The sequence below is a fragment of the Haemaphysalis longicornis genome, unplaced genomic scaffold (assembly GCF_048455015.1).
Source record: "Haemaphysalis longicornis isolate Haplotype H1 unplaced genomic scaffold, Haemaphysalis longicornis Haplotype H1 scaffold_1, whole genome shotgun sequence".
Classification (NCBI taxonomy): Eukaryota; Metazoa; Arthropoda; class Arachnida; order Ixodida; family Ixodidae; genus Haemaphysalis; species Haemaphysalis longicornis.
Genome location: NW_027526203.1, coordinates 140,978,978 through 141,123,156, shown reverse-complemented (window position 1 = coordinate 141,123,156; position 144,179 = coordinate 140,978,978). Strand labels below are relative to the sequence as shown.

At 50.4% G+C, this 144,179-nt stretch overlaps 1 protein-coding gene across 1 annotated transcript; it reads right to left on the bottom strand.

The window, feature by feature from the left end:
• Positions 1-45,362: 45,362 nt before the first annotated feature.
• On the bottom strand, positions 45,363-129,499 carry LOC144154915 (arylsulfatase B-like). Its single transcript, XM_077686033.1, has 10 exons — positions 129,395-129,499; positions 126,493-126,652; positions 109,216-109,328; positions 108,564-108,674; positions 100,742-100,867; positions 72,203-72,329; positions 71,584-71,865; positions 70,064-70,202; positions 61,093-61,396; positions 45,363-45,647 (listed from the first exon to the last, which is right to left on the bottom strand). The coding sequence occupies exons 1-10, from the start codon at positions 129,497-129,499 to the stop codon at positions 45,363-45,365; spliced, it is 1,752 nt and encodes a 583-aa protein (XP_077542159.1).
• Positions 129,500-144,179: the final 14,680 nt, after the last annotated feature.

The window sequence follows — 144,179 nt, the reverse complement described above, 5'->3', positions numbered from 1 at the left end:
CAAGCGTCCTTTCACCGCTGCCGCCGCCGCCCGAGTGTCCAGTTGCAATTTCTGCACCGGAAACGCGACGCTTTCACTAGGTCCGTGACGTCAGTCGTGAGGCAGTTTCGTAGGCATGGCAGCAGCTCTTGGGCTCGTCTGAAGGATGAAGGAAATGTGAAGTTGGAAGAACGCATCCAAAAACGTCGCTTTGAAAATCAGCAGCAGGCTAGGGCGATCCGACCAGGCACGAACAGTGAGGCACCGTTTGCACACATGTCGGGAACCAACCAACCTGGGTGGGCAGGAAAAAAAGAGCAGATAAGACAAGCGTCCTTTCACCGCTGCCGCCGCCGCCCGAGTGTCCAGTTGCAATTTCTGCACCGGAAACGCGACGCTTTCACTAGGTCCGTGACGTCAGTCGTGAGGCAGTTTCGTAGGCATGGCAGCAGCTCTTGGGCTCGTCTGAAGGATGAAGGAAATGTGAAGTTGGAAGAACGCATCCCAAAACGTCGCTTTGAAAATCAGCAGCAGGCTAGGGCGATCCGACCAGGCACGAACAGTGAGGCACCGTTTGCACAGAAGTCGGGAAACAACCAACCTGGGTGGGCAGGAAAAAAAGAGCAGATAAGACAAGCGTCCTTTCACCGCTGCCGCCGCCGCCCGAGTGTCCAGTTGCAATTTCTGCACCGGAAACGCGACGCTTTCACTAGGTCCGTGACGTCAGTCGTGAGGCAGTTTCGCAGGCATGGCAGCAGCTCTTGGGCTCGTCTGAGGGGTGAAGGAAATGTGAAGTTGGAAGACGCATCCCAAAACGTCGCTTTGAAAATCAGCAGCAGGCTAGGGCGATCCGACCAGGCACGAACAGTGAGGCACCGTTTGCACACATGTCGGGAACCAACCAACCTGGGTGGGCAGGAAAAAAAGAGCAGATAAGACAAGCGTCCTTTCACCGCTGCCGCCGCCGCCCGAGTGTCCAGTTGCAATTTCTGCACCGGAAACGCGACGCTTTCACTAGGTCCGTGACGTCAGTCGTGAGGCAGTTTCGCAGGCATGGCAGCAGCTCTTGGGCTCGTCTGAAGGATGAAGGAAATGTGAAGTTGGAAGAACGCATCCCAAAACGTCGCTTTGAAAATCAGCAGCAGGCTAGGGCGATCCGACCAGGCACGAACAGTGAGGCACCGTTTGCACACATGTCGGGAACCAACCAACCTGGGTGGGCAGGAAAAAAAGAGCAGATAAGACAAGCGTCCTTTCACCGCTGCCGCCGCCGCCCGAGTGTCCAGTTGCAATTTCTGCACCGGAAACGCGACGCTTTCACTAGGTCCGTGACGTCAGTCGTGAGGCAGTTTCGCAGGCATGGCAGCAGCTCTTGGGCTCGTCTGAGGGGTGAAGGAAATGTGAAGTTGGAAGACGCATCCCAAAACGTCGCTCTGAAAATCAGCACCAGGCTAGGGCGATCCGACCAGGCACGAACAGTGAGGCACCGTTTGCACAGAAGTCGGGAAACAACCAACCTGGGTGGGCAGGAAAAAAAGAGCAGATAAGACAAGCGTCCTTTCACCGCTGCCGCCGCCGCCCGAGTGTCCAGTTGCAATTTCTGCACCGGAAACGCGACGCTTTCACTAGGTCCGTGACGTCAGTCGTGAGGCAGTTTCGCAGGCATGGCAGCAGCTCTTGGGCTCGTCTGAGGTGTGAAGGAAATGTGAAGTTGGAAGACGCATCCCAAAACGTCGCTTTGAAAATCAGCAGCAGGCTAGGGCGATCCGACCAGGCACGAACAGTGAGGCACCGTTTGCACAGAAGTCGGGAAACAACCAACCTGGGTGGGCAGGAAAAAAAGAGCAGATAAGACAAGCGTCCTTTCACCGCTGCCGCCGCCGCCCGAGTGTCCAGTTGCAATTTCTGCACCGGAAACGCGACGCTTTCACTAGGTCCGTGACGTCAGTCGTGAGGCAGTTTCGCAGGCATGGCAGCAGCTCTTGGGCTCGTCTGAGGGGTGAAGGAAATGTGAAGTTGGAAGACGCATCCCAAAACGTCGCTTTGAAAATCAGCAGCAGGCTAGGGCGATCCGTCCAGGCACGAACAGTGAGGCACCGTTTGAACAGAAGTCGGGAACCAACCAACTAGGGAAGGCAGGAAAAAAAGAGCAGATAAGACAAGCGTCCTTTCACCGCCGCCGCCGTCGCCCGAGTGTCCAGTTGCAATGTCTGCACCGGAAACGCGACGCTTTCACTAGGTCCGTGCCGTCAGTCGTGAGGCAGTTTCGCAGGCATGGCAGCAGCTCTTGGGCTCGTCTGAGGGGTGAAGGAAATGTGAAGTTGGAAGACGCATCCCAAAACGTCGCTTTGAAAATCAGCAGCAGGCTAGGGCGATCCGACCAGGCACGAACAGTGAGGCACCGTTTGCACAGAAGTCGGGAACCAACCAACCTGGGTGGGCAGGAAAAAAAGAGCAGCTAAGACAAGCGTCCTTTCACCGCTGCCGCCGCCGCCCCAGTGTCCAGTTGCAATTTCTGCACCGGAAACGCGACGCTTTCACTAGGTCCGTGACGTCAGTCGTGAGGCAGTTTCGCAGGCATGGCAGCAGCTCTTGGGCTCGTCTGAGGGGTGAAGGAAATGTGAAGTTGGAAGAACGCATCCCAAAACGTCGCTTTGAAAATCAGCAGCAGGCTAGGGCGATTCGACCAGGCACGAACAGTGAGGCACCGTTTGCACAGATGTCGGGAACCAACCAACCTGGGTAGGCAGGAAAAAAAGAGCAGATAAGGCAAGCGTCCTTTCACCGCCGCCGCCGCCGCCCCAGTGTCCAGTTGCAATTTCTGCACGGGCAACGCGACGCTTTCACTAGGTCCGTGACGTCAGTCGTGAGGCAGTTTCGCAGGCATGGCAGCAGCTCTTGGGCTCGTCTGAGGGATGAAGGAAATGTGAAGTTGGAAGAACGCATCCCAAAACGTCGCTTTGTAAATCAGCAGCAGGCTAGGGCGATCCGACCAGGTACGAACAGTGAGGCACCGTTTGCACAGAAGTCGGGAACCAACCAACCTGGGTAGGCAGGAAAAAAAGAGCAGATAAGGCAAGCGTCCTTTCACCGCCGCCGCCGCCGCCACAGTGTCCAGTTGCAGTTTCTGCACCGGCAACGCGACGCTTTCACTAGGTCCGTGACGTCAGTCGTGAGGCAGTTTCGCAGGCATGGCAGCAGCTCTTGGGCTCGTCTGAGGGGTGACGGAAATGTGAAGTTGGAAGAACGCATCCCAAAACTTCGCTTTGAAAATCAGCAGCAGGCTAGGGCGATCCGACCAGGCACGAACAGCGAGGCAGCGTTTGCACAGAAGTCGGGAACCAGCCAACCTGGGTAGGCAGGAAAAAAAGAGCAGATAAGGCAAGCGTCCTTTCACCGCCGCCGCCCCAGTGTCCAGTTGCAATTTCTGCACCGGCAACGCGACGCTTTCACTAGGTCCGTGACGTCAGTCGTGAGGCAGTTTCGCAGGCATGGCAGCAGCTCTTGGGCTCGTCTGAGGGGTGACGGAAATGTGAAGTTGGAAGAACGCATCCCAAAACGTCGCTTTGAAAATCAGCAGCAGGCTAGGGCGATCCGACCAGGCACGAACAGTGAGGCACCGTTTGCACAGAAGTCGGGAACCAACCAACCTGGGTAGGCAGGAAAAAAAGACCAGATAAGGCAAGCGTCCTTTCACCGCCGCCGCCGCCGCCCCAGTGTCCAGTTGAAATTTCTGCACCGCCAACGCGACGCTTTCACTAGGTCCGTGACGTCAGTCGTGAGGCAGTTTCGCAGGCATGGCAGCAGCTCTTGGGCTCGTCTGAGGGATGAAGGAAATGTGAAGTTGGAAGAACGCATCCCAAAACGTCGCTTTAAAAATCAGCAGCAGGCTAGGGCGATCCAGCCAGGTACGAACAGTGAGGCACCGTTTGCACAGAAGTCGGGAACCAACCAACCTGGGTAGGCAGGAAAAAAAGAGCAGATAAGGCAAGCGTCCTTTCACCGCCGCCGCCGCCGCCCGACTGTCCAGTTGCAATTTCTGCACCGGAAACGCGACGCTTTCACTAGGTCCGTGACGTCAGTCGTGAGGCAGTTTCGCAGGCATGGCAGCAGCTCTTGGGCTCGTCTGAGGGGTGACGGAAATGTGAAGTTGGAAGAACGCATCCCAAAACGTCGCTTTGAAAATCAGCAGCAGGCTAGGGCGATCCGACCAGGCACGAACAGTGAGGCACCGTTTGCACAGAAGTCGGGAACCAACCAACCTGGGTAGGCAGGAAAAAAAGAGCAGATAAGGCAAGCGTCCTTTCACCGCCGCCGCCGCCGCCACAGTGTCCAGTTGCAGTTTCTGCACCGGCAACGCGACGCTTTCACTAGGTCCGTGACGTCAGTCGTGAGGCAGTTTCGCAGGCATGGCAGCAGCACTTGGGCTTGTCTGAGGGGTGAAGGAAATGTGAAGTTGGAAGAACGCATCCCAAAACGTCGCTTTGAAAATCAGCAGCAGGCTAGGGCGATCCGACCAGGCACGAACAGTGAGGCACCGTTTGCACAGAAGTCGGGAAGCAACCAACCTGGTAGGCTCGAAAAAAAGAGCAGATAAGGCAACCGTCCTTTCACCGCCGCCGCCGCCGCCCGAGTGTCCAGTTGCGATTTCTGCACCGGCAACGCGACGCTTTCACTAGGTCCGTGACGTCAGTCGTGAGTCAGTTTCGCAGGCATGGCAGCAGCTCTTGGGCTCGTCTGAGGGGTGACGGAAATGTGAAGTTGGAAGAACGCATCCCAAAACTTCGCTTTGAAAATCAGCAGCAGGCTAGGGCGATCCGACCAGGCACGAACAGCGAGGCAGCGTTTGCACAGAAGTCGGGAACCAGCCAACCTGGGTAGGCAGGAAAAAAAGAGCAGATAAGGCAAGCGTCCTTTCACCGCCGCCGCCCCAGTGTCCAGTTGCAATTTCTGCACCGGCAACGCGACGCTTTCACTAGGTCCGTGACGTCAGTCGTGAGGCAGTTTCGCAGGCATGGCAGCAGCTCTTGGGCTCGTCTGAGGGGTGACGGAAATGTGAAGTTAGAAGAACGCATCCCAAAACGTCGCTTTGAAAATCAGCAGCAGGCTAGGGCGATCCGACCAGGCACGAACAGTGAGGCACCGTTTGCACAGAAGTCGGGAACCAGCCAACCTGGGTAGGCAGGAAAAAAAGAGCAGATAAGACAAGCGTCCTTTCACCGCCGCCGCCGTCGCCCGAGTGTCCAGTTGCAATGTCTGCACCGGAAACGCGACGCTTTCACTAGGTCCGTGACGTCAGTCGTGAGGCAGTTTCGCAGGCATGGCAGCAGCTCTTGGGCTCGTCTGAGGGGTGAAGGAAATGTGAAGTTGGAAGACGCATCCCAAAACGTCGCTTTGAAAATCAGCAGCAGGCTAGGGCGATCCGACCAGGCACGAACAGTGAGGCACCGTTTGCACAGAAGTCGGGAACCAACCAACCTGGGTGGGCAGGAAAAAAAGAGCAGCTAAGACAAGCGTCCTTTCACCGCTGCCGCCGCCGCCCCAGTGTCCAGTTGCAATTTCTGCACCGGCAACGCGACGCTTTCACTAGGTACGTGACGTCAGTCGTGAGGCAGTTTCGCAGGCATGGCAGCAGCTCTTGGGCTCGTCTGAGGGGTGACGGAAATGTGAAGTTAGAAGAACGCATCCCAAAACGTCGCTTTGAAAATCAGCAGCAGGCTAGGGCGATCCGACCAGGCACGAACAGTGAGGCACCGTTTGCACAGAAGTCGGGAACCAACCAACCTGGTAGGCTGGAAAAAAAGAGCAGATAAGGCAACCGTCCTTTCACCGCCGCCGCCGCCGCCCGAATGTCCAGTTGCGATTTCTGCACCGGAAACGCGACGCTTTCACTAGGTCCGTGACGTCAGTCGTGAGGCAGTTTCGCAGGCATGGCAGCAGCTCTTGGGCTCGTCTGAGGGGTGAAGGAAATGTGAAGTTGGAAGAACGCATCCCAAAACGTCGCTTTGAAAATCAGCAGCAGGCTAGGGCGATTCGACCAGGCACGAACAGTGAGGCACCGTTTGCACAGATGTCGGGAACCAACCAACCTGGGTAGGCAGGAAAAAAAGAGCAGATAAGGCAAGCGTCCTTTTACCGCCGCCGCCGCCGCCCCAGTGTCCAGTTGCAATTTCTGCACCGGCAACGCGACGCTTTCACTAGGTCCGTGACGTCAGTCGTGAGGCAGTTTCGCAGGCATGGCAGCAGCTCTTGGGCTCGTCTGAGGGATGAAGGAAATGTGAAGTTGGAAGAACGCATCCCAAAACGTCGCTTTGTAAATCAGCAGCAGGCTAGGGCGATCCGACCAGGTACGAACAGTGAGGCACCGTTTGCACAGAAGTCGGGAACCAACCAACCTGGGTAGGCAGGAAAAAAAGAGCAGATAAGGCAAGCGTCCTTTCACCGCCACCGCCGCCGCCCGACTGTCCAGTTGCAATTTCTGCACCGGAAACGCGACGCTTTCACTAGGTCCGTGACGTCATGTCGTGAGGCAGTTTCGCAGGCATGGCAGCAGCTCTTGGGCTCGTCTGAGGGGTGACGGAAATGTGAAGTTGGAAGAACGCATCCCAAAACGTCGCTTTGAAAATCAGCAGAAGGCTAGGGCGATCCGACCAGGCACGAACAGTGAGGCACCGTTTGCACAGAAGTCGGGAACCAACCAACCTGGGTAGGCAGGAAAAAAAGAGCAGATAAGGCAAGCGTCCTTTCACCGCCGCCGCCGCCGCCCCAGTGTCCAGTTGAAATTTCTGCACCGGCAACGCGACGCTTTCACTAGGTCCGTGACGTCAGTCGTGAGGCAGTTTCGCAGGCATGGCAGCAGCTCTTGGGCTCGTCTGAGGGATGAAGGAAATGTGAAGTTGGAAGAACGCATCCCAAAACGTCGCTTTGAAAATCAGCAGCAGGCTAGGGCGATCCAGCCAGGTACGAACAGTGAGGCACCGTTTGCACAGAAGTCGGGAACCAACCAACCTGGGTAGGCAGGAAAAAAAGAGCAGATAAGGCAAGCGTCCTTTCACCGCCGCCGCCGCCGCCCGACTGTCCAGTTGCAATTTCTGCACCGGAAACGCGACGCTTTCACTAGGTCCGTGACGTCAGTCGTGAGGCAGTTTCGCAGGCATGGCAGCAGCTCTTGGACTCGTCTGAGGGGTGACGGAAATGTGAAGTTGGAAGAACGCATCCCAAAACGTCGCTTTGAAAATCAGCAGCAGGCTAGGGCGATCCGACCAGGCACGAACAGTGAGGCACCGTTTGCACAGAAGTCGGGAACCAACCAACCTGGGTAGGCAGGAAAAAAAGAGCAGATAAGGCAAGCGTCCTTTCACCGCCGCCGCCGCCGCCCCAGTGTCCAGTTGCAGTTTCTGCACCGGCAACGCGACGCTTTCACTAGGTCCGTGACGTCAGTCGTGAGGCAGTTTCGCAGGCATGGCAGCAGCACTTGGGCTTGTCTGAGGGGTGAAGGAAATGTGAAGTTGGAAGAACGCATCCCAAAACGTCGCTTTGAAAATCAGCAGCAGGCTAGGGCGATCCGACCAGGCACGAACAGTGAGGCACCGTTTGCACAGAAGTCGGGAAGCAACCAACCTGGTAGGCTCGAAAAAAAGAGCAGATAAGGCAACCGTCCTTTCACCGCCGCCGCCGCCGCCCGAGTGTCCAGTTGCGATTTCTGCACCGGCAACGCGACGCTTTCACTAGGTCCGTGACGTCAGTCGTGAGTCAGTTTCGCAGGCATGGCAGCAGCTCTTGGGCTCGTCTGAGGGGTGACGGAAATGTGAAGTTGGAAGAACGCATCCCAAAACTTCGCTTTGAAAATCAGCAGCAGGCTAGGGCGATCCGACCAGGCACGAACAGCGAGGCAGCGTTTGCACAGAAGTCGGGAACCAGCCAACCTGGGTAGGCAGGAAAAAAAGAGCAGATAAGGCAAGCGTCCTTTCACCGCCGCCGCCCCAGTGTCCAGTTGCAATTTCTGCACCGGCAACGCGACGCTTTCACTAGGTCCGTGACGTCAGTCGTGAGGCAGTTTCGCAGGCATGGCAGCAGCTCTTGGGCTCGTCTGAGGGGTGACGGAAATGTGAAGTTAGAAGAACGCATCCCAAAATGTCGCTTTGAAAATCAGCAGCAGGCTAGGGCGATCCGACCAGGCACGAACAGTGAGGCACCGTTTGCACAGAAGTCGGGAACCAACCAACCTGGTAGGCTGGAAAAAAAGAGCAGATAAGGCAACCGTCCTTTCACCGCCGCCGCCGCCGCCCGAGTGTCCAGTTGCGATTTCTGCACCGGAAACGCGACGCTTTCACTAGGTCCGTGACGTCAGTCGTGAGGCAGTTTCGCAGGCATGGCAGCAGCTCTTGGGCTCGTCTGAGGGGTGACGGAAATGTGAAGTTGGAAGAACGCATCCCAAAACGTCGCTTTGAAAATCAGCAGCAGGCTAGGGCGATCCGACCAGGCACGAACAGCGAGGCAGCGTTTGCACAGAAGTCGGGAACCAGCCAACCTGGGTAGGCAGGAAAAAAAGAGCAGATAAGGCAAGCGTCCTTTCACCGCCGCCGCCGCCGCCCCAGTGTCCAGTTGCAATTTCTGCACCGGCAACGCGCGCTTTCACTAGGTCCGTGACGTCAGTCGTGAGGCAGTTTCGCAGGCATGGCAGCAGCTCTTGGGCTCGTCTGAGGGATGAAGGAAATGTGAAGTTGGAAGAACGCATCCCAAAACGTCGCTTTGTAAATCAGCAGCAGGCTAGGGCGATCCGACCAGGTACGAACAGTGAGGCACCGTTTGCACAGAAGTCGGGAACCAACCAACCTGGGTAGGCAGGAAAAAAAGAGCAGATAAGGCAAGCGTCCTTTCACCGCCGCCGCCGCCGCCCGACTGTCCAGTTGCAATTTCTGCACCGGAAACGCGACGCTTTCACTAGGTCCGTGACGTCAGTCGTGAGGCAGTTTCGCAGGCATGGCAGCAGCTCTTGGGCTCGTCTGAGGGGTGACGGAAATGTGAAGTTGGAAGAACGCATCCCAAAACGTCGCTTTGAAAATCAGCAGCAGGCTAGGGCGATCCGACCAGGCACGAACAGTGAGGCACCGTTTGCACAGATGTCGGGAACCAACCAACCTGGGTAGGCAGGAAAAAAAGAGCAGATAAGGCAAGCGTCCTTTCACCGCCGCCGCCGCCGCCCCAGTGTCCAGTTGCAATTTCTGCACCGGCAACGCGACACTTTCACTAGGTCCGTGACGTCAGTCGTGAGGCAGTTTCGCAGGCATGGCAGCAGCTCTTGGGCTCGTCTGAGGGGTGACGGAAATGTGAAGTTGGAAGAACGCATCCCAAAACATCGCTTTGAAAATCAGCAGCAGGCTAGGGCGATCCGGCCAGGCACGAACAGTGAGGCACCGTTTGCACAGATGTCGGGAACCAACCAACCTGGGTAGGCAGGAAAAAAAGAGCAGATAAGGCAAGCGTCCTTTCACCGCCGCCGCCGCCGCCCCAGTGTGCAGTTGCAATTTCTGCACCGGCAACGCGACGCTTTCACTAGGTCCGTGACGTCAGTCGTGAGGCAGTTTCGCAGGCATGGCAGCAGCTCTTGGGCTCGTCTGAGGGGTGACGGAAATGTGAAGTTGGAAGAACGCATCCCAAAACGTCGCTTTGAAAATCAGCAGCAGGCTAGGGCGATCCGACCAGGCACGAACAGTGAGGCACCGTTTTCACAGATTGCGGGAACCAACCAACCTGGGTAGGCAGGAAAAAAAGAGCAGATAAGGCAAGCGTCCTTTCACCGCCGCCGCCGCCGCCCCAGTGTCCAGTTGCAATTTCTGCACCGGCAACGCGACGCTTTCACTAGGTCCGTGACGTCAGTCGTGAGGCAGTTTCGCAGGCATGGCAGCAGCTCTTGGGCTCGTCTGAGGGATGAAGGAAATGTGAAGTTGGAAGAACGCATCCCAAAACGTCGCTTTGAAAATCAGCAGCAGGCTAGGGCGATCCGACCAGGCACGAACAGTGAGGCACCGTTTGCACAGATGTTGGGAACCAACCAAACTGGGTAGGCAGGAAAAAAAGAGCAGATAAGGCAAGCGTCCTTTCACCGCCGCCGCCGCCGCCCCAGTGTGCAGTTGCAATTTCTGCACCGGCAACGCGACGCTTTCACTAAGTCCGTGACGTCAGTCGTGAGGCAGTTTCGCAGGCATGGCAGCAGCTCTTGGGCTCGTCTGTGGGATGAAGGAAATGTGAAGTTGGAAGAACGCATCCCAAAACGTCGCTTTGAAAATCAGCAGCAGGCTAGGGCGATCCGAGTAGGTACGAACAGTGAGGCACCGTTTGCACAGAATTCGGGAACCAACCAACCTGGGTAGGCAGGAAAAAAAGAGCAGATAAGGCAAGTGTCCTTTCACCGCCGCCGCCGCCGCCCGAGTGTCCAGTTGTAATTTCTGCACCGGAAACGCGACGCTTTCACTAGGTCCGTGACGTCAGTCGTGAGGCAGTTTCGCAGGCATGGCAGCAGCTCTTGGGCTCGTCTGCTTGATGAAGGAAATGTGAAGTTGGAATTACGCATCCCAAAACGTCGCTTTGAAAATCAGCAGCAGGCTAGGGCGATCCGACCAGGTACGAATAGTGAGGCACAGTTTGCACAGAAGTCGGGAACCAACCAACCTGGGTAGGCAGGAAAAAAAGAGCAGATAAGGCAAGCGTCCTTTCACCGCCGCCGCCGCCGCCCGACTGTCCAGTTGCAATTTCTGCACCGGAAACGCGACGCTTTCACTAGGTCCGTGACGTCAGTCGTGAGGCAGTTTCGCAGGCATGGCAGCAGCTCTTGGACTCGTCTGAGGGGTGACGGAAATGTGAAGTTGGAAGAACGCATCCCAAAACGTCGCTTTGAAAATCAGCAGCAGGCTAGGGCGATCCGACCAGGCACGAACAGTGAGGCACCGTTTGCACAGAAGTCGGGAACCAACCAACCTGGGTAGGCAGGAAAAAAAGAGCAGATAAGGCAAGCGTCCTTTCACCGCCGCCGCCGCCGCCCCAGTGTCCAGTTGCAGTTTCTGCACCGGCAACGCGACGCTTTCACTAGGTCCGTGACGTCAGTCGTGAGGCAGTTTCGCAGGCATGGTAGCAGCACTTGGGCTTGTCTGAGGGGTGAAGGAAATGTGAAGTTGGAAGAACGCATCCCAAAACGTCGCTTTGAAAATCAGCAGCAGGCTAGGGCGATCCGACCAGGCACGAACAGTGAGGCACCGTTTGCACAGAAGTCGGGAAGCAACCAACCTGGTAGGCTCGAAAAAAAGAGCAGATAAGGCAACCGTCCTTTCACCGCCGCCGCCGCCGCCCGAGTGTCCAGTTGCGATTTCTGCACCGGCAACGCGACGCTTTCACTAGGTCCGTGACGTCAGTCGTGAGTCAGTTTCGCAGGCATGGCAGCAGCTCTTGGGCTCGTCTGAGGGGTGACGGAAATGTGAAGTTGGAAGAACGCATCCCAAAACTTCGCTTTGAAAATCAGCAGCAGGCTAGGGCGATCCGACCAGGCACGAACAGCGAGGCAGCGTTTGCACAGAAGTCGGGAACCAGCCAACCTGGGTAGGCAGGAAAAAAAGAGCAGATAAGGCAAGCGTCCTTTCACCGCCGCCGCCCCAGTGTCCAGTTGCAATTTCTGCACCGGCAACGCGACGCTTTCACTAGGTCCGTGACGTCAGTCGTGAGGCAGTTTCGCAGGCATGGCAGCAGCTCTTGGGCTCGTCTGAGGGGTGACGGAAATGTGAAGTTAGAAGAACGCATCCCAAAATGTCGCTTTGAAAATCAGCAGCAGGCTAGGGCGATCCGACCAGGCACGAACAGTGAGGCACCGTTTGCACAGAAGTCGGGAACCAACCAACCTGGTAGGCTGGAAAAAAAGAGCAGATAAGGCAACCGTCCTTTCACCGCCGCCGCCGCCGCCCGAGTGTCCAGTTGCGATTTCTGCACCGGAAACGCGACGCTTTCACTAGGTCCGTGACGTCAGTCGTGAGGCAGTTTCGCAGGCATGGCAGCAGCTCTTGGGCTCGTCTGAGGGGTGACGGAAATGTGAAGTTGGAAGAACGCATCCCAAAACGTCGCTTTGAAAATCAGCAGCAGGCTAGGGCGATCCGACCAGGCACGAACAGCGAGGCAGCGTTTGCACAGAAGTCGGGAACCAGCCAACCTGGGTAGGCAGGAAAAAAAGAGCAGATAAGGCAAGCGTCCTTTCACCGCCGCCGCCGCCGCCCCAGTGTCCAGTTGCAATTTCTGCACCGGCAACGCGCGCTTTCACTAGGTCCGTGACGTCAGTCGTGAGGCAGTTTCGCAGGCATGGCAGCAGCTCTTGGGCTCGTCTGAGGGATGAAGGAAATGTGAAGTTGGAAGAACGCATCCCAAAACGTCGCTTTGTAAATCAGCAGCAGGCTAGGGCGATCCGACCAGGTACGAACAGTGAGGCACCGTTTGCACAGAAGTCGGGAACCAACCAACCTGGGTAGGCAGGAAAAAAAGAGCAGATAAGGCAAGCGTCCTTTCACCGCCGCCGCCGCCGCCCGACTGTCCAGTTGCAATTTCTGCACCGGAAACGCGACGCTTTCACTAGGTCCGTGACGTCAGTCGTGAGGCAGTTTCGCAGGCATGGCAGCAGCTCTTGGGCTCGTCTGAGGGGTGACGGAAATGTGAAGTTGGAAGAACGCATCCCAAAACGTCGCTTTGAAAATCAGCAGCAGGCTAGGGCGATCCGACCAGGCACGAACAGTGAGGCACCGTTTGCACAGATGTCGGGAACCAACCAACCTGGGTAGGCAGGAAAAAAAGAGCAGATAAGGCAAGCGTCCTTTCACCGCCGCCGCCGCCGCCCCAGTGTCCAGTTGCAATTTCTGCACCGGCAACGCGACACTTTCACTAGGTCCGTGACGTCAGTCGTGAGGCAGTTTCGCAGGCATGGCAGCAGCTCTTGGGCTCGTCTGAGGGGTGACGGAAATGTGAAGTTGGAAGAACGCATCCCAAAACATCGCTTTGAAAATCAGCAGCAGGCTAGGGCGATCCGGCCAGGCACGAACAGTGAGGCACCGTTTGCACAGATGTCGGGAACCAACCAACCTGGGTAGGCAGGAAAAAAAGAGCTGATAAGGCAAGCGTCCTTTCACCGCCGCCGCCGCCGCCCCAGTGTGCAGTTGCAATTTCTGCACCGGCAACGCGACGCTTTCACTAGGTCCGTGACGTCAGTCGTGAGGCAGTTTCGCAGGCATGGCAGCAGCTCTTGGGCTCGTCTGAGGGGTGACGGAAATGTGAAGTTGGAAGAACGCATCCCAAAACGTCGCTTTGAAAATCAGCAGCAGGCTAGGGCGATCCGACCAGGCACGAACAGTGAGGCACCGTTTTCACAGATTGCGGGAACCAACCAACCTGGGTAGGCAGGAAAAAAAGAGCAGATAAGGCAAGCGTCCTTTCACCGCCGCCGCCGCCGCCCCAGTGTCCAGTTGCAATTTCTGCACCGGCAACGCGACGCTTTCACTAGGTCCGTGACGTCAGTCGTGAGGCAGTTTCGCAGGCATGGCAGCAGCTCTTGGGCTCGTCTGAGGGATGAAGGAAATGTGAAGTTGGAAGAACGCATCCCAAAACGTCGCTTTGAAAATCAGCAGCAGGCTAGGGCGATCCGACCAGGCACGAACAGTGAGGCACCGTTTGCACAGATGTTGGGAACCAACCAAACTGGGTAGGCAGGAAAAAAAGAGCAGATAAGGCAAGCGTCCTTTCACCGCCGCCGCCGCCGCCCCAGTGTGCAGTTGCAATTTCTGCACCGGCAACGCGACGCTTTCACTAAGTCCGTGACGTCAGTCGTGAGGCAGTTTCGCAGGCATGGCAGCAGCTCTTGGGCTCGTCTGTGGGATGAAGGAAATGTGAAGTTGGAAGAACGCATCCCAAAACGTCGCTTTGAAAATCAGCAGCAGGCTAGGGCGATCCGAGTAGGTACGAACAGTGAGGCACCGTTTGCACAGAATTCGGGAACCAACCAACCTGGGTAGGCAGGAAAAAAAGAGCAGATAAGGCAAGTGTCCTTTCACCGCCGCCGCCGCCGCCCGAGTGTCCAGTTGTAATTTCTGCACCGGAAACGCGACGCTTTCACTAGGTCCGTGACGTCAGTCGTGAGGCAGTTTCGCAGGCATGGCAGCAGCTCTTGGGCTCGTCTGCTTGATGAAGGAAATGTGAAGTTGGAATTACGCATCCCAAAACGTCGCTTTGAAAATCAGCAGCAGGCTAGGGCGATCCGACCAGGTACGAACAGTGAGGCACAGTTTGCACAGAAGTCGGGAACCAACCAACCTGGGTAGGCAGGAAAAAAAGAGCAGATAAGGCAAGCGTCCTTTCACCGCCGCCGCCACCGCCCCAGTGTCCAGTGGCAATTTCTGCACCGGCAACTCGACGCTTTCACTAGGTCCGTGACGTCAGTCGTGAGGCAGTTTCGCAGGCATGGCAGCAGCTCTTGGGCTCGTCTGAGGGATGAAGGAAATGTGAAGTTGGAAGAACGCATCCCAAAACGTCGCTTTGAAAATCAGCAGCAGGCTAGGGCGATCCGACCAGGTACGAACAGTGAGGAACCGTTTGCACAGAAGTCGGGAACCAACCAACCTGGGTAGGCAGGAAAAAAAGAGCAGATAAGGCAAGCGTCCTTTCACCGCCGCCGCCGCCGCACCAGTGTCCAGTTGCAATTTCTGCACCGGCAACGCGACGCTTTCACTAGGTCCGTGACGTCAGTCGTGAGGCAGTTTCGCAGGCATGGCAGCAGCTCTTGGGCTCGTCTGAGGGGTGACGGAAATGTGAAGTTGGAAGAACGCATCCCAAAACTTCGCTTTGAAAATCAGCAGCAGGCTAGGGCGATCCGACCAGGCACGAACAGCGAGGCACCGTTTGCACAGAAGTCGGGAACCAGCCAACCTGGGTAGGCAGGAAAAAAAGAGCAGATAAGACAAGCGTCCTTTCACCGCCGCCGCCGTCGCCCGAGTGTCCAGTTGCAATGTCTACACCGGAAACGCGACGCTTTCACTAGGTCCGTGACGTCAGTCGTGAGGCAGTTTCGCAGGCATGGCAGCAGCTCTTGGGCTCGTCTGAGGGGTGAAGGAAATGTGAAGTTGGAAGACGCATCCCAAAACGTCGCTTTGAAAATCAGCAGCAGGCTAGGGCGATCCGACCAGGCACGAACAGTGAGGCACCGTTTGCACAGAAGTCGGGAACCAACCAACCTGGGTGGGCAGGAAAAAAAGAGCAGCTAAGACAAGCGTCCTTTCACCGCTGCCGCCGCCGCCCCAGTGTCCAGTTGCAATTTCTGCACCGGCAACGCGACGCTTTCACTAGGTACGTGACGTCAGTCGTGAGGCAGTTTCGCAGGCATGGCAGCAGCTCTTGGGCTCGTCTGAGGGGTGACGGAAATGTGAAGTTAGAAGAACGCATCCCAAAACGTCGCTTTGAAAATCAGCAGCAGGCTAGGGCGATCCGACCAGGCACGAACAGTGAGGCACCGTTTGCACAGAAGTCGGGAACCAACCAACCTGGTAGGCTGGAAAAAAAGAGCAGATAAGGCAACCGTCCTTTCACCGCCGCCGCCGCCGCCCGAATGTCCAGTTGCGATTTCTGCACCGGAAACGCGACGCTTTCACTAGGTCCGTGACGTCAGTCGTGAGGCAGTTTCGCAGGCATGGCAGCAGCTCTTGGGCTCGTCTGAGGGGTGAAGGAAATGTGAAGTTGGAAGAACGCATCCCAAAACGTCGCTTTGAAAATCAGCAGCAGGCTAGGGCGATTCGACCAGGCACGAACAGTGAGGCACCGTTTGCACAGATGTCGGGAACCAACCAACCTGGGTAGGCAGGAAAAAAAGAGCAGATAAGGCAAGCGTCCTTTTACCGCCGCCGCCGCCGCCCCAGTGTCCAGTTGCAATTTCTGCACCGGCAACGCGACGCTTTCACTAGGTCCGTGACGTCAGTCGTGAGGCAGTTTCGCAGGCATGGCAGCAGCTCTTGGGCTCGTCTGAGGGATGAAGGAAATGTGAAGTTGGAAGAACGCATCCCAAAACGTCGCTTTGTAAATCAGCAGCAGGCTAGGGCGATCCGACCAGGTACGAACAGTGAGGCACCGTTTGCACAGAAGTCGGGAACCAACCAACCTGGGTAGGCAGGAAAAAAAGAGCAGATAAGGCAAGCGTCCTTTCACCGCCACCGCCGCCGCCCGACTGTCCAGTTGCAATTTCTGCACCGGAAACGCGACGCTTTCACTAGGTCCGTGACGTCAGTCGTGAGGCAGTTTCGCAGGCATGGCAGCAGCTCTTGGGCTCGTCTGAGGGGTGACGGAAATGTGAAGTTGGAAGAACGCATCCCAAAACGTCGCTTTGAAAATCAGCAGCAGGCTAGGGCGATCCGACCAGGCACGAACAGTGAGGCACCGTTTGCACAGAAGTCGGGAACCAACCAACCTGGGTAGGCAGGAAAAAAAGAGCAGATAAGGCAAGCGTCCTTTCACCGCCGCCGCCGCCGCCCCAGTGTCCAGTTGAAATTTCTGCACCGGCAACGCGACGCTTTCACTAGGTCCGTGACGTCAGTCGTGAGGCAGTTTCGCAGGCATGGCAGCAGCTCTTGGGCTCGTCTGAGGGATGAAGGAAATGTGAAGTTGGAAGAACGCATCCCAAAACGTCGCTTTGAAAATCAGCAGCAGGCTAGGGCGATCCAGCCAGGTACGAACAGTGAGGCACCGTTTGCACAGAAGTCGGGAACCAACCAACCTGGGTAGGCAGGAAAAAAAGAGCAGATAAGGCAAGCGTCCTTTCACCGCCGCCGCCGCCGCCCCAGTGTCCAGTTGCAGTTTCTGCACCGGCAACGCGACGCTTTCACTAGGTCCGTGACGTCAGTCGTGAGGCAGTTTCGCAGGCATGGCAGCAGCACTTGGGCTTGTCTGAGGGGTGAAGGAAATGTGAAGTTGGAAGAACGCATCCCAAAACGTCGCTTTGAAAATCAGCAGCAGGCTAGGGCGATCCGACCAGGCACGAACAGTGAGGCACCGTTTGCACAGAAGTCGGGAAGCAACCAACCTGGTAGGCTCGAAAAAAAGAGCAGATAAGGCAACCGTCCTTTCACCGCCGCCGCCGCCGCCCGAGTGTCCAGTTGCGATTTCTGCACCGGCAACGCGACGCTTTCACTAGGTCCGTGACGTCAGTCGTGAGTCAGTTTCGCAGGCATGGCAGCAGCTCTTGGGCTCGTCTGAGGGGTGACGGAAATGTGAAGTTGGAAGAACGCATCCCAAAACTTCGCTTTGAAAATCAGCAGCAGGCTAGGGCGATCCGACCAGGCACGAACAGCGAGGCAGCGTTTGCACAGAAGTCGGGAACCAGCCAACCTGGGTAGGCAGGAAAAAAAGAGCAGATAAGGCAAGCGTCCTTTCACCGCCGCCGCCCCAGTGTCCAGTTGCAATTTCTGCACCGGCAACGCGACGCTTTCACTAGGTCCGTGACGTCAGTCGTGAGGCAGTTTCGCAGGCATGGCAGCAGCTCTTGGGCTCGTCTGAGGGGTGACGGAAATGTGAAGTTGGAAGAACGCATCCCAAAACGTCGCTTTGAAAATCAGCAGCAGGCTAGGGCGATCCGACCAGGCACGAACAGCGAGGCAGCGTTTGCACAGAAGTCGGGAACCAGCCAACCTGGGTAGGCAGGAAAAAAAGAGCAGATAAGGCAAGCGTCCTTTCACCGCCGCCGCCGCCGCCCCAGTGTCCAGTTGCAATTTCTGCACCGGCAACGCGCGCTTTCACTAGGTCCGTGACGTCAGTCGTGAGGCAGTTTCGCAGGCATGGCAGCAGCTCTTGGGCTCGTCTGAGGGATGAAGGAAATGTGAAGTTGGAAGAACGCATCCCAAAACGTCGCTTTGTAAATCAGCAGCAGGCTAGGGCCATCCGACCAGGTACGAACAGTGAGGCACCGTTTGCACAGAAGTCGGGAACCAACCAACCTGGGTAGGCAGGAAAAAAAGAGCAGATAAGGCAAGCGTCCTTTCACCGCCGCCGCCGCCGCCCGACTGTCCAGTTGCAATTTCTGCACCGGAAACGCGACGCTTTCACTAGGTCCGTGACGTCAGTCGTGAGGCAGTTTCGCAGGCATGGCAGCAGCTCTTGGGCTCGTCTGAGGGGTGACGGAAATGTGAAGTTGGAAGAACGCATCCCAAAACGTCGCTTTGAAAATCAGCAGCAGGCTAGGGCGATCCGACCAGGCACGAACAGTGAGGCACCGTTTGCACAGATGTCGGGAACCAACCAACCTGGGTAGGCAGGAAAAAAAGAGCAGATAAGGCAAGCGTCCTTTCACCGCCGCCGCCGCCGCCCCAGTGTCCAGTTGCAATTTCTGCACCGGCAACGCGACACTTTCACTAGGTCTGTGACGTCAGTCGTGAGGCAGTTTCGCAGGCATGGCAGCAGCTCTTGGGCTCGTCTGAGGGGTGACGGAAATGTGAAGTTGGAAGAACGCATCCCAAAACATCGCTTTGAAAATCAGCAGCAGGCTAGGGCGATCCGGCCAGGCACGAACAGTGAGGCACCGTTTGCACAGATGTCGGGAACCAACCAACCTGGGTAGGCAGGAAAAAAAGAGCAGATAAGGCAAGCGTCCTTTCACCGCCGCCGCCGCCGCCCCAGTGTGCAGTTGCAATTTCTGCACCGGCAACGCGACGCTTTCACTAGGTCCGTGACATCAGTCGTGAGGCAGTTTCGCAGGCATGGCAGCAGCTCTTGGGCTCGTCTGAGGGGTGACGGAAATGTGAAGTTGGAAGAACGCATCCCAAAACGTCGCTTTGAAAATCAGCAGCAGGCTAGGGCGATCCGACCAGGCACGAACAGCGAGGCAGCGTTTGCACAGAAGTCGGGAACCAGCCAACCTGGGTAGGCAGGAAAAAAAGAGCAGATAAGGCAAGCGTCCTTTCACCGCCGCCGCCGCCGCCCCAGTGTCCAGTTGCAATTTCTGCACCGGCAACGCGCGCTTTCACTAGGTCCGTGACGTCAGTCGTGAGGCAGTTTCGCAGGCATGGCAGCAGCTCTTGGGCTCGTCTGTGGGATGAAGGAAATGTGAAGTTGGAAGAACGCATCCCAAAACGTCGCTTTGAAAATCAGCAGCAGGCTAGGGCGATCCGAGTAGGTACGAACAGTGAGGCACCGTTTGCACAGAATTCGGGAACCAACCAACCTGGGTAGGCAGGAAAAAAAGAGCAGATAAGGCAAGCGTCCTTTCACCGCCGCCGCCGCCGCCCGAGTGTCCAGTTGTAATTTCTGCACCGGAAACGCGACGCTTTCACTAGGTCCATGACGTCAGTCGTGAGGCAGTTTCGCAGGCATGGCAGCAGCTCTTGGGCTCGTCTGCTTGATGAAGGAAATGTGAAGTTGGAATTACGCATCCCAAAACGTCGCTTTGAAAATCAGCAGCAGGCTAGGGCGATCCGACCAGGTACGAACAGTGAGGCACAGTTTGCACAGAAGTCGGGAACCAACCAACCTGGGTAGGCAGGAAAAAAAGAGCAGATAAGGCAAGCGTCCTTTCACCGCCGCCGCCACCGCCCCAGTGTCCAGTGGCAATTTCTGCACCGGCAACTCGACGCTTTCACTAGGTCCGTGACGTCAGTCGTGAGGCAGTTTCGCAGGCATGGCAGCAGCTCTTGGGCTCGTCTGAGGGATGAAGGAAATGTGAAGTTGGAAGAACGCATCCCAAAACGTCGCTTTGAAAATCAGCAGCAGGCTAGGGCGATCCGACCAGGTACGAACAGTGAGGAACCGTTTGCACAGAAGTCGGGAACCAACCAACCTGGGTAGGCAGGAAAAAAAGAGCAGATAAGGCAAGCGTCCTTTCACCGCCGCCGCCGCCGCACCAGTGTCCAGTTGCAATTTCTGCACCGGCAACGCGACGCTTTCACTAGGTCCGTGACGTCAGTCGTGAGGCAGTTTCGCAGGCATGGCAGCAGCTCTTGGGCTCGTCTGAGGGGTGACGGAAATGTGAAGTTGGAAGAACGCATCCCAAAACGTCGCTTTGAAAATCAGCAGCAGGCCAAGGCGATCCGACCAGGCACGAACAGCGAGGCAGCGTTTGCACAGAAGTCGGGAACCAACCAACTGCGTAGGCAGGAAAAAAAAAGCAGATAGGGCAAGCGTCCTTTCACCGCCGCTGCCGCCGCCCGAGTGTCCAGTTGCAATTTCTGCACCGGAAACACGACGCTTTCACTAGGTCCGTGACGTCAGTCGTGAGGCAGTTTCGCAGGCATGGCAGCAGCTCTTGGGCTCGTCTGAGGGGTGAAGGAAATGTGAAGTTGGAAGAACGCATCCCAAAATGTCGCTTTGAAAATCAGCAGCAGGCTAGGGCGATCCGACCAGGCACGAACAGCGAGGCAGCGTTTGCACAGAACTCGGGAACCAGCCAACCTGGGTAGGCAGGAAAAAAAGAGCAGATAAGGCAAGCGTCCTTTCACCGCCGCCGCCGCCGCCCGAGTGTCCAGTTGCAATTTCTGCACCGGCAACGCGACGCTTTCACTAGGTCCGTGACGTCAGTCGTGAGGCAGTTTAGCAGGCATGGCAGCAGCACTTGGGCTCGTCTGAGGGATGAAGGAAATGTGAAGTTGGAAGAACGCATCCCAAAACGTCGCTTTGAAAATCAGCAGCAGGCTAGGGCGATCCGACCAGGCACGAACAGTGAGGCACCGTTTGCAAAGATGTCGGGAACCAACCAACCTGGGTAGACAGGAAAAAAAGAGCAGATAAGGCAAGCGTCCTTTCACCGCCGCCGCCGCCGCCCCAGTGTCCAGTTGCAATTTCTGCACCGGCAACGCGACGCTTTCACTAGGTCCGTGACGTAAGTCGTGAAGCACTTTCGCAGGCATGGCAGCAGCTCTTGGGCTTGTATGAGGGGTGACGGAAATGTAAAGTTGGAAGAACGCATCCCAAAACGTCGCTTTGAAAATCAGCAGCAGGCTAGGGCGATCCGACCAGATACGAACAGTGAGGCACCGTTTGCACAGAAGTCAGGAACCAACAAACCTGGGTAGGCAGGAAAAAAAGAGCAGATAAGGCAAGCGTCCTTTCACCGCCGCCGCCGCCGCCCCAGTGTCCAGTTTCAATTTCTGCACCGGCACCGCGACGCTTTCACTAGGTCCGTGACGTCAGTCGTGAGGCAGTTTCGCAGGCATGGCAGCAGCTCTTGGGCTCGTCTGAGGGGTGACGGAAATGTGAAGTTGGAAGAACGCATCCCAAAACGTCGCTTTGAAAATGAGCAGCAGGCTAGGGCGATCCGACCAGGCACGAACAGTGAGGCACCGTTTGCACAGAAGTCGGGAACCAACCAACCTGGTAGGCTGGAAAAAAAGAGCAGATAAGGCAAGCGTCCTTTCACCGCCGCCGCCGCCGCCCGAGTGTCCAGTTGCGATTTCTGCACCGGAAACGCGACGCTTTCACTAGGTCCGTGACGTCAGTCGTGAGGCAGTTACGCAGGCATGGCAGCAGCTCTTGGGCTCGTCTGAGGGGTGAAGGAAATGTGAAGTTGGAAGACGCATCCCAAAACGTAGCTTTGAAAATCAGCAGCAGGCTAGGGCGATCCGACCAGGCACGAACAGTGAGGCACCGTTTGCACAGAAGTCGGGAACCAACAAACCTGGGTAGGCAGGAAAAAAAGGGCAGATAAGGCAAGCGTCCTTTCGCCGCCGCCGCCGCCGCCCGAGTGTCCTGTTGCAATTTCTGCACCGGAAACACGGCGCTTTCACTAGGTCCGTGACGTCAGTCGTGAGGCAGTTTCGCAGGCATGGCAGCAGCTCTTGGGCTTGTGTGAGGGGTGAAGGAAATGTGAAGTTGGAAGAACGCATCCCAAAACGTCGCTTTGAAAATCAGCAGCAGGCTAGGGCGATCCGACCAGGCACGAACAGTGAGGCACCCTTTGCACAGAAGTCGGGAACCAACCAACTGGGTAGGCAGGAAAAAAAAGCAGATAGGGCAAGCGTCCTTTCACCGCCGCTGCCGCCGCCCGAGTGTCCAGTTGCAATTTCTGCACCGGAAACACGACGCTTTCACTAGGTCCGTGACGTCAGTCGTGAGGCAGTTTCGCAGGCATGGCAGCAGCTCTTGGGCTCGTCTGAGGGGTGAAGGAAATGTGAAGTTGGAAGAACGCATCCCAAAACGTCGCTTTGAAAATCAGCAGCAGGCCAAGGCGATCCGACCAGGCACGAACAGCGAGGCAGCGTTTGCACAGAAGTCGGGAACCAACCAACTGGGTAGGCAGGAAAAAAAAAGCAGATAGGGCAAGCGTCCTTTCACCGCCGCTGCCGCCGCCCGAGTGTCCAGTTGCAATTTCTGCACCGGAAACACGACGCTTTCACTAGGTCCGTGACGTCAGTCGTGAGGCAGTTTCGCAGGCATGGCAGCAGCTCTTGGGCTCGTCTGAGGGGTGAAGGAAATGTGAAGTTGGAAGAACGCATCCCATAATGTCGCTTTGAAAATCAGCAGCAGGCTAGGGCGATCCGACCAGGCACGAACAGTGAGGCACCGTTTGCACAGAAGTCGGGAACCAACCAACTGGGTAGGCAGGAAAAAAAAAGCAGATAGGGCAAGCGTCCTTTCACCGCCGCTGCCGCCGCCCGAGTGTCCAGTTGCAATTTCTGCACCGGAAACACGACGCTTTCACTAGGTCCGTGACGTCAGTCGTGAGGCAGTTTCGCAGGCATGGCAGCAGCTCTTGGGCTCGTCTGAGGGGTGAAGGAAATGTGAAGTGGGAAGAACGCATCCCAAAACGTCGCTTTGAAAATCAGCAGCAGGCTAGGGCGATCCGACCAGGCACTAACAGTGAGGCACCGTTTGCACAGAAGTCGGGAACCAACCAACTGGGTAGGCAGGAAAAAAAAGCAGATAGGGCAAGCGTCCTTTCACCGCCGCTGCCGCCACCCGAGTGTCCAGTTGCAATTTCTGCACCGGAAACGCGACGCTTTCACTAGGTCCGTGACGTCAGTCGTGAGGCAGTTTCGCAGGCATGGCAGCAGCTCTTGGGCTTGTGTGAGGGGTGAAGGAAATGTGAAGTTGGAAGAACGCATCCCAAAACGTCGCTTTGAAAATCAGCAGCAGGCTAGGGCGATCCGACCAGGCACGAACAGTGAGGCACCGTTTGCACAGAAGTCGGGAACCAACCAACTGGGTAGGCAGGAAAAAAAAAGCAGATAAGGCAAGCGTCCTTTCACCGCCGCCGCCGCCGCCCGAGTGTCCAGTTGCGATTTCTGCACCGGAAACGCGACGCTTTCACTAGGTCCGTGACGTCAGTCGTGAGGCAGTTACGCAGGCATGGCAGCAGCTCTTGGGCTCGTCTGAGGGGTGAAGGAAATGTGAAGTTGGAAGACGCATCCCAAAACGTAGCTTTGAAAATCAGCAGCAGGCTAGGGCGATCCGACCAGGCACGAACAGTGAGGCACCGTTTGCACAGAAGTCGGGAACCAACAAACCTGGGTAGGCAGGAAAAAAAGGGCAGATAAGGCAAGCGTCCTTTCGCCGCCGCCGCCGCCGCCCGAGTGTCCTGTTGCAATTTCTGCACCGGAAACACGGCGCTTTCACTAGGTCCGTGACGTCAGTCGTGAGGCAGTTTCGCAGGCATGGCAGCAGCTCTTGGGCTTGTGTGAGGGGTGAAGGAAATGTGAAGTTGGAAGAACGCATCCCAAAACGTCGCTTTGAAAATCAGCAGCAGGCTAGGGCGATCCGACCAGGCACGAACAGTGAGGCACCCTTTGCACAGAAGTCGGGAACCAACCAACTGGGTAGGCAGGAAAAAAAAGCAGATAGGGCAAGCGTCCTTTCACCGCCGCTGCCGCCGCCCGAGTGTCCAGTTGCAATTTCTGCACCGGAAACACGACGCTTTCACTAGGTCCGTGACATCAGTCGTGAGGCAGTTTCGCAGGCATGGCAGCAGCTCTTGGGCTCGTCTGAGGGGTGAAGGAAATGTGAAGTTGGAAGAACGCATCCCAAAACGTCGCTTTGAAAATCAGCAGCAGGCCAAGGCGATCCGACCAGGCACGAACAGCGAGGCAGCGTTTGCACAGAAGTCGGGAACCAACCAACTGGGTAGGCAGGAAAAAAAAAGCAGATAGGGCAAGCGTCCTTTCACCGCCGCTGCCGCCGCCCGAGTGTCCAGTTGCAATTTCTGCACCGGAAACACGACGCTTTCACTAGGTCCGTGACGTCAGTCGTGAGGCAGTTTCGCAGGCATGGCAGCAGCTCTTGGGCTCGTCTGAGGGGTGAAGGAAATGTGAAGTTGGAAGAACGCATCCCATAATGTCGCTTTGAAAATCAGCAGCAGGCTATTGCGATCCGACCAGGCACGAACAGTGAGGCACCGTTTGCACAGAAGTCGGGAACCAACCAACTGGGTAGGCAGGAAAAAAAAAGCAGATAGGGCAAGCGTCCTTTCACCGCCGCTGCCGCCGCCCGAGTGTCCAGTTGCAATTTCTGCACCGGAAACACGACGCTTTCACTAGGTCCGTGACGTCAGTCGTGAGGCAGTTTCGCAGGCATGGCAGCAGCTCTTGGGCTCGTCTGAGGGGTGAAGGAAATGTGAAGTTGGAAGAACGCATCCCAAAACGTCGCTTTGAAAATCAGCAGCAGGCTAGGGCGATCCGACCAGGCACTAACAGTGAGGCACCGTTTCCACAGAAGTCGGGAACCAACCAACTGGGTAGGCAGGAAAAAAAAGCAGATAGGGCAAGCGTCCTTTCACCGCCGCTGCCGCCACCCGAGTGTCCAGTTGCAATTTCTGCACCGGAAACGCGACGCTTTCACTAGGTCCGTGACGTCAGTCGTGAGGCAGTTTCGCAGGCATGGCAGCAGCTCTTGGGCTTGTGTGAGGGGTGAAGGAAATGTGAAGTTGGAAGAACGCATCCCAAAACGTCGCTTTGAAAATCAGCAGCAGGCTAGGGCGATCCGACCAGGCACGAACAGTGAGGCACCGTTTGCACAGAAGTCGGGAACCAACCAACTGGGTAGGCAGGAAAAAAAAAGCAGATAGGGCAAGCGTCCTTTCACCGCCGCTGCCGCCGCCCGAGTGTCCAGTTGCAATTTCTGCACCGGAAACGCGACGCTTTCACTAGGTCCGTGACGTCAGTCGTGAGGCAGTTTCGCAGGCATGGCAGCAGCTCTTGGGCTTGTGTGAGGGGTGAAGGAAATGTGAAGTTGGAAGAACGCATCCCAAAACGTCGCTTTGAAAATCAGCAGCAGGCTAGGGCGATCCGACCAGGCACGAACAGTGAGGCACCGTTTGCACAGAAGTCGGGAACCAACCAACTGGGTAGGCAGGAAAAAAAAGCAGATAGGGCAAGCGTCCTTTCACCGCCGCTGCCGCCGCCCGAGTGTCCAGTTGCAATTTCTGCACCGGAAACACGACGCTTTCACTAGGTCCGTGACGTCAGTCGTGAGGCAGTTTCGCAGGCATGGCAGCAGCTCTTGGGCTCGTCTGAGGGGTGAAGGAAATGTGAAGTTGGAAGAACGCATCCCAAAACGTCGCTTTGAAAATCAGCAGCAGGCCAAGGCGATCCGACCAGGCACGAACAGCGAGGCAGCGTTTGCACAGAAGTCGGGAACCAACCAACTGGGTAGGCAGGAAAAAAAAAGCAGATAGGGCAAGCGTCCTTTCACCGCCGCTGCCGCCGCCCGAGTGTCCAGTTGCAATTTCTGCACCGGAAACACGACGCTTTCACTAGGTCCGTGACGTCAGTCGTGAGGCAGTTTCGCAGGCATGGCAGCAGCTCTTGGGCTCGTCTGAGGGGTGAAGGAAATGTGAAGTTGGAAGAACGCATCCCAAAACGTCGCTTTGAAAATCAGCAGCAGGCTAGGGCGATCCGACCAGGCACGAACAGTGAGGCACCGTTTGCACAGAAGTCGGGAACCAACCAACTGGGTAGGCAGGAAAAAAAAAGCAGATAGGGCAAGCGTCCTTTCACCGCCGCTGCCGCCGCCCGAGTGTTCAGTTGCAATTTCTGCACCGTAAACACGACGCTTTCACTAGGTCCGTGACGTCAGTCGTGAGGCAGTTTCGCAGGCATGGCAGCAGCTCTTGGGCTCGTCTGAGGGGTGAAGGAAATGTGAAGTTGGAAGAACGCATCCCAAAACGTCGCTTTGAAAATCAGCAGCAGGCTAGGGCGATCCGACCAGGCACGAACAGTGAGGCACCGTTTGCACAGAAGTCGGGAACCAACCAACTGGGTAGGCAGGGAAAAAAAAGCAGATAGGGCAAGCGTCCTTTCACCGCCGCTGCCGCCGCCCAAGTGTCCAGTTGCAATTTCTGCTCCGGAAACGCGACGCTTTCACTAGGTCCGTGACGTCAGTCGTGAGGCAGTTTCGCAGGCATGGCAGCAGCTCTTGGGCTCGTCTGAGGGGTGAAGGAAATGTGAAGTTGGAAGACGCATCCCAAAACGTCGCTTTGAAAATCAGCAGCAGGCTTGGGCGATCCGACCAGGCACGAACAGTGAGGCACCGTTTGCACAGAAGTCGGGAACCAACCAACTGGGTAGGCAGGAAAAAAAAAAGCAGATAGGGCAAGCGTCCTTTCACCGCCGCTGCCGCCGCCCGAGTGTCCAGTTGCAATTTCTGCACCGGAAACACGACGCTTTCACTAGGTCCGTGACGTCAGTCGTGAGGCAGTTTCGCAGGCATGGCAGCAGCTCTTGGGCTCGTCTGAGGGGTGAAGGAAATGTGAAGTTGGAAGAACGCATCCCAAAATGTCGCTTTGAAAATCAGCAGCAGGCTAGGGCGATCCGACCAGGCACGAACAGTGAGGCACCGTTTGCACAGAAGTCGGGAACCAACCAACTGGGTAGGCAGGAAAAAAAAAGCAGATAGGGCAAGCGTCCTTTCACCGCCGCTGCCGCCGCCCGAGTGTCCAGTTGCAATTTCTGCACCGGAAACACGACGCTTTCACTAGGTCCGTAACGTCAGTCGTGAGGCAGTTTCGCAGGCATGGCAGCAGCTCTTGGGCTCGTCTGAGGGGTGAAGGAAATGTGAAGTTGGAAGAACGCATCCCAAAACGTCGCTTTGAAAATCAGCAGCAGGCTAGGGCGATCCGACCAGGCACTAACAGTGAGGCACCGTTTGCACAGAAGTCGGGAACCAACCAACTGGGTAGGCAGGAAAAAAAAGCAGATAGGGCAAGCGTCCTTTCACCGCCGCTGCCGCCGCCCGAGTGTCCAGTTGCAATTTCTGCACCGGAAACGCGACGCTTTCACTAGGTCCGTGACGTCAGTCGTGAGGCAGTTTCGCAGGCATGGCAGCAGCTCTTGGGCTTGTGTGAGGGGTGAAGGAAATGTGAAGTTGGAAGAACGCATCCCAAAACGTCGCTTTGAAAATCAGCAGCAGGCTAGGGCGATCCGACCAGGCACGAACAGTGAGGCACCGTTTGCACAGAAGTCGGGAACCAACCAACTGGGTAGGCAGGAAAAAAAAAAGCAGATAGGGCAAGCGTCCTTTCACCGCCGCTGCCGCCGCCCGAGTGTCCAGTTGCAATTTCTGCACCGAAAACACGACGCTTTCACTAGGTCCGTGACGTCAGTCGTGAGGCAGTTTCGCAGGCATGGCAGCAGCTCTTGGGCTCGTCTGAGGGGTGAAGGAAATGTGAAGTTGGAAGAAGGCATCCCAAAACGTCGCTTTGAAAATCAGCAGCAGGCTAGGGCGATCCGACCAGGCACGAACAGTGAGGCACCGTTTGCACAGAAGTCGGGAACCAACCAACTGGGTAGGCAGGAAAAAAAAAGCAGATAGGGCAAGCGTCCTTTCACCGCCGCTGCCGCCGCCCGAGTGTCCAGTTGCAATTTCTGCACCGGAAACACGACGCTTTCACTAGGTCCGTAACGTCAGTCGTGAGGCAGTTTCGCAGGCATGGCAGCAGCTCTTGGGCTCGTCTGAGGGGTGAAGGAAATGTGAAGTTGGAAGAACGCATCCCAAAACGTCGCTTTGAAAACAGCAGCAGGCTAGGGCGATCCGACCAGGCACGAACAGTGAGGCACCGTTTGCACAGAAGTCGGGAACCAACGAACTGGGTAGGCAGGAAAAAAAAAGCAGATAGGGCAAGCGTCCTTTCACCGCCGCTGCCGCCGCCCGAGTGTTCAGTTGCAATTTCTGCACCGGAAACGCGACGCTTTCACTAGGTCCGTGACGTCAGTCGTGAGGCAGTTTCGCAGGCATGGCAGCAGCTCTTGGGCTTGTGTGAGGGGTGAAGGAAATGTGAAGTTGGAAGAACGCATCCCAAAACGTCGCTTTGAAAATCAGCAGCAGGCTAGGGCGATCCGACCAGGCACGAACAGTGAGGCACCGTTTGCACAGAAGTCGGGAACCAACCAACCTGGGTAGGCAGGAAAAAAAGAGCAGATAAGGCAAGCGTCCTTTCACCGCCGCTGCCGCCGCCCGAGTGTCCAGTTGCAATTTCTGCACCGGAAACGCGACGCTTTCACTAGGTTCATGACGTCAGTCGTGAGGCAGTTTCGCAGGCATGGCAGCAGCTCTTCGGCTCGTCTGAGGGGTGAAGGAAATGTGAAGTTGGAAGACGCATCCCAAAACGTCGCTTTGAAAATCAGCAGCAGGCTAGGGCGATCCGACCAGGCACGAACAGTGAGGCACCGTTTGCACAGAAGTCGGGAACCAACCAACTGGGTAGGCAGGAAAAAAAAAGCAGATAGGGCAAGCGTCCTTTCACCGCCGCTGCCGCCGCCCGAGTGTTCAGTTGCAATTTCTGCACCGTAAACACGACGCTTTCACTAGGTCCGTGACGTCAGTCGTGAGGCAGTTTCGCAGGCATGGCAGCAGCTCTTGGGCTCGTCTGAGGGGTGAAGGAAATGTGAAGTTGGAAGAACGCATCCCAAAACGTCGCTTTGAAAATCAGCAGCAGGCTAGGGCGATCCGACCAGGCACGAACAGTGAGGCACCGTTTGCACAGAAGTCGGGAACCAACCAACTGGGTAGGCAGGAAAAAAAAAGCAGATAGGGCAAGCGTCCTTTCACCGCCGCTGCCGCCGCCCAAGTGTCCAGTTGCAATTTCTGCTCCGGAAACGCGACGCTTTCACTAGGTCCGTGACGTCAGTCGTGAGGCAGTTTCGCAGGCATGGCAGCAGCTCTTGGGCTTGTGTGAGGGGTGAAGGAAATGTGAAGTTGGAAGAACGCATCCCAAAACGTCGTTTTGAAAATCAGCAGCAGGCCAAGGCGATCCGACCAGGCACGAACAGCGAGGCAGCGTTTGCACAGAACTCGGGAACCAGCCAACCTGGGTAGGCAGGAAAAAAAGAGCAGATAAGGCAAGCGTCCTTTCACCGCCGCCGCCGCCGCCCGAGTGTCCAGTTGCAATTTCTGCACCGGCAACGCGACGCTTTCACTAGGTCCGTGACGTCAGTCGTGAGGCAGTTTCGCAGGCATGGCAGCAGCACTTGGGCTCGTCTGAGGGATGAAGGAAATGTGAAGTTGGAAGAACGCATCCCAAAACGTCGCTTTGAAAATCAGCAGCAGGCTAGGGCGATCCGACCAGGCACGAACAGTGAGGCACCGTTTGCACAGATGTCGGGAACCAACCAACCTGGGTAGACAGGAAAAAAAGAGCAGATAAGGCAAGCGTCCTTTCACCGCCGCCGCCGCCGCCCCAGTGTCCAGTTGCAATTTCTGCACCGGCAACGCGACGCTTTCACTAGGTCCGTGACGTCAGTCGTGAAGCAGTTTCGCAGGCATGGCAGCAGCTCTTGGGCTTGTCTGAGGGGTGACGGAAATGTAAAGTTGGAAGAACGCATCCCAAAACGTCGCTTTGAAAATCAGCAGCAGGCTAGGGCGATCCGACCAGGTACGAACAGTGAGGCACCGTTTGCACAGAAGTCAGGAACCAACAAACCTGGGTAGGCAGGAAAAAAAGAGCAGATCAGGCAAGCGTCCTTTCACCGCCGCCGCCGCCGCCCCAGTGTCCAGTTGCAATTTCTGCACCGGCAACGCGACGCTTTCACTAGGTCCGTGACGTCAGTCGTGAGGCAGTTTCGCAGGCATGGCAGCAGCTCTTGGGCTCGTCTGAGGGGTGACGGAAATGTGAAGTTGGAAGAACGCATCCCAAAACGTCGCTTTGAAAATGAGCAGCAGGCTAGGGCGATCCGACCAGGCACGAACAGTGAGGCACCGTTTGCACAGAAGTCGGGAACCAACCAACCTGGTAGGCTGGAAAAAAAGAGCAGATAAGGCAAGCGTCCTTTCACCGCCGCCGCCGCCGCCCGAGTGTCCAGTTGCGATTTCTGCACCGGAAACGCGACGCTTTCACTAGGTCCGTGACGTCAGTCGTGAGGCAGTTACGCAGGCATGGCAGCAGCTCTTGGGCTCGTCTGAGGGGTGAAGGAAATGTGAAGTTGGAAGACGCATCCCAAAACGTCGCTTTGAAAATCAGCAGCAGGCTTGGGCGATCCGACCAGGCACGAACAGTGAGGCACCGTTTGCACAGAAGTCGGGAACCAACCAACTGGGTAGGCAGGAAAAAAAAAAGCAGATAGGGCAAGCGTCCTTTCACCGCCGCTGCCGCCGATCGGGTGTCAAGTTGCAATTTCTGCACCGGAAACACGACGCTTTCACTAGGTCCGTGACGTCAGTCGTGAGGCAGTTTCGCAGGCATGGCAGCAGCTCTTGGGCTCGTCTGAGGGGTGAAGGAAATGTGAAGTTGGAAGAACGCATCCCAAAACGTCGCTTTGAAAATCAGCAGCAGGCCAAGGCGATCCGACCAGGCACGAACAGCGAGGCAGCGTTTGCACAGAAGTCAGGAACCAACCAACTGGGTAGGCAGGAAAAAAAAAGCAGATAGGGCAAGCGTCCTTTCACCGCCGCTGCCGCCGCCCGAGTGTCCAGTTGCAATTTCTGCACCGGAAACACGACGCTTTCACTAGGTCCGTGACGTCAGTCGTGAGGCAGTTTCGCAGGCATGGCAGCAGCTCTTGGGCTCGTCTGAGGGGTGAAGGAAATGTGAAGTTGGAAGAACGCATCCCAAAACGTCGCTTTGAAAATCAGCAGCAGGCTAGGGCGATCCGACCAGGCACTAACAGTGAGGCACCGTTTGCACAGAAGTCGGGAACCAACCAACTGGGTAGGCAGGAAAAAAAAGCAGATAGGGCAAGCGTCCTTTCACCGCCGCTGCCGCCGCCCGAGTGTCCAGTTGCAATTTCTGCACCGGAAACGCGACGCTTTCACTAGGTCCGTGACGTCAGTCGTGAGGCAGTTTCGCAGGCATGGCAGCAGCTCTTGGGCTTGTGTGAGGGGTGAAGGAAATGTGAAGTTGGAAGAACGCATCCCAAAACGTCGCTTTGAAAATCAGCAGCAGGCTAGGGCGATCCGACCAGGCACGAACAGTGAGGCACCGTTTGCACAGAAGTCGGGAACCAACCAACTGGGTAGGCAGGAAAAAAAAAGCAGATAGGGCAAGCGTCCTTTCACCGCCGCTGCCGCCGCCCGAGTGTCCAGTTGCAATTTCTGCACCGAAAACACGACGCTTTCACTAGGTCCGTGACGTCAGTCGTGAGGCAGTTTCGCAGGCATGGCAGCAGCTCTTGGGCTCGTCTGAGGGGTGAAGGAAATGTGAAGTTGGAAGAAGGCATCCCAAAACGTCGCTTTGAAAATCAGCAGCAGGCTAGGGCGATCCGACCAGGCACGAACAGTGAGGCACCGTTTGCACAGAAGTCGGGAACCAACCAACTGGGTAGGCAGGAAAAAAAAGCAGATAGGGCAAGCGTCCTTTCACCGCCGCTGCCGCCGCCCGAGTGTCCAGTTGCAATTTCTGCACCGGAAACACGACGCTTTCACTAGGTCCGTAACGTCAGTCGTGAGGCAGTTTCGCAGGCATGGCAGCAGCTCTTGGGCTCGTCTGAGGGGTGAAGGAAATGTGAAGTTGGAAGAACGCATCCCAAAACGTCGCTTTGAAAACAGCAGCAGGCTAGGGCGATCCGACCAGCCACGAACAGTGAGGCACCGTTTGCACAGAAGTCGGGAACCAACCAACTGGGTAGGCAGGAAAAAAAAAGCAGATAGGGCAAGCCTCCTTTCACCGCCGCTGCCGCCGCCCGAGTGTTCAGTTGCAATTTCTGCACCGGAAACGCGACGCTTTCACTAGGTCCGTGACGTCAGTCGTGAGGCAGTTTCGCAGGCATGGCAGCAGCTCTTGGGCTTGTGTGAGGGGTGAAGGAAATGTGAAGTTGGAAGAACGCATCCCAAAACGTCGCTTTGAAAATCAGCAGCAGGCTAGGGCGATCCGACCAGGCACGAACAGTGAGGCACCGTTTGCACAGAAGTCGGGAACCAACCAACCTGGGTAGGCAGGAAAAAAAGAGCAGATAAGGCAAGCGTCCTTTCACCGCCGCTGCCGCCGCCCGAGTGTCCAGTTGCAATTTCTGCACCGGAAACGCGACGCTTTCACTAGGTTCATGACGTCAGTCGTGAGGCAGTTTCGCAGGCATGGCAGCAGCTCTTGGGCTCGTCTGAGGGGTGAAGGAAATGTGAAGTTGGAAGACGCATCCCAAAACGTCGCTTTGAAAATCAGCAGCAGGCTAGGGCGATCCGACCAGGCACGAACAGTGAGGCACCGTTTGCACAGAAGTCGGGAACCAACCAACTGGGTAGGCAGGAAAAAAAAAGCAGATAGGGCAAGCGTCCTTTCACCGCCGCTGCCGCCGCCCGAGTGTTCAGTTGCAATTTCTGCACCGTAAACACGACGCTTTCACTAGGTCCGTGACGTCAGTCGTGAGGCAGTTTCGCAGGCATGGCAGCAGCTCTTGGGCTCGTCTGAGGGGTGAAGGAAATGTGAAGTTGGAAGAACGCATCCCAAAACGTCGCTTTGAAAATCAGCAGCAGGCCAAGGCGATCCGACCAGGCACGAACAGCGAGGCAGCGTTTGCACAGAAGTCAGGAACCAACCAACTGGGTAGGCAGGAAAAAAAAAGCAGATAGGGCAAGCGTCCTTTCACCGCCGCTGCCGCCGCCCGAGTGTCCAGTTGCAATTTCTGCACCGGAAACACGACGCTTTCACTAGGTCCGTGACGTCAGTCGTGAGGCAGTTTCGCAGGCATGGCAGCAGCTCTTGGGCTCGTCTGAGGGGTGAAGGAAATGTGAAGTTGGAAGAACGCATCCCAAAACGTCGCTTTGAAAATCAGCAGCAGGCTAGGGCGATCCGACCAGGCACTAACAGTGAGGCACCGTTTGCACAGAAGTCGGGAACCAACCAACTGGGTAGGCAGGAAAAAAAAGCAGATAGGGCAAGCGTCCTTTCACCGCCGCTGCCGCCGCCCGAGTGTCCAGTTGCAATTTCTGCACCGGAAACGCGACGCTTTCACTAGGTCCGTGACGTCAGTCGTGAGGCAGTTTCGCAGGCATGGCAGCAGCTCTTGGGCTTGTGTGAGGGGTGAAGGAAATGTGAAGTTGGAAGAACGCATCCCAAAACGTCGCTTTGAAAATCAGCAGCAGGCTAGGGCGATCCGACCAGGCACGAACAGTGAGGCACCGTTTGCACAGAAGTCGGGAACCAACCAACTGGGTAGGCAGGAAAAAAAAAGCAGATAGGGCAAGCGTCCTTTCACCGCCGCTGCCGCCGCCCGAGTGTCCAGTTGCAATTTCTGCACCGAAAACACGACGCTTTCACTAGGTCCGTGACGTCAGTCGTGAGGCAGTTTCGCAGGCATGGCAGCAGCTCTTGGGCTCGTCTGAGGGGTGAAGGAAATGTGAAGTTGGAAGAAGGCATCCCAAAACGTCGCTTTGAAAATCAGCAGCAGGCTAGGGCGATCCGACCAGGCACGAACAGTGAGGCACCGTTTGCACAGAAGTCGGGAACCAACCAACTGGGTAGGCAGGAAAAAAAAGCAGATAGGGCAAGCGTCCTTTCACCGCCGCTGCCGCCGCCCGAGTGTCCAGTTGCAATTTCTGCACCGGAAACACGACGCTTTCACTAGGTCCGTAACGTCAGTCGTGAGGCAGTTTCGCAGGCATGGCAGCAGCTCTTGGGCTCGTCTGAGGGGTGAAGGAAATGTGAAGTTGGAAGAACGCATCCCAAAACGTCGCTTTGAAAACAGCAGCAGGCTAGGGCGATCCGACCAGCCACGAACAGTGAGGCACCGTTTGCACAGAAGTCGGGAACCAACCAACTGGGTAGGCAGGAAAAAAAAAGCAGATAGGGCAAGCCTCCTTTCACCGCCGCTGCCGCCGCCCGAGTGTTCAGTTGCAATTTCTGCACCGGAAACGCGACGCTTTCACTAGGTCCGTGACGTCAGTCGTGAGGCAGTTTCGCAGGCATGGCAGCAGCTCTTGGGCTTGTGTGAGGGGTGAAGGAAATGTGAAGTTGGAAGAACGCATCCCAAAACGTCGCTTTGAAAATCAGCAGCAGGCTAGGGCGATCCGACCAGGCACGAACAGTGAGGCACCGTTTGCACAGAAGTCGGGAACCAACCAACCTGGGTAGGCAGGAAAAAAAGAGCAGATAAGGCAAGCGTCCTTTCACCGCCGCTGCCGCCGCCCGAGTGTCCAGTTGCAATTTCTGCACCGGAAACGCGACGCTTTCACTAGGTTCATGACGTCAGTCGTGAGGCAGTTTCGCAGGCATGGCAGCAGCTCTTGGGCTCGTCTGAGGGGTGAAGGAAATGTGAAGTTGGAAGACGCATCCCAAAACGTCGCTTTGAAAATCAGCAGCAGGCTAGGGCGATCCGACCAGGCACGAACAGTGAGGCACCGTTTGCACAGAAGTCGGGAACCAACCAACTGGGTAGGCAGGAAAAAAAAAGCAGATAGGGCAAGCGTCCTTTCACCGCCGCTGCCGCCGCCCGAGTGTTCAGTTGCAATTTCTGCACCGTAAACACGACGCTTTCACTAGGTCCGTGACGTCAGTCGTGAGGCAGTTTCGCAGGCATGGCAGCAGCTCTTGGGCTCGTCTGGGTAGGCAGGAAAAAAAGAGCAGATAAGGCGAGCGTCATTTCACCGCCGCCGCCGCCGCCCGAGTCCGGAGTGCTTCCGCAACTCCGGACTCGATGGTGTTTTGTGCCAATGAGCCCAAGGGCGCAATGACGATCCCGGCCGCGGCGGCTGTTTTCAGATGGAGGCAAAAGCAAGAACGCCCGTGTGTCGCTATTTCGGCGCACGATAGTCAAAAGCAGTCGAAACTATGCCGTGCCTCATAGCCCAGGTGAAGCGTCTGTGCGTTAGGCTCCTAACTGTTTTCAATGGTGTTTCGGAACATCGTGCTATTTCCTTGGAATGGGCACCACTGAGCGACAGATGCTCTTGATGTAGTACTTGTAAGGGGATAATTTTATTGCGTTTGGTATTAAGTGTTGTCGGACGCCACTTTAGAAATACAAGCAGAGGGATGTGGTGGTGTATTTTCTCAGGTGGCACGCACGCCAAGCGTCGAGGGTACATTTAAAAGACGATACCGTAGTGCTTACTGTGATTTTTTGCTTTAGAAAACACGTGGTTATCATGAAATATCTGTGCTGTACTCACGTGACTGCAAAAAAAACGCAGCGAATGGAGTTTCTGCCGCGTCAACGTCGTGTAAACGCCTCGCTGCACTCAGAAGCTGCGCTAGCTCGCTGCCCTGCGGTTCTGTCGCATCCGTGTGAACGCTTCCTTCGAGGCTAGATATACGCTAGATATATCTACGCTTCCTTCGAAGCGTAGATATAATATATAATAATGACTTCGTCTCGCCTACTTACTCACACCTTTAGATACACTTTATTTAACGTGTATTTACATGGTTTTTTTAGAGGGCTGTGGAAGATACCCTGCAATTTTTAAAGGAATTCTTTAAAGACCGTAGCGTTAATTTGAGTTTACATTTTATTTCTTGGGTAGCCTAACTGGGTTGGAGTTGTAGCCAACTGGTCGAAGGGATTACGACAAAATGACCAGCGTAGTTCCCTTCATGAAATTTCCTTTAATAAGAACACCCAATTTCAGCCAGCTAATGATTTTAGGCGCAAACATTGTACTTCCATTTTTCTATATCCCTATAGGGGCGCAGCACTAGCAGCGTTAAATTGGCTACGACAGGATAGCAGCGAACCCAGTTTTTCCCGCATCGACGTCAACCGTCCGATTGGTTCAGAAGGTGCAGGAAATTCACTGCGCCAGCAAGGGGAGGGTAGAGGTGTTACTGCGCTTTCGCAGAGCAGCGAAGGGAATGAGGTACGCTGGGATCCACGTTTCTCGGGAAACCGCTTTCAATGGGCACTGACTAATAATCCATGCAATTCTATCATCATGGGCAAGTCGGCAGGGAATTTCTTTTTTAACCATCCATCCATCCCATGCCATTCCCCTTCCCAATGAGCGCAGAGGCAGAGGAACTCGGCATCTCATTGAACTACTTATTCAGAACTGCCCCCGCCGACCTCGTTACTCCTTGGGATACATATCCAGTGTCTTGTGATGCATCTTTTAGACCAATCGACAAAATAAATGCACCAAAAGAACTTAATTTACAGCACTTTCTACGCTTAAAACACATATACCCATACACCAACGTTTAAGCAGACGCTTCAAAGTCCACTTTCGTTGTCTTGTGCGCTGCATATAGCCTCAAATTCCCTAGCACAAAGAAACTGAACGCAAACACTGGTATTTTGACAACAGAAACGCATGACATTTTAATTACAGTGGAGAACATCATGGAAAGGAAACCACCAGTCTGTCATCTTTACAGACTCTTTCGTCGTCGTGGTGGAATTACAGTTGAAAAAACCAAGTAAAAACAATGTCTTAAACCCACTGATTCGAAAGGTAAAGTCGGCTTAGGCTTTAAATATGACGATAACAGTGTTCTGGGCATCAGGAAACAGCGGCATTCCGGGAAACGAAATCGGTGACTTGCGCCCAGGGAAACGGAATCGGCGGTGCTGCAGCGGCTGCGCTACGCACCGGTGTAAAGGAACCTCTTTACTGAATGTGGCCATAAAACCGGTTATATGACGGAGACACCGCGAATTATGGTGACCGGAATAGAACTCAGAATCACATAAAAAAGCCACACATAATAGACCACACAGTTAAATACCTCTGTTACGTGGCGGCAGAACAGATGAGGCAACCCATGTTTAGGAATGATGAACGATCTATTTACAGAATGTACAATGTGGCAGTGTGTCAGAGCAGGCCAGGCAACGTGCCCTACCCAGCTTCGTCGTCATCGCAGATACTGGTGCACGACGCTACGCGCCGCTGCCGTCTTCCTCGTCTTCTGATGGCGTAACACCTCACTCAGAAACAAGATTGATTCACAGAATTATCCGTTTGCAGACGGCAAATAGCCCGCACTGACGCCACACATGGGTATCTTCTGAAGGGCATACTCGAACCCGTTCGCGACAAGCGTAGGGAACGGCTAACTGTGCTCCATGAGTTGATTGAGCACACATGCTCAATTAATGACAGAAAACCACACTTTCCTAAAATTTACATCTGCAACATTAAACTACACCCTTCACTATTCTTAGGCGATGAACCAATATTCACCAACAAATTTCTTTTAACTTATCGTACAGACGTCAAATTCTTCAAACTCATCTCCCACAGGGCATGATCTCAGACCCTCTGAGCATTGAGGGAGGTTCTTCAGATTACTTTGTACGAAGAGGGAGCATGCTCTGATGCTCCAGGTGCCGTCACGTCTAAACCACAGTCCCCTTCATCCGCCTATATGAGTATCTTTATATTTTAGTCAAAGGGGGCTCTAGACATATACCGACAGCATTTGTAAGAGGTAGAAAACTCGTCTCATATTTATGTGTAGTAGAAGCCTGACATATTGAAGGACCACCTAATATAGTACTGGCGCTATTTGGTCATGACACCGTTGGGACAATGAACACGAACATGCTACTACTACTGCGGCTTATGTGGTGAACTATCAATTTTTTAAACAACATACACACTACAGATAGTATGCCGATGGATCTGTGGTTTAAAGTCATTCGATAAGGCACTTAAAGCGGAGCGTTGGGCTAGTTGGTTACGGACAAATGAACTCATACTTCTAGCTAACCGTAACAAAGGACGAAGAAGGAAAAGACGAAACAGACGGTATTTTTACACTTGGTTAGTGCCAAAAGAAAACAAGAAAAGACGCATATATCTACGTGATAAGAAAAATGCAAACAAACACATTATCCGTTGAAATGAAACGCCGCAATCTGTGCTTCAGTGTAAATAGTGATAAGAACGAGTGCAAACAACGCCTGGTCACATTGCAGGCGATGATCTTTGCCGATACGTCTGCACACCAATCACCGATTACGCATGATCAAAAGACGCCCCTTCTTTCACCAAAAAGATTTCATTGGTTGAAAGCGCCAAAGATGGTACACTGACGCAGTTCTCGCCCTTCCTGTTAATCCCAGAAGCCCCGAAAGCTTCCCTATCAGTTTGAGAACTACATCGAAACAAGATGCTCGTCTGCATGAATTTGTGAGTGCACCCGCACCTACGGCAATGCTCAGCAAGGCGGCCGTCCTCCATCTGCGTACTCACACCAGCGTGGTGCTGCCTCAACCTATCATTGAGGCACCTGCTGGTTTCACCGACATAGCACCATTTGCAGACCTGAGGGATCCGGCAAACCACACCCGTCGCGCACTCCAAAAACTTTGTTGCATGTTTTGTGACGCAGCGGGGCTCATTGCATGGCTCACCTTTCAATCAGCCATGGAATTGTAAGCAAAGCAGTGAGCCATGCAATTGTATGCCAAACAGTTGTGCGCAAAGGTTACGTACGGCAATGCGTGGTCCCAATCTCGATGGTCAGTTGACACGTAGATTGAAAGCATGTCAGTGATGATTCAATTGAGCTGTTCAGTACGCCCATTCGTCTGAGGATGGTAAGTCGTGAAAGTTTATGAGTGGTGAAACAAGAACGAAGGATGTCTTTAACAACTTGGGAAAGAAAGTACCGACCTCGGTCGTTGTCGAGGAGCACTGTGTTGTAAAATTAAGTCACGGAGAAGAAAATCGGCGACGTCAGTCGCGCAGCACGTAGGAATGGCCCGAGTGATGGCGAACCGTGTGGCATAATCTATAGCAACAGCAATTTATTTGTTGTCCCATATAGACTGAGGTGATGGACTAGGTGGATGCCGGCACCATCAAAGGCTCAGTAGGAAGAGGGCTGCCTTCTAGCACGGGTGGTGTCTTCCTTCGTTGGCAAGAGTCACATGCCCTGACGTATCGTCACACTGAGCGGTAGTGACTGGGACACTAAAAGCGACGCCATGCACGGTCATATCTAGGGGTCAAGCCGAGATGAACACCTGTTGGTACGTAATGGAATTTGTGTAGTATAGATAAACCCAGGTGCTCTGCAATGACCAGTAGCAAGGCGGGACTGTCAGAGCGGAGTGTGTGGCGCTAGAGTACACCATCCCGTAACAAGAAGGCGTGAAGCGAGGGGAATTGCAGAGTCAATGCTTTTGATTATTGCTCGCAGCGAATTGTCATGGCGTTGCTCATGGCCTCTGCGTACTAGATCTGATATGGCGAGGACGCACGGGTTGTAATCATATGCAGAGGGGTTAGGCAGGTCGACAGGGTTCCGGGAGAGGTAGTCGGCATCCAGGTGTAGACAGCCAGGCTTATGGGTGACAGAGAAAGTGTATTCTTGGAGCCTGAAGACCCAGCTGTCAAGTCGTCAAGTGGGAAGCCAGCACAGGGCATGCTGATCCGTCACAGCGGAGAAATGACGACTATCGACGTAGATTCAAAACTTCGCAACTGTACACAGAAAGGCAAGGCACTCACGCTCCGTTGTGGAATAATTGCGCTCATGTGTGGATAGCAAACCCCTCGCGACCATCTTGTTGTTGAGACAACAACTGCACCCATACAATACGCACCTGCGTTGGGGAACACGGGTCAAAACGCCCTAGTTGCCGATGTCAGCAGGGAAACCAAGGCGTGCACTTCCTCAGGGCTCAAAAAAATTGGCGACTTTCCGAAGCAGGTTGCTGACGGGACGGCAGTGGTTGCAAACATCCGTATGAAACGGTGAAAGTACGAGCCCAGACCGACAACGCTGCGGGCGTCTTTGGTCGACCTCGGATGCGGAAAGTGCTGTACAGAGCGAACCTTTCCGGGTTCAGGACGAATGCCATAATGTTGCTGCACGCCGGGGTTTGATGAATTCGACGTTTTCTTCCTCAATACGGAGGAGCTGACAGGAGAAGTTGTTGAATTTTCTCATATAAACAAGAATTCATCCTTACGCCCGCCTGGGAACAGTTGGGCGTAAAGGGTAATGAAAAATGCCTCAGTAACCTCAGATTTGCTGATGACGTTGCCTTGCTAAGTAACTCGGGGGAAGAATTGCAAAGCATGCTTACCGCACTGGACAAGCCGAGCAGAACCGGGGGCTTCAAAATTAATATGCAGAAAACTAAGTAATGATCAATAACCTTGGCAGAGCGCAGCGGTTTGACATAGGTGGCGAGGCCGTGGAAGTGGTAAGCGAATAAATCTTACCGGTACTCACCAACAGGGCAGAAACTTCGAGGCTCACTAAAACGGTACAACTTAGGTTGAGGATGACTCAGCGAGAAATTGAACGCAAGATGATAGGTGTAACATTAAGGGATAAGAAGAGAGCGGGGTGGATCAGGGAACAAACGCGTGTTTAAGACATATTAGCAGAAATTAAGAAAAATAAATGGGTGTGGGCAGGGCATGTAATGCGAAGGCAAGGTAACTGCTGGTCTTTAAGGGTAACAGAGGGGATCCCTAGAGAAGGCAAGCGTGGCCGGGGGCGGAAGAAAGTTAGATGGGGAGATGACACCAAGAAGTTTGCGGGGATGAACTGGTCGCAGTTAGCACAGGACCGGTATAATTGGAGATTTATGGGAGAGGCCTTTGCGCTGCCGTGGGCGTAGATAGGCCGATGACGAAGCAAGAATCTCGATACGTGTGTAAGCCAGCCTTCTCTGACGCTGTACGAGGAGGAAAAGACGTTTTCAGATTCGTCCTAGCTATGTGAGTGACTATGATGTCTTTATTCGGGTTTTATCTGATGTTTCAAATTTGTTTGTGTTTCCACCCCACCAGACTGTACTTTAGGTTATACATTTTCGTGATCCTTTTTAATAAAATTCTAGTTGCGAGTAAGCGCCCGTCTTGGGCATTCTTCTACATCTTTCGTCCGTTTGCGCGGTAACACTTAATGATTTGGAAGTTGAAATCTCTTGTGTGTTGCTTCTGGCCTTTTTCCTTGTTTATTAGTGTATGAATCTTTTAGACTTTCAGGCATGCTCAGCACGTTTCCAGACACACCGAAATATTTGAAGTCTTGCAGTATACCATCCTGAACCATCCAGTGGATCCTGTCGCACGTCGGTGTAGCGGGAAACGAACATGCTGACAGCTTAGCCAAGGACGCCTTATCATCTACAAGGATGGTGCAAACGAGGTGCGATTTCCAACGCATACAGAAACAGACCGTTCGCGAGCACTTTGGCAGCTGTGGCGAAGAGTACATCAACCAGTCGTGACGAAGGCCTGAAGAGAGCTGAAGCCTGCGTGCTCCACCTAGTAAGAGCAGACTCAGCCCGTGCACCAGCTTGGCTACATAAAATTAACATTGTTTCATCCCCTTTGTTCCCCTCATGCAGTGTGATTGGTGATATTGATCACTTCATTATGAAATGCTCCAAAACCAACCCTGAGCGGACGAACTTTTTCAGTGATTTCCAGAAGTGAGGTGTGCCCCATGCTATAGCGGAGGAGAATATTTTTCCTAGGGACCACTGGATTGGGCGAAGAGAGGTGTCTCATCTCCTACTCGGATTCTTGCAGTCCACAGGCCTAAGTGAGGTGTGGTGACATTGTTATGTCTGTTATTTAGGACTAAGTGAGGTGTGATGACTTTGAGAGTCTCTGATATTGTATTAGGGACGATTAGGCAGAGCAATTGCCGGCAGCTATGTAAGGCTAAGTCCACCTCGTTCAGCAATACTTACTACTTCTACTACTACTCCGGTGCCCAGGCGCATGCCGTTATTCGGCTGTACGCCGCTTACCAAAAGAACAACTTATAACCTGAGAACTTGCGTCGGCTGGTCTCCTCCTGAGCACCAGTTGCCAAATATTGTGCGGCCGTTCGCTTGCCGTAATTCGGCCGAGGACCGCTAACCGAATGAAAAACGTACATTCTGGGGACTTACGTCGGCCGGTCTCTTTCATAACATCGGTTGCCCGATGAAAACGAAGATTCTGCCGCCGGACGCGCGGTTCACCGTTGAAACAGCGAATACGCGGCAGCCGCGCTCCGGCCGGTGTCCTTTCGAAAACCAACTGCCACAAGAATACGAATATTCTGTGGCCGGTCGCTTGCCGTGCTCCGGGTGGACACCGCTTCCCAAAGGAAAAACAGATGTCCTAAGGCCGTACTTCGGCCGTTCTCTTTCTGAACATCGGCAGCCGAAAGTGAACTGAATATCTGGCAGCCGGGTACCTGCTGTTGTGTGCCTGAACACGGGCGGCCAGAGAAACGCCGAAGCACTGGTTGCCGTATGTTGGCTGTTAAACGTGTGATCAGTGGTTGCCAGAGCCTGGATGCTGGCCGGACTTGCCAGATAGCGGCCATAGACGGGCCGGTCTTGGGACACACTTTCTGCGCCGCCAGGGCATGACTGACGCGCTCCCCCAACGTCGCGAAAAAATTGTGCAAGGGCTGATTTCAGCCAGTCTGCCACTATACTTGAAGAAGCGCCTTTTTAAGGTGTGCGAGAAACTGACTTTTCTCGATGTTGCCGCCTTCAGGGAAGGCCTTAGACCGTACCGCGCGAACTTTATAGCCGTTGCATAGTTGCCGAAATCCGAACCACCATTTTTCTATAAGGGAGAGTCTCGGAAGGAGAGCGGCATTGGTGTCGAATAATGCAGGTCTTTGTCTGATGACATTCAATAAACGCTCACTGTTACCTTGCTTAGCAGTTTTTGAGGGGCTGCATGGCTAATATCAGTGCTTTAATGTGTAGGTTTGGGATAATAGACTATTAAGCCACTCAATACAATATTTTTTTACGTCTTGAGAAGGCAGCCAGGCGGAGAAAGCCGCCTGATAGGAACGCGGCGCATCCTTTGTGGCTTCTCGCTGGCGGCTTATAAACTCCCTACATTGGCCCACGAAACAGTGCAGGAAGGTCGTCGTTTTACTATCGCGCAGTGAATAGGAATGACATTGATTCATCTAGACACAGTTGCAGTAGTGAGATTTGTCAGGTGCAGCTTGGTAATGCTTACATGCAACATGAAAACAGCGTGGCTATTAAGTACTGCATGTTTGTATGCTTACAGCTGGAATACCGGGTAATTTGAAAGCGGCACTGCTTGCGTTTATAGCTTTCATTGGTATTCCGAAATATACCGGCCACTCATTCAGCTTCACGCAAGTGGAATATAGTTACTCAAACATCGATTGAGTACATCCCAGCTGTAAAAGCAATATTGTTACCACCTGTCTGTGAAGAAGAAATTATTGTTGCATATCTGAACATAGTGGCAGAAAGGGAACCGCAACAAATACTTTTAGTAATATGGAGTTCATAAAAGTATTTCTGTTGGCATACACCTCACTGCAAACTGTTGTGCAGGTTTTTCTATAGTGACGTGGCCAGAGTAGCATGGCGATTAATAGAAAATACCTAAATTTAGCAAGAAAGGTTCTAAATCCCTTGCGGTGTGTTGCTCGTTTTTAGGTTAATTACATATATATTTACCAGAAATCTACATGGATTTATTTATTCCGCGGACCTTCATTTTCTTCAAGAATTGGGCGTCCGGCCAGTAATTGCGACCCTTACACACCAAAAAACTTTTTTCCGCTGTTTTGGAGGGGACACTATGCAGACGTCTCAACGGACAACATAAACATATTTGTCACCGAAAACAAGTATTAGAAGCCGTTATAGATTTACCGCATATATTTTTCCGGAGCCCCTTTCGGAGCACCTCTCAAATTAGGCCATCTTCCGTACTATGAATTTAAATAATCATTTTCATCTTTTGGTTCCAAAAAGGGTCGCAGCCACTTTAGCAGCCTCACGAGCAACGGCTGACTCTTTTAGGTCACCAGTGAATTACTTCTCCTGCATTGCTGTTAACATTGACGCCAAGGTTTCTGATTTTGTGTACCCTTTTCGAACACTATATATATACAATGCGAAGGTTTAATACCTAAAAGAAACGTGAAGCGCTTCACATGCAACGTGCCGGCTATAAATACAAAGAGTATTCTCTATTTATTGCGAGGCCAACTCAAAGAAATTTTCAACCTTCTGAAACGCTTAGAGGCCGCCGAACACACCCGCGTCATTTTATTATATTTAGCTGGCTCTTCGCTACCATAGTTGGGAATACAGCGATTAATTTCCCATAACCATTTAAAGCCTACGTACAGTATTGAGATGGTATTGCAAAGTTTGGTTCGTGGAGTCTCCTCCCCATTACCATGGCCAGCCCAAATTTTACGCGAAAGTATTACTGAACGGCTTTCGGCAGGACCTTTTATTAAAGGCGCTAAGCGAATACCGTGCCTTGATTGAAATTACTAGAATTCCGTAACTGCCAACAGGCGACAGATTGCAAGCTTAGCCCAACAGGAAGGCTATAAACGAAACCCACGTGTTCTACAGTTTAAAGCGCAGGAAAGGAACTGAGTGATTTATTCAAAATATTGCGAACACTTCTGTGTAATTTCAGCGCGTTCGGTGTTCCATCACAATCATGCACAAAACGGAGGAGGGGGGCGGCAAGGTGGTTAGTGAGGCCATAGGCTTTAGCGCTGCCAGTTCTGTTCTATTATTCGAAGATAACGGAATTTGTTTGGCCTTTTTGCCTGTAACAGTACGCGCATGGGACACGAGCGGAGTGTTGTCCTTCGATATTGTTGAGATCAGCAGCAAGAGGGGATTTTTCCATTCATCTTCAGTTTTGATTTTGTTTGTTTTCATTACTAAAACGGTGGTGTGCAGTGCTAAGTAGTGTACTACGCAGTGATTGTATACACTGGGCTTATTCGCGACGGTGCTTTGAAAGCTGGAGGCTTCTTACTTGAAGCACAGTTGCCGACTTATTGAGCCCTATGTTTCTGGTAATTTGCGAGACATAAACGTGTAATGACGTTCTGAACACAAATATCTCGCCCCTGTTATTTCTATATTCATACGTTCATGTGGAACGTAGTTCCTCAAGTTTAAAATTGTAGCCCCAGTGCTACTTTCTTCTTGATAAGAGCACCTTGATTGCGAAGCAGTTGTTCTTTTTGGTGACTCGTACGTATTAAGAAATGGGATATGAGCTTATAAACCAACTTGTTTTAATACTGTCCCCATTTAAGACTCTTCGCCGCATTTCCTTGCCCACGGTGAACTCGACGCCGCGGCATAGCGCGCTGCTGTGGGGTCCGAACACGTGCTTCCGCCTCTGGATACTGTTGCTTGCTCGCCGGGTCTCCTGCTACAAGAGCAGGACAGAGGTTTGTCGCAGCTGGAGCCTTCCCATGGTCCCCAGGCACAGTTGTTGCACTCGGGAGTCGCCTCGGGCTCTAGGATATCTTCCACCGTGGGCACCGCGATAGAGGCGGCGGCTAACAGCTTCTCTGTTAGAGTGGCCACAAGCTGCATGGGCAAGACAAAGAGCCACTGTGCCAACTGGCTCCAAACTGTAACGTGCACTTCTAGATGTCACTATATAGTTATAGCCTCGCACTAATGTAAAATCTGCATTAAAAGACAAATAAAGTCAGGGGAGTTGTATCTCGCAAGGTATACGGTCAAACTCCGCTACAACGAAATTCACGGGGATCGCGAAAAATTTCGTTGTAGCGAGAATTTCGTTGTCGCGGAAAAATCAGTAAATAAAGAAAACAGGGCAGGCGTCTAACTGGCGTCGTGAAATCTCCCACCTACCTTTTCGCCCCAATGTTGCCAACTTGCTTGGAGCTCGCTCCGCCAAAAATAGCACCCTTTTTATAGCACGGAGTTTATATCGTAATTTGCGGTCACAACGCGTCTCGCGGCGCTTAGACCAGCGTTGTAATATGGGCGTCGTACTCGTGGAGATCCGCGCAAAAGCAGGCATCGTGAAATCACAGCGCGGAGTTTATATTTTAATTTGCGGTCACGGATATGCACAGGATAAGCACGACACTCTGGGAGCATTTTATTTCCAAAACTTGAAAAAAATCGCTGATTTTTGACTGTTTGCGCTTTCGCACGAGCAACGGGAGAATGCGCTGCTCACAGTCTGCGAGGAGCTGCATGGTGACATCATCGTCATGGGCGCCAAGGAAACTACGTAAAACGTCCAAGGAGTCCATGACCCTAGACGCGGTCACTGACGTCGGGACCGTCGGAACACCATGCCCGACTTCTTCGTCGTCGGATGAATCGGCGGCGGCGGCGGAGGCGGCGCGAGCACTCTTGAGGATCTCGGCATCACTCAGCTCCTCGTAGACGATCACGTCCGCGTCGGCATTTACGTAGTCGCTCAATGCTACGTTCTCAGGAACGATGCCGGCTTCCTCGAGAGCTGCCCATGCTTCGGCCGTTTCCTCCTCCTCCTCCGCCGCCGCCGCCGCTGCTTTTGAGCGCCGTCGGCGCCGGTAATCCGGACATCGAGAAGCGGCACCTTCTCGATGTCCGGATGTTCGGAGAAAATGTTGCTACTAATAATTTACATTGTTCGAACTTATCAAAATTAGTTAGAGTGGTTCAGTCCGTTGCAGATCGAGTGACTTGTGTCCCGGGAAAATGTCGTTGAACCGGGAGAACAATAAAAAAAGTGGTTCGTTGTGGAGAGAGTTTTAATACATTGGGGCCTATGGGATGCGGGCGGGGAATCGAAAAACCTTCGTTGAAGCGGGAATTTCGTTGTAGCGGAGTTCGTTGTAGCGGAGTTTGACTGTACTGTCAAGTTGGTCGTTATTACCCCACTGCGCCTCAAAATATTCCACTATTACATAAGAGGTGATTAGGACTTGCTATCTACATTTACTGCGGTGAAAACGTTTGATAATTCTGAAAGCATCATTTCAGTGGATCACAACAATTTCAACAGCCTTTTTCCTCCGTGTGGTTTTCGTTTCAAAATAAAACCCCGCAATTCTTTGTGCCTTCATGTGCCTACCACAGCGCACTGACAGGCGACTAAGATATAGTTACCAAAGGTGTATGCCCTGTGCTGTCGCAGGACATGAAAAGTGTCGCATGACTGGCCGCAAGTGATGAACGAACTTTACACGGTTTTAGAGTTTGCGATCACGACGATCATCCGGTTTTTAATGCTCCTGGAGAAAAACCAACAGGACGGTCAGTGAGACTCCGACCATTGTACAACCCCTAGCGTGTACCGCCCGGTATTTGTACAAAAATGCCTAATTTCTACAATTAACGCGTTCAATTGTGTCATACAGTTTAAGAACATTCGTACAGCTGAAGAAGAACGAGTTGAACAAATATTTGATTGTGGCAAAAAACAGCGCATAGAAACGGAACGGAAGACAAGAAAGAAAGAAACAAAGGTTCGGCCGTTTCTGTGGGCTGTTTTTCGCCATGATTGTAACGAAACTAGCCCGTCCTCCCACATTAGTACAGTTTGAAATATTTGAAAACCGTATAATACCAAAAATTTTAAAAACGTAAAAAAATTCATAAAGGCACCACAGATATAAACAATACGTATCGTATACACCACCTTCAAAAAACGCAGGCAAAAATATAAACCCTTGAAACAACCAACGAAGACACGAATAGTAAAATATTGAAAGCGAACCAACCCCGAAAATATTTACAGAGAAATGCATAAGTGTCCACGGTAACAGAGTTAATCCTTGTATTAGAATAAATAGAAAAAACTGAAAACATCTAAATACGAACTTGCGAGATCGAAAATACGGATCCCATTCAACTCCTTTACTCGACAAAGACAAAATTTCAAAACCCATGAAAAAGCTAACTGAACCCCGAATAAAAATTACGGTGAATGCTTAGAACTTGCTGAGAATGTGAAGACGAAAACCTAGTAGGACCTTCTGTTGTACACTTTATTGAACTTTCATGTAGCTCTCTTTGGGCCGCTGCTGCAGCTTCATCCATAGCCGCACCTCTCGACGGCGGTTATGACGAGCGGCTTTCGAGCTGCTCTAGCTTCTTTCGGCATAACGCGCTACCGCGGTCTTTCCCTTCCACCCGTTCCCCTCCGACGGCTTCACACGGCCTAGTGCGTTTCCGCCCGTAGCGATGTACAAAGAAGATCTGAGCACGCGCAAGGCGCGCACTGAAGGCTCTCTACGGTTCGTCACCCTTGCTCAGAGCCCTGCTCCGGCGCTGCTCATCCACTTCCCCGGTGGGCGCTCGCGGCTCTTTCTCTGAATGGCTGAACCAAAAATTTGCTCTACGCTTTTCTCAGGCGTTCGCGCTGAAACATCGGGAGAAACCAGAGATCGTGCAACGACCTGCATTTGCGCAAAAATGCATAGCTCATGAAGATAAGTCATCATCATCACCAGCCTATCTACGCCCACTGCAGGACAAAGGCCTCTCCCATTCTTCTCCCATTTCAAGATTACAGATTAAATATAAAGATTAAAGATAAAGAATTAAGCGATTAAAGATAAGTCATTTATTCGCCAAAATGGTTCAAATGTACATCATTGGCGAAAATAAATAATCTAAAACTAGAAAACCGTAAAATAACTCGACGTATGTGTCCTCTCACAGCAAATTTTCCTACTCATTTTGAAGTCATCCGTCGCAAGGATACTTACGCATTAGTAGATAATTCTCTGAATTTTGGCATATTTTGTGCGTTTACCAATTTGAACGGGTTTTTAACACTTGGTCTTTGTTATACTGTCTTTCTCTACTGATTGTGTTGTTTCTTTTTTTCCGCAGTATGGCCCTACCTGAATCCTGCTTACTCCAGAGTATGTGCTCATATATTGGGCCCGGTGGACTGCTGTACTCATAAACGGCCAGTCGTATATTTTACACCTATGGGCCTACATACTTATTTTTTCAGGATTATACTTCACAACGAATTTCGGGGTTAACGTCTGACCTTGCTCCCTGAAAGAGGAACAAGAACCTAATTACGTTTCAGCGAGTTACTGATTATTTGCAATCCTGATGGGATATCAAAATGGCTTTTGCTGATGCATGCAACGTCCAGAAATGTATAAAAAGTACATTAAGGCCCTTGAGAAGCCGAGCTAATTTTTATTACCGATTTTGCCAATCCAAGCACCCAAACAACAATTTGAAATGCTTCTTGTAATCAGGATGTAAAGAAATTAGCGCAGCTTGAACAAGTGGTGCAAGGTTGGAGAAACAGCAGAGCTGGGGGTCAACCCAGTTTGTTCCAGGTTTGCTTAGTTTTGCTAGGTTTTGCTAGGCTTCGCCGCAATACTCGGGGTTGGATCGTGGCCGTCTCATATGTTCTCGAGCTGCTACACGACGGCGTTCGGGCTGCGCTTCTACCTCGGGAGTTACATACTTCTTCGGCCGACCCACGTTGTGAGGGAGTGCACACGACGGGCAAGGCGTGGAGTCACGAGCCGCTGTGGGTCTGATCGCTTGTTCTTTTCAAGCGGAACTAGTGTGCGGAGAGGGGTAAGGGCCTCGTGCCTTGCAGTTTCAAGCAAACATGTGGCACCATCTGGTAGCGGCGCCGGAATTCTTTCCAAAGGACAAAACAATTAAACGCATACAGCAGTTCGCTACGGGGCTCAATTTAAACAACTGGAAAATTAGTCTAGAACAATTACCGCGTTTTATTACGGTCGCAGTTGTTATGTCCATAGAAATATTCTGCTGACGACTTGTGCGGGAATACCAGCTGAAATATTTTGGAAAGCGCCCCTTCTCCAATAAAAGCAGACGACAGTACACGGATCAGCTGCCTGCTACGCCGGTGTGCTCAAAGCACATAGTACCCGAGAAGAAATAAAAAGAACAGATCCACAGGTGCATTTGCGTATCTGCAAGCTACTTGGCGCAAGATCACTGCGATAAAGAGACATTCATGAAAGCTTCCTCACGCGCATCTATGTCCAAAGGTATTCGCATATTAAGCACGCGTTTATGAACAAATGAAAGCACTTAAAAGAGCACCGCGATATTTTCCTGAGCCCATCCAGCGAACTCATCGTAGTTTCAGCAGTTTGAGGTAGAGTTTAGCCGAGCAGTTGCATTTTTAAATCCCGGCCTCTACAAACCTTGAATCGTCGGGCTCTCAAAGCCTCATATCCTTGGTGTCGCAATATACACACGATCCTTTCGCTGCGATTTCCCACATACAACGGCGGACATCAAACCACTTCCGACACGTACAAGGCACAGTGGTGTTTACAGGGGAGAAATTCGCTGTTCGCCAAATGATGCCAGTTATGCCTTTACAAGGACCTAAAGGACCGAACAAACCAAATCCTTGCCGGCGCCGCTGGAATATTGCGTCGTAATTTAATGCTCTTGCGACGACGAGGGACCCCACTAAAAAGAAGCACAGAAGTGTCTCCATTGGTGAAGCGATCGTGGCTTCTCTCTCACACACATTATCGCTTCCAGGAGGCGATGCACACACACACGCAAACGCCTGCACTTCTCTTTCTTTTATAGAGTGGGCTCCCGGGTTTTGGCCTTTTTATTTTTGTCTTTCATTTGGCCGACGCCGCTGGTGTTTAGTTCAAGCCGTTGCGAAATTGCAGCGTGTTCTTACGGCGCGGAAACAAACCCGCGCTTGCATACAACCGATTTTGTCTTAAAGCAAAGCTTTTTACCTCTACCCCCCAAGGGTTTTTTAGCGAACGTTGGTGTCAACAGAAAACTCCCGCGAACAAATAAAAGAATTTACTGGAACCACCAGGAATCGAACCTGGAACTAATAGAGTATCAAAGCCAGAGCTCGTTGTCTTACCGATTTAGCTACGAGCCCACGCGGAGACGGGCAAAACAAGTGGAGCACTCCCCAAGCACATCTACGGGTTTAACCCCTGCATTCTCGCTGAATGCCACGCGATAGCGATTAAAGGAAGCTCACACCAACCCATGCCATCTCACTTCTAGTACGCAAATTCTAGTACGCCTGTGGCTTCCAGTGTTCACGTAAAAAATCTCAGCACCTTGTCGTCCCCCGTCACGCCATACGTCACCTCACCGAACACATTCAAATACTCCTTGATGGCCAGGCCGTCACTCGAAGCCCCAGCATGAAGATCATGAGCCTACATCTTCAGGCCATCAAGAAGAGTGACATATCCTTGCCGAGCCTCAAACACAGCATCAACAAAATCATACACATGATCAGGCGAGTTGCCACCAAGCAGCAAGGCCTAAAGGAATCCGATACCTTTGGACTAGTTCAAGCATTTGTCCCTTGGAGAATCACTTACGTCAACCCCCTGTCTTCTCGGCAAGGAGGACATAAAGATGCTTTATATAATGATTAGAAACGTGGTTGAGCAAGCCATTCGTCTTCGCATGAGTGCGTCCACAGAGAGGCTGCTTAGCACGGTGCTCTACAACACGGTGGAAGAGCTGATAGAGGGCCAGGTTTATATCTAGGAGCTCCGATTGAGCAGAACTGCGGCGGGTCGTCACATCCTTCGCCAGATTGGCTGGGCAGCACAGAATGTCACTCCCCTTGATGTACTCCTGGACTTTTGACGACGAAATCTAAAGATGCTCCCTTTATCAGAGTGGTTTCTTGGGCGAGTTGGTCATTCATCGTGTAAGTAAGCGCGAAATGAACAAGGGCAAACGAAGTGAACGGGACACGGCGCTGCATCCCGTTCACTTCGTTCGTCCTTGTTCATGTCGCGCTTAATTAGACGATGCTCCCTTTGCTTAGAAATATGAACCCCTGTTACCCCTCACACGATGAGGGTCACCGACAAGTACGCGCTCAAGCGCTCAACACCACCCTCGGTGGGGATCATGCAGTTATCTACACAGACGCCTCCCAACATCGAGGGCAGCAGTACGCCAACATCGTGGCTACCTCCAGAACACACCTCCTTGCTTGTGCCTCACTCAAGACCGAAGACATGACGGCAGCAGAAGAGGCAGGCATCGCCTTGGCTCTCACTCAACCAGGAGTTCGTAAGATAGTGACCGATTCCCAACAAAAAACTACTCCCCATTCAGCTCATTTTGAACACCCGCTCACGATTCCATGGAGGGCAACCAATACGCCCACTAAGCCTGCACGTTTACCCCCCGTGCTATGGAGCTGCACGAGGACAGTCACCCGCTCGTTTCAGGGACATAACCTGCCCGTTCAGGGACATAACCCAGCATTATCGCCTTCTGATACAGACCCTACATTCGCCTTACCCTGAACTTTCCATAGAACAACAAACTACCCTACGGCTCATACAATCCGGCTCCTTCCTACACACGACGCGTCTTCCCTTAATGCCCAGAATCGCTACGACGCTGAATGTAAATTTTGCTCACAAGTAGGAACACTCCGCCACATAATCGGGGTGTGCAACTTTAGCCCTGAGCACCCTCCTCTCTTTCCGTCACCTATCGAACAAGAGCAATGGGAGATGCTGCTGTCCAGTCCCTCAGTGCCTACCCAGCTTCAGCTGGTGGACAGAGAACAGGCAACGCGCGCTGAATATGGGCTACAGTGAAGAAGGAACCACTCCCCTGGGCCGCACTCCGGGCCGTTGAGAAATCTGAATAGAAGTATTTCCTCCTCCCCATGCTCCTCCCCCGTCTCTGCCGCCGGTCTCGTCGCCGCCGTCCGCGACGGCAGAGACGGAGAAGTGAGATCGGCCAACACCAGGTTTGAGAGTTTCCATTCAAGAGATTCCAGAGTTTCCACTCAAGTGTTACACCAATACAAGTCAACCAACCACCGTTCATGCATCATGCATGAATTCAACCTTACCGAGAACATCTCTTTGAAGTAATAGATGGTGTGGTTAAGTGCAATTCACGTCTCTCTGGTTTCACTATTTGTAGAGCGACGTGAGTGAATTTAAGTGACGTTGCATGGGTAATCGTTGTGGGTGCCGTTTACAGCTTTGCTTTCTAACCACATTTACAGGGTGGATTGGCGCTGATTTTTTTTATGAATCGCTTTCCTGTCGCCCCTGCCAAACCTTTTCTCTTTGTTAAAGTACCGTTTAGCTGTTTATATATCATAGCAAAAGAATAGCGGCCATTCTTTTTTTGGTGTGCTGATATTCCTACACTGCCGAACAAGACGCTACGGGACGTCGCCTGCACGCGGAATTCAGAAGTCATGCCTTCGTTGACCACAAGGTGGCGCGGAACGAAGCAAATAAGTTTCGCCACCATTCTAGCACCCGAGGCCCATAGGGGAAAGTGGAAGGGAGTGTGCCATTCGAAAATGATACATGAAGCCGTTGGCTGCATACAAGATCACTACACGTTGGAGCCTAGAGCACGACTGCGCCGAGCAGCGTCTATGTTCGTGTCGCCGCGTCGGCTCAGTGACGTCGTAGCTAGGCGAGGCTTTACATAAACGCCTACGCAACTGCGCGAAGTTCGTGCCGGGCGCCTCACGCCGGAGGACACTTTTCCTTGGTAATTTTTTTTTGCTAACGCCACCGGACGAAGCTTAAGCTTAAACCTCTCTGCTGTTAAAATAAATTTTAGCCTTTTGCCATTTTCGTCAGTTAGTCTCATACTTCTTAGGATAGCAGTTGACTCTGTTTGTGAAAGTTGCTGATGGAAACAGGTTTGGAATTCTTATACTTTTCGGAGGATAACGCCCTGGGCCAAAAGCCTCCAGCCGGCCTACTCCGCGTTTTGCAAGCAGCGCAGCATGTCTCCGCAGCGCTGAACTCCCCGAAATTTAGTGCCCTAGAGGGGCCGATAATCAATCATGAGATGCGCTCTGCGGTCTCTTCACGATCAATGCAGGAGAGGCGAAGACGGAAGAGGGCAAATGACGCCACTTTCACCAGCAGTCTTTCTCTCTTTTGTTTTAGTAGCCACGTTATTGAGTCTAAAACAAGGACACCCCCCCCCCCCCAACTAATTTCCCCGTACTAAACCCCCGTACGAAAGACCCCGTACTAAAGCCGAAAAACACGATTTAGGCATGCGAAAATTTGCAGTCTCTACAGTTTTTTTACGTAACCGTCAATACGTGTTTGGGCAGGTCAGATATTTAGATTCCAAGATACTGAGATTCGGATTGCCAAGATTCTGAGGTTGTTATCTCAGAACCTTGGCATATCGGCTTGTCTTGGGATTTTCAGGTTTTATTCTACTGCACCTGGGTGATAACAAACATTGGTCCATTTTTACCAACGTACTCTTGATTTGTAGAAGCATTTTTTTTTTACTGTATATTGCCACAATTCGAAGAAATGTACTTGCTTACCCATTTGGACAAATCTGAGCTTGGGGTCTCATTTGACAGATCGAAGCAAACATGATTTTTATTCAGCGTTTAGTGTGTGCACTTCGATAAAATTAGGGAGATTCCTTCTGCTCTGAGCGGCGAATGAAGGTCATCTGTTTATAGGACCCCTCAGTGGTTAAGGCGTTGTGCCGCTGGGCACGAAGACGCGGGTTCGATTCCCGGACGCGACGGCGGCTTTTCTGGTGGAGGCGAAAAGCAAAAACGCCCGTGTGTATGAGATTTCGGCGCGCGTAATGATCCCCAGGTCATCCGGAGCCCTCCACTACGGCGCGCCTCATCGCCCACGTTGCGTCGGCGCGTTAAACGCCCCAATCAATCAATCAAGCAACGTTTAGAGCACCCCTTTTCGCCTTTTCATACATGAGTTGCCATTAAGTCCAGAAAGTTTATTTGTATTCGTGTACGTGCGGACCTGCGGGCACGTCTGCACGCGCGCGCGTGTGTGCGTGTGCGCGTGTGTATGTGTTTGTGCGTGTGTGCGTGCTTGTACGCGTGTGGGCGTGTGCGCATGCGTACGTGTGTGTGTGTGTGTGCGTGTTCGCTGATCGATTGATTGATTATGAGGTTTAAAGCGCTGAAACCACACAGGTTATGAAGCGGGCGGTGGATGGCTTCGGAATAATTTTGAGGTCGCGGGTTCGATTCCCGGCCGCGGCGGCCGCTTTTTTGATGGAGGCGAAAAGCAAAAACGCCCGTGTGTACGAGATTTCGGCGCACGTTAAAGATCCCCAGGTGGTCAAAATTAATCCGGAGCCCTCCACTACGGCGCGCCTCATCGCCTGCGTTGCGTCGGTGCGTTAAACCCCACAATCAATCAAATCATCAATCAAACGGAATAATTTTGGCCACCTGGGGATATTTAATGTGCGCCCAAATCTCGAACACATGCGTGTATTCGTGAGTGCGTGCGTGAGTGCGTGAGTGTGTGTGTGTGTGTGTGTGTGTGTGCGCGCGTGCGTGCGTGTGTATGTGCATGTGTGTGCGTGTGTGTGTGTGCGTGCGTGCATGTGCGCGTGCGTGCGTGCGCGCGTGGGTGCTTGCGTGCGTGCGTGTGTGCGTGTGCGCGTGCGTGAGTGCGTGCGTGCGTGGTGTGCGTGGTGTGCGGTACGTGTGTGTGTGCGTGTGTGTCTGTGTGCGTGTGTGCGTGTGTGTGTGTGTGTGTTTGTGTGTGCGTGTGTGCCTCTGTGTGTCAGTGAGCGAGTGCGCGTGTGCGTGTCACGGAAGAGGCTTTTATTGTGCAGGAAATGGCTGCAAAAAGCCTAAGCTAAAACAGTGGTGACGACTGGACACACACGGAAAAAAATTGGAGATCATGTGGTGGTGATAGCTGTTTACAGTCAAAATAGGGCAATTACCGTAAAGTTCAAATTTCTGAATGGTGGTCACTCGCATTTTTCCTCTCCTTTGTGCCTTTTAGAGAAGGGGTCATCTGGGACAAAATTCGGAGTTACTTCCACTTCAAAAGGTTCCGCTTAGATAGAGCTGGCACTGCTTGACTGAGGAAGAACAGCACGGGAAGGACAAGAGGCAAGCAGAGCTTTTGCGCATGCATCAGATGCCCGCAACCAACCACAAATAATGCTTTGAAATGGGAGTTAACTTGATGCTTTTGGGATGAGCACGACCGAGAACCCCTGCTCTCGTCGTGAAGGTCGGGACGTATGGGATCACAGTACATATGGCTTCAGCCAGAAAACATGGACTATGCCAGGCAAACGGTAGCGATATTAGATGCGAAGCATCTCATGCTAGGGGCTGTGTCCCTCCCTCCCTTGTTGTCGTTGTTGTCTGCCGTCCGCACTCTACTGCGCATGTGCGTCTCTTCAGCCCCGACAGCGTTTGGCCTGACGTCAGCGCAGTCAACTATAAATAAAAGAAATAGTTAGGCGGCGCCCGGTTTCGAACCCACGACTCTCTGGCCGCAACGGGAGGTACATGGCGCTCTTCCCACTGCGCTACAAACCATTTGTTTTTTCTTTATTGCCGGCTTCAGACATAATCTAGAAACATCGGTACATATAATAAAATCGCTGACTTCACTTAAGCCAGCGTTGCATGACTAAAAACGGGGCCTAGACAATACCTTTTCAAATTCATGCAACCATTCAGGAGTACATTGTTTACTCTTCCACATTTCTGCAATACGTTGGGGAATCTCACAGAAATACTGCCTTGCTGGCCTTCCGTCTACGTCACAATGCCGAAACGCCATTCGAGACCTCCATATTCCATGGAGGACCAGCAACATCACAAGGTCATAAGGCACTCCATTATCGTTGTGCACCGCTAAAAACCGAATACCGTAAGGGCTCAACGGAAACTCCTTTTTCAATGTTCGCTGAAGAACGTCCCACAAAAACTTTGCGCTACAAACCAAGACGGAAGCATGTGCTACGAACGCGCCTTATGTCCTTCACTCTTTCAAACTACGTCAAGAAGCTACTGATACAACGAAGGCACGCGAAGTCGAACGTCAACGGAAACGACGAACTGAAAACTTTAGAGGAGGATGTTGAATTTCCCATGGGAAAGCTGTGGCGGGAAGCGCCACGCGCCTTGCAAAAACCACAGAAGAGGACGAAGAGGGCGGGCAGCGGGGTAGGAGCGTGAGCACGCAATAAAGAAAGACGAGAACCAGGAGGTGTTCTATCAGGTAACGGGAGTGTCAGTGTCTTCGCTGTCTCTACATTTCTCTACATTCCTCTGTCTCTACATGGGGGTTCACACTACGTTCCCATTCGTGCTCCGATAAATGAAACAACATAACGGCAACACAATGGAACCTACACGGAACCCCCATGATGCTTCGCATCCTCCTCATGGTTCCCCACGGGAAGATGGTGTAATTATTCATTATTCTGCGTTGAGAATTGCGGTATTTTGGCCATTTTATTCTTTTTGACTGTGGCGTAAGGGATGTCATTCACTGCGTGGACAATCACAAATGACCAGACAAGCTTGTCGGCTTCTTGCATATTCCTTCGGTCTTCGTGGCCCCCCTTCGGTCTTCTTTTTCCATGTTCGGTGGAACATGGAAAAAGAATTGGAAGAATTGGCAGTATTGGGCGAGTTTGTAATCCATCCTAACAATGCAGCGCAACAGAAAAAAGGACTTAAGCTGAGGCCAACAGGGCGCAAGCACAATGCTATTTTCTTCAAAATAGTACTGGAGGCGCACCTGTACGATGTTTTTTAGATGTTTGCCCACACAGTATTTTGGGAACTTCGGTCGGGGATAGGCGACATGCGGCCCTGTACCAGATTTCGGAATGAGTTGTACCTGCGTCTTCTAGCCTAGGGAAGACTATTAGATGTCGAAAAAATTGTTAAAACAATGGTCAGCAGCGCCAGAATTTGCTCGAGCTTTTGTATTACTTTTATTACTGCTAGGCACCGTGTTTTTTTTACTCGAGCAGGAACTACCCTGACCACAGGGCTGTATCACACAAAAAAACACGAAGAAACGCGCATGGATCAAAATCTCGCTCGCAGTTTTGGTTGGCTTTCAGCTGCAGTCGTGAGAGCATCAAGCATGAATTCTGGAACAATTAGCTGCAATGAGTCTGATGCGCACGCTGTAGGCCATAGTCGACATCGGCAGAAAACTCGGCGACAAGCCCAGCTGAAAGAAACGCTTTTGCTCTCATCTGACACGACTATGCCTAGGGATCCTGCGAAGCGTTTCTGCATCTTACTTTCACTGAACCTTTTATTGCGTGGGGCAGTGTTTTGTTGCGTATAGTTGGGAAAGACCCGCAACCGCACGGCAAAGACTATTTCCTTAAATAAGTTATCCGTGCCGTCAGTACGAGGGCAGTGGGTCCAAAAGGTATCCCGGAGGTAACTACGCCTCTCATCGCAGGCTTTGACCGCGGTCAGCGGACATCGCAACTTCGCCTTTTGTTGGTCTTGCAAGTCACCTTGAAGTTAAGAAGCTGCCACAAACGTGACATCAATAATGTGTAAGAGCGGCATCCTTGAAAGAAATTTTCGTCGAATAGTGCTTCCTGCGCTGGAAAAACATTTTTACCACAAAAATGACGGCGCCGCCACGTTGGTAATGCCCCGGTTGGACCTGGTCTGCACAAATTAAAGCCGTTCGTATCAAATACTGCACGTGCGCCGGTAAGCTGTCCGCAGAAAGGGAGCTCCTCAACGTGACACTGTGACTGTCTGGTTTAACGCGCGGACGCAAGCAGGCGATGAGGCGCGCCGTAGTTGAGGGCTCCGGGTTAATTTTAACCACCTGGGGTTCTTTCACGTGCGCCGAAATCTCGAACACACCATCGTTTTTGCTTTTCACCTCCATAATAAAAAGCGGCCACCGCGGCCGTCAACGTGACACCAAACTCAAGCAATTTCAATGTGATAATGAACTGAAGTTGTAAATATGAACGCAGGCTTCAATAAATACCACGTCGATTTCTTGCTATTCGCCGAGGCGACACATACCGGTATCAACCCGCCGCGGTGGCTCAGTGGCTAAGGCGTTGGTAAGGGCGCGATTTCGATCGCGGCCGCGATGATACCTTTCTCATGAACGTGAGAAGAGAAAGGCACGCCTCATATCCCATGCTTAGCTTTGGCGCGCTAAACCCCAAAATTAATCAGTTACATCCCGATATCAGTCGCACCCTGCAAGGGGCCATCATTCTCCCCGCGGCTTGTTTATCAAGCATTCGTTTATCAAGCATTCGGCTTGTGAAAGCGTGGCTTCGTTCAGCGGCGTCCCCCAAATGACTGGCTGGACCGGGCATGGTGCAGTTGCATCGTGAAAAAAAAATTGAAAGGGTGAGGTACAGAGCGTTCACAGAGATATCAACTTTGTGATGCGTGTGGCGGTAGACGCATATGGTGCTTTGCATGAGTGACTCTAAGAAAGTTATGAGTTATGCATGAGTTGCTCTAAGAAAGGGCTTGCACAAAGAAAATACCGCTTTTTCGCAATCTCCCTCAACACATCATTTAGGTTTACATCATTATCTGGTTGGTGCGAGACAATTGTTTCAAAAACCTGCGCTCTTGTCGAAAATGTGGCGGTTACGTAACGTGCTGCAGTGTGATTTATCAGCGTTAAAAAACATCTTCAAACCTAATACTTAAAACTCCTTATTTTTAGAAACATAACAACACAAACACTGTTTCTTTGTGATAACCTTTGGATTCTGTGGAATTTCAGTTCTTTTTTTACCACTTTCCCCTCCGACGGCAGAGCAACTGGTTTGCCCCCGTGAAGACAAAATCCCGCCGACGCCCATGCTTAAAGGAGCCATGAAGAGAAAATGCAAGTTGGTTTTATTCGAAAGATTTCGTGTTTTATAGTGCCCCCAGCGCTTGTCCGGATACAAACAGTGCTTTATTCACTGAGAAATTAAACAATTTAGGTTAAAATTTTGATTTTCCCGCTCAATCGTGCGTTTTCGTGGCCCCAAGTGACATCACGGGAACCGACCGCTCTGCAGCCTAGAGTACCTTCATTCACGCATCCGCCGTACAGGGTAGAGACACGTAACGCTGGCGCCGCCATGTTCGGTTGCTCGCTCGCCGCCGAAGCAAGTCATTGTGTCAAAACCGCGCTAAAATTATCGCCGCAACGCGGTTTACTGAAGAAGTTTGAATCATATTGTCTGTTCCGCGTTGCTAGGTCTCGTGGGAAACGAAAAGAATAACGCGTTGAGCCCGTTGGCCCAATTGCGGCAGCATGGGACCGTTCAAAGGTTGTCTCCACCCTGTAGCGGTGTTGGTTTGTTCCCGCGTTTCTTTACGTTCCGTAACCTAGATGGCGCCACCATACCGTGGCAAGCGTTTGGTTTGTTTTTGCCCGCATTTAAACCTGGCTTGTTTTTGTTCTGGGAGAAAATATTCGTTCCCTGAAACAGTGCTCGCTCGACAAATGGGGTCACGTAAGACACCGTTGCTTGCGTCAATCGGCCAGTGTCGTCTGAGACAACCCCAAGCCCCATAGTGCTGTGCAGCTAAACCAAAGCATGCTGTGCGCAGTACGAACAGCAGAACGCATCAGTACTTCTATGTTTACATGTGCTTTCGTAACTTCCACTGTTTGTCCCATCATTCCTATTGCTTTGTAAAGAATGTGCCCTAAATTTAAGCGCAAATCGCTCGTTCGTCTAGTTTGTAAGCTCTACCTAATTTGCGTCTGCTTCTGCCAGCCTCCGCCAATCGCAGAGCTTAGCCCATGTGACATCACAGGTTCTGTTGCGGGAAATGAGCTGGTGGGTCGCATGACCATTCCCGTTTTTCCTAATTATGTAGCTTATTTGAGCGAAGTTTACGTTAAAAGTGGTGTCAGTATGATTCTAACGAGACAATCTTTTCAATGAACCAAACTTGTGTTTTCTCTTCATGGCTCTTTTAAGGCAGCTACTTCCGAAGTGGAGCTACAGGTGCCGGTAGGTTGGTCTTCGGTAACTTTTAGTAACTAATTCACCGTTAAGCAACACCAGGGTGATGTTAAAAAAACTGGTGGTTGACTGCGAAAAAGAATAGGAAAAGGATATAACAGAGTGCATCTGTTAGAGCCTGACATATGAGGGTGAGGACAACGGTTGGCGCGATCATGGTGACGATGAATGGACACAGCAAGCTCTAGGCCCTGTAGATGGCGCAAAATACTTCGCAAATATGTTAGTCACTCACGTCGCTCCGCTCTCTGGCAAGGTTCGTCGTTTCGCAAGGGTCGCTGACCACGTCAAACAGGTAAGGGGAGTCAGCGGTCTTGAAATTGCTCCACGGATCCGGACCGCAGGATATCGAGGCCGACCGTCTCCACTGAGGTGTCGGCACGTGTGGCGATTCTTCATTGTGGAACTTGGCCAGCGTCTTAGACACCGCTGATTCGGCCATTAGTTGGTCAAGGTCAAGGCCCAATGAGGTGTTCCCCCACGGCACCTTCCTGAGTCCTTCCGAACTGTTGTCGCTTGAGCTCAGCACCAGCTTGTACCTGGTGGGTATAAAGCAGCTGTAGTCGACTGTTCAGGTTTGATAACCTTAAGTGGGCCATAAGCGGTGCGAGGACTTTAAACAATTGCTGTAATTTGAGAGGGAGCGAAATAAGTGTGTTCATTTTATAATAGCCACTGTCAGCCCGAACGTTTTGGGTGGTCTCTGCCAAAGTAGCCCTTTCAGAATCAATGGCACGGCCACCACAAACACTGTTGTACAAGTGAAATAATACCAACTCCTGAGCTGCAGTAGCGAAGCCGCAGTAGAGCAGTACGGCTTCATTTAAAAGAAAAATCTCTTCAAACTAATACTGGTTGCCTAAGTGTCTCACGGGTTATTTTAAATGCAGAGCATTTCTTTAACTCACGATGTCACCTGTTCTTGGCGTCCCTAGTTGTCCGCATCGCTCGCCTCGACATGCCCTGCTCAGACGTTTCGCTATCGGCGCGATCAACATTCGATAGCGCGCCCAGGCACGTTTCAAGGACATTCCCTCCCCTCTCTCGGACTCAACGTGCGCCGAGGCTGCCAATTTTACTGCTGACGAGCGCTCTCTCGTCAGCAGTTGCCACAAGTGCAACAACATTAACGTAACGCAAACTACTTAACGTCGTGCGCCCCCGGAAATGCTCTGCATTTGATCGTGCCCCTCGCGAGGGGGATGTTTCAGTGCGTCGCCATGCGAACAGTTTGCCACGCTTTAGTTTCAGTTCCGTATTTGTTCAAAAGCCCATCAGAAGCACACCTACTATACACATGCAAACAAGCATTATATATATATATATATATATATATATATCAAGGTTGCAGTCGTTATTGCCAATGCTATTCGGCTTTTTTCGAAATATTTTTCTCGACTTCTATTTTCGCTTATTTATCACTGTATCAAAGAAACATAACAAACATACGTCATTCGGCACTATCAAATATTTCGAAAAAAGCCGAATGGCATTGGCAATAACGACTGCAGCCTTAATATGTGTCCTTACCGAGTCCCTCGTCCCTTATCTTTCTGATCTGCTACGTGCATTACGAGGGCTCTGGCTCCAGCAGTCCGCAAATGCCAATTGCTAACCCCGACCTCCGACCACGTCTTACGTGGCGGCCGCTGTGAAAAACACGTTCTACGTCTCCCGCGGCGCTCGAGGGATGGCGCTATTTGACCGACCTCAGAGGAGTTCTAAATATAAAACCCCGCGGTAAACTCGAGAGGGGACTGGTCGCGGAATTGCACAATGGTTAGTGCACCGCACGCGTTATGCGGAGATCTGGGTTCGACTCCCGCTTCCGGACAAAAACGGCGGATTTTTTCTCGACTTCTATTTTCGCTTATTCATCACTGCATCAAAGAAACATGACAATCATACGTCATTCGGCACGAATTAATATTTCGAAAAACGCCGAATAGCATTGGCAATAACGACTGCAACCTTGATATGTGTCCTTACCGAGTCCCTCGTCCATTATCTTTCTGTTCTGCTATATATATATATATATATATATATATATATATTGTAACGAGGAAGACTTGCCACCATCGACGTAACGCTATCAGCGCAGCTACACAGCCGTGAAGTTGGAAGAACAGCCAGCGGAGCGTATTACCTCATGCTACTTGTATCATCATCATGTCAAGACTCAAGATCATCATCACCAGTTTGTTGTCTCGAGAGCTGAGCGCGCACGGCAGAACCCCTTCGGACTCAGCTGAGCCTCTTTGCGTTTCAACGCCTTGCTGCCGTCCTGCCAATAAACCTCCCCATAATTTTGGTGGAGTGTGCGGATTCCATCCTCGTCCCGCTCCTCAGCTGCACCCCGTGTACCCGCAAGCCTGGAACTCCGGAGTCGCACCTTGCCTTCTACCGCTGAGTCAGCCATGCCTAGCGACGCCCGAAACACGACATCGCCTTCACCATCGGCTGTCATCTGCTCCGGGGTGATCCGCGAGCGTGACCCGGCGATGTTCACTGGCGCAGACGACCAGGACGTTGAAGATTGGCTTTCGACTTACGAGAGGGTAAGCGCGCACAATAAGTGGGACGATGCTATGAAGCTAAATAACGTGAGTTTTTCTTTGAGGGGACTTGCCGAAAAATGGTATCACAACCACCCAGAGGATCGCGCAACCTGGACCGAATTCAAAACGAACTTTTCGGCCGTATTTGACCGGCCAGCGGTTCGCAAGCTTCGCGCGGAGCAGGGTTTGAGAGAGCGAGCTCAAAAGGCCGGAGAGAACTTTACCAGCTACATCGAGGATGTGGTCGACCTTTGCAGGCGCGTGGATCCCTCCATGCCTGAGCAAGACACCATCAAACATATACTGAAGGGAATAGATGAGGATGCGTTTCAGATGCTGCTGGCAAAAAACCCTCAAAGCGTCAGAGACGTGATCAGCTTGCTACAAAGTTATGACGAGCTGCGGAGGCAACGTCGCCTCACTCGTCGCCACCCTGTGGAGCGTGAGGAGCCGCTCTGCGGCCTGGCAGTCGACGACAACCCCTTGCTACTGAACCGCATCAAGGAGCTTGTTCGGGAAGAGGTGGCGCGGCAGATCTCTCTCCTGCCTTGTACATCCCTGCCATCGTCATCGGTACCAGATCCTTGCTTGTCGTCGCCGCTACGTCGAATAATTAGGGAAGAAGTCGCCGAAGTCTTGCCGACCACGCCGGCTGCTCCACAGCCGTTGCCTGTAGCGGCGCCACTATACGCTGAGGTGGCGACACGGCAGGCTCCTCCTACCGCTTACGTGCCTCTACGCCGCCCGCAGCCGCCGACCTATCTTCCTCCGGCTTCCTTGGCACCGCTCCAGAGCAACCCATGGCGCACGCCCGACAACCGGCCCATCTGCTTCGCCTGTCGTATTCCCGGTCACGTTGCGCGTTTCTGCCGCCGCCGAGTTTCCCCCTTCACTGACGCCTACCGAGCTCCTGCGCACCCTGTCTACACGCCGAATCTGTCGAACGACCACGTACCAATGGAGCCGTCGCGTTACTCTCTTCCATCGGAGGCACCCACAGTTAACAACCGCCGTTCACCGTCCCCGCGTCGTCGTTCAGTGTCCCCCATGCGACGTCGCCCCGCCACTCCCCAGGAAAACTAGTCGCCGCAGTTCCCGAGGCAAGAACTGCGACGACCACGACACACGCAAGCCCTCATGTTTATCCTACGAATGTGATTGACGTTTTTGTTGAAGGAGTCGCCACGCTTGCGCTTGTTGACACTGGTGCCGCAGTTTCAGTCATGGACGCAAAACTATGCCGCAAGATTCGAAAAGTGACGACCCCTGTTTCCGGTTTTAGCCTTCGCACAGCTAACGCCGAACAAGTTGAACCTCTCGCAGCGTGCACAGCCCGGGTCGTTGTACAGGACGCCCTTTACATCATTGAATTCCTGGTGCTTACTTCATGCTCTCATGATATCATTTTAGGATGGGACTTTCTGTCACGCCATCAAGCCATTATAGATTGCGCCCGCGCTGAGGTTGCGTTGCTGCCCGTGTGTGATGCCCAGTTCAACGATTTGCCTTTACGCTCGCACAAGCTCACTGTTAAGGAAGATACCGAGATTCCTCCAAACTCCGCAGTTTTAGTGCCAGTGTCCTGTGCTTCCCTCATCAATTCGACCGTAATCTTCAACCCATCACAACTGTTTTCCCGACGCAAGAACGTCCCTCTGCCTTTCTCCGTCCTCTCCCTTGAAAATGGCTTTTCTGCTATGTACATCCCTAACCCATCCACGTCGGCGTTCACTGTGCTTCGTGGGGAGTGCATTGGTTGTGTCGAGCCCCTCGACACCAACCTCCTAGCCAAAGTCCCCGACGATCCATCCTCGCTACCAGTTAGTGCCCTCACACCTTCTGCATCGGCGTCCAGTTCCCACGTTCTATTTTCTTCTGTCGACTCTGAACTTTCAGCTCCGCAGCGTGATCGCCTCCTTTGTCTACTTAACCGTTTCCGCAACTCCTTCGACTGTGAGCAAACTTCTTTGGGCCGCTCTTCCACCGTCAGCCACAACATTGAAACGGGGTCCCACTCGCCGTTACGGCAACGACCATACCGCGTGTCGGCCGCTGAACGTCGGGTTATAGAAGAACAAGTCGACGACATGCTTCATCGAGGTGTTATACGCCCTTCAAACAGCCCATGGGCGTCACCCGTTGTCCTCGTTAAGAAGAAAGATGGCTCCATCCGATTCTGTGTCGATTACCGTCGTTTGAACAAGATCACTCGCAAAGACGTATACCCTCTGCCCCGCATCGATGACGCTCTCGACTCCTTGCAAGGTGCTGAGTTTTTCTCTTCTTTGGATTTGCGATCTGGGTATTGGCAGGTCCCTATGGCAGACGCTGATCGTCCCAAGACCGCCTTCGTCACCCCTGACGGGTTGTACGAATTCAACGTGATGCCGTTTGGACTCTGCAATGCTCCCGCTACCTTTGAGCGAATGATGGACACTATACTGCGAGGACTCAAATGGAAAATATGTCTATGCTACTTAGACGACATCGTTGTGTTTTCCCCCGACTTTGACACACACCTCGAGCGCCTGGAACAAGTATTGAAATGCCTGAACGATGCCGGCCTTCAACTGAATCTTAAGAAATGTCATTTTGCTGCCAGGAAGCTCACTATTTTGGGTCATGTAGTCTCAAAGGATGGCGTTCTCCCTGATCCAGCTAAACTTCAAGCTGTTGCTGCGTTTCCCAAACCGACCAGCATGAAAGAACTACGAAGTTTTATTGGACTGTGTTCTTATTTCCGTAGATTTGTCCCTAACTTTGCCGCTGTTATATCACCATTAACCAAGCTTCTTAGCGGAGACAAAGACATTTCTGCTTGGTCACCGACATGCGATGAGGCGTTTTCCACGTTACGCTGCCTCTTGACCTCTCCACCCATTCTCCGGCACTTCGACCCACGTGCGCCGACGGAAATTCATACCGATGCCAGTGGTGTCGGCTTGGGCGCTGTGCTTGCGCAGCGAAAAGCAGGCTTTGACGAGTATGTCGTCGCTTACGCAAGCCGTACTCTTACTAAGCCGGAATCCAACTACTCCGTCACGGAGAAAGAGTGCCTAGCCATCGTATGGGCTATCGACAAATTTCGCCCCTACTTATACGGTCGCCAATTCGATGTCGTGACGGACCATCATGCTCTTTGTTGGCTGTCTTCGTTGAAAGACCCATCCGGACGACTTGGGCGTTGGGCTCTTCGGCTCCAGGAATACGATATCCACGTGATATACCGCTCTGGCCGCAAGCATGCCGATGCCGATGCGCTATCTCGCTCACCTGTCACTTTCGCTTCGGCATCTCTCGACGCTGCAGACAGTGTTGTCGAGCCCCTTCCTTTTGCTGACATGCCAGCCGAGCAGCGCAAAGACCCATGGATTTCATCAATTTTGGCTGTCCTTTCACACCCGGTGACGACATCAGCACCCCGAGCCCTCCGCCGTCAAGCACGCCACTTCGCCATTCGTGATGAGCTTCTCTACCGCCGTAGCTACCTCTCCGAAGGCCGAAAATGGCTGCTTGTCATCCCTTGCCACTTGCGCTCTACAATTTGCAACTCCTTTCACGCAGATGCGCAGTGTGCCCACTCTGGAGTGCTCAAGACATACCAGCGCCTCCGGCTGCGCTTCTACTGGCGCGGAATGTACACGTTTGTCCGCAAGTTCGTTCGCTCTTGTGCCGACTGCCAGCGCCGAAAGTTACGACCGGACCCACAGGCAGGTGCTTTGCAGCCGTTGCCATGCCCAGCCCGACCTTTTGATCGTGTTGGTATTGACTTGTATGGGCCTTTACCGTTAACGGCTACTGGCAACCGCTGGATTATAGTCGCCGTCGACCACCTCACCCGATACGCTGAAACAGCCGCATTACCAGCCGGCACTGCACGCGACGTCGCAAAGTTCCTTTTACATCGTTTCGTGCTCCGACACGGTGCGCCTCGTGAACTGCTCAGTGACAGGGGCCGTGTATTCCTCTCCGAGGTCATTGAAGCCCTACTCGCAGCATGCCGCGTTACCCACAGGACCGCTACAGCCTACCACCCACAGACCAATGGCCTTACGGAGCGTTTCAACCGTACCTTGGGCGATATGCTAGCAATGTATGTCTCTTCGGACCACACGAATTGGGACCAGGTCCTCCCATTTATAACATACGCCTACAATACCGCTCAGCAGGCCACTACCGGCTTTTCCCCATTCTTTCTTCTTTACGGACGCGAACCATCGTGTCTCCTGGATACCATCCTTCCGTATCGACCAGACGCCTCAGAATACGCGCTGATTTCTGAGACTACTTCGTACGCCGAGGAGTGCCGACAGCTTGCCCGCGCATTCACTACGGAAGAGCAGTCACAACAAAAACACCGTCGTGATGACTCCAAGCCATCAGCTGAATTTCCTCCCGGCTCTCTTGTCTTGCTCTATATACCGTCTACTACTGCCGGCCTATCCAGCAAGCTTCTTTCGAAGTACCACGGCCCATACCGTGTAGTCGAGCGTACCTCTCCCGTCAACTATGTCGTGGAGCCACTGACGCCTTCGACGGATCTTCGCCGCCGTGGACGCGAAATTGTCCACGTTCAGCGCCTCAAGCCGTACTACGATCCTCTTATTTTGTCGTGTCCCTAAGTCGCCAGGTTGGCTCTTTTCGCCGCGGGGGGTGATTGTAACGAGGAAGACTTGCCACCATCGACGTAACGCTATCAGCGCAGCTACACAGCCGTGAAGTTGGAAGAACAGCCAGCGGAGCGTATTACCTCATGCTACTTGTATCATCATCATGTCAAGACTCAAGATCATCATCACCAGTTTGTTGTCTCGAGAGCTGAGCGCGCACGGCAGAACCCCTTCGGACTCAGCTGAGCCTCTTTGCGTTTCAACGCCTTGCTGCCGTCCTGCCAATAAACCTCCCCATAATATATATATATATCCCACCCGGCGGGCATTTTTTCACCACTTTATTTTCGACTCAAAAAATTCTTCACCTCTTTCTATGACTCACCACAACCTCCCCTTTGCTTTCCGAGGTTTTCTTGACTGCCAACCCTTATTTTCTGTCTTATTTCACGGAGCCCCTCATTTCCCATTTTTTGATTCGCTACATGCTTAGCGAGGGCCTCTGTTCTGGCAGTCTTGGTGCCAAAGGGAGCTTAAGAGGGTTCAACGCTGGTCGACCACTCTCGACATGCCGTAGACACTCGAGTCACGGCCCGGGGGTTAGAAAGAAGGTCCCCTTCACCCCGAGTAGTCCGAGTGGCGCTGGCTACCACCCCCAAGTGCAGGAAACAAAAATACCTTAACATAAATACCCGAGAAAGTGCTGGGAAAATAGCCCCGCTGGTAGCGTAGTGGTTATCGCACCAGACCGGTATTCTGGAGGTCGTGGGTTCGGATCCCACCCGGCGGGCATTTTTTCACCACTTTCTTTTCGACTCAAAAAATTCTTCACCTCTTTCTATGACTCACCACAACCTCCCCTTTGCTTTGCGAGGTTTTCTTGACTGCCAACCCTTATTTTCTGTCTTATTTCACGGAGCCCCTCATTTCCCATTTTATGATTCGCTATATATATATATATATATATACAGCAAGATAGGCCGGCAGTATACAGCGCCAAAGCAGGCCTAGGGGTGTTGTTAGGCTCTTTTTTACTACGGTTAGTGAAGCTAACATTTTTTTAAATATAAGTAAGAAAGAAAGAAACAAAAACACACGCCCAGAGTGGGGACCGGACCCACGCCTTTCGATTTGATCTCGAATGCCTTACCTATTAGGCTATCTGGGCGACTGTGCCTTCCTTCACTTTCTGGGGTATTTGTATTTACTAGAACTGTATGTGACGCTTGAGGGTGGTAGCCAGTGCCACTCTGACTACACGGGGAGAAGGGGACATTCTTTTCAACCCCCGGGGGTGTGAGTCGAACGTCTACAGCCTGTCATGAACAGGCAACTGGCGGGAAACCCTCTTATGCTACCTTGGCATCAAGGCTGCCAGAACCGCGACCTCCGCTGGGCTTTCGCAGAATAATATAGTTAGGAAATGAGGGGTCTAACTTTCTGTCCTACAAATAACCGTGTGAATGAATACGAGTTACATAAAGATCTCACTGAATTTTCTCGGAGAATGAGCTGTCCCACACCTATTAATCCCGCTTACAACTGAATCATCTCAAATTGGGCACACAGAACATATCGTCCTCCACACCCCTCATTATCAAATCGTCAAGCACACATACTCCGAAGACTGCCAACAAACATTTTGATACCTCTGAATCCTCTCGGAAATCTCACCATCTTTCCTCTCACCAGGCTGACCGACACCGCAAGTAACCCCTTCCGCCGTATCGCCTCGCATTCTCCTGCCCACATAACCTCAACTCCATTAACAACCCATTCGTTCTGGAGTGAGAGCCTGCGTTGACCAACTCGGCATCGCAGCGTCAAGAAGCCCTAGTGCAACGATCCCTGGGTTCGGCGCAGGTTCGCGGCCTCCTGCACATGGGAGGTCAACCACATCCTGGTCCCAATAGCCTCTTTAGCAAGTACGTGTTTACTTCTCCACCTCTTTACTGTTGGTACACTTTCGTGCCTTCAGCTATAGTACGACAGCAGAGAAAATAAATCAATAACCTCATCACGAGCCGTACTGCCTCACCTGCCGCTTCTGTATGCACCAGTTTTGCTGAGCCCGTCGAAGCCGAGTAGGAGTTCTTGTCTTTTTGAAGGAGCACCAGCCGACAGCGTTTCCCACTGGTTGACACCATCGATTGGCCCAAGGTCTTCTGTGTTCCCTCCTGGTCACAGTGGAATACGAAAAGTTTCGCACCACAAAATATACATTGAACAGCACTTTGGTAAGTACGGTTGCTCCAATCCTACTATTTAAAACAGGCCTTCAGTTGGTCTACTCGTTCAAGTTCGGGCGCTTGTAAAAAATCAGCTGAATGACTGGAGAGCACGGAGAACAAACTTATGAAGCTCTCCGCAATAGCACTCCAGGCTGGTGTCTGTTTGAGCGCGATGAAGCTGTTTTTATGGGTGGCTGTCCCATTTCTCCGTCATTACAAATACTGAACAGAGGTTTAAAGTTTATTGGGTGAAAGCAGATATACGGCAAGGCCTTCCCGTGAGTGTTTTTCATCTATACGAGAGACGTATGAGATACGATAAATGAGATAATGAAATTGTGGGGCAAAAAGAGATTCGGATGACGCAAGATCCAAGTGGTGAGGGAGAAGTCTATTTGAAAGGCCGTCATTTTGCAATGAACATCAGCAGGCGGCGGCGGCGGTGTCAGCTAAACACAGAGATAAACAAAGCGAGAATAAAAATGAGGTAGACATTGTCCAACGACAGAATAAAACCGGATAGAAGATTACTTGAAAATGTAATCTGTCATTGATACAGCGGATGGGAATGAATGTAAAGAAACAAAGACGTTTTACAAATGTGAGACCCAAGAAGCAGCTATATTCTCAGCTTGAGACCGATGGTGAGCAACAATGCACCGCAGCGCATTCTCGTAACAGAAACCACACGCATTTTCCTAAGCTGGGTGTACCCAGAAGCTGATGCTGCACTGCCGGGCGTTCAGCCAGCGCTGCCATATCGAGAGCGGTTGCGAGTGGCATATCACTTCCGAGAAAGCACAAAAATCGCGACATGGCATTCTTTGCTGATAGACACAAGTTGTATTTCATGTTGCAAATATCACTGCATTCTCGAGTTTTAACCGAGAAATATACAGGCATGCCGTTGTCTACGTAAACCGCAATGCTAACACAGAAACGAAATACTGAAATGGTAGCATATGATTGTGACCAGGTACTTTTATAAAAAAACTATTATTTTTCCCTCCCTACGACCTCTGTGAATCTAGGAAACATGAAGTGCTCCTCATCAAACAAAATGCCAGAACAAAATTATAATACGGGCTCAGAATTTTTGTGTTTAAGGCGGCGAAATACCAGCTTTGTTGGGGTAGATTACCGTAGTAATTGCATCAGTTCGCATTTACAATGAGCGCCACGTACTTATTTGATATTCTGAAAACAAAATTAGTCGTGTTGCCTCCACCTTAAGCTTCCAGCCTGAGACTAAAATGTACGTACATCTTGCATACGCACCGCATCGTTTCTACGTACGTCTCCTCTTTAGGAAACGGGTGGTGCTTACCGGCGAGACTGTACAGTGTGGGCATCCAGTCAACGAAGTGCATCATATCCCAGGAGACGTGGCCTCTTTGTCCCAGCATCGGGGACCAGACAAACGCCGGCACGCGCACGCCGCCTTCCCACAAGGTGTGCTTCACGCCGCGCAATGGCCAATTGGATCCCGAAAGTGGAACAGAAGCACCGTTGTCGCTGGAGAAGACGATCAGGCAGTTCTCCAGCATGTTCTTCTCGTAAAGAGCTTCCACAACGACTCCTGTTGCCTGGTCCAACGTGTCTATCGTTCCTGCGAGATCAATGTACACCACCTTTCACATTACCATTATGCCTTCAGCACTTTGCTACGTCGCCAACTGCCCAATATTTGATCTCTCTCGCCCTCGTACCTACCCGGCGTTTCATACTCTTCGAGTGATTATAGGGCGTTCCATAGATTAATCATCAAATAACAAGAAGACGAGGTAGGTATTCTGAGTTTGCACAGGTCAGAAAGGTTAAAAAGGATAAAAGGATTGGGTACGATAATTCTGTCGGTTTTCTAAAGAAATACGTTATTGGCAATGTTTTTTCCACAACTAATTCTGGTTTTCGCTTCAATTGGTGCGGTGCGCAATCGCACTTACCTGCGTACATAGCTCGTTCTTCCTGTCCGATGTAATCAAACTTGGCTGCATTCTCTTCGGGAGCTTCATACAGGCGTTCTATTGTTCCTATGTGGGGTGCTTGCATGCTGAGAAACAGGAAGAGTGGCTGCGAAAACAAGACACAAGGACATTAGCGTTTTACTTCGACTAGGAAAAACACAGAGAAATATAGAACGAAAAAATTGTCATCGCAGTTTATTATCGTAACAGGTTGCGGCAGAGTGTTATATCACAGAACATTGAGTGGTGACGGCATGCCCCACCACGTGCTCCGGTTGCCAACTCTTCCTGAGAAGGTGGAAAGTGTACGTCTTGTTGTATGGGAGATATAACTGCGGTGGTGTGAATGCAGCGCGACCGCCTGCCGCTCTTCAGTTAGTTCTGGTCAAGCTGATGATGATCATATGATCAGCGTCATCTGGTATACTTGCCAGGGAACAGGGATGGGTAAAAGTACTTCAAAACGCTCTCTTGAATACAAATATCGCGATACATGCGTTTGGCGCAGGCACAGAAAAAAGGAATTGCGGAACACAGATTAAAGATACAGATACAGATACTGAACTACTTTTGTTAGTTCGATGACCTCATGTTCCAAAATACTTTTTATGAAGTGTGATCTACTTCAATCCAATACATGCACAAACCTGAATCGCTAGTACAATTGAATCTGGAAGGGTATTCATACCATCACCGCTACGCGAGAAAACAACATTAGTTGCACTTAAGCACAAGCAGCTTCTTAAGAAAGCGGTCTTACAGAAAACGCCGATTTGGTCTGAGAACGCGGCCCGCACTGACGAGAAAATTCTCTCTACCGCTACAGATGAGCACACATTCCTTTCCTAACGAACGAATACCGCATTGATGGCTGCGAAGTGCTGCAACAGGGCAAAATCCTTCCTCGGGTGGTGGAGGTATCGAAATACTTCCACTAGAACATCCGTCTGCCCTGACCTTCCTATGTCGGCTAGTCTTCGTCTTGAAACTCGTAGAAGCTGTGGTTCATCGTAGCAGATGGCACATCATCGCACGAGTCCTAATGGTGCGGTCCCCAAGTACCTGCAGCCCTCTAGAGCAAGCTTTCGTAATCTGAACGTCTTGAAACTTTGAACGTCTTGAACGTCTTGAAACGTCTTTGAACGTCTTGAAATTTTGAAATATGGGTGCAAAAATAAATGTAACGAGATACTCATACGTGCCAGACTACCACGATATATTCGATACACCATAAAGGCATTTAACTATTGACAAACAAATACATTTCTGACATGTCCTTAGATTCCGAAACAGGTACTCTAAAGTGTCCCTGAGATACTATCCCGATATCCGGGTATCGCCGTACTGCCCAGCCCTGCTAGGGAAGAATTCCCGCCGACTCAATCGCCCGCATACGACGCTAGCTTACTTCTGAAAGGTACAACAATTGAACGGTACAATCGGTTGTTTGGCATAAGGCAGGTGTACGTAGGGGGCACAGTCTTTGCAATCACGCGCCATATAACCCTTCTAAAAAGTTTCTTTTTTTGCTCACTTTCCGGGCCATTACACCAAGTATTTGGGATTGCTCAATGTCTGCACATTCGCAACATAACGCCCGTTTCCTTAGCCTATAGGGATACAGCCTTCCCGCTTTTCATGCTGTGTACAGGGCTAGACTGAGGATTATAGAAAGTTCGCACAGGTGGAATTCGGTGTTAGCGCTCGCATGTTCGAGCACTGAGATCCTGCCGGGGCCTTCCAAAACGTGTCTCTACAGAAGGAACCTTATGTGAGGCAAGCTGATTATGTTCTTCCACACTGCAATAAGAAGAATAGCCCGCAGCAGCCTCCACCACATGCCCCTATGCTACGCCTACTCCATCGCTGCCGTCTTCTTATGTGGTGTGATCCGCATCCTGCCAGCTAATAAGCTTCGACCCAAGCTGTCTGATACTCCTGCGTGGACGCGTCCATCGCGGGCTGTTTTCACCATGCTACCTCGAATACGCGAAAATTCAGCTATGCCCAGACGCTTCATTGAGACCAGGCATGAATCTACACCAAGCAGATCAGGAACCGGGGTGAATTTCATCAACAGGATGCTCTATTAAAAAGAAGCCCAACCACAAAACCTACTTCACGCCCAGTGAGCTAGCAGAGCCAGAGAAGCGCACCATTATACAAATTAAACTCCTGCTCAACAGAATGTAACCCTTGGGGATTTATGGCCAGCAGTGTAAGTCCAGCGAAGGTGGTGCTCTGCTAGGATTTGCTAGGTTGAGATTTAGCTATACTGCGATTGGCTATGTGGAATTTGGATTACAGTCAAACGCTTGTATAACGAAGCGTGCGGGACCCTGGTAATTGTTCGTTATACACGTCACTTCGCTATATGCGTCGCGCACTAAATTGACACCCTATAAAGCAGATAAGCGTATATAAGAATCAGAAGTTTATTCAATCTTACAAGATGAAGGTTACAAAGCAAAATTATACAGACGAGGGTCCCATAGTCGAGACTGCACCAGGACCCTCGGTTAAATATTACATAGAGAGCACGAGGTCGCGGGTTCGATTCCCGGCCGCGGCGGCCGCTTTTCTGATGGAGGCGAAAAGCAAAAACGCCCGTGTGTACGAGATTTCGGCGCACGTTAAAGATCCCCAGGTGGTCAAAATTAATCCGGAGCCCTCCACTACGGCGCGCCTCATCGCCTGCGTTGCGTCGGCGCGTTAAACCCCCACAATCATCAATCAAATATTACATAGAAGAATAAAACACAGTGAAAGCCGCTAGAATCATATTATACAGTGGCATATATATGCATTGCAGAGTAGTAATATAAATTATAAAAAATATTGACAATATAGCAATACAAAATAAGTAGTATATTTAGGGCGGACTCGAAGGGGAGAAAAAAAAAGGACAAATAGAATAACAGGAAACGCAATATTATACATGTAAAGCTATAGTAATATTCATAAGAACACTAGAATTTTCACGAGATAGAAAACAGTAAACCGCGCATCTAGGTGAAATTTCTAAACACCCTATGCCACAGGAAGCAAAAGCAGGCATAATTACATTCACTATTATGAGAAAACACGATGAAGCAAAAATGAAAAGAAGGAATTAAAGTGAAATGTAACATAAACTAATAAAAACCCAGTGCAGCACTACAAACATACATTCAGCGAAAAAAAAAACAATACGCAAAAGTGCAACGAATAATACTAAAAAATACACAAAAAATTTCACTATCGCTGTTATGGACCATTCAGTACTCTAGAAGAAACTTTTTAAGAAGCCTTTTAAATGATGATAAAGATGATAGAGCTTCAATTTCACCGGGCAGGCTGTTGTAGTTTCCAGTAACCGAAAAATGCGAATGCATTTTACTGTAGTTAGTGGAATGAAGTAAGCAAATAATTAGAATTAGCAGCGAACCTATATATTTATTTACATCAGATTTATACTCCAATAGGTGAAAAAAAGTCAACAAGTTTCTTCTGCACAGTACCTAGTATGACGTACTGGATACGCAACCACCACCGACCTGATGCTATCGAGGTTGACGGAATGCTGCGGCGCGAAGTCAGGGAGTGACGAGATATATATCTGTAGCGCGTCAAATGCCGCTATCGCTTCGCGGGTAGTCATAACGCTTGGCTCCTCTGCAAGCTCTTGATCGCTTCTCGCCTGGTCATTTGTGGCGTCCCTTTTCTCTATGAAGGCCTCCCAGATGTCGTCAGTTGTAAGGTCAGAGCAAATTAGGACCTTATCGTCCACCGAGACGTAATCGTCGGCCGTCACAACCAATGCGGCGTCGCAACACGCACTGTACGTGTTTATGGACTCCTGCAGCTCTGTGGCCGAAATGGGTGACTCACGATCGTCGGCACATCTATCGGCTGTGTCTTCAGCTTCAGTGAAGCCAGCACTGCGCAAGCTATTGCGCACAACGTCGGTGGGCACCTTCCACCATGCGCCGGTAACCATTACAATGGCCTGGCGGACGTTGATCCTAGTTGGCCCTTCAATGTTGTGTTGGAGGTTGAGCAAAATTCGCTGCAGCATCATCGTGCGGTAGCGGGCTTTAACGGACCGTATGATTCCTTGGTCCAATGATTGCAGCACCGACGTGCAATTCGGAGGCAGAAAAATCACTTCCACGTGATTTAGCACCGGGATCTTGTTGTGTGTGGCGCAGTTGTTGATGAGAAGAGCAATCTTGCGATTCTGAAGGTGCATTGTTTTCTCCAGTTGCAAAAGCCAGGTTTGGAAAAAGTCCGCCGTCATCCAGGCCTTTTTGTTCGCAACATAATCTGCTGGAAGGCTACGCATGCCCTTAAAGCATCGTGGCTTTGCCGGCCTCCCAATCACCAGCGGCTTCAGCTTTTCAGTCCCTGCTGCATTGCAGCAGAGCAGCACAATCAGGCGTTGCTTGGACTTTTTTCCCCCTTTGCAGCGATCTGTTTTCTCGCACAGGGTCCTCTGAGGTAGCAACTCATAAAAAAGAGCTGCAGCTTCGTTGGCATTAAATGTGTCTTCTGGCCTGTACTTATGCAGCACACTCAGCAGTTCGGACTCACGCCAACTGTCGGCGAGATCGTGCGGTGCGTCGGCCTCTTCGCCAGCCACAGTCTGGAAAACAATGTCATGTTGTTGTTTAAAGCTTCTCAGCCAGCCGCTCGTCGCTTTGAAGTCCGCTTCGTCCACGCCGAGGTTGAAGGCAAACTGTTTGGCCTTCTGACAGCAACGGCCCGCTGACAGGAACCTTCCTTGCACGTACATCGGCAAACCACGTGTAGACGGCGGCATCAACATCCTGAAATGTGGCTGCACAGATCCGTTCCGTTTTATTGTGTGCCACTTGCTCCTGTATCTTTTCTTTGTCCTTAAGGAACGTCGACAAGGTCGATGCGCTGATACCGGGTGTAGGAAAAAATGGTCCCGGAAAAAATGGTCCCGGAAAAAATCGTCCTGGAAAAAATGGTCCCGGAAGAAATGGTCCCGGAAAAAATGGTCCCAAATCCAAGGTAGGAAAAAATGGCCCCGGAAAAATTGGTCCCGAAGCCAAGGCTCGAAAAAGACTTGTTCGAGTAAAACCAGTTAATCGAACCAAGAACGTTTGTCTTACTAAAATGAACGAGGTATTAAAGAAAAATATAGAAATGTTCAGGTTCTAAAAATACCCGAAAAAAAACTGAAGACGGCACCAATCTAAAAATGCAAACGCTGCGCTAGATTGTTGTCTATAACCCACGTTAAGCGAAAATAAAAATATAATGGCTGTTTAAACAAACAAGCACACGATAATTCGGTTGCCGAAATGTTTGCGCACGGAGGTGTCCGTGCAGCGAAACGGTATCCATACACCGATACGTGTGTACACCAAGATATCCGTACACCGAAATGTATGCACCGAAACGTCCTGCACCGATATGCCTTGCACCGAAATGTCCTAGACCCGGGACGATGCTGTGCGCTTCTTTGATGGAGCTCCCAGGGCTTTTTGTGCAATTTTCACCGATACTGATGAAACCCCGCAGCGTAGAGCTTCTATGACCTTCCAGACACTGAGATGGCTGTGTTCGACTGAGCTACAAACCGACGGTTCCAGACCTCGCAGTTGCTTTTGTGGTTTTAATCCAATTACTTGCATTAAAATGTTTAATCCATGCTCAGCCCTACCATCCATCCATCCATCCATCCATCCATCCATCCATCCATCCATCCATCCATCCATCCATCCATCCATCCATCCATCAAAGCGTCCGTCCGTCCGTCTGTCTATCACCCAATTTTCTTTCTTAGATTTTAGCCTCCAAAGGCTTTAATTTCGGCCCCTTATAGGAATATCAAAGCATTCCATCTTTCTCAAACCTTTAGCTAAAACGCAAAGGGACAAAATCAAACCGCAAGAAAGTTCAGATGGGACTACGGTAACTTGAAGGGAAACAGGTTGGCTGGGCCATGGGACCATTTTTTCCTAGATGGTCACTGGGACCAGTGCTGGTTTAGAAAACTTTGGGGCCCGGGGCTACTGCGTCCTTGGGGCCCTAATGATGACGATGATTATGATGATGATGATGATTCCGCTTTGTTATGCGAAAATTTTCGAAGCCCATGTTATGCTCTCTGATCAGTGATAAATTATACATGATTTTACCCTTTCCGTAAACTAATTTGTTGGCTTGATGTCTATTATTATATAACGGATTTCATCAGGCGTATAAGTTAGTATGATTTGATTGCTGGTCCATCACAGATTCGCAATTAATCGAAGCGCCGTGTTGGCCTGCACACGACATGGTATAGAAGAGTATTGTCTTACAAGAAGCACATTTTATTCAGCCTGTAAGGTTTTAGTTTTATTGTAAAGTACTCCCCCTGCATATATGGGAGGGCTCAAGGTCCGCAGAGGCAGCTGTCACTCACAGACATCTGCCAAACAGTTAGCCGCCATGGCTTACGGGCCAAAATCATGTAGGTTATCCGCGCAGACGAGAAAGCACGCGGGGATTTGAGCACGCGCCGCCTTTGAAGGAGTTTGGGTGGGTGGAGGGGGGCTCACTTCGCACATGTCACGCAACGCAAACTTCCTATCACAGCGCGATTAGTACAAAGACGATAAGCAGGAAAATGTCGCTTTTTAGGCTGGGCAGCGGTCCGCTTCGTGCATGGGTTTGCGCATGGCCGTGGAATTCAGCGGCGATGAACTCCTGTTGCGCAGCTGTGTTGGTCTTGCTAGTCGGCAAGCCGTTACGCATTAACGGGTCCCCTTTGGGTTGGAGAGCGACAGGTGAGCACGAGAGATGGCATGAGGTAACAGTTTAATAGGGATAGAATGTCTCTGCTCACCCCCGCGCTGCTGCTCCCGTCGGTGCCGCGCAGCAGTTCCAGCAGTCAGTAGTTCATTGTCAATCGGTCGGGTCATTGTTCGGTCGTAACTGGCAGTGTAAACACGCTAAAGCTTCTCGACTAGATTCGGGGTCTACGACGGCGGCGAGTATGGGTGGACCTCTCGTTTTCAAGTCCTCAACACGTCTGCCGCGTCCACTGTTTTCCCTCGATCCTTCGGGGGTTCTTCTCTCGTGCCGCCACTCCCACACGGGACCAGATCTGCGAGCCGCCCTTTGGCCACGCCGTCTGGCGGCTCATTCCAAAGCGAAAAGCTTCCACGGGGATAAACAGCTTACCGTCCCCGAGTCGCGGCGGAGGTCCGTTTTCAAGATGCCATCGAAGGGGTTTTAAGTGGACACAGCTTTCGTCATCCCGAAAGGAAACAGACGTTGTTGTTGCTTTGTTTGGCGCCCACGCCTGAGTCATTCACACCGCCTAGGCCTGCTGATTCCCCAGCTCGAAGGGAGCCGCAAGGGTCGGACTGGCCCGGCGGCCTCTGCGTCCACACGGAGTGGCGCCTAGAGAATTACGCTACCAATGGAGTCGCGCGGATATGTAGCTTCCGCAATGCTTGTTGCTCAGACAGGCTGCAGAGGCTGCAGCACAGAGGCGTGTGCTGAAACCGAACGATCCCGCGAGTGGCCTACACAACCTTTGAACATTTAAATAACCGTATATACGCTGACCATTCAGCGAGAATATCGAGTCAATATCAATCACGCTATGCGATTCAACTAATCCGCTAGCGTTATTGAACGGGTCGTCATCGCAATGAACTTCCTTTTCAAGCGCTATACATTGAAATTTGTGGCAGAAACTGTGTATAAGCCCGAGGGCAGTTCTTAAGTTGTCAATATTTACATATAACGTCCCTCAGGCTTAAACAATTTACAATGCTCTTCAGACATTATTTCATTATTCGCATGTCTAACCCTTTCTTATACCAAAACGTGCGCGCGCCGAAACGTCCGCTCACTTCGATGTCCCTGTACCGAAAAGACTGCCGAAACGACCTGTGACGAAAAAGACCGGAGCTGAGCTCGGGACCTTTTTTATGTGGCTCATTAGGCCCGATCGAGCTGTGTCCCCACGACTTTTGGTTCAAGACGTCTTCTCATAAACCTCGGGAAAACAGGGAAGAGGAGTAGAAACAACTAAATTAAATTGAAATGGACTCGAGGGCTGTCAACCATAACGTGAGCCCCCACCCCCTTACTCCTCACCACCTGTCACGAGTCAGCTTTGGTGTAAAGGTGAGGTTGAAGCTCCTACCTCCAACTTTCAATGCGGGCAGCGAGCACACTCAATATATATATTTTTTCATATGATCGAGCGGGGCCCCTGACAGCTGGGGGCCCGGGGCTGCAGCCCCCGTAGCCCCACCTTAATCAAGCCCTGACTGGGACCATTTTTTCCGGGACCATTTTTTCCGGGACCATTTTCTCCGGGACCATTTTTTCCGGGACCATTTTTTCCGGGACCATTTTTTCCGTTTCCGGCTGATACCATACTCCTCGGCTTCGTCCTTTTTTTCCGGTCGCTCTGCACGGCACTAATGATCTTCATCATCTCATCGAGGCTGTCGCTTTTTGTCGTCGCTTTTTAGTCCCTGCACCTTCACCTGCTCTCATCGCGATTCCAAGACGTTGCAACACGAACACGGTGCAATCGGACAACCACGCTACAGACCAGATCAGGAACAGACTCGCTTCTCTCCGCAGTCAGGCAGTGCGTGCATGCACACACTTAGCTGACTCTTCTTATGCCGTTTTTCTGCTGCCGCCTCCCCAAGACTAGCCCAAGAACTCTCCTCCAAATCGTTATTGCCCTTTGTCCCTTCCTTCTCGCAACCGCCCTGTCATTCTAAAAAAAATCTGAAATACACGTTTCATCCCAAATTTGCACACCGATCGCCTTTTTCCTTCTTTCTTCTCGCTAAAAAGTGCAAGAGCTCCGGGAGCAGCAGAACAACCAGTCAGGACTTGGGACCACGCCGACGTACAGTGCCTGTTTTGTGCCATTTCTCATTTTATTTATTACAATGTAGACCCTGCTCCTACAACGAAACTCGGTCCAGACTGCTTTTCCGCCGGCAGGAAAACAGTGAAGGGAGCGGAAGAAAAGGAAGGCCACCCAACCTGGTAGTTAAGAGGCGACATGGAAATTGTTTGTCGATGTCTTCCGCGCTCCTATTTTGTCTATTCTGCGTCTGTCGACACAAGAAAGGCCGAAGGTACAGCTGGTTCAGCTCCAGGCCAACGCCTTAAAAAGAGCGAGTAACCGCAGTCGGGCTACGCCGCCATTCTGTGCAGGCGTCTGCGCCCCCGCAGTGATTGTGTTCTTCGCCCCGAGGGCCAAAGGCGCGATTAGGCGAACCGTCCCCTCTCTGGCTGCGTAACAGGAAACATGTGGGCTTCCCGGGGAGGAGTTTTGTGGAACGAAACACTAACCCTCGCTTACGCGTGCTGCCTGGAAAATATTTCGGAAGGAGGGGGAAAGGGGGGTCGAACTCCCTCTTCCCGCTGGCTACATCCCTGAGCAGCAGTGCAGCGGCATTATCGCCCTTTTTTATTTTTGTAGTTCTTTAAAAGATAGCCCGGGGTGACCTTGGTCTGGCCGTTTGCATTAGCGAGTGCCATCGGCGGCAGCAGCGGGCCGCGGCGACGCAGCCCCGAGCCTATACCGAGCAGCCCGGTTGCTGCTCGGATTCGGTTCGCTGCTGCGCGTTACCACGTGTGCGGCTAGCCGTATTCGTTATCAAACAACAATTCAGCGATTGGGAACGCATGATTTCCTTCGTTAAACAGGCACATTCGCTGTAGTGGTATTCGCTGTAGTGGCGTTCACAACACATAGGAAACACCGGAATCTGGCCAGGCCATATGACATGCTTCGTTGTACAGGCCATTTCGTAGTAGAAGCGTTCGTTGTAGCGGCGTTTGACTGTAGTTGAATATTGTACGATTAAAGGATCCCTGAAGACAAAATACAAGTTTGTATTATTCGAAAGATTTTGTGTTTATAGTGCCCCCAGCGCTTGTCCCAATGAGAACGATGCTTTATTCACTGAGAAATTAATTAAGTTAGGTTCAAATTTTGACTTTCCAGCTAAATTTTGCATTTTCGTGGTCTGCAATGACATCAGGGGAACCGACCGCTCTGCAGCCGATTGGGAAGCCTTGTTTACCGTTAATGAATCTAGATGGCGCCACCATACCGTGGCAAGCCATTTTCTGCCTTTGGTTTGTTTCTGACAGTATTTAAACGTGGCTTGTTTTTGTTCAGGCGAAAATAATCGTTTCGTTAAACATAGTGCTCGCTCGACACATATGGTCACGTAAGACATCGTTGCTTGCGTCAATCGGCAAGTGTCATCTGAGACAACCGAAAGCGCCGCACTGCTACGTAGCTAAAACAAGCATAGAGCGCGCAGTACCAACAGCAGTACGAATCGTTGCTTCTATGTTTACGTGTGCTTTCGTAACTTGCACTGTTTGTCCCACCATTCTTCCATACATTCTTGCGTAAATAGCTCGTACGGCAAACTTATAAGCTCTGCCAGTTTAAGGACATGTGCCATTAGTGCCTTGACAACTTCATACCGAGCAAACGCAAAAAAATTCACAAGCGTACACCCTGGATAACACGTAAAATCATTCATTTGAAACGCAAACTATAAAGATTAAAGAATAAGAATGCACAGCCTGACGTCATCAGAGAGATTAAAAATGCTTCACAAAACACAGTGCGCTGGTCAAAGGACTACTACTTTCAAACACTCCTGCCAAACTTCATGAAAAATCATCCTGATAAATTTTGGTATTACATTACTGACAAAAAGCAGCCTGTAAGGGAAATGAAAGTCAATGGTGACCTAATTTCTGACCCTGGAATCATTGCTCAACATTTTAATCATTATTTTCACAGTGTGGTTTCTCCTGCGCGAACGTGTCCACTGTTAATATCGGATCCTGGCATTTATGACGCTCATTTTGTATCTTACTCTGGTGTACTATCTATGCTGTTAAATTTGGAAACCAAGTCTTCTTGTGGTGTAGACCAAATTCCAAACGTCGTTTTACGCAGATATGCCGAACTACTTGCTAAGTTTCTGGTTGTAATATTTCGCACTTCTTTGTCCACTGGGAAGCTACCGAGTGACTGGAAGATGGCTCTGATTGTTCCTGTTTTTAAAAAAGGTGACCGGTCCAGCTTTCAAAATAACCGTCCGATATCTTTAACGTCTCAATGCTGCAAGATTGAACATATTATTTCCAAACAGATTTTTGAAGAATATCTAGACGAAAATGCCGTACTAACAAATTTTCAACATGGTTTTAGAAAAGGTTATGCCACGGTAACCCGATTGGTGACAATAATTCATTCGTTTGCAGCGTGTCTTGACAACAATGGACAAATTGATGCTATATTTTTAGATTTCAAAAAAGCTTTCGACAAAGTACCACACGACAAATTAATGTCAAAACCTAAAAACATTCACTTTCCGGATATTTTTTTTTTTTTTGGATTGCAGCCTACTTATCCAATTGCCAACAGCTTGTAAAAATTAACGAAGAACGATCTCGGTGTCTTCCTGTCACCTCTAGAGTTCTGCAAGGTAGTGTTTTGGGATCATTGCTCTTTCTGTTGTATATAACGATTTAGTAACTGTTGTTGACCCTACTGTTCAAATTCGATTGTTCGCTGATGACTGTGTTCTGTTTCGGGAAGTCACAAGTACTAATGATCAGAACAAACTCGAGAAAAACATTGAAAACGTGCGTAAGTGGTGTGTAGAATGGGGAATGGAGTTAAATTTGAAAAAAAGTGTATATCTTTGTGTAACAAGAAAGAAAAACCCCAGTGAACACGTGTATAAATTAGGATCGTCTTCACTCACACAGGTTGACAGCTATAAGTACCTCGGCGTTACATTAACACGCAACTTATCATGGAACTTGCACACGATAATATTTGCTCGTCTGTCTTCCGGAAAGTATGCTTCCTAAGATATAAGCTCAGAAATTCCCCTCCAAACGTTAAGCTTCTTAGTTATTTTTCTTTCGTTAGGCCGAAGCTAGAGTATGCGAGTATCGTGTGGGACCCCCATACTAAACAAAGCATTAAGAAACTTGAAAGGATTCAGCGGAAGGCCGTTCGGTTTGTTTATTTTACGTTTTTGCGAACGGACTCCCCCACAGACCTAATGCTAGCTAATAATATTCCTTGCCTTCAGGATCGTAGAAAGAAGTCCCGCCTTGATTTTCTGTCTCTTTTATATAACCGCAAACATGCCCTTGTTTCAGCCCCTTTTCTTTCTGCATTAAACACAAGACCGACAAGACATCACCAACCAAATAAACTAACTCCGTACTTCGCGAGAACGGACACGTTCAAATTTTCGTTTTTTCCACGCACCATTTCAGACTAGAACCAGATAACCGAATGAAGTACTTGCGATACTGGGTAACTGTGCATTGTTTTTTGTGGATGTTTTATTGTATTGCTCTTTGCATTGTACCATGCCCTCCTGCTTGGACCGAAGTGTGGTCCGCAGTATGTAATAAATAAAAATAAAAATAATTTGCGTTTGCTTTTGCCGCCCTCCGCCAATCGCAGATCTGGCTGGTATGACATCATAGGTTGTGTTGCGAGAAATGAGCTAGTGGTTCGCATCGCCATTCCCTTTTTTCCTAAATATGTAGCTTATAAGAGCAAAATTTACCTTAAAAGTGGTGACAGTATGTGGTGACACATTCTCACGACGCGAATTTTTGAATGAACCAAACTTGTGTTTTCTCTTCATGGCTCCTTTAAAGATACATTTGCTCAAACATTCAGGTTGTTATAATTTATTTCGTGACCGTTGTATGACGTTTAACGCGCCGAGGCTCCATTGTGGGCTATAAGAAGCGCCGTACTGACAGGCTCCGGAATAATTTCGACCGCCTAGGGATCTTTAACGTGCGCACAATCCAGACACATACGCGTGTTCACTTTTCGTCTCCATCAGAAAAGCAGCCACCGCGGCTGACATCAAAATCCCGTCGTCGGGATCTGCCCCCCAATGACATAGCTGCTGAGCCAGCTCGGCGGATTTTCATGACCATTGAATAATTGCCTTGTGATCACTGTGGTAGACAGCAAGTGGTTGCACTCTAACAGCATCAGTATCCTTCCCCAAGGTTAGGTCGATGCACGACGGGTGACGAGTGGTGGGTATGGTGGCATCGGTTAAACACTTGAGGCCAAAGCTATACAACATGAAAGACACGCATCCCCGCCACATCGAATCTGCCGATATCGACATTGAAATATCCCACAATGACGAAGGGGATATTGTACGAAGCTTAATCTTCCCGAAGACATCCGCCATATATGTTTGGATCTCTTTCTTGCGCGTTGAAGACATGAAGACTGTCGCTATCACCATGACGTTGTTCAACCAAACGGCATAGGCGTCGGCACACGCAGACCCTTCTGCTTCATCCATGGCACGACAGGTAACCGGTAAGCTTCCACGCCACCGACGAACTCGTTCTTCACTTAGATGGCGAGGCCACCCGCCCTGTAGTCGACTTCATTTTGCAGGCGAGTCCTGTGTATCCATCCTCTTGAAGAAGGGCATCTTTCCACGTCTCTGAGAAGTGCAGAGGTAAGGTCGCCGATAAGGTAAGGTCTGTAAGGTCGCCGACATTCTTGGCAGAGAACGTATGTTAAGCACGGTGAGCGCAAATGTATGCGGCTAGCCCAGTTAGTCAGTGCAGAACTTGGTGAGTGTGTCCAGATGGGGCTACTCAAGTCCCCTGAACTCGCCCAGAAGATGACGATGAACGCTGATCTTTCCATGATAGAATGTACAGGTACTGTTTGCGTTGGTGAGGTACAAACAATGGATATCCGTGCCTTTGTTCAATGCAACAGAGAGAATAAACATCTTTAAATGTGAGCTATTTGGTGCAGGATGGTGAGAACACCACCCTGTGGGAGGTGTCCGCTTGGCCGGGAGGCCCTGGTCCTTGCTGGCTGCTTGTGCCCCCTCTGCCAGCATGCCCTGCGTCAAGAGCTCCGAGCTGGACAGCCGGTCCACCATCTGCTGGTACGTGGGACGACAATTGAGTGTAGGGATGCCTATTGTTGGCATTGCCATACAAGATGGCTCAGAATGCCGCGCTCGGGCAAACGTTGCAGCTGCTGTAATACTGGCCGAGGCAGACATGTTGGAGGTTGCTTGAGTGCGGGTAGGGGTTGGTCTGGAGGTGGCAGAGCGTGGTCGCTTCGGCTGTAGAAAGGCGGGAGGGGGGAAGGAACCGTTGACGCTCGTGTCCGAAGTGCGCGAAGATGTTCGCGTTGCCATTAAATACATGAGCGCCTTCTCCTGGTCTTGCCCTCTTCGGAGATAGCCCGGAGGGTCTGTACTCGGGAAGCGTCGTGTGCCACTTCATTGCCGTCGAGCGACGCATGTCCATGGGTCCAAATTATAAAGATGCCGCGGAGCGACCACCTAGTTAAGATTGAGCAGCCAGGGAATCAATCCGAGAGGCACCTTGATAGGACGTCTAAATAGCGAAGAATGACAAAATACTATGATAATGACAGTGGTGAATCCTCTGCTGGGCGCGATCTGCGGATGTATGAGCACACGGTCTCTTCGTCGCCTGCTAGTCTCCAAGACCCTCCGGGGCCTCAACTGTGGCAAACTCAAGTTCTAGACGACGTAGCTTCTGTACTAGCCTCTTGAACTTTGGCTTCGTGCAATCGCACTGAACAGACCGGCACCAAATTGTAAGTGTCCCTAGGATGTGGTTTCCAGGGCCAGCTTTTACCCGGAAAACCACACCAGTTTCTGGGAAGTAAAAACTGAACTGAACTGAACTGAACTGAACCTGCGCCGGAAATTATTCTAGGATTTTATCTGCAATTCCAGCAGTCATGTCCAGAAAGCGCACTTACTCTCCCTTGGTGGCCCCTTTCCCTCCTGGCATGCCTTGCTCCTATACGATACCTTCATCCACGGGGGTGTTCTGCTGAGGACAAACTAGAGGAGATTCGCGGGCGAAACCGCAAGCCTGGCTGCTTCAGTACTTCCATGCCAGCAGGGCGCAGCCGAAAACCAGTGCGCTAAGGACAGCTGACTTTGTTTCCAGTGACAATTTTGTTCCTCTGATCACAATATGATCTTCTGATTTTTTTCACCAAACCTAACCATTTGACGTATGATTTGTGCCACTAATTTTGGTGTAATTATCCGCAGTACGCGATGGTTTACAAGCTACTCCTACGTAATATATTGGAACAAAATGGAGCAGTGTTGAGATTTGTCCGCATGTGGGCAAAAATGAAAAAGAATATATTGACAGAGAAAAAGAAAAAGTGAAAAAATTACGAAATTGAAAAATAAAAACGCTATGAATAAATCTTAAGTAACGAGAGATGACCAGCAAAAGCGCCCTCTTCACCTTAGGTAGCAAAACGCTAGGAGTAAAATAATATGACTACCTCGGATAGACGGTTAGCGCTGACATGAACCACCGGAGAAGAATCCGGCGCAGAACACGTATGGGTTGGGCAGCACTCGGCGAGTACCCCAATAATGAAAAGTGACCTCCGTCACTCAAAAGAAAAATCTACAACCAGTGCATACTGCCGGTTAGGACATACGGAGCTGAAACGTGGTGTCTTACTGAACACCTAGAAAGCAAACTTAGGTCACCTCAACGGACCATAGAACGAATAATGTTAGGAGTAACACACAGGGGCAGCAAATGAGCTACCTTGATCAGACAACAAACTAGAGAAGAGATCATAGTTCAAATCAAGAAATGGAAATGTACTTAGGATGGCACAGTAGTTAGACAAACCGGCAACCCATGGACAACTATAATAGCAGAGGGGATACCAAGACATGGGTCTAGAAGATGGTGAAGGTTAATCGCATGATAGAGGGATGAAATGAAAATTCGGGGGTAAACTGTGGACTTGAGCGGAGCAGGAGAGGAGCGGTTGTATCCCAATGTGAGATGCCTTCGTCGTGCGGTAAAACTATGTAGGCTGATGATGATGATGATTCGATGACAAACCTACATTAAAATAAAACGTCGACCCACAAGTTGTTTCGTGCTTTTCCCGTTTATAATGTCCGCTCCGCGCTTTGTTAGCTTTAGATGAATTAGTTCTATACTTGAATGCTTTTTGCATCCATGTTTTATGCTTCCATGTTTGTTAAGCATATAAGTTTATATTTGTTGTACATTTCCATATTTTTTTTAAGTACTATTTCTTCTGATGTAGACAATACAGAAAATTGCAAGCAGTAATAGGAAATCTGCCACAATACTGTAAACTTGCGAATGAGTGTTTTATTAAATATTTTATTTTCCTTCTTCTTGGCAGTTAATAGTGATATATTATCCGTTAAAATTTCAAGGAATACTTCCAGTTAATAGCAATTTATATTATTATTCAATTTTTATGTATCTATTATACGCAAGTTTATTCCCTTGAAAAATCATGCAGGAGGTCGAGGGACAATCTCAGCTCCCTCCGAGCATAATTTATGGCTACGGCCCGGTATGAGTAGGGTGATGCCTTTCTCGCCCCATCCTCGAGGGACACTCAGTTTGCCTGCTAGTCCGTTGCTTTGCTAACGTAACTTCGCTGCGAAAACGCATTCCATGTCGGTAGCAGAGATGTCGTGGCAGATTCTTGTCATCGCTATTGCCTCGATGATGTGCTCTTTTGCATCAAACTGGCTACGTGGGCGAACCTCTACGACCTTGCAATTCCTTCAGCGAGGAGCATCGGACGCAAAAAAGTTCACTGCGAGGCGTGTCTCTCTAATGAATTTCAGTCCCAACCGTGCTACGAGGTCTTCTTTGATGAACGTGAATTAACTGCTTCCATCGAAAATTCCTATGACATAGGACGTCTCGTTGGTTCCGACGTGACGATCAAGCAACGGAAGGTCTGTAAATTCGCGGACTCGTCAGGTTGGCAGCTTGTAACGGCAGTCCACTGCGCACGGTTTTCTTTCATTGCCTTTGTAGCATGAGAGACTACAGTGTCGAGCTTATTGCGCCGCCTGGCTTGAAATTCGGATTGCACATCGTTGAAGCATGCCTGCCTTTGCATGTCGCGCATACCAGCTTCCGCCAGCACTGATTTGTACAGTGGCCCGTCATGGTGCATGGGTAGCATCGCATAGCCTTTGCTTCCATCTTCTTCTCTGGTACTGTCAATGCAGCGCTACATCCCTGGGTCTCCTATTTTTTAGGATTGCAGAAAAACACTCGTTAAGGTTTCTCTTCGGTTCTTGCAGGACCGATGATGACGTCACGTGCTTCTTGCGGTAATCCTGGATGTTGGAGGAGTACGTAAATAGAACACACCGATCTTTTGCTTCAAGCTCTATCCGTATATACAGCAAGAGTTGCTGGAGTTTCTGGAAAGACATTGTGGTTGTCCCTACCGAAAGAGAAGGCGCCGCTCACTGTGTATCACCTTAAAGACGTCCGTGGCGTTGGAACACCAAGACAATATTTTTCAGCAACGTCTCCAGAAAAACGTCGTACAGCATCGCCGAGACGTTGCTGGTCGGAACGTCAAGAGCGTTAATGCAGTGGACATTCATCTGGACGCAGTCGTAAAGCCTGCACAGCTCCTTCGCCTGCGATAGAGACGTCACGTACTGTAGCTCGCGGATGGTTCTAAAATAACACTGTATAATACGGCTTTCATCCCCGAATCTGTCCTTGAGATGATGGATAGCGCTTTCGTAGCACGCCTCCATTGTTGGGAGTCTGGCGATGGCAGCTCGCGCTTCACCTACCATGTAGTCTCGAAGATAGTGAAACTTATCCGTGGTGGTGACATCCTGGTTCGTATGAACTTCGCGTTTGAACTGCTCCCAGAACGACGTCCATAGACTCACGTTCCCGTGAAAAAGATTGATGGCGAGCATTGCCAGACGAGGTGCGAATACCTGGGATGGCGCCGTCGTTGGTCCATGTGGTGGCGAGGGGGGGGGGCAGGCCGCGACGTGCTGCCGCGCTGAGGTCGTCGAGCCTGCACTGAATGCGAGTCAGTTTCGAGCGTCTGGTCGTCGTATTGCGCTGCATACTCGTATACGAGTTCAAGGTCTTCGACTGCAACAGTGTCCTCGACCTCGACGTTGATCTTGCGAAGGTCCTCGCGGCTCGCTACGAGAATGTCTATTACCTTCCTGATCGCTGTTCTGGAAGCGCGGCCACTCTCGATGAGCGCGGTCGCCTCAGTCACGATTTTTGTCGCTTGGCTTGCGTAGTGGCGCACTTCGCTCTCAACCGGTCCATAGCTGCGGTAAGATCTCCGGCTTACTTTCTGCGCAGGTGCCCGGTTCCGCGCGTTGTTTCCCTTTGTGCGGTTCTGATAAGGACGAAGCTGCTTCAGCGGCCATCTCTCGTCGAAACCCGTTTTCGCCGTCACACGTTGCCCACGTCGTTGGGAGCCACGCGTGTCCCTTGGGCTTCAGCACCAAATGTCGCATCCCGACCACCTCGTGAAGGTTGAGCCATTAGTGAACCAGGGCGTGCGACACCCTGATGAAACGTTTAAAGGGCGAAGAATGACAAAAATACAATGATGACGGCAGTGGTACACGCTCTGCTGGCGCGATATGGTTGGTTGGTTGGTTGGTTGGTTGGTTGGTTGGTTGGTTGGTTGGTTGGTTGGTTGGTTGGTTGGTTGGTTGGTTGGTTGGTTGGTTGGTTGGTTGGTTGGTTGGTTGGTTGGTTGGTTGGTTGGAACCAAAAATCAGTGGCGCGTACCCACTCTGGGGGATTGGCCAAGTCAGATTGGGGAAACTGGTCAAGAATTCAAACTAAGGGTAAAATAGAGCTGTGGAGTGTGAGGGAAGTGATGTTAGCAATTTTGACATACTGAAGTAAAAACAGATACAACACGTACCAGAGAAAGAAAGTGCGAAGTGTCTTTTAACAGGGTAGGCGACCAGATTGTGAAATGAAAGCGTGAAGGGCGCGACAAACATCCCAGTGGCAGAAACCTAAACCCGATGCCCCAAATGACAGTAAATTCGATACAGACAAGGAAAGACCCAGGCGCCGGAGGGGAACCTCCAGGAATTGATTTCGGATAGAGGAGAACCGCCGGCAAGACAGCAGGAAATGTTCGATTGTCTCCTCCTCTTGACAAAACTCGCATTGGGCCGAAGGCGCTATGCGTGCACGGTGAAGGTAGAAATTCAAATTGGGCACTCGGCAGTGAAAGCTGGTCAATGTGACCTCGCACAATCGCGACTGCACAACATCACTCTTCCACGCATACTGGAGGTGCTTAATTTTGGGGCATCCAGAGATACTGTCTGGGTGCAGGCTGTCCAGCGAGCTATACCTGTGAAACAGGGATGCAACAACTTGGGCTATGGGGGGCACAGCATCAACCAGCGGTCCATTCAATGCTTCACCTGCCAGATAATCAGCGGTTTCATTAAGGTTGATACCCCTGTGTCCTGGAACCCAGACCAGGCGGATTTCTTGTACATAGGGTTGTAGGAGCATCGAGAGCGTTCGGCTTAGAGGGGTAAATCTTGGATTAGATAGGGTGGAGCAGACTGAAAGTGAGTCCGTCACAATAATCACTTTCGAGTTGTCTTCATTGAGTTTTCTAATAGCAAGGGCAATCGCCAAAAATTCTGCCAAGAATATTGCTGTGAAATTGGGTAGCCGCAAAGAAAATGCCCAGTCAAGTGCAGGTGAAAAGATACCAATACCAGCCTTTCTTTCCTGGACAGATGCATCTGTGGCTACAACCACATGGGTTGGAAACTTCTCTAAATGGGTGATTAGAAGACCAGATATAGTCTTCTCCGGCAAACATTAGGAATTGTAGGGGAAAATATTATCAAAATCAATTTCCACCATCACATTTCGACGTTCAAAGGAAGGAACCGAGAGAATGTTGACGTTCAATGGGGCTAATAGATACTGTACAAACACCACCTGCGGGCGTTTGTACCTGGGCCATGGCTGAGCGAAAAATGGCGATGGGGATTGAACGAAGACCATTTGCTACCTTGAAATAGGCAATTCCATTACACGAAGCTATGACTCTACTGTCAACACTTTGAATCGGGGAATCAGGGGAAGGATGCGAGCCTCCCAGTACAATACCCGAATAGGGACGTACTTCGGTAGACCCAAACACAAACGCAAAGCTTGTCGTTCTGTGTAATCAATGGACGTAGCTTATAAAACGGTAACTTGAAAAAAGGATGGATCCGAATTCTAGAATAGGTCGAACGTATAGGCGGTAGAGCATGAGGAGAATGTCTCTACGCATACCCGACTTCTTGTTGCAAAATCTTTTTAACAGTGAAACCGCCCTCCCCGCTTTGGCCGCAGTATAATCAACATGAGGACGCCAATTTAGATTGCTCTCATATATCACTCCTAGATATTTCAGGGAAGTAACTTGTGGAATTATTTTCTGTCGGTATGTCAGAGAAATGGAAACAGGGTCTTGAACCGGAAATGCAAGGAGGGCACACTTTCCGACATTTAAGGATAGGCAGAGCCCGTCTAGCCACGATCCTAAGATCGAGAGGTACAGCTGCAGGGACTGGTGCAAAGAATCTATATTCCTTGACGATGCAAAAAAGGCTAAGTCATCAGCATACGAATATGATTGAATTCCCGCAATAACAGGCACCTCGCTCAGCAACACATTAAATAACACTGGAGACAGGACGGATCCTTGTGGTGGACCTCACGATTGACTGTAAGCCGAGGAATGGTCTTGAGGATGTCGAGAGCGAAAGGTGGTATGTGGCCGAACTGGTAGTTGCGGATGTGACTTGGGAGCCCGTGATGGCTGTGATGTATTCGCTCTTTGTTGTGGCTGCTAGGGCGATGGCGGTTTCCTCCGCGGCACTTGGAGATATAATGCATATCTTGGCGGCTGCGAGTTGGATTCCCTGGTGATCCATTACTGTTACTGCGTTCTCGGGTTTGCAAGAGTAGAGTGTGGCGCCTGTATACCGCGTGGTAGGGTTCCCTTAGTGGTTATGTGTAAACGCGTCGACCCGTGTTTTCCGGCGTGCTTTGTTGTAATAGGGATGCATATTTCGGGGTATTCGAGGTAAAAGAATGTGTTTGCGGATGTCGTCGGGGGAGACGTTGTGGCGGGTCTTCGTTTTGGCGGTGCAGTAGCCGACCGATTCTTTGGGCCTGGAGCGGAATGAAAAATTGTCCGAATAAAAGAGCAGTCCGAAAAATCCGTGAGCCATTACTCCTACGGGACACCTGGACGTGTGTCGGGAAAGTCCGAAATAAACAGCATGTCCGAATTTTCGGCGAAAAAAAACGGTCGGCTACTGTACTGGATATTTGAGGCGTGTAAGGGTATCTCGTCCGGTAGGTGTGAGCTTGAGGCGAACGCTTTGGGAGTGACGATGAGCTTCGTGCAATTCTTCTAAGGTATTCTATCCTCCTAGTTGGAGCAAGGTGCGCACTACACAAGTTTCTGAGCACGCTGGCGGTCGTTTTCGTATATAGTACAACGGAAGCTTAGGTACAACGGAAGCTTACAACGGAAGCCCCGTGCCTTGTGTACTGTGACCACACTGGCATGTACTACCGCAAACTGTATGCGCTGGCACGCAAGCCCGGTCCTTAGTCCGGGTTGTTTTTGTGCTGCGAACATGAAATTCTACCATATCCACAACTTCATTCGCTCCGACAGGAGGCGTTTCACGCTCCATTATTCCTTCCTCCTAGCAACAAGGCACGAACGCACGTGGCACGCGCCTTTACTCTTTCCCCCTATCCCTCCGAAACATTGTTGCGGCCGACGCTGCCACTGCCGATTGCTTGGCCATACTTTTAGCTACCGCACATATCTGTGGTATACCGGGGACAGCACGGCCACCTGCAGACCCGAACGTGAGCCGCGGGTTCGTGTACGGTGTTGATCCAGCACTACAAGTGTCCAGATCTTGGAAGGACTGGAGTCCTCCGTACCTGTGGCTGCAGTAGGAAAGACGGCAGAGCGCTCCATGCTGCTGCACCTCCAGGCGCGACCCCGCCTCCCACTATATACTTTTTCAGGTTCCGGCTAGAAGCGAGACCGTGCCAGCCCTGCCCCGTGCAATGCCGCCGTTGCAATGCTGCCACGCAACCTCGTACTGCAGAGGCCCGTCGAGGTGCTCTCGGTGCGGCGGTGCTGGCCACGAGAGCGCGTCCTGTTCAGCTACTGCCGCCCACTGCACTAACTGTGGTGGGAAACACGCTGTGGACAACCCGCGGTGCCCTCGTTGGCAGCAGGAGCGTCAAGTGGCAGCGGCAATACTGCAGTCAACCGAAGAGGAGTTAAGGCTGGCAGTGCGTGCAAAGATTCGAGCAGAGGAAGCTGCAAAACAACCCATGATTGCACCAGCAAGTAACAGGCAAAAAAGAAGCTATGGTGATGCCGCCAAGCAACACAGGATCCTTAAGCAGAAGTCTATAAATGCCGAAAAGCAGGGTACCCAGCCGCAATGTCCACCACTAATGCAGGCCCAGGCGTGGCTTCAACGGACCGGCGTGGAACCACTGAATTGTGCGACAGGTGCGACGCAGCGATGCAGGCTCTTTTGACTGCTGTGCAGGCCATTTCGTCCACCCTACAGCCAGACGCGCCGGCTTATCATATTGCTATGGCAGCCTTAGCAGTCCAGCAAGCTCTTTTCAACATTCCAGCTCTACCTGCTACACCCGTGGTGTTCCAAGGTCCTTCAAAGTCAGTACATCATGGCCAGGGACCGCAATAGACGATGGCGTCCCCGCATTCTCAAGTGAAATGTACGTTCCTTAAAGCCCCGCCACGCCGACCTTGTGTACCGCCTCATTCAGGAACAATTCGATGTGGTTGCATTGCAGGAGGCGTACACCCACCCAGGGAACTATCGTCTTCCAGGGTATGTGGCCTACCACAGTGCCACGCGAGCAGGATCAGTGTATGCGTCAGTCAACACTGTAATAACCCAACCGTGGCCCATTGTGCTGTTGACATTTCCGGTGTTGCCTGTTCTGGCATGGAGTGTGCTACAATCACTGTTAGCCAAGCGCATACGGGCACTTCTATTGCGTGTGTTTATGTGAGACCAGGAAAGGCATGGGACGCTACATCACACATTTTCCTGAGGTCCAAGTTGGGGCGTGACTGTGTGATCTTGGGAGACTTTAATGCACACTACCATTTTTGGGTCAGCCTATCCTCTACACGCCGCGGCAAGGAACCGCTGGAAGCCATCAACACAGCTGGGCTGCTGCTTCTGAACACTGGGGCACCCACCTTTGTCCCTCGTGGTATGCGCCGCCCAACATGTCTCGACTTCTCTCTTGTATCGGAGTGTTGCAATTACTCGTGGTCCACCGCAGCTGACACATGGGGATCCGATCCCTAGCCCATCTTGCCCACTCCAGATGAGGCCGTGTGGTCTAATGCTCACACTGTTATGGTCTTCAAGTGGCCACTCTTCAGGAAAATGACCAAAAACATGAATCAGAGTGAAGATTTCCTCGGACAACTCGCCGGGTGTGCCACCGCCGATTTGATTCCTTACCGGGTGAAATTTGCACAGCCCGTACCGGATACGAAGCTTCTTAACCTTCGCGCAGCCCGTCGACTTGCGCAGCGACAAGGCATGCGTACAAACTCTGCTGCCCACTGGACAATGTACAACACACTGGATGCTGCCTGCCGTGGTCACCCCAAGCAACGCCGACGATCTTGTTGGGAGTCTATCTGCCAGTCGTTAGAAACCCAACGACAACCTAGACCGGCTTGGAGATCGCTGCATGGACTACTATAGCCGCCGACTCCGCGACAGCCAGTGCATGCCGCTGCCATTCGAGAGGGTATTACTACAGAGGAACTCGTGGAACTGCTTGCAGATAGGTTCGCTCCACCACCCCCAGCATCCTCGCAGCAGCCTCTATCTTACGCGCTGAGAGAAAAGCTGCCATTAGGACCGTATGGTTCCCAGATCTCAGCGCTCTGCCACGAAGACCTTTCAATGCACGAGCTTAGGAATGCTCTGCAGAGGACTAAGCGTCGTAGCACTCCTGGCGCTGATGGCATCACCTATCAAATGATGCGGAACTTGGACAGCCCGCAGCAAGAACGCCTTCTAAGCGCCTTCAATATCGTCTGGCACTCGGGGATAGTGCCAAGTTTCTGGCTCCTCGCCTTTGTTGTCCCACTCCTATAACGTGAAAAACCACCGACCGCAGCCAGCTCATACAGACCTCTGTCCTTAAAGGAGCCATGAAGAGAAAATGCAAGTTGGTTTTATTCGAAAGATTTCGTGTTTTATAGTGCCCCCAGAGCTTGTCCGGATACAAACAGTGCTTTATTCACTGAGAAATTAAACAATTTAGGTTAAAATTTTGATTTTCCCGCTCAATCGTGCGTTTTCGTGGCCCCAAGTGACATTACGGGAACCGACCGCTCTGCAGCCTAGAGTACCTTCATTCACGCATCCGCCGTACAGGGTAGAGACACGTAACGCTGGCGCCGCCATGTTCGGTTGCTCGCTCGCCACCGAAGCAAGTCATTGTGTCAAAACCGCGCTAAAATTATCGCCGCAACGCGGTTTACTGAAGAAGTTTGAATCATATTGTCTGTTCCGCGTTGCTAGGTCTCGTGGGAAACGAAAAGAATAACGCGTTGAGCCCGTTGGCCCAATTGCGGCAGCATGGGACCGTTCAAAGGTTGTCTCCACCCTGTAGCGGTGTTGGTTTGTTCCCGCGTTTCTTTACGTTCCGTAACCTAGATGGCGCCACCATACCGTGGCAAGCGTTTGGTTTGTTTTTGCCCGCATTTAAACCTGGCTTGTTTTTGTTCTGGGAGAAAATATTCGTTCCCTGAAACAGTGCTCGCTCGACAAATGGGGTCACGTAAGACACCGTTGCTTGCGTCAATCGGCCAGTGTCGTCTGAGACAACCCCAAGCCCCATAGTGCTGTGCAGCTAAACCAAAGCATGCTGTGCGCAGTACGAACAGCAGAACGCATCAGTACTTCTATGTTTACATGTGCTTTCGTAACTTCCACTGTTTGTCCCATCATTCCTATTGCTTTGTAAAGAATGTGCCCTAAATTTAAGCGCAAATCGCTCGTTCGTCTAGTTTGTAAGCTCTACCTAATTTGCGTCTGCTTCTGCCAGCCTCCGCCAATCGCAGAGCTTAGCCCATGTGACATCACAGGTTCTGTTGCGGGAAATGAGCTGGTGGGTCGCATGACCATTCCCGTTTTTCCTAATTATGTAGCTTATTTGAGCGAAGTTTACGTTAAAAGTGGTGTCAGTATGATTCTAACGAGACAATCTTTTGAATGAACCAAACTTGTGTTTTCTCTTCATGGCTCCTTTAACGTCGGCTGCGGGAAAGCTCTTTTAGATGATCATTCAATCTCGCCTAGAGAGGATCGTCCGAGCCCTTGGAGCTATTGCCAAGCAACAGACCGGATTTCGTCAACTTCACTGCACTTCCGACAGCATCGCTGATGTTGTGTCTGCACTGGAAGAGGCACAACACATGCACGAAGTGGCATTTCTGATTTTGGTGCATATTGAGTCGGCCTTTGACCAGCTGCCACACTCAACCATTCAGGCTGCGCTGGACCGCATTCATGTCATTGGAAGATTGCGGAACTACACCCGGGCTTTCTTGTCGGGTCGCCAGCTCAAAGTTCCTGTGGGCAACGTCCTCAGCACTCCAAGAGGTGTCAGTGCCGGAGTGCCCCAAGGTGCAGTGCTTAGTCCGCTGCTTTAAACCTCGCGCTGTCGGGCCTACCTGACAGCAATCCAACAGACCTAGAACACAGCGTAAGCATTTCCGTTTATGCTGACGATGTTGCACTATGGACCCGGGGACCAAAGCGTCAGAGCAGCCAAAGCAGGAAATCTCTGCAAAAAGTACTGGATGCGATTTCTGAGTATATCACGGCAATCGGACTGCGGCTTTCTACTAGCAAGTCAGAAGCTATGATATTCCACCCCAACCCCAGAGCGCGGCATCGAATCCCCAACTCCGGTGGATAACACAGGTCAGATATCTGGGACTTACTCTTGACCATCGCCTGACCTGGGGCCCAGCAATCAAACAGCTATTCGGCCAGTCCAGTCGTGTCCTGAAAGCCATCCGTCAACTCTTGGCGAAGGGCCGTGGGTGGTCACACACTTGGGCACTTCGAATTTACGATGCTATGGTGTGCTCCGCAGTCCTCTACGCTAGCCCCTGGTCACCGTCAAGCCAACACGGTGGCGGAAACTCGAGACCGACCACAGAAATGCACTTCGGGCCACTCTAGGCTTGCACCGATCGTCGCAATGCGCGGGCACTCTTGCTTAGGCCGGTGCCTCGCCCCTCGCACTCCGCGCCCTACAGCGAGCTCTCAATCACGTCCAGCGGCTCCATAGTGCTCCAGACGGAGGAGCCCTCTTCGCACGGCTGCGAGAACTACCTCAATCTCGAATGGGTATAAATGTCCGTACCTTCAACACGGTGATCAGCCAGCCCCCTACGGATCACATCATACCTTCTTCACCCACGTGACGAATGAGATCATCATAAGGGCAAGTCTACCGCACGTGACCTCAAAAAGGGTAACTCCACTGTGTGAATTAAGGCGCGAAGCAGAGGCCTGCTTGGAGAACCTTGAGGGGCACGTGCTGATATTTACCGATGGGTCCGTGCTTCCATGCAAGGGGGCGGTGCCTGCAGCATCCATCGCGCCAGCCTTCGCTTCAGCCAGGCAATGCCGCCTACCAGTGGCCAGTAGCTCCACAACAGCAGAAATCGCGGGCCTTCACCTGTGTGAGGACATGATTAACGAGTGCGAGCAGAACCTCATCAACCGGAAAGTAGCCATCTTCTCAGATTCGAAGGTTGCCCTCCTGAGGCTCGACCGGGCTCACCTCAGCTGTTTCGCTGTACAAAGTCTTGACAGCAAACTGCACAGCGCTTCAGCGCCAGAGGCCTTAGCATTCATCTGCAATGGCTACCTTCGCACGTAGGCAACAAGGGAAATTAGGAGGCTGATCGCCTGATAAAAGATGCGCATCATCTATCCACTTCTACGAGTGAGACAAGCAGGCCCCTGGTCGTCGCGCGGTACCTTATCCGAAGGGACCTCCACGCCATGCACCCTGACTCCCGAGTTGCACCCGGCAAGCCACCGCACGCGCTTCTTTCGAGGGGATGGACCCGAGCTGGCCGTGCTCTCCTTCGTCGTCTAAGAATCGGTTGTCACCGCCACGCGGAAAGAAGTCACAGGCTTGGCATCGCCAGTTCACCCGCCTGCCCATACTGTACTGCAATAGACACACTCGCGCATGCACTGTGAGAGTGTCCACAACTTTGGCAGGCTCGATCAGCGCTGAGAGCGTCATATGCGAAACTGGGACTGCCTTCATGCACCTCATCAAACCTGTTGTTCCCGGATTGTCACGAACAAAATCGCAGAAAAGCGTTCCGAGCCCTGCTGGACTTTTTAAAGGACACGGGACCCTCCGCCCGGCTATGATGTCGCCAGTACTGCCCATGCTGCGCGGCTTGTGAACCGTCATCTTATTCTCCCTTTCTATCTTTTTTCTGTCCAGCCTCTTTTCTGTCAATTCTCGTCCTAGACTCAGTCTTCCTTCGAGGGGACTGACCCGAGCTGACCGTGCTCTCCTTCTTCGTCTGAGAATCAGCTGTCACCGCTGCGCGTAAAGAAGTCACAGGCTTGGCATCGCCAGTTCACCCGCCTGCCCACACTGTACCCGAGAGGCAGTTATCGGCTGAGTCGACTTTCGTTTCTCTTCCAATAAAGCAACTCTCTCTCTCAGTGCGGCGAACAGTTGATTGGTTTCAGTGGGCCTCAGAAGTTTGGGCTACACTCTGGAGCGATTCCTGCCTACGTCGCTCTTTCGCCGGACCGCTCGATTGGTGCTTGCAAATCTGGTGATCATCAGGGGATGAGCGCAGTCTGCTATGTTTGAAGAGCAAGAAGTTACAACAATATAATATTTGGCAGAAGTATATCTGGGTAGAAAAGCCCGGTTTTTTATCTGTTTCTATTATGCAATCTTAGATAAAAATATAATATTGGCTTGCCTGAAAACAAGAAAAATGTTTATTGGAAATCCGGCTCCATGGTGTGGGAAGCTGGAAGTGATCACACATCGATTTTAATCATCTTTGAACGGCCCACTACGGAAGCCAACAGCTTGTTTTTTAAAACGAGTTATCGTGTTGCATCTTGTCCAGCATTTGATAACGAAGCCTCTGAAGCCAAACGAACGTAACCTCAGCCCTGGAAGCCGGTTAGCTAAAGGGGCTTCTCAGCAAATGCTTCCTCGTCACCCACCTACGCAATTTTTGTGCAATTTTTCTTCTCAGCTGTTAACAATATTTCAAGAAGCCATGCCGCCACTTCAGTCAAATGCCTCTATTTCAAGATGAATACTTTTGCTGAATTCTCCAACTTTTTCACAACTTGTTGCCATTCGGGTTTATGGGCAGTAGTGGCATTGGGTTTGTGGGCAGTAGTGGCATTGCAAGTGTACTTCAAAATCAACACAAATGCGAGCTTTTTTTTGCTCTACGTCACCAACCTCTGAGATATCATGCTCCTTGATCACAGTCGTAGCCCTTGATAGGAATATGTCCATGGAGTAAACGCCGGATGCACTTTCCAGCAGCTCTTGGTTGAACCAGAAATCATAGCCACAGTGACCTTGCTGCACGTGACAATGCAAAAGCCAAGGGAGAAATTACTAAGCTCCCTTTGACAATCCACTGTACATAATCACCGTGTTCAATCTGTTCACTGTATGGACGTACAAAACGCTAAATAAGCCGTGAACAAAAACAAACCTCAAGACCTCAACCCGATTCCCGGGAGCCGAAGTCTTCGCTTTTGTGTGGTCAGGTCCGTACTGTCTGTCTTGTATCTTTTGCTGCTGTTTGTGCGTCCGGCAATTTGTATGCATCCGAATGGCACCTCACTTTAGTCATACAAAGCCATTAAAGCGCCTAACCCTCCTCAAACATTTCAGTGTGTGGTTGCGTACGTCAGCGTGTGTCCAGAGGCACCTAAAAGCGCAGCCTTCAAATATGAAACGTGTTCACCAGTTTGTAGTTCTAATAATCTAATACAGTGTCTGCTGCTTTTAAAGCTGGTTAATAGCCCCACCACTGCGGTGTTGATAGTTGTTATATGTATAATAAAATAATGATAATACAATATTATTGGTCGGTACGAAGAACGACGCCGCGAGCGATGGCGGGAATATGGAGGTTGCCATAGGCTCGCGGGCACGCATTTAGATAACGACAGCGCTATTCGAGCGAATCATAGCCGAGCCGCCTTGGTTCCTGATAGGAATTTGTATCTAGTCACAAAAGTAATAGTGTGAGGACTGATGGTGACGGGCGCCTGATGTCACCCAGAGGGAGAAAATACAGTTAAACCTGCATGTAACGAACTTGAAAGTTCGCAGTTTTTCGTTAATGCACGTTTCGAATTGCTCGCAGGAATGAAGCAGAAGCGAAGCCAAAATGCTAGACAACAGTGAAAGTGAACTCAACTCACCCTTCATGGATTTACATATTTCACAGCGAAAAACTTCGTGAGTTGTGCTTCCTGCTTTCGCAAGAGATTAAGCACTACACCGTGCCCCAACGAACCAAGTTCACCAACAAAGGTAACTTAAGTATCAATTTGCTTTTTCACGTGCTAAAGTCAAAATGAAACCTGAGCCCTCCACTACGGTGCGCCTCATCACCTTCGTTACATCGGCGCGGTGAATATTACAATCAATCAATCAAATCAATTTGGACACGTTTCGGTGCCTCAACGTGTTAGAGGAACCAAACTTATGCTGAAAAGGTGCCTTTTGCGAACTTGCTCTTTACCACACTCAAGATTGTTGAGAGGGTGCTAGCTGGGATGCTATTCGCCCCGAGATCGAACACAGTCGGCCCCTGGCGGCGGCGGGACGAACCGCTCCTAGTGTGGATGGCGCTCTCGCGTCGTGTGCTCGTTCACGTTGCGTGCGGCGCAAGACGCGTGCTGCACACGATAAAACAACCAATCTGTGTACTTGTTTGGCAGTAAGCAATGACATAGTTGCCTCTGCTTGCGCATTTTTTCCAGAGACGCAATAATGAACGGCCGTTGCGGGTCATTGCGCCGGTTTAATTCCGCCAAACATCTTCGCCATGGTCACCGCTTGTGTGAAACGTGTTGTAAACATTGCTTCGACGCATTGCACTTTTCTTATTTATGAGTGCAGCCGTCTGCCGTTTCGGGAACGTCAAAGGGTGCTTTTTGAAGCTGGCGTAATGGTTATTTCAAGGGTAAAAGTTTTATACACGGAACGGGTAAGAAGCGACAAGACCTGTGCATACCCGCGCATTTGCCACACCCCTGCAAAATTGCGCTGTGTCCTTTTAGAAAGAAGAAACAAACAAAAGCAATTACGATGCACACGACCCGTGATCTATATCGCCCATGTGTTACCGGACTCGTATTTTGCACCCGCAAGCGCCTGTGTGATCGAATTCTTGCCGTACCGTTCCGAAAATAAGTACCATTTTTGCAGAGGAATTGCTTATACTGTGTTGCTAATTTCACATATTAATTAAAATACGTTTCTGTGGTCGCGCAAGCGTATTTCGGGGGGATTTAAGCTGTTGTGAGTTTGCGCCTGTCCTGTGGCATTTCGTGTGTCATTTTTGTATATCCCATTTTCAAATCCCGACATGAATAACCTTCTCCAGAAACGTGTTTCGCTCAGCATAACTAAATGCCTAATATGGTCACGTCTTAACTTCTTAAGGTGGACCTAAGTTTAAAGAAGGGAGAAAAATCGCGTAATATAATGCATGTTGTTGCCCACATGTGCGGAGGGTGTGTGCCACGACTCGCGGATTTTTTTTTTTATTTTTCCACAATGCTCGCTTTAAATACAATTATGAAAAAGGCGAGCCACAGTTCCTAGACAATCTCAGGCTAAAAGGGGGGTTAATCAGTTTTGAAAATACTGTCGTCTACTTACTGCTTTTTCACCACTATTGAACACGACACCTAATTACCAACTTTTCGCTTTTCTTGTTACATGCGTTCTCTTCTCGCTGCGCTTGGAACGTTGGCTGAACCCCCCTCCCCCACCTAAAAAAACGAAATGCCCAGAAAACGTTTATCTGTGCCTTTTTTAACCAATCCTCAAGAATAAAATGCCAAGACAATAACGAAGTTCCATTTACAACACAGTTACCGGGAACCCGTTGCGCTGTTTCGTAACGAGCAATAAAGAGACGTTTTACTAGATCTGCAACAGGGCAACTTCATTTGTAATCTTTATGGTTCGTTAGCGACATTACGCAAGAATGCAAGCACATCTCGCTGTTCTAGGCACCTGTTAGATTTTAAAAGGAACGCAAATGTTCAACAGTGCAGCCGTAACAAAAAAATTGTGCTCATTGTAAGGTCCCAGGAGCTTGGTTTACACACTGGAAACCTGCTTGTTACTTTGAAAGTGTAGCTAAACATGAGATGTTGATTGTACTGAAAGCGTTAGCAATTTAATTCGCAAGGTCACTTGTGACGATAGCATTAAAAAGTGATCGCCACTCTTATTCATCAAACGTGCTTTCAGTGTCGCTAAAATTTCATTTAACTAAAGCTGCGCGCAAAAGACCTGTTAGAACGGTTGCCGTTGTATCTCTGCGCTTGTTAAAATTCAGTAATTTTATGTTGCCTTTCGAACACACAAAAAATATCTTAAGCTCTTAGAAAAAATGTCGGGACAGTTAAGTGGTGCTACCATTTCAGGGCATCCCACAAATGACAGAATGCGTCATGCTACCAGCGAAAGCGATTGAAACTGCTGTTGTAAACTGAATTCCAGAGACAAAGGCTTCCTGATATGTTTCTATTTATCATTTTAGTGAAGGCTCAAAGCCGTAGTCTGCAAAGATCGAGCTTGCTCCGAGTCACGGCGCACGAGTTCATTGTCATTATTGTCATTATTGCGGCCCTTCTGAGATTCCCGATGGGTCGCCGCTTTTTGGCGTACTGTTAATATCTTATAGCCGCTTCCGTGCTATAAATTTAACGGTGGGGAACCGAACTACAGCATATATACACTCTTGTCTGCGCCTTTCGTGCGCACATACGGCCCAAGAAGGCACGAAGCGCGCCCACAGCGTGCATCCTCCCGGGCCGCTCAGCGGGGCATCCACACTAGCGGGGCATCCACACCACATTAGCAGCGATGCAGTGTACCTGCCTGTCTAAACTACTAAACGATGCCGGCGCAACCTTTTTGTGGGCTAATGTTGTGACGAATTAACTTGTTATTTTATTGAAATATTTAGTACAGTTTATTACTGGTGAAGATGCTTCTGTTTAGTTTTCATATTACATAATGTTTGTAATATTAACGGTAATATATACGAAACCTGCGGCTTGCGTTACTCAACATGTCTGCCACAAAATTGTCGCCTGCGATGGCTAACGCTGCTCCGTTCCAATTCTGCTTCCTTTAGACGTCTAATTTGACTAATTTGTAACGTGTCTACCATGCTGTGCGCTAATTGGAACGCAGCCTTAGAGGGGAGTGAACGATGATTTTTTATCTAATGGGATGATTTATCAACTTGTGTGGCTCTCACTGCCTGTGACATGTTTTGTTTAGCTGCATTGGTTCTATTTTGCGGCTTTTGAAGCCTACTCGCTGATATTTACGCAGAAAGAGTAGGACAGGGTAATTTCACAGCATCATACATCAAGTGGGGTGCCTTGTCTCGAGTGCTAAATAAAATTCTGCTGTGCCTTGTTGCATAAACAACATAACCATAAGGCCGTTAAAACCTCCACCGTATCCTCCACCACACCCCGCTGCCTATTTTCTTGCCTGATATACACCGTAAAAAATCATAACAGTTCTTTCCGTAACTGCTAGCGGTTCCTGACAACGTTGATGATGACGGTGATGTGGCTGCGCCCTTTGTATCGGCGGGTTGCAGCTGCGTGGAAACGCCCAGAGTAGCCAAAAGAAACTGTTCGGAATACAAACGATTCAACGGGCTGACACTGCTGATTCGCCAACGTGCCAGCCCGCTCTGTACTGCTCCGTGCTACCACCCTTGTTCGAGCCGGCTGTCCGGCGCAACGGTCCCAACATACCATGTCATCGCTAGACATACAGGCGTCGTTTCGCATTGCCCACCCACAGCGCCTCCAGCCTCTTCGAACCCGAGAGCTGCTGACATGGTTTGGCTCTCGTGGGCACGTGTAATCACCGGGCACTCCATTACTACGTAGCTGGGGTCCCTTCTGCCGCTCCAAAGGTGGCGCAAGTTGTGTCTTACCCAGCGGTAAACTTCGCTCGCCGCACACCTGTCTCCAGCACGCTTAGACGGGCTGGAGACCGCTGGAGCCCAGAAAGTTGTCAAAAACTTCGCCTGGCCGATGGTCGTCTTCGTAGCAATATAGGCTTCGCCTTAGCTTCTCGGAGCCACCCGCCGCGGTGGCTCAGTGGCTAAGGCGTTGCGCTGCTGAGCACGAGGTCGCGGGTTCGATTCCCGACCGCGGCGGCCGCTTTTCTGATGGAGGCGAAAAGCAAAAACGCCCGTGTGTACGAGATTTTGGCGCACGTTAAAGATCCCCAGGTGGTCAAAATTAATCCGGAGCCCTCCACTACGGCGCGCCTCATCGCCTGCGTTGCGTCGGCGCGTTAAACCCTACAATCAATCAATCAAGCTTCTCGGAGCCACTTCTTTGTCTCTACCTTTGCCACCTGGCCCGGATTTTGGCACCCATTCTGCTCGCGGGCTGTGGGGCACCTGACGTGATCGATTCAGGGGGTTCTTCTAAAGAGAGGCGTAGATTTTCCGTCCATCGGGTCTGCCATGTCGAGATCCCAACATAGATGGTTCGGGTCAGTGTCTGGTGGGCCAGATTAGTGATGGGCATGGGAGAAGCCTGTCTTCGTAGCTTAGTTTTGCCACTCCTTCCCGTGCCGTAAACGACGAGGAAACCATGATTTCCTTGATCCCGTGCACCGGAGTGTTCTGGTGGACGCCCAAGGCCATCCTGCCCGCGTCTCTCAGTCGCGTCTCTAGGAATTCACGCGTCCCAGTAGAGAGGCACAGCGTCGAGTTAGCGTACGTCAACCCCGGCGCTGCTGTCATTTTCCACAACGCGCTTAACACCTCGTATCGGTTGAGTGCCCAAAGGGGCCGGTGGCCCAGAAAACCATTGTATCTGGGGCAATGATTTTGATGTGCCGCTCGTGTGTCGCCAGGTAATCTGGTCCTGTGCTCAGGTGTGCATCGTGGTACTTCACGGATCCTCTCATGTGCACCGGGTCACCCTGCAGTGTCCACGTCTCCTGTAGTACCTGAGCCGCGCCCCATACCATTACCATGCAGTTAGCTTGGTTAAACCGCAGTTGTGGCTTCGCCATTTCGGTGCCCCAAATATCCAGCAGGTTTTGCAGTTTTCCCAGCGATCCCGCCATGATGCGAAGTCATCAGCTTCAGAGGGCCAGGCTATGACGGACAATCTCCTGGCCCTGTTTTAGGTGCTCGCACCGGTAACCACTCCCCGAAAACTCTAACCGGTGCGCCACTTCCACCGCGTACAACATAAAGCTCAGTAAAGTTGTCTCAATGCGTCTGTCGTCCAAGAAACTTGCCTGCAGCTCCCCCAAGACGCCCTTGCGTTCGGCCTATCACTGCACCCGGCGCCTCACGAGTTGCATGACCATTCGGCAGAGCACCGGAATGATGGCTGTATGTCTACAGTTGTTGAGGTCTTCGGGCAGCTTGCTCGAATTCGCGGTCCGTGGGTGCCTGTCGCAGGTCGGCTGGCATAGTGGTGTCGCTGTGGACGGTGGTAGTGCTCCCCGTTCATTGTGCCGACTGTACACCGGTTTCACCCGGTGGGACCTTCATGCCCTCGTAACAGTGGAGCATGTGCAGCCATTCTTCCAGAAGAGGCACTGAAACCACTCCCACTAGGGTGGAGTCGGCTCTGTGGAGTTCTACTCACCGCTTGAACACGGCGCCAGAAACGCTACGGAGCCTGCCTTCCCGGGCGCTGTAGGTCGGCCAGAAAACGTTGACTCAAATCCCTTAAACATGATTGGACAAGCGCCGGTGCCTCTCGCTCACGCTCTAGAGACTCCGCCCGTGCACTCGCTGTGGCCTCACGGTCGGTGTGTTTTTACAGCCCCAGTGCAGGCGGCTGGCTTTACGTCGGCGCTTAATTCCAACCACCACTTCGTCCTTCACCCAGTGCCGGCCTGTTTTTATGTCCCCCGTCCACCAGTATACTGTGGCCAAGGCCGCTGCTTTATCAGCTACTCTGCTTGCTAGCAACACATGGTCCTGGCAGATAGGCCTCTCTCTCGTCCATTGATGGGGACCCAGCCACAGTCAGCCTATCCCGTCTTCTCACCTTTCATTGGCCTGGCGGTTGCCCCTCTCTTAGTGCATGTCAGACTGTAGTGGGGGGGCGGGGGGAATTCCTCACCTCGAAGGCTTGTTTCTACTACTGCCGACATCGCTAGTTGACGGGCCCGATTTTCCTTCGTGAGCCCAGCCCATTTTGATTCCTTCCTCGCTCCCTGCATGTTCAGGAAACCCAGCTGTATACCTCGGCCCTGCCGCTTTCGTCGTAGGTCTCTGCATCTGCGCCTTCGGCAGACAAAACCTCGTTGCTGCACCTCTTCTCCGAAGCCGGTCACACAGCGTTGACAACCAATTTGGGGATGTGAGCGCAAGTTTAAAAAATGTAATATGCAGTGGTGAAACACAGCAGGGGACTGGTAAGCACTTTGTTATTTGAAATTTCCTTCTGCATGCAATCGGCCTACGCTAATTGTTTGCGATATTTTTCTCGGTATTTCCGTATTTGCTAACCGATAGCCGAAGATGTTATGCATATAACTATGCCTACCCCTTTCATATGTTGTACCAAACTCATCGCTACTGGCTCGTCCTGTACACCTCTATTGTAGCTGCATAGTAATTTAAAGACAGAAGGAAAAAAATTCGCCGAAAATTCAAATGCGTTGTACCAACCAGTAAGGCGAAAACAGTCCTCCTACTTGTGCGTGGGATGGAAGGAAAATGAACGCACACGCTGTTATATTAACACGCTCAAACAATGTATCGCCAGTTCTGAATGACAGCTCTTACTTTTTAGCGCTAGCATTGTTGATCACGTTTGCAACTTCCGTTGTAGATGGTCTCGAAAGCACTGGGAACACCGTTTCATTGCGTTCCAGTATTTTTCAAATGCAGCTTGTTTCACATAGTGATAAGTTTAATATTAGTACGCGGCAGCGAACCACTGTATCGAGTGCGAATCGATGAACTTAGCGCCAAAGCAAGGGAATAAACTCTCAGGTGGACACTTACGTAGGTGACAGTATGGGCGCTGTACCGCTCACCATGATTCAGGTAACCAACGTGGCTGTCAAAGCCTCGGCTCGTAGGCGTGTGGTTCCAGCTGGAGCATCCGAGATGCCACTGTAAATGAATGAAAAGCTGACGTTACCATACCTTGGTTTATGACCAACAAGGCCAAAACGGGAAGTCTAAAGGTACATCATTATTATTTACTTCTCAAGTGTTGTCGAAATGCGTTCGCGATGTGGTGGAAACCAATTCCAATTAGCCTAGCTTACAGAACAAAACACAACACGTTTTTAAATTTGCTGTTACTCCCTTGGTACGTGAACTGTAGGCGAAGGAATGGCATTATAAGGCACTATGGGCACATTAGGTTTAATTTATATTTTACTCAAGAAATATTCGCCGGTTTCATGTTCAGAACCTGGCTCGTGTACATCGGCTTTTGGGTTTCTTGTAACTTCAAAATGCACGCTGTTAGTTCAACACTTAGTCAACAGTTCTAGCAGCATCAAAATAGGACAACGCCCGTAAATTCTACAAAAAATATAATAAATGCTAAGAGGAATATTTTCTGACACAGAAAATGTGTACTTCAGTTATAAGCGCAGAAACGGGCGGTGACTGACATGTAATAACTGAAACTTGCGAATCCCACCTTGCCCACCATGTGACTTTTGTAGCCGAGTTTTCCAAGGTGTTGAGGAAGCAAGGTGATGGATAGTGGAATACCCTTCCTGGAACCTGGAAAGAGCAGGGTGTCCTGCATACCTGTAGAGGCAAATTGGGGAGGATTGTTGTATCATTCAAACGAGCAGGCAGCCAGCAAGGGAGCCGATTCATACTCGTAGCCCAGCACAGCGCATATGTCGATGATGATTCGCTAAATCAAAGTGCTTCGCAGTAGCAAAGAAACATTTGACACCGGCATTTTAGGTGGATGTCTAAGTTTCCTTCGCAGAAATTTACTTGGGAATTTTCCCTAAATCTGGCCAATTAATGTTTCGCAGGAGAAACAAAACCGAAGCGTGCGTATGTTTTTGGTGTGTGTCGTCTTTTTTGAATGCCATTGCTCGAAACTACCGGAATTTATGTAAATATTTCGTGGAACTGCATCATCTATGCCGTAAATGTGTAATTGTGCTGTTATATTTACTAGTACACTAAAAATGCACACCTTAGATGGTTAGCTACGCATAAAGCCTTCAACAGTAAACATTTTGTAGAACCATCGTGGGAGTTTCACTACGATAAACCACCGAACGTCCTTACAGCTCCAGTCATCCCCTCTACACAATTGCAAACAGCTGAGAAGAACAGTACGTTCTCCCTAGAGGTGTTAGGATGAGCGTCAGGTTGACGCCGCTGAAGTCGACCGACTTCAATAAAAATCATTACAGCTACTTCAAACGGATAATCTCCCGTATTGGCTAGCAAGGTTAAGACCAAAAAGATACCCCCCTTTTTGGCCAGCCACAAAATTGACCATTTCTTTACAGCCATTTCAAGATGATAGATATGCTAAGCAGGACACGACGCTGACAAGGCACCCACACCGTGGGCCGCTGTGCCGGTGAGCATGCCGTTCGCGCGGAGACCCATTGACATCGCGCGTAGCCCCCAAACGCATATTTTACCACCTCCTCAGTCTCGCCAGAGGACATTGACAACTAAACAACATCCACACTACCTCCCGGGCCACCAGGCAGGCCGCGAAAAAAAATTCGGAGTCCGTGGATTGACATGGCACACCGCTCTCGCCGGCGACGTACTCCTCCACCATCTCAGCCTATACCTCCTAACCGCCGCCGTCAACAGCAGTCAGCCACCGCCTCAATCCAGGCAACAATCATCTTTACCTGCAGAAGACTTAAAAGCTGGCTTCTGTAAAAGAAACTGGCTCCAGCTATTCCATAAGACATAATTGCCCTCACCGCGTCAATCGCTTGGGATTTCGGGCACCCCCGCACTATCACCTTTCCTGTTTAGCGTTGGCGCGAAGAAGAACGTGGTAGTCGTCAACGCACCTCCTGCCCCCGTGCGAGCGCTTAAGAGCTTTCAGAAAATTGTAGTTTGGGGCAAAATGTAAGAACCCTTACGCTCCGCAATCGCTGCAGGCAACTCCTGCGGTGGCATCATACACAATATCGGACTAGAACACCCAGAAGAGGACGCCAAATTACTTATTACCGCTGCCGGCTACGAGTTGCTCCTAGCTGGTCCCCTTCGTTAGTTCAAAGCTTTCGTCATTACATTTCTAGGCAGATGAACACCATATTACCTATACGTGAATCAAGCCTTCCTCTAATGCGGCGTCTGCCGCACTATGATCGCCTTTATTCCCTCTATCATATACAATAGTGAAACGGGTGGGCATACGCCCTTCCCTCCTCCATGCTCAGGTGCAAATTATGTGGTTTTTCTCATCTGAAGTCAACATACCTGCGCGGTGCGATGTGATGTACAAATACACCCTGGAGGAGTGCATCCATCGAACACTCTCTCAGTCTCACGTGGCTCGTTACGCAACTAGGGCATCGTCGTTCGAGTTCAAAAGCAAGCTGGCATCCGGGGCGTGCGATACAACATGGGTGGTCAACCACGAGGCAACGCCTTATCCGACAGGCGCGCAATGTAGCTCTCACGCCAGGATACAGGTTAAGTAACCTAGGGAACCACACTCGAGAAGCTGCTCACCCAGCGATTGGCAGCTGCCGAAAAGAACCGCGGAGGAAGACATCCACAGGCACGCTGCAAACAACACTGCATGTGGTCTGTCTAGTATTGCCATAATCAAAACGTCGTCACCCCTTCAGCGATGGTGCAGCTTGCTGTAGGTTGTTTCTGCAGCCAGCCGCAGAAACAAGAGAGACTGCAGCAAGCAATAAGACCACTGCGTATTCGTCTACTACTCCTTTCAGTCGCGACCTTGTCGTTTTCGTAACAAAAACGCGCACGACAAACAAGACCGGAATACCAACTGGGTCACACTGAAGTCATTTTTGCACAGGTACAAATACCTTCGCTGATTTAAAAATGGGAGGTAAAGTTTCAACGTGTTCCTATAGGTATCGTGAACTAGAAGTTTTAGAGTGGCCCGAGCGGCGGCCTCTCCCATTGCTCCGCCGGGTCGACTTTCGCGCAGAAAATAAAACCGGTATAGCGGCGGCGCTGCTGTCGCCAACAACTGAACAGCCGACGCTCCCCGGCACCTGCGCGCGGCAAGATTTGCTTTGCTCGCTGCGGTGTTTTGCGCTTGCTCAGCTGATTTAGTTTGGATTATGAGGTTTAACGCACCCGTGCTACACAGGCGATGAGGCCAGTGGTAGTGGAGGGCTCCGGATTAATTTTATGCGCCGAAATCTCGAAGACACGAGCGTTTTCGCTTTTATCCTCCATCACAATAGCGGCTGCCGCGGCCGGGAATCAAACCCGCACCTTTGGTCAGTTAAATCCACTTTGGTGATTTAGAAAGTAGACGCAGACCGTTATGACTCCGCTTGATAAAACTTTAAACTAATACGACCCAACATTTATCTAACCCCCACCCCCCCAAATACTTTCTTATGTTTTGATGCGTATTCTGAGAACTCGTGAACTCAAAGTCGTAAAATTAGCTGAAAATTTCGAGATAAGCGCGGAGTTTCGAGTTAAGTCAAATGCAGGACATTTGTGGCTATAGGCCCCTGAAATAGCAGCTAGTGCTTCTAACAAAAGCACTATTTCACAGGGGAGATTTCGTTATAAAGACAAAATAATTCGCAGGAAAAAGAAACTTTTATTATTGCAGAAGAACTGTGTTGTGCTCGGATGTGTCGCGTTCGCATCTGCATACCAGAAAAGCCTCGAGCTTCTCAATGCATCGTATGAATTGGTGGTCGCCACCGCTACATTCTACCAGAGTCCTTCAATGCTTTGCTGGTCACGAAACTGCTCCGTAACTCAATGGGAGAGCTTCATATGCTGCGTTTGGCCGCCGCGCGGTGGCGCCACCCTCTCATTGAGGTCACTCCTCGGGCGGCGTTGCGCTGGCTCGAACGGCGGAGCCGCGGCGAGTTGTGTTTCTTTTGTACGGGAAAAAAATGTAACGTGCATATCGCGCTCTCGTGATGCGACTTAAGTAGTGCAACGACGATGCCGAACATGTGTTGCGTCCCGGGATGTCGTTCCTTGTACAACGATACCCCAGAAAATGTTTCCTTCTGTTGACCGAGCGACGGGTAGCTGCGTGAGAATTGGAGGCGCGCCATTCCAAGGCAAGCAACGGGATATTTCAGCTTCGATAATAAGTGTGCGACAGTGTGTGGAAATGCACTGTGTGTGAGAATGGAAAAAGCAATGTACCATTTTGAGAGCATCGTGGACCTAGAATTGTAAAAGGCTAACTTAAAGCCGGATTTTTGTCATATCAGTCAGGTTGTAGCGGTGCTACCTGTTTGCGAACTTGTATTACCTTCCGCTCAGGCTCGCGTGTAAAAAAGCTTTGGGACGTCCTTGTGCTTTTACTTTTCATATTTCCGCGAATTATCCCTTAGGGTTCGTCTTGTTTGTTTTGTAACCGCGCGTGGCCGATTCCGGTTTCTTATCTGGCGTTTCAACCGGAGCGCCCGTTTGCTCTTTTTGTCGTACGTCCCGTCGGGCAATATTGTTTGGTATAAAAGGGGTGCCACCTTGTCGCCAACTTGATTTTTTTAAGTGTGCACTTTATAAGCGACCCCAAACCATCCACCGCCGGCGGCGTCGGCGTCCGCAGTGCTCCTCTATAAAGAAACAGCATCCGGCGCCAGGTTTCGATCCGCGGACTTTGCGGCCGCAGCGCGACGCTCTACCGACCAAGCCACGGACGCGACGTGATATCAGCGTTAGTGACGCGCCTTATATCTTTAACGCGTTCAAACTACGTCGTCAGCGGCGTGCGTTGGCGACTCAGCGGCGTTATAGCGGCTTGATAACTGCGTGGTGTACACGTGATACTACAAACCCGATGGAAGAGATGGAAGAGAAGGCGGCGAGGCGGTGGGCTGCGGGGGCCGAGCGCAAGCGCCGCAAGCGGGCCGACAACCGTGCATTCGCACTTTCACATTCTCCCCCTCGGGGAAATGCGGGGGAATTTTGTTTCTTCGGCAATGTTCTCGATCCCATTTTCATGGATCTGAAATTAATAACGTTCCGAGAGTAATGCATGCATAGCAAACGCCGCGCAACTCACTTTATTGACGTTCATGTGTGCACGTCACACTGCGGAATGCTTCTTCGACGTTTGTGTTTCATTCTAGTCTTCTGTAGAACAGGAGCTCGCTAGCTCGCTGCGTTTAGAAAAGCTTTGCGTCTTTCTTGGCTACGTGGCAATATTCTGTTTCCTCCGTGTGCTCCACATCTCAACGCGAAAAAATAAATTTTTGTACGCTGGACCACGCTCTTTTGTCTCCCTTCGTAACATTGAATTTTTGTTGCGTGTGATAAAACTAGTTTTATTGTTCTTTTTTCGCTTCCTGTTTTTGCAAGGATTGCAAAGCGTGGAAGCGGAAAGACACATGGTGCAACATATATCTCTTCGTGTTTTGATCCTTCGCGTTTCTGCAGCGTTTTTAGATGTCCTCAAGTATGTACCCACTCATTGAAACTAAAATACTATTGGGCTATCTCTTTTAGTGTTCTGTGCATTCCAGAGCAATCAACGGATTCATTAAGCGTAGTCTGAACGACGCGTACTTGGTTGCTTTCAGTTTTTTTTATTGTATTATCGATAGGCCCGCAGCAGTCCGTGACTACGCAGCTACCGTATGTGTGGTATTTACAACTTTTGCTTTAAGAAAAGAAGAAATAGATTTAAAAATCCGAAAACACGATGGCGCAGCGCTTGTGCCATAGCACGCAGAGGCCGTTGCCGTTCGCGGCCGAAGTCTACGGTAATTTACTACGAAAAATAAAGCCCCATTGAAGGCAGGTGATGACTGGACTATTCATCGCTAACTACTACGAAAAAAAAAAACACACTTAATCAGCGTAGAGACACCAAAAGCAGCGAGCGTTTGCACGCCACGAGCCGGCCAATACGCCGCGAAAGCGGCGGCTGGATGACCTTCATGCGGCGGTGGCGCCTGTAGTGGCGCGCGCGGTCCCTATATGAAACGAGCGCCGAAGTTTCGTGACCAGTAAGCATTGAAGGACTCTGATTCTACCTTGCTACGAAGCAGACGCAGCATCTATGTTGTATCGGCCGTTGTTGTATGTTGTATCTGCCGTCGTAGTCACTTCTGGGGGCTCCTCCTCCTCCGCATGATCAGCTGCGTCGTCCACAGCTATCTCAATGATGTACGCGCTAGACAGCATTCCGGTAACGGGGACACGTATAGTCCGCGTAATTAAACTTGCACTTCACGGCCGCGTTCGGTGCGTAGTGGGAGTAAGCATTCGAACGGGGACCTTATCAGCTGCCTGTAGCGGACTTTGCCATGTGTCCTCTCTGCCAGTATTTCAATATATCCGTGGTCCCCCCCTCCCCCCCCACCCCCCAAAAAAAAAAACGTTTCGAGATAAAGCGGGCAAATGCGTATGGCCTATGGGAGGTAAACACACGGTAAGAAAAAGTGTCGAGAAGATATTCTGAGATAGCGTGAGTTCGAGTTAACGAGGGATTAATTTGACGGACAGGCACCAGGAATGTTTTCCCTTGCCCTTCTTGACTCTGCGCATGAAGCAAAAGCGGCGGGGCGCACATTCTATAGCTGAAAAAAGTTTGCTGTTTTTTTACGTTCCTATTTGGAACGAAAATATTAAGAGCCTTCTTCTGAGATACCCCTAACGTTGGTGCTTGTACTGTCGTTAGTGGGCTTTCTTATTTTATTAACGTACTATGCCGCAGGCACTTGGTCAGTAAGTGTGTACTGAAAACGAAGTGCCAAAATAAGTCTGCAGGACCAACTACTGCTTCCTGCATGCCAGGGGAAGATGCCGCTGTATTTACTACCTCTTGTAATTTTGGGGGAATACTCAATCCTTCCGTGCATTTTTAAAGTTTATTAGCAATCTCTAGGACGTTTTTACCGCTTGCTTCAGATACAAGGAGCTCCACCTTGACAGCGTTATGGATGGGCTGCAGCCCTTATTCACAACAAACACCTTAACGGCGTTGGTTGCGACCAGCACAGTGAGACCTTGACAGCAAATTTGGTTGGTTCTGTATACATTGTGACACGGATTCATTTCTATATAAAAGGTTTAAACAAGTTTCGTGATTACATGCGAAGGCGGGAGCAACACCTTAAACTTAGCCGTCGCTAATGATTGCAGGCGAGTTATGAAAATGTGTTGGCCAAAAATGTCAATTTAAATCTCCCTGTTAGCGTCATTCCTAAACCGTTACCTGTGTAAACTTTGTGCATGATTTCTCGCGTAACATTTTATATGCTGGGCTATTGAAAATGAAAACACAATGTGTATTTTGTTCTAGTTCCGTTTATTTGAACCACTATGTTAGCTTTCTTGACATTAATGATTTCCCGTGTTATATTTCATTTTTGTCACGGTCAATATATTTTCTGATCTATGCTTTGCTTTGGTTTTATGTGCGTCTAATTATACTCTCAGCATACTTGTGAATTAAATTTGTGTTAATTTGATTGAACGAATCAGGTGAAAGGTGGTGCGATTAATAGAATGCAGTGGGCATAGTTCTGTGAAAGACGGTGATTGGGACGACTGAGCTAATCGCTGGGCTATCCCCTTTTTATTTAAAAAGATATCTCCCTTGCGCGTGTAATTTCTGTTCGGACAGGCGACAACATTAACACCACGGTGACCCCTAATTATCACAAGCGGGCCACTGCTTAAATAACAACTCACGCAATAAAAAAACAAACACAACCTATGATATTAACCCACATAACTGCAGTCGGAGCGTAAACTGCGAGACAATAAATAAGAAATTCTTCTGAAAAGCCATCATCCCAGTCCTCATATTTTTTCATGTCATTTGTGTCGACCAATTATGTCCATCAAGCAGCACAATAAGGACACACTCATCAAGCAATCATGAACTGGTTCATATCAGGCAATTTCGCGCAAAATAAATTTTCATGGTAAGTTGGAATAGCCAAAATGTCGATGCAAAGACTTCATTTACTAAGAATGTTGCACTCAATTAAGAAAAATCCGTAATTTTTTCGTTGTTGTCGAGCGGGAAAGGCAAAACTAACGCAAAATGAGCTGTAGCGTTTATTATTCCTTTCGTTACCCACAGTCCACTGTACCTACAGTATATTGAAGCAATTGGACGTCCCGCAGAACAAATTTTGAGCGCTCCGCGCGTAAAGAAGCAGCGTTTCATGGCCCGACTGGGCGCGCTGCCGTACGCGCCGCCAGCCGCCGCTTTCAGTTGTTGACTACAGCGCCGCCGCTATTTTCTGCGCGAAACGAGCACCTCTCCGGGCGGCCGGTCGGGCCACTCTAAAACTTCTAGTACACTCGACTATAGGCCTCCTCCACTGTAGTTTGGTGAACATGCAGCGCCCTCTCGCGCCCTTCCCCCGTGGGCAGTACAAGAGTAGACACCCCCCATATGTTTGCATTGGCTACCAAACAGCCTGTTGAAATACTTGAAACATACATTATGGAATTTAGCGTGCTTCAGTGGTATCACAATGGTTAAAATATCACAATAGGTTTCACTGGCAAAGCGAAGCCCAAAAGTTGTGGATTTATTTTTTCTGCCATAAACAGCACCGCGAGTTCCCGAGCGCGCCGTTCTCGCGCGGTGAGGTAGTGATATGTAGAATTATTTTTTCAGCGTTTATTTTGCCACAGGGCATATATAAGTGGTATGAGTTGATGATAAGGGAATTTCGTTAGAGGAACATGAGAATGTTCGCTTCGCGTATTAAGTCTAGGAGGGAACGAGAATGGGGCTCATATATCCATGTGTTGTATGCGGATGCGTCGCATACGCGGAGTCCCGCCGCCGCAAGATGTCGCAGTCTCGTAGGACGCACAGCGAGGCAAGCCCACAGCAAGTGGTTTATGTCGGTATTGCATCGCTACAGTGGCAAACTCGGCAACCGGGGTCTGTAAAACAATGTTTGAAGTGAGGCCATTGGCGGATTACGGCGGGAGTCGCTCACCTGCTTTCAAACCGTTCCTTCTTCCGTGGAACCTTACTGCCATCCCTCGGGATAGCTGAAAGGAGCTGCTTCGGCGACGGACGATGCAACGAGCCCAACGTAATAATGCAGAAATGACCTAGTTGATAGGGAACAGACAGCTGTACGGGTGGCGCCACCACTCGGCTCTCCTCTCGTTAGTGGAAGGAGCCGGAGCATTGGACAACGCAACATTCCATTGTTTTTTCCGTGTTTGCTTCGGTACTTTGAATGTTTAGCAGGTGTTGTGAGCGGATCTGTTGGGTTTTTAGATGCACTAACGGCTACGTAAACTTGTTGGACGCTTCTAAGGTTGGATATGGGCTACATTGACATGAGCGATTTTTGCAGCGCTCTCCCCCTGGCTCCACCCGATCTGAGTTGGAATAAAACTATTAGTATTATTATTCATTTCTACCACTTTAAATTATCTTCACTGGTTCCAATGACTACGGTTTCCACTTCAGCCCTAGCGGCGAGATACCTCGATACGTGCGCTTTGAAGAGAAAGGCCCTTGCGTACGAGTTCGATTACCGTGTGACCGGGGAAATGTCGCGGCAGTTTATACTTTCTGTAAGCGTGAGCCTTAATTGTGCCGTCGGTTTTCGTGAGTGACAGCTTGTGGCCTGAGAGCCGAAGCGGAACTCCCGCGTTTGTAGAGGCCATTTTATCAAGAGCTAAAGTAATTCAACCATCCCAGCCCCAGCTACAAACCATCCCCCTTCCCTTCCCATTTTACCCCTTGCGTGGAATAAAGGCTGGCACCGATAGTTAACAATGTGGCAGATTGTTAACGTCAGCCTGTGATGATATGTAACAGCGCAATAAGCGACGAGGGACACAGAAGAAATTCGCAAGACGGGCGCTGACTCGCAACTCGTATTTTATTGGAAGGGAACACAAATTTATAGCCGACACGTACAATCTGATGTGGTTAAAACAAACAAAACTTGTAACCTTTTCTAAAACAGCGTAAAGGCTGGTTAAGCGCTGGGAGCGGTTATCTGAACCTGATACCCGCTGTGCGACCGAAAGAGCAAACGCGTGCTCTACAAATTCGAAGCTCGACTATCGAAAGTTTAAATCCGGAAGGCAACCAAGGAAACCCGCACGAGAAAACTTTCGATAAGCTATCCTCGTCGTTAGATGGAGGAGTGCATGATTTTTCAAGCGTCGCTGGCAGCTTGTTTAAAACGCGACCGCAGCATTCAGTTGTGAAATTGAAGGCAGGTCTCTGGCACCCTCCTGTCTCTCGTTTTTTAGCTTCGCAGTAATTGTTCTCTACAGAACCATTACCCGACTATCCGGCAACCATTGCAAGTCGTATTACAGGCATAAAGCAATGCTTTTCTACGACAAGAAATCACGTTCTACTGTCATGCTGTATTTATTCTGTAAACGATTCCGGAAGGCTGTGGTAAACGTATTTCTGTAAAATAAACACATTTCTGCAGTAATTATTGGAGTTGCGTAGCATCGTTTATCACCTTTGTTATGGAGTAAATCTTGGAAGGCACCCCCGCCCTTTTTCTTTTACTGTAGCCCGACGTCGTTTTGTCGTCAAATGCTAATGGCAGCGCCGTAGAATTCTTCGATCAGCTGCACACCCGCTTTGCACGAGCATTTAGCTGCAGTATATTCCTCGTTACACCAAACTGCACGCCGGCACGGAAAATTTGCACGAAGGAACGGACTTACACTTCCAGCTTGGCTTCCCGCTTGGTGAATGAAACGTCGTCTGCTTTTTGTAAGTACTGAGTATGGGCGCAAATCATACACATGTCATTCCTCGTAAAGGTCGCCTTTACTTTCAAGATGAAGTCCTTGTGGTTATCTGCGCTTTGCAAGAAGCACCGCAGCAGAACGACAGAAAGCCTTGCACAACTACGCTGCGCTGACCGCCACCGGCATTCCACTGACGAGCGTTTTTCCACGGGTGGCGCTGTTCGCTGAAGCGACGGTTGTGCCACACAACGGCCACCTGGTCCCTATACAAATCGCCGTAACCGTGGCACTGCTGGCGTTGTTAGCCCCATTCAGAAGGAAGCCCGAATTATATCGCGATGCTGAGCACTCAACTCGTTGCTTTATGCGTTTCATTTTCGCAGAGAACAGCGTCGTCTAAGTTCAATTTTAGAGACACCGGAATGCCTGGCGTGCTGTCAAAACAGCCGAGGGTGTCAAATCTCTGCTTCGCCATTCGCTTCTCCGGTATCAGATTTTTGAGTGAGCACGAGCTGTATTGCACCGAGCCGCACGCCTTAGTGTACTAACATGTCCCCTTATAAAGCAGCTCTCAGAGCCACGTGGTCGGGTAAGCCGTGGACGAAGTAACAATTTTCAAAGGTATGTACTGTGCAGCGTGTTGTTGCGCTAGTCTGTACTGCATTTCAAGGGTAGAAAAACTGTGCGTAAAAGACAAGTCAATAAGGAAAGGACGGGACGGGCGCAGTCCCACCCTTCCTTGCAAGGGAATCTGCAAGGGACGGGATTGCGCCTGTCCCGTCCTTTCCTTATTGACTTAAATTTTACGCGCAGTTTTTCTACCCTTGAAATCAGATACATGTCCTTCAAAATTTTGTTAGACCAATTGTCTCCATATACGCTACTATAACTAGTACAGCTGGAACTTCTACAAAATCTGCATTTTTCTCGAAATGCAGGGCGTTACACGGTCGTGGTTGTGGGGATACTCGGCAAAGAATGCTCCGCTTCAAAACGTAAGCACAGTTAGTCTGTGCACGCTGTGGTGCCCAAATGATCAAGCATATATCGAACGGTTGCGCGACATACGGAGTCAAAAAATATTGCGGGTAAAACTGAGCCTTGGTTCAGGAATCGGCACTACAGCAAGGTATCAGCCGGCGGGGAAGTAAACGGACTGCATTATTTTTCTTATTTTATGTGTCCCCGTACGCACCAATAGATACAAATCTACGAAAGTAGCAAACCTGTCGGGCAAGGCCGATCTACGGATTTGATAGGGGCAGAAAATTTCGGAATTTTAGCCCTAAATATTAGTTGTTGAATTTGTTGTTGATGTTCTGAGTTTGTTTCTTGTGTAGCTGGGTCCGTGCTTTAAAGGAGTTGTGACACCAAATTTTAAGTCTGTAAAAAGCGACGTCGGCTTCCTCTACACGCAAGGACACTCAACACGAATTCCAGGGTGCAGCAAACGTTGAATATATATTTTATTCGCTTCTAAAACGTACTTAAATACTGGTTCTGAAGCTCGGGACCTATCGCTAGCGCCACTAACCATGACGTCAATGTATTGACGGCATAACTAAATTTTAGTGACGTAATACCACGTAGCGACTTGAGCGACGTCAACGTGAGCCTCAGTAACCGTAGTTATCTGTTTGGTCGGACCAGCAAGCGAGTGCTGATGATGATCGATGATTGCTATTTGTTTCCCCTGTGTAGCGGGGTGATGACGTGTCATCTTGCCAAAAAGGACTCATATGCCGATGCATAGCCTCCTACTGTGCCTGTTCTATCGCCCCGAAACCCATTTCAGCCGCCCATTCACTGTGAGGGCGTGAAGTTTCCAGGTTTTTCGATGGCCATGTCGATGCGAACTGCTGTTTCAGGCGGAGGTGAACTGAAATGCACCTCGGCGTCGTCTGCTACGCGGAGGCGTCTTCCAGCTTCAAAAGTCCGCATAACCGCGAGATTGAACTTCATGAGCCAGTATTAAAGACCGAAGCTTTATGCGTGGCGTCGCAAAACTACTGAATTGCGTTCAGTGTACTGTTTCCGCCTGCACGCTCGCCCTTTTGGGTTCGCTACGGCAGTTTCCCAACAAAATGTGTACATGGCTTCATGGTTGTCATTGCGATAAGAGACAGTTAACTTTTCTGCCACACTATAGGAGTTGATAAGTGAAAAATAATTATGTTTGATTCGGTGTTTAGCGATAATTGAGTCATACGAATTAACTTTTGTGTAAAGAAGTGCAAACCGTTGAGCTCCCCCTTTTTACTGACGAGTCCATTCAGCCTCGTTCTGCCGGTAATATCTAATAACGGTCCCCGAAAGGGTTCGCGCCCACTCTCCTCCTCCCTTTATTTCTCCGCCGCCGCTGCTCCCCGAAATGGTGCCATCAAGCATGTAGTAGATATTTTGACGACGCGGTAATTGGCAATGCCGGGCTGCTTAAAAAGAACGACGACTTCAAGCTTTAGCTGAAGGCGATACTCATTGTTTGAAGGCCCCTGTAAAAGCTTAGGATAAGCATTCAGCATGCACTAAGCTCGTTTCTCTCTATTCTTTTCCCCGCTACACTCACTCTTTCCTCACCAATCAGATACCGAATAAGCGATCAATTCCCAGTGGGCCACAAACCCACTGGCGAACTCACCCATAACATTTCTGGCTGAATCGAGTGAAACGCAGAAATAACTTTTGCGTTAAATTATTTACAAACGAACAAGGTAGCCCAAGAAAGAACATCTCTTTTGTAATTACCGCAGTCAAATTTTATTTGTCTGCTTCGTGAAAGGCCTCGTGAATTTTTATACCTTTTTGTTCAATAAGGAGCTGCCCGTCAGTGCTAGAACCAGAGTCTCCGTAATACAACACAAATATTTTTGTTTGCAAAGGGCTTTGACCACTTTTTTTTAACCACCCATTGTTGCCAGATGTGAAGAGAAATGTTGGCCGTGCCCTCGCCAACACAGGAGAACCTGGGATTAGGGCGCCACTAGAGAGAACGGCGGGATTTTCGGCACTGAGCAGGCGCAAGGCGTTATAAAGGAGGCTATGGCCTATGTTTTATACTCTTGCTTTAAATACTAGTGCTGCTTAGGGAAGGCACAAAAAACTTATTAGGCGCAAAATATTTTTTTTTGCTGTTACAGGTGGTAACGGTCCTAGGCAATATTCCCCTCCCTGCTTTTCGTCCACCAGCATTCTAATCTTCTTTTCGTCGGCTCGACAGCCTTGAAGTTCACTTCCTCTGTGCTACCCTTAAATCATAGTGCTTCTGGAAGCCGTATATTTCCCGCATGTAGATTTAGATGGATACCCTTCCATTCTAACACTATGTGCCGCATAGTTTCTGTTTCTTTTCCGCAGACCACGCATACCCCATCATTTCATGAATACTTCCAACAAAGCTCTTAGTTCGCAATCAACCTTCTCAAGCATCAAAAAGCAAAGCACTGCCCTCGTAATTATCGTGCAAGCGAGTGCGAGCGATGCGCGAGCGCCATCTGCCGCTCAGATCGAAGGTGAGAGCTTTTGCTCTTGACCTACAAACCATGGAGGAAAGAATACTCAGGAGAGGCCCCTAGCATCCCAATGCATTGCGAAAAGTGTGGAGGAAGTTGCGTCATTTTTCTTGAGCCCATAGACACTGTTGCTTACTTGTTTACAACTGCGGCGGCCAAATTTGGGCAAATAAAACGGACAAATTTTTAAAGCGCTTGGTATGTCGCTGCCTCGCTACGCTTGCAAACCAGCGCAGTCGCTATACAAACGTTTTTAGATTAGGCCAATTTGAAAACTTCGCCGTCGGAGGCGGCCTTAACTCGTACCCCGGCCGCAGCGGCTCTTACGTCGCGTCGAGATCGGCGGAGCTTAGGCGGAGCGAACCGCTGCCGCCGCCGGCGACCTGCCGGGAAAATCCCCTTCGCTCAGCGTTGCTGGGAGCCACAGTTCGTTCTTTGCTCACTTTGTGTTTCTTCGTTGTGAAGTGAAGTGAAATTTATCGGTGCTGAGACGTAGCGCGCAAAGACCGCAGTGCTGTACGACCCCAATGCTCCCGTCGTCTGCGTTCGCCATCCCGCGAGCCTGTTGCTATGACGACGACAAACGCTACTTTGCCAGGCATAAGAGCTGAAAAATCGTCCTTCTATCTCAAAAACGAAGGCCGTTTTTCGATTGAAACTTTGGGTGAGGGTTAGAATGGGAAAATTGAAGGCGAAATCAACAGCTTAGAACATGACATCGCACCGAGGAATTAGCGACGAAGCTGTTTTCGCTTCGAAGCGGGAGGGCAGGGCGACGCGATGTTAGTCAAATCAAACCCGAGACAGCAAAGGATGATGGGATAGAGTGCTGGGCTCAGTGGGCTCAAGTCATGGCGGGACTCGGCTTCACAAATGTGACGCCAGGGCCTCTCCTAACCTTTTCTTTCCTCCATGCCTACAAACGAACCGATCCGTGGCGGCGGAGGCGGCTGGATTTCGTTGGCTGATCGGGAAACTGGCCGACACTCAAATTCTCCAGCAGTTGCAGGGACTCTGTTTTTATTGCTTTTTATTACACATGACGCGAAAACGCGCTGCGCACACGACAGGCACCCTGAGGGAGCCGCGCGCTCGCTGTGTAGCTAGCCGTGTAAGTAGCTCGAGCGATAGCGTGTTACCGCTCGACTAAATGGGACTCCAAGGCCTAAACAAAGTAGCACATACGAGAAAGGAGGTAATGGTGTGATGGCCAATTAATTGAATTAAAAATCGTCATCTGCACTCATTACGAGAGCGCCAATCGAATATCCGCCGCAGTGTTAAGTCTAACATCTGTAGGCGGCCATGTAGACAAACCGGCCGGCTGCTCCCACCGCGCGTCTCCTCACCCACTGCCTCTCTCGTCGTTATCAAGCAGCGGCAGTAATTCGCACTCGCAGGGCCTGCATCATGTCCACGGACGCTTTTGGGGAGGCTGACGAGATCAGTACGTACGGGACCCTCGTGTGAATGCCTCTCAACCTGTGTGCGAGAGCCAACTCCGCGGTAAAGTCGCAGCGTTTGGCAGCGCCGCACGGTAGACACACCTGGCAGAGCGTCCTTGCAACACTGTGACGTCGCTGCTTACATCGGCACCCAGAAACTGAAACCAGACCTCTTTCAGTGAATCGTGCGATGATAAATTATTTACCCAGAATATGTTAATGTCAGAGCGTGTATCATGCTTTCTAAAGCAATATGAAACGTTGGCAACAAAGAACACACAAGCTACAAATCTGACTGCACAACCCCTTTAACGAGCACAAACTCTGGCGACGGTCTGTTGCTTATTGGTTCATGAAAGAATATCCGTGCAGGGCTTATCTTTGCCAGACTTCCACGGGTAAGCAATTACTCTGCATATGTTATGACACCTTCCGAGCAGAAGTGAGCACTATACAGCTACGCAATGCGCGAAGCACGGATGAATTTTACTGGCAGTGAAAACGACGAGCTTCTTACAAACTGGAGATAGCATACTGCCAATTCAGGTAAAAAAGTTCACGCTTAGGTGCGAGATCGAACTCGCGCGAGCAAATTTTAAATGCGGAGCATCTCATGCTTGGGTTTGTGTCCCTCCCTCCCTTGTCCGCCGTCCGCACTCTACTGCGCATGCGCGTCTCTTCAGCCCCGTCAGCGTTTGGGCTGACGTCAGCGCAGTCCACTATAAAAAGAAATAGTTAGGCGGCGCCCGGTTTCGATACCACGACTCTCTGGCCGCAATGGGAGGTACCTGGCGCCCTTTCCATTGCGCTACAAACGGAGACGGGAGCATGTGCTACGAACGCGCCTTCTGTCCTTGACTCATTCAAACTACGTCAAGAAGCTACTGATACAACGAAGGCACGCGAAGCTGAACGTCAACGGAAACGACGAACTGGAAACTAATGGGAACTTCTGTCAAGCCCATGGCTGCTTCGCATACTACTTAGGGTTCCCCTGCGGGAAAACGGTGTAATTTTTTTTTTTCATAAATCACGTGCTTGTTTTTCTTTCTTTCTGAGAAAGCAAGGTGTCCTAATTCATCTCAACAGAGGGTAGGCTGCATAAAAAGGCTAAATAACAGAAATGAGAGCAACACGAGGAAGGAAAACCGGCACTGACTTGACATCGCCTGTCACGTACTTATTCGAGATCCGCTATGTGTCCGTTCCATTTCACCATCAGTTATGCACAGCCGTCGCTCACCGTTGCACACCACTGAACCATCCCAGAAGCAAGCTCAGGTGACTCCTGCATCGCGTTGCACTTCTAAATTGCAGCTAACGATCGAAAACAAACGAAATCACATTGTCCGCAGTCTACGCGGCCAGCGTTTGCAGCGTCCTTCTCTCGGCCCTGCAAGGAGCCCTCAACACACGAATTGTGCAATAACAACTTAGTGAACTCGCTTTTATTTCTGATGACAGACGGTAATTGAAAGCTCCATGTCATAAAGCCGATTGTATTAAAGGAAAAGTGTTCGCCTCAAACAGTACTTTTATCATATGACCATCGGTGCGCTTGCGAGTGGAAGAGCTCCGTCACTCACAAGCCGCCTCCTCAACGCTATAAACGAATTCGCGCGCCAAATCATTTTTATTTTCTGCCAAATGGAGTGCCCGAGAAAATATTTTGCCCTGGTGGTAGGCTGGAGCCCGTGCCGCAAGATAACGAAAGCGCCGCGCACATGAGCGTTGCTCAGCAATGCAAACGTGTGGAGAAACATGGGCACATTGCTTCCACTCGAAGCGACTCTCTTCTACGTCGCTTGGAGCTGAAGAAGCATTCGCTTTTGCGCCAGTGCGCGCGCGGACAGTCTTTCTCCCACGTGGTGCCGCCGCGCGCCTTCGATTACGGGATCCAGCGGGTATCGCGTCGCGTTTTTTTTTTTTTTTTTTTTTTTTTCTTTTTTGAGAAACGCCGACAGAAACGCTGACACGGACCCCACAGACGTATGGGAAGCGCGGAGGCATGTTCGATCAGAGGACTCCTTCCCTGTGGCGCCGCCTGGGCACCGCATGAGGCCTATAGTCGACTATAATGTAGTATCGAAGAAGCGAGAAGAATGTTGCGAGACGCACCATAGCGAAGCGGGTAGAGCCCCGTCATTAGGGCAGCCCTTGAAGGTGCACACACAGGCGCAGCGTAGAGACTGTTCAGCACGATCCCGTCAGCGGCCAGGGAGTCTAGGTTGGGCGTTGGGATTTGAGGGGACCCATGGAAGCTTACGTCGCCCCATCCCTGCACGAACAAACAGAACAGGGCGATCACCATCAAAGCTTCGCGACCCCTTATCTATCTGGCATGGCGTAATTAGACGAAAAAAACGAAAACGAACACATGGTGCAGAAGGGTAAATTCTCGTACTTGAAGTACGCAATCTTTGTACTAGAAGGACGTGCCAATCAGAATTTATTTGTTTACTTTATTTACTTGCAATACCATTTTTAGCCCCTTTAGGGCCTGCACAAGGTTGGAGGATTCACAGATTTCGTCAACGCATCAATGAAGGAAACAAGGCAAACAAAGCGCGAAAAGTAAATTTCCAGCTTCTGTTCAAATTATTAAACTGTCATTGCGCCAGAAAAATTTCTGCATCAAGGGTATTCGATTTTTATATTGTCTTAACAAGGGGAGAATATTTAAAAACATCATTTCTGGCATTATAAGACACAAAACATCGGGAGAGACTCTCCCAGGCACGAATAAATAGCGCGACTTATTTGAATTGAATTTGTTAGTAGAGAGCTGCCACAAAAACTTCCGTCAGGCGATTTTTCTGCATGTTGCCACTGTCGGTAAATTTATGGTTACTGACTTTGTATTGCGATACGCTGAAAATGTATATCGTACTGTAAGTCTCTGGAAGCATTCAAGTTGGTTAATCTTATATTGCTGGTGAGGATCCCATATGACACTCGCATATTCCAAAGACGGTACCACGGCTGTATATGCTTTGAATTTCAATTCAGGCGTTGCATGTGCCAATTTCCTTCTCAAAAATCCAAGTTTTCGTGGAGCATATCCCCATTTGTTGTTTTCATGATCCTTCCTATTCAGGTTACTTGAAATCGTGACACCAAGATACTTCAGCTTTGTTGTACGACCTATTTGCTATGGCCTACAAACTAATTAAAAGTCGCTGTCATTTAATTATAAGTCGGTGGCGGCGGTGGCGAAGGCGGCGTTCGTCGCCGTCCGAGTAACCGAGTGAGCGAACGAAGCAGCGGAGGCAGAAAGAAAACAGAGGAGAGTCTGGTTAAGGGTGAGAGGCAGAGCCGCACGCACGGCTATGCCGTCATTTCTCTCACTGCCTCCCCCTCGCACTTTCGCTATGCGTCGACGCCGAGGAGCTGAGGAGCTGCTCATCCGAACAACGTGACATTTGTGCGGGAGGTTCTACAACGATTTCCAAAAAAAAATTCCCCCGCATTTCCCCGAAGGGGAGTATGAGGAAGTGCGAAGCACGGGGTGATGCTATGAGGGGGAGTTTATTGAAGTTTGGTGGCATTTTGCACGCCGCAGCTCGCTTCGCCCGCTTGCGTTCGGCATCGCGAGCCTTCATTTCGGGATCGGCAGCCATCGAGACTGCAGAACTAGACGACCGCTCTCGACGAAGACGCGCGCGTGACTAACTGCAGAGCCGAGCCGAGCGAGGAGACTGTAGCGAGAGAGCACGCGCGCGCCGACCCACGGAGGTCTGGCCGTTTATTGCTGCATATATAGGGGAGTGTGCCGCGCCGAGCCAGGTGGCTGAGAGAGAGGAGGCGCGGGCGAGCGCGACGAGCGAAGGGGAGAGGGCAGCGAACGCGCGCAACGGCGCAGCGGCAGCCGAGCGAGGGGAGAGGAGGCGCGAGCGCGTGACGTCACGGCGCGCGGAAGGGGAGGGAGGCGCGAGCGCGTGACGTCACGGCGAGAGCGCGCGCCATCACATGGTGTAGTGACGTCACTGCGCCGTTGCTATGGACGCCTTCCCTCCGCTACCGCGCCGTTGCTAAGGAGAGGAGGGCGCGATAACACCTGCGGGCGACGGACGGCGGTGGAAGGAGTAGGTCCGACTAAGAAGTGCTTCGCACTTAAAACATGCTCGCTGCTCCTCCGTGCGTGGCTAATCCGAACCACGTGGAATTCGCGCAGGGGGTTCAAACACGTTTCGCAACAACATGCCTGCCGGTGCGAGAACGCGCTGCGAGATAACAGCAGAGTAGCGCGCGCCGCAGTGCTTTCGATGATCACGTGATCACTTCCTGAGACGCAGCAGATATGCGCCGTGACCGAGAAGACTGCAGTATGCGCTGCCCACAAATTTTGGAGAGTATAGTGATTGTCAGTGCACTTTGGTAGAAGCGATTTTTTCGCATGACACCAGTAAAACACTTCCACAAGCCAATCATTTGATGTAATTCTAGTTTGTCTTAATTGGATTCAGTAAAACACGTGTTTTTATTGAATATCTTGACTGAGGGGAATGTTTCATATATGATTTATATAAATTGAGAATAGAAGTGGCTGTAAAAAAGAGCCCTGCGGTACCCTCTATTGATAGTTCCCTTTTGTGATCTAACAAAAAGCCCTGCGGTGCACCGTTATTGATAGTTGCTTTTAGTGATCTCTGAGTAGAACGCTATTTCTAAGAACCAATACACCTAGCATGTGCCCTGCGCCACCCACAGCAATCGAAGGACGGCCCTGCACTACAGAGGTAGATCACCCTTCAATACCCTACTATATTCTGGACTGCGTTGATTCTGTCATTACACGTAGTGAACTCTAAGCTTGCAATGGCACACAAGCCAATCATTTGTTGGTTCTTCGGAAACCAATCATTTCTTGCTTCTTCGGCAACCAACAAAATTATATGACTTGTAATAACGTACAGAATAAATGCTGTACTCATTATTGTTGGTGTGTAGGTTTTCAAGAAGCATTTTTCTGGGTTAGGTCTATTGTATTATATACCTCTGAGAGAAGAATAAAACTTACGAGGTCGTCCGCCAGTATAAAAATGATGTGCGGCCTCCGGGAAGTGGTTGCCAGTGCGCCGGCGACGGTCGTCGCCAGGATGATTACAATGGACGCAGGAAACATGCTTGAAAAGAACACAGAGCGATTTGCGTTTTAACCGGCGTAAACACAATTCACAAAATAAGCCATTAGTTTTAAGTCCCAGAGAAAAAATGTGCTCTTCAAGTAGCAGCAGTTTACTTCTGGAAAACCCATCGTCGTTGATAGCTGTTTTGGCCCCTCGGGGAAAGAAGTGGTCAGGGGGAACGCCCGGCGGGTGACTGTGGGACCGGTAGGAAGAAACCCAAGAAAGGAGGGAAGCACGGGTGCGAGCTAGAAGAACGGAAGGGAGGTAAAACAAATTTGCCGACACAAATCTGTCAAACACGGCTAGCCCACGCGGTACAATACAAAACGAAGTGATCGCACCGCACATTTTTTGCCTCCTCTTTTTCTTTCCTGCGGGAGTGACCCCAACGCTGGGCGCCTTAATTAAGCCATCTTGGTGACGCTGTGCGGCGGCATCACAAAGCGGGGAGCGTTCATACATTATTTTTTGCCGCACCCTAGTGATTTGATTACACGTAAAACGTTGGAAACCCCAAACGGTTGCGATGGGAGCCTTTGTCAACATCTGGAGGATGCGCTTTTTCTTTTTTTCTACGAAAGAGGGAGCTTGGGCACCTCGATGAACATCGTGCTAAACTCTGTTGAATGTATACGTATCAGGCTTTATATTACAAGGTTTTATCTGCGCTCTTAGGCAAAAAGGACTAAAATAGGGACTAAAATACGGCCGTTAGTCTTCGCGGGCAACCGTTCATCTTCAAGGGGAGTATCTGCGGCCGAGTGTGTGCCGTGTGCACAAGTGCGGACTACATGATCGTCCCCGCCCATCTATAAGGAGTAATGGGAAGATTAAACGCATGCATTTAGTCTCTTTGCTGCGTCATTAATCCTCTGTAATGGCGTCGTCGTTGCCATTTCGCGCATATGTCTGCGGACAGTTTCATATTTCTAAAACACAAGTCATCGCAGTCGGTGGGTCATTTACATGGTGCCACGGGGGAAAATACCGATGTTGTTTATAAGAAACGCGCCTAGGCTTAATCGAGCGGCGGGTTATGGCAAGGAGCGGCGAAGCGTGATGGACTAACGCTTCTCGGTGAGGTTATGCTGATACGCAGTGTTGCATACGATTCGCGCGAGTTAATAACGGCCAATGAAAGATTTCAAGCGCGTCAACAATAACACAAATATTAGTGACAATAGCAAACATTTATCCCCAAGCGTAATGAATACGTATATGTTTAACAGATGAGAAAAACGCACTAGAAATGCTCGTTACGACAACTGCAAATTAAAAATGCTCGCTACAGCTAAGCGTCCTGAAGGCCGCAAACTTCGGAAATTTAGAAACGTGGCGTCACCCCGACAGAATAAAGTTTACCATGATAAACTCTGCATTGCACAAACTAAGTATATCACAATGACCGACCGCCGCCCGAAGCGTTCGCATCAGGAGAAAAAAGTTTTCTTGTCACACAAACGTATTTAAATATTCCTTCTTTCCTCAGACAGTCGCCAGTTGTGATTCCCTGCCGCAGAGTTCGGTCGAATGCCCTCCTGTGAAAACATTCATGAAACAACTCTCAGTTTAACTTGCTGTCTCATTGTTATTCGTATGTTCTTCTTTAAGAGTGTATTTTGTACTGCTGAATTCCAAACGCTGTAGTTCATTTTCACGTTGTTTGTGATGTAGTGATTGTTGCATGAAAACAGTGCTTTTGAAAATGCACTTGTGCACACAGAGTGTTCTCTGTTATGTGAATATTGTTGCAGGTTTTTTTTCACGATGTGTATACCTTTGCCTCCATCCACATTTTTTCCAATTCATTCTTTGTGTGGCAATGTTTGTCGTCGTACCGTGGTTTTCAAACAGCGAATAGTTGGGACCGGCCCAATTTTTTTCAGTGTTGCGTTAAAAAGTGTCGGGCGCGTACAACGCTGTGCCCGTCTGCGCTTTCCCTGTTCTGTTTTCTTTTTTTTTCTTTGATAACTATTGTCATTGTTTTGCGTTTTTTTCTGCGTTGTTTTTAATATGTATCAAATCAACTGCTGCGCCCTTGTTAATGTAAACTTGTATTCCCACTCCTTCCTAAGGCCTGGCAATCAGGCTGACAGTATTCAATAAATAAGAAAATAAAGAATATATAGTTTTAGAAGACAGGAACGCTTTTTCTCACTCTTAACGGCAGGTGGCCTAGCAACAAACACATCAGAATCATTGGTATGGCCGAATCTTCCCTTAGCTAAAAATTTTGAAGGAGTTGCTGTCAGGGCCTTAAAGAGGCTATTATTCAAAAAAGGTGGCATCAGGCGTCCATTAGTGAAAAACAGTGCCTTCGGAAGCGGTCAATACAATAAGCCGTTCCATACCGTTCAATACAATGAGTTGTTCCATACCGCGCGTTTAAACTCGGCAGTAGCGAAAGGTGCCTCTTTCGGATGCGTTCTACAGCACGAAGCGTTCCACACCACGAGCTTAAACTCGGCGGTGGGGAGAGCTGGGCATCCTCGCCAGTACACTGCAGAAAAATGGAGCTGAAGAACGCAGCTCAATGAGTGAAGAGACAAACAGGTATATGCACCGTTGCGATAACCCTCCCATTAAACGACGCAAGAGCGATCAGCGCTGCAACGCGGCAGAGACAGAACTAAGCCATTTGAAAGCGTTAATGGAGATCAAAAAGCGAAGAGTGACAAGCGGAACAATTACGAAGCCCTTGGACAACGTAAAGCGGAAGGAAGGCGGGTCCGCCGTTCACCGGGACATTGATACTTTTGCATTCATAACCAATAAAAAGGGGTTACGGGTGCTCGGACCTGTTAAACAGACGAGAAACTTCGTGCTCCTTGTATTTGTAGTCTGTGGGAATTACGGAGGTCCACCATCTTCCCTGTCTCTCTCTAATCGCCGCGGAGGCGTTTCCCGCCGCGGGAGGATGACGGCGGGGGGCGCTGCCGACTGCCTGACCGGACCGGTTTTGCCCGGAAGATCCGGGCGATCTGGTCTGGGACCGACGACGGAGGAAGGCCCTCTTTGGATACCAGCCATCATCGCGAGCGGCCGTAAGTACGTGTTGCTGCTTTTTAAGTGCGAATGCACTTCTTAAGCGACCCTGAATCACGCGTCCACCGCCGTCCGTCCGTCCGCAGCCTAGCAACGGAGCTAGCTAGCGTGCCTAGCAACGGCGCCGGATTTCCGACGCGTGAGGGCGCTCGCGTAGCGCCTCCTCTCCCCCCTCGCCTACTCTCCAGCTCGCAACACCCTCTCTCGGCGCGCCAGCCAGGCCACTACACTATATAAAAAAATAACAGCATCCGGCGCCCGGTTTCGATCCGAGGACGTTGCGGCCGCAGCGCGACGCTCTACCGACTAAGCCACGGAAGCCTTTTTTTTTTCTTTATTGCCCATCTCGGACAGCAACATAAGGTACCAGGTACAATAACAAAGAAAAAAATCACAGTAATGCCGCCATGCCCCCCAGGGCCGGTGTTGTCATTTAAAATTCCCTAAGTGTAGTCAGGGGTTCAATTTTAGACAACCACTCTGGCGGAGAGTTCTTCGCTCTCTGAACTTCAACAAACTGTGACACACTTTCCCTAAAATACTGTCTCGTTGGTCGCGCGTCGACATCGCAATGCAGCCAAGCCATGCGAGAACGCCAAATGCTGTGCAGACCTAACAACATGACACTGTCAAATGGTACACCCTCCTCTCTATCAATGCACAAAAAACGAATACCGTGTGGACTAAGTGGAAAATCTTTCTGGAGTGACCGTTGGAGGACATCCCAAAGGAACACTGCGGCTCAACAATGAAGAAAAACATGCTCCACAGTTTCGGGTTGTTTGCAAATGGGGCAGTCGGTTCCCCATGAAACCGAGAGCCCCCTTTCATTCATCCAAGTAGCGACTGAAAGTGTACCCGTGTGCAATTTAAAAAAGAAAGTCTTTGCTCCAGGTGACACTTCCATTCGCTTGACTCTTTTTAACACATCTTGTCCTGGACCGTTGCTGTACGGAGCTCTATACAGTGGCACTGGGAAGACTACGTCACATACATCCTTATATAATTTTTTCATAGTTACACTGGCCAGATATTGCATCGAAAAACGCGTTGATAAAAATCGGAATGACAAAACAATTTCTTTAAAATATTCATGGACACCACCTGGCATGCAACTTGAAGAAACCACAAATTCTGGCAAAGCACGCATTAACCGAACTTGGATTACAGTGCGTAGAAAAGGGTCCTGTACATCGCGTAGAAATAAAAATCGATTTACGAGTTGCCGTACAAACAGATGAGTCAGTCCTAATCCGCCTTCACGGATTCGCCGAAACAAATTCGTCCTACTGCTCCTTTCCCACGTGGACCCCCACACAAAAACAGCAAATACGCGATGCAGCTTCTGGACATTCAAACGCGAACAATGCAGCACTTGCATAACGAACCAAAGCTTTGCCACGAAGAAAAGATTACAAGTCGTGGCTCTCGCGAACACTGACAGCCCAGTTGCTTTCATTTTTTCCGCTTTCTCTTTCAGTGATTGCACCTGCCCCCGCCAGTAGGGCTCACTGTCGCGATAGTATTCCAGAGGGGTTCCCAAGTACTTTACTGGGGTGGTTACCCAAGCTACATTAGCAAAGACCGCTGGCGTTGACATCCATTCACCGTGCCAAAACCCCAGGCATTTTCCCCAATTTGCCAGACTCCCCGTGACCTCCCCAAAATGCTTCACTGTTTCCACGGCGAACATCACGCTTTCTTTGTTCGAGCAAACAACGGCAATGTCGTCAGCATAGGCGAGAAGTTTGACCTCTGTCTCCTGTAATTTAAATCCGCTTATTTTAGCATTATGCATGATGCTGAGGCACAGCGCTTCTATGTATACGCAAAACAATAAAGGACTTAGGGGGCAACCCTGGCGCACCGAACGCTGCACCTCGATGACCGCTCCCAATTTCTTATTCACTATCAACCGTGTAGTGCAGTTCCGGTACGCCATCGCCACTCCCCGTACAATGACAGAACCAAGGTTGATGTGCTCTAAAACATAAAACAGGATCTTGTTCGAGACGCAGTCAAAGGCTTTCTCCAGGTCGAGCTGGAGAATCGCCACGCCCGAGCCCATTGCATCGCAACATTCCAGTACGCTCCTCGCCTTGTGGGTATTCGTAAATATGTTACGACCCCTGATGGCACACGTCTGATGTGGACCTACAATTTTCTGGATTACCATTTGTAACCTTTTCCCCAGAACCTTCATAAAAATTTTGTAATCAACGTTTGTCAGCGAGATTGGTCAGTATGCTTTAACATCCCTTAATTTTTGCCTGTCGTCTGTTTTCGGAAGTAGTATTGTATGGGAGGTAGAAAAAGATGGAGGAAGCGCTTCAATTTCGTAGCCTTGATTGTACATGTCGGCAAGAACAGGAGATATCAAAGATTTCAGATGTTTATAGAACGCCGCACTAAGCCCGTCGGGACCCGGTGACTTGCCCGGATTCAGGTTTTCGATGGCACACTTAATTTCCTCGGCCGAGAAGGGTTGTTCGAGCCATTCCTTTGTTTCGTCATCCAAGCGTGGGAACGCACCGATAAAATCTCGCTTGTATTTTTCTATGTCGGTTTCTTTGCACGCGAACAGTGCCTTATAGTAATCGAAAAATGCGCGCTCCACTTCTTCTTTTTCCGAAGTTACATAACCGTTGGTTTCTATTTCTTTAATCATATTCCGCCGGGCTTGCGTCTTTTCTATTCCTAACGCCCGTTTTGTGGGTGCCTCCCCTAACGTCCAATGTTCCGCCCTCGCCCGTACTAGCGCTCCGCGATAGCGGTCTTGGTCAATGACTTCGAGTTTGTGCTTAATCTGCCCTATGTCGCCTTTGAACAGTCCTGGATTTTTGTTCTCCAATGCAATCAACTTTTGTAGGTTCGCTCGCAAAAGGTTTTCTTTTCTTTTTTCCTCATATTTTATACAGCTAGACCTTTCTATGGCTTTTATTTTAACGTCTTGCTTATACAGCTCCCACTTCTCCCCGATTTTACCGTTGTGGCCTTCAGCTATTTCCGTAATTTTTTCTACTACAAAACCCATGAACATTTCGTCATGTAACAGCTTTTCATTCAGTTTCCACAGATCCCACGAGAAAGGGGTGTTCTGTTTTTTCTACCCAGTCTGCATTTAACCAAACAGTGGTCCGAGAAAGAAATCGGCTGTACATCATAGCCATGACATTGTTGGATTAAATTTAGCGAAAAATAAAACCTATCTAGCCGCGCGTGGCTGCACCCCTGAAAATGTGTGAATCTCACGTTTCTCGTACCCTCAAGGCATACCCCGACATCAATCAAGCCGAATTCGTCTACTATCTCAGCTAGCAGACTAGTGCTAGCGTCTCTGTAGGTGGTTTCACTTGCTTTATCACGGCTCGACAGTACACAGTTAAAATCCCCCAATAACATAAGCCGCCTTTCGGTGTTTAAGTGTTGCTTGAGGCTATCAAAAAAATCTAACCTGGCCTCCAATGCATTCGGCGCGTACACACAAATAATTCTGTACTCGACGGAGTTGCACTGGCAATCGCACACAACAAGGCGGCCAGAAAGACATGCTGTGACCGCTTGCATTTCCAGACCCGGCAACTTCTTTACGAGCAACACACAACCCGCCGACGTCCCCACAGCGTGACTTACAGAAGCGTAGTAACTCGACGTGAAACGGCGCACCATGCCCTCGGTCTCTTCCTCTCCGTCCACCTTCGTCTCCTGAACTGCTAGCACATCGATGTCCTGATCGATTAAAAGGCGATATACCTGGCTTTGTTTTCTCTTTGAAGCCAGACCCCGGACGTTTAATGTCGCTACATTCAGGGACCCTTCCATTTCGCCTCCCTTTAAATATTAGAGACCGCCGGCATGGTGCTCGCCCTTTCGCGTCCGCGTTTCGCTAGACGCTGCCCTCCTCCGCCGTGGAGACAGGGGGTGGCTGCTGCGTCGACGGCGTTGCTGGTGCCGGTTGCTGCGTTGCCGGCGTTCCTGGGCGTCCGCGTCTCTTCACGACGCTGGGACGCGGTTTCACAGAGGAAGAGCGTCGCCCCGGGTTAGTTTTCAGCGGCGGCTCTTCGCTGGTGGCCATGGCTCCATCTTCCTCTCCCTCGTCCGTCTTGTCAAGGCCGCGCTTGCCGTTGTTCCCAGCGCTTGCTTGCCCACCTGCCTCCATGGTCTCATCCTCACTTGTTTCGGGCTCGACTTCAGTGGGCTGTTGGTTTTCTAAACCGTCCACTGGAATCGCAGTAACACACGCTGCCGCCACCTCCTGCTTCTTTGGCTCCGTGTCTTGGGACGGACTTGCAGGGGTCGCCTCCACCTTTTCCAGGTTTCCCATGCCTTGTGCTGCTGCTTCCGCCTCGGCCACGTCCATCAAGTGCTCTGAAAACTCTTCTCTACCCGCAGGCCCCGTCACGTTGGCGTAAGTCCGGACGCAATCCGCGTCTGCATGGCCGAACCGACGGCATTTCGAGCAGCGAGGCACCTTGCAGTCACGGCGAACGTGACCAGTCCCTTGGCAGCGCAAATATTGCATGGGCCTGCCTGGCGCCACCAAGAGGGCCAACTCGCCTGCGACCCTGATTTGATGCGGCAAATCTTCCACCGTCAACCCGGCCTTGAGCTTGAGCGTTACCGCCCGCGTCGTGGACCCCTTGTCCTGCACTCCATGCACGCGCCATCTTTCCTTGGTGACTTCAATGACCTTGCCATAAGAAGCAAGGGTGGTACGCACGTCCTCGTCTTCAACGCCGTGCAGCAGCCAGTGAAGCTTAAGCCTCACCTGCTGGTCCTGTGGATCCACGACGAGGCACCGGCGTCCCTTCACTTCTTGCTCGCCGGCCGCCAGCATCTTCTTTGTAGCCTCGGCACTTTTGAAGGTCACCGCCCACACGTGGTTGATCTGGTACGCCCCCAACGCTATCACGTCGGAGAGCATACCAACACGTGCGAGCATGTCTCTGAAGTCCTCGACGCGGAACGGTCTGGCTTTCACGTCCCCGTGAAGAAACACCGTATTCAACACGATACGTCCTGTCGGCAGTTGGGGCAAAATAACTTGGTACTCGTCATCGCCGTTCACTTCAATCCTGTTACCGCGGCCATACTGAGCCGCAAACGCCGCTCCAAGGGAGCTCATGATTCCGCGTCCGCACGCTACGGTGGCCGGAAGTGGAATGAGCCCCGCTGATTTCAGAGTTAGGAACGCTCCTTATATCTTTAACGCATTCAAACTACGTCGTCAGCGGCGTTGCATTGGCGACTCAGCGGCGTTATAGCGGCTTGATAACTGCGTGGTGTACACGTGATACTACAAACGCGATGGAAGAGATGGAAGAGAAGGCGGCGAGGCGGTGGGCTGCGGGTGCCGAGCGCAAGCGCCGCAAGCGGGCCGACAACCGTGCATTCGCACTTTCACATTCTCCCCCTCGGGGAAATGCGGGGGACTTTTTGGCCTTGCTTTGTCCGCCCTCGCGCCTGTTTCTCCCGTCCTGACCAAGGTTGTCTTGGCGGTGGTAGAGCGACGCGCCCGACGTCCCTTATTGCTCGAGGGCGGAACAAGGAAGGCCAAAAAGGAGCAACACGTACTTACGGCCGCTCGCGATGATGGCTGGTATCCAAAGAGGGCCTTCCTCCGTCGTCGGCCCCAGACCAGCCCACCCGGAGCTTCCGGGCAAAACCGGTTCAGTCAGTGAGTCGGCAGCGCCCCCCGCCGTCATCCTCCCGCGGCGGGGAAACGTGCGGAGCGAAGGGAGAGAGAGGGACCTCCCCCCTCTCGTCTCCGCGGCGAGCCGAGAGAGATAGGGAAGATGGCGGACCTCCGCAATTCCCACAATTCTCATTTCTCTGTGCCTAGTTAAGAGTTCTATGAATTTCTAGACAACCTTCCGCAGCCTAATATATTACCAGGTGACTTCAAAGAACACCACACTCTTCTGGACTCTGAAAACAATGATACTCAACGTAACCTGATTGATCATTTTATTTTTTCTTCTGGAGCCTGGTTATTTGACAAAAAGCGTGCGACATATTACATTGCAGCGCTGACCAAACACGTGCTCACACATAGACTTGCAATAGGACGATGAGTTCCCGGTAGTATCGAAAGGCGTCAACAAGGACCCATATGGTTCTATTTCGGTTTAAGGGGTCAAACAAGCTGATTTGACCACAAAAAAATTCAAGTAGGCACTCTACTGCCATACACATCTATAAGTCCCAAGGACTCATGTTTGTCATTTCGTTGCGTTGCATATACTCGATGCTGGCAAAAATGCATTCCCCGTACATCCACTGCTACACTCAGCCGAGGAGTCCCTGGCTTTTGCGAAAGGATGAGTGACGATGCGAACAAGGCTTCTGTGTTCTTCCCTGGTACCCACTTCACATATTACATAATTTTCCATCGCGCTAAATTATAAACAAGGCGCAGTCGCTGGTAAGCCAAACGGCACATAATGTTCTCCTTCCTAACTTGAATAAATTTCAATACAGACACACGCGGGGAATTTGACGAAATTCGACAGCCAAAAAAATGAAGGAAGCTCACTGTAACGCGTAAAACTTGAAGGTAGCGAAGCTGTACACAACCTTCATGACGATCCCGAAGGTTTAAGTCCACGATTGCAGCCGATTTGCTTCTTCTTCGCTACCTCAACGACGTTCACTCCATTAGAGTTGCTATAAGCGTGCGCTTCTTTCATTTTTTCGGAAGTGATAATCATCTTTGGAGGGACGTACACTATGAAGTGTCTTTCTCGTTTCGAGCAAGTGTTGCAACGATTACTGTGACCGCTTAAGCTTTTTGACCAATCTTGGCCAATCTCCCTAAGCGGGTTTGCTTGGCTTGAAAAACAAGCCCAGGGGACGCAGTGCGGTAGCTGTTAGGCACGCATACACGAGCGCTAGACATTTTCTGGTTTTTTTTAACTCCGGACAAGAAAAATACGGATTTCATAAACAGATTCGCTGTTAAACGACCACCAGCACACCGCTTGGCACTCGTCAGCACTGCAGGTGACACTCTGCAGTCTAAGGTAAACACCCGCAGAGCACAATGAATGCGCATGCCGCTCTGTCCAGTACACAAATAGTTTCGTACGCCGCATTAACTTTGTGGAGAGAACTGATTCCAGGCACAGACGATTTTGTGAGTGGAACAACTCTGACTCCTCTTTACCCACACTAATGGGTGCCCTTGGTACACGTGACGCTTCAGTTGCTGTTGCAAATCACAGAAATTACACCTTGATCAAGCACAAGCACATACACATCGTCGAAAGACTCCCGCATTTGTCTAACTAAGTGCAGACGGCGGATACAATCCCAGTAACTGGAGACACCTTACTACTAAAACAAGGAGGGGACGAAGGAGGCATAAACTTCTGTATGGCGAAGAGTCCTTATTCCCGAACCCCTTGAGACTGTTCGGCTTGAAGGGCTCTTTTCACTAGCGAAATATGGTAGTCAGGGTCCGTGCTGGTATTAATTGTTTCGCAACCACCCTTGCGCAATTGCTAATGCAGCTGCACCTTTTGCACTATAATTCGCAGTTTAAAGCGAAGCTTTCTTCTTCCCATAACTGATCGTGGTTTTGTAACCCAAACGCACTGCCGCAGAGCCAACGATACAATATGAAAGGGCACGTGATAATGATGGTGATGATAACGATAACACAAGAGAACGCTTCCCTTGGTCGAAATCAAAGCTGGGTCCCTCGCATTATAAAGCCGACGTCTATCGCGATTCCGACACGGTCGACGATGGCTGGGTGGCGGCGCTCAACTATGAATAGGCACCATTTTAAAGTTCACTGGAGTCAAAATAAAAGTATCTGCATGCGTGCATGTGTCTTTCTTAGGGATGACCGCCGCTAACGGTAGAAAGACAGAAAATTTGCTCATGCCGTTTACCTTATTTTTGTCACCCGTCGTCATGCACTAAAAAGTTTTTCCGTTCATACACCTTCACAGAGCGGAATGGCTCGTGTTTCTCAAGTGGGATCCCGGATATCCGTTGCGTTTTCACGGACGCCATTCAGGATTAGCCCTTTTCCACTAGTGGCACATTATGATCTCTTAACATGTAAAACAAAATAAAAAATTAGATAGGGAAATCGAAATGTGTATATTGGCGCGCAAGCTATCTTTCCTTATATAGTTTTTTTTTCCGGTTGCCTATAGCACGCCCCCCAGAAGTATTTCTGACTACGCCACTGTCTCCCAGAACAACCGACTATGAGACGGTCGTCGCTCCGTTCCTGCATGCATCGCAGATCAGGGAGTGGCTAGCGGCGTCCATGTCAACAGAGCACATAAAAAAGCCCTCGCAAAAATAACTACCCCGAAAGACAATGCATAAATATACACACTCCAGAAGCACTGAACACTTCATAATGGGAAGAGAAAGTATACCTCGCTGGAACTGCAGAGGCCTCCTTAAATATCTTGATGACATCTACGTGCTATCGCATTCCAATCAGCCAAGGGTGATGTGTGTCCAAGAAACACATTTAAACTCCAAACACCCAAATTTCGTTGGTAGGGTGTTTATCAAGTACAGAGAAGGCTGCACACACTCCTCGGGCGGTGTGGCTATTTTCGCCCGGAAATCATTAGCGCGTAACACCATCAATTTAAACACTGTTCTTGACACTGCCTCGATTCGTGCAATATTTAACAGGCCAAACGGTATGCTCCATTTAAATTTCACCAAATTACCACTTGCTCAGTTCAGATTTTTACTCGCTGGTAAATCAGCTGCCTGAACCTTCTATTCCTATAGGCGACATCAATGCACATTATGCACTCTGGGGCTCTTCCTGCACGGATGGCCGAGGTCGTCTCATTGAAAAATTCTCAATATCGTCGGGAGCATACCTTTTCAATAAGAAAAAGCCCACATACCATAATATGGTAAACAACACTTACTGGTCACTTGACTTGACTATTGCCTGTGCAATTATTTCACAATCTCTTGATTGGGACGTGGGCATTCCTATTATCCATAAATTCATACACAGGGTGTCCTGGGGTATTCGTTACTGCCTTGACCATTTCTCGGCCGCATTGCATACACATGTAAAGGACCACATCGTTCACCTTCCCATAAAAAAAGTTCAAGGAGGCAAACAAAACTGGAATATCTTTACAGAAACATCTAAACTTCACGCCACATCCTTCACCCCACGTTGAAGATTTCACCCCACGTTAAAGAGGTAACCCAAGTTGTCACGATGCACATCCTCGACGCAGCCAAAAAGTCCATTCCAGAGGCCTCCGAAGCCCCGCGCAACCCAAGGAGGCCCTGGTGCCACGAGGACTGTAGACGGGGGCGAAGGCCGAGAACAAGGCCTGGGGTATCCTCCGGTACCCCACATGGGATAACCTAATATCATTCAAACGGGAGAAGGCTCTTTGTAAGCGTATGCGCCGTGAGGCAAAAAGAGAAAGTTGCGTGCCTTCCTATTATCCATGAATTAATACACAGACACACGCAAGGAACAGACACGAATACAAAAACTCAAACGACTACAGACGCACAGCCTGCCCCTAGTTAATATAACCGAGGATACACTTGAAGACCATGCTAACACACTTCCACAACACTTCCAACACGTGTTTAGTTCTGCACACTGCAAAAACACTTTCATGAAAGAAAATCTCTTGCGAAAAAATATCCTTGCGTGAGAACAGTAATTCGCACAGTTATTAGAATTCGCTATTTTCGGTTCATGAGTTGAAGGCTGCTCTGAGCACATGTAAGCCTTCAGCTCCAGGCCCAGACGGCATTGCATGCCCAATAATACAACACTTACACACACTCTTGAAACAGTTCTCCACTTATACAACAAATATGGATTTCGGGCACCTTCATGATCCTGGAGGGAGGCCATAGTGGTGTCTTTCTTGAAGGAGGGAAGGACTTTCCTCTTCTGCGAGCTATCGACCCATCTCTCTGACAGGCTACCTGTGCAGGCTTCTCAAGAAGATCATAAACGGGGGACTTGTGTACTTTCTAGAGTACAATCGTCTTCTCCAGAGATGCCAGGCGGGCTTCAGGGTGGGGCGGTCCACCATCGATCAACTGGTTGCGTTGGAATACAATGTAAAAGATGCCTTCATCCGCAACCAGCTCTGCTTTACAGCCTTATTTGGTATGGAAAAGGCCTACGACATGGCCTGGCAACACGGCATCCTGAGTGAGCTGAAGTTATTCGCTGCTTCGGGCGACATGCTGAACGGCCTCACTAGTTAGATGTCATAAAGAATATTTCCTGTGAGAGTTGGTAGTGCACTTTTCCCTGTATATGTGCAGGAAAATATCGTCCCTCATTGTGGTTTTTTGAACTGCAAACTCTTTATACTTAATATAAACTGGCTTCGAAAGCCATTGCCACCAATTATTTGGTATTTTATTTATGCAGATGACGTTCCAATACCTTTTAAATCATGTAACTTCTCATGTTGCGAAAGTCAAGTCCAGCTTGCTGCGAACGAACTTCCGGGTCTGGAGGAATGAAATGGTTTCAAACTGAACCCTGAAAATAGAACGTGTGTTGTGTTCTCCCGGACACGCGGGATCTATGTCGACTGTGATATCACTCTTAATGGTGTAATAATTCCTTTCCAAAAGGAACGGGCGTTTTTAGATATATTACTCGGTAACAAACTGACATTCATTCCACACTTAAAACAGCATAAAAAATAATACTACAAATCAGCAAATATTAAGGTCCTTCACACCAATCCTACGGTGCAGACAAACAACTTCTTCTGCGTCTTTATACTGTCTTCGTAGGTTGCCGATTGGACTATTGCAGTGTTGCGTATAGGCCTGCACCAAGTACGGCACTAAAAGTGCTCGACCCAGTGCTACATCTGGTGCTTCGCTGTGTGTATGGCGCTTTCTGCACTAGCCAAGTCCAGAGTCTCTACTTCGAGCGTGATATGTGGTCCCTGCATCACCAGACGATATACGTGTACTTGGTGTATGCCTCAAAATTCGCGGCAATTACAAGCCATCCTTTTAATTTGACCATTAATAATACAACCTCCCAGCAATATTTAATGCATATCATTCTTTGCGGGGTACCCCCACATCCAGGACCTGCATTTCCACAGAAATGCAGATATCAAGGAAGTCCCGCCCATGTGCAGCTTTCCCGCTCATGGCAGTCCTACTCTGCCATTTTTTAGAGAAATGAAAAGTACTTTGGCACAACTAATATTTGGGGTGAATGCTTGCTTTGTGCACAGTTTCAAGTCGAGCACGTTCCGCGACTAGGTTCCTAAGCCATGGAAACTATCCCATAGAAATGCATGGGGAGTAAGATTTGACAGCGAATTACACAAAAAATATTCAGAAACCTGGAAATGTTCTTTTAGTGCTTTCATCTTCACATTGACTTCTGGCTTTTTGCCAAATATCACTTTCCTAAAGCGGTTTTGCTAGGTTTCTGAGAGGTTGGAATTTTGAGCGAGAAAGCTGGGTATGTGTAATCGTTATAATAGCGTAAATGGGGATAACTGGTCGCACGAAACTTTGTCAAACTGAAAAATAATAAAAATAAAATATACGGAAAACGCTGAAACGTGTAACGCCATGCATTTCACAAAAATGCAGATTTCGCGTAAGTTGTAAATG

What these genes read in the sequence shown, in the direction of transcription:
- LOC144154915 (XM_077686033.1), bottom strand. Translation starts at nt 129,499, where the DNA reads ATGTTTCCTGCGTCCATTGTAATCATCCTGGCGACGACCGTCGCCGGC. An exon ending in GCGCCCATACTGTCACCTAC is followed by an intron (nt 100,868 to 108,563) that starts GTAAGTGTCCAC and finishes TGTCACGTGCAG; the next exon opens with CAAGGTCACTGTGGCTATGA. An exon ending in TTGCCAGAGAGCGGAGCGAC is followed by an intron (nt 45,648 to 61,092) that starts GTGAGTGACTAA and finishes TTGCCCATGCAG; the next exon opens with CTTGTGGCCACTCTAACAGA.